This window comes from Dromiciops gliroides, chromosome 2 (assembly GCF_019393635.1).
Source record: "Dromiciops gliroides isolate mDroGli1 chromosome 2, mDroGli1.pri, whole genome shotgun sequence".
NCBI lineage: Eukaryota > Metazoa > Chordata > Mammalia > Microbiotheria > Microbiotheriidae > Dromiciops > Dromiciops gliroides.
This window is the reverse complement of record NC_057862.1, coordinates 304,995,659-305,139,837: the sequence shown is the minus strand read 5'-3', so window position 1 is coordinate 305,139,837 and position 144,179 is coordinate 304,995,659. Positions and strand designations below refer to the sequence as shown.

Genomic DNA, 144,179 nt, shown 5'->3' with positions numbered 1-144,179 from the left:
TTTTGTTCTTTAAAACATTGTTGGCAACTGACAATGATATTAAAATTGAACAAGAAAGAGTACAATGGTATTTTCATTACTCTGCATCTTGAGATAATAGGCATTGAGCTGAAAGGAAGTTCAGAAGTCATCTAGTCTAACCCCTTCATCTCATTTTAAAAATTTATTTTATTTTTAATTCATGGGATAAAACAAGCATTTCCATAGCAAAGCATAATAAAAAGATGATTGTGCATTAAACTGCAAATCTATTCCTTTTAAATATATAATAAAGTTATCATGTAAACTTCTTTTTTTATTTTTTTATTTTTCTTCCCTCCCCACCATGACCTTTCCATCTCCACCTTGTTCTTAGAGTGGCTCAAGGAGGTCAACTGACTTAGCTTAAAGTCACACAAGAAGAAAGAGTGCCAGCATTCAAACTCAATTTCTCTGACTCCAAACCCTACCCACTATCTTTTGCACTACATGACATACAGTCTGGCAATATTTGGTTATTACTATCAGGTGACTAGTTCTTTTCAATGCAATATAACCAGAATCCTATCCTGTGAACAACATCCAGCAGTCTTTTGGCTATGAAAATATTTTTGTGCAGTTTTCTGACCCGCAAAAAATATTTTTATAGTGAAAATGTATGACTGGCAACAGACTATGTAATGTCAATGGTTTGTTAGCTCCACTGGAAAATAAACAAAGGTGATTATGTGAGTACTGGGGGATGGGTAAACTCAAACAAATGTGATACTCAACAGCCCTTTGGTTGCATTTTTCCACAGCCAAACTAAAGCACTAATTGCTTTATAATCAAGTTGTCTGCCTGAGCAATTGGATAATCCTAGTGAAGGGTGGAATATGGGGCAGATTGAAGCCAGGAGGGGTACACTTTCCTCTTGTTTAAATCATTCTCCTTAGAGAACTTTGTGGCACCCTGCTGTAACAGAATGGAGTTGGTTTTATTCTGCCACCCTTTCTTACTCCTCCTCCTCCTCTCCATATTCCACTGTTCTTCTCCTATTCCTGTAACATAGGAGTTCCCCAAGACCCTCTCCTTTATACCCTGAAAATCACAAAATCACAGAATGTTAAAGCAGGAAGAGAGATCTTACAGGAAAATAATAGTTCCCATATTTGACAGCAAAAAATTCAAGCCCAGAAGGAAATGAGTGTGAGTGGCTCAAAGTCAGAGATGGGTAGTCAGTTAATAATGATCATTGTGAATTTTATCTACTGACTCCTAGGTCCAATATTTATTTTGCCACAACATGCTCTCTCTCTCTCTCTCTCTCTCTCTCTCTCTCTCTCTCTCTCTCTCTCTCTCTCTCCCCATTCTCCCTCTTGGTAATCTCTATACATACAACATTCCAATCTATATCTGTAGCCCTACAAGCCAAAGACCCTCATTTTTCACTCTCTCCTAGACATCATAGACAATCAATGGTTGTTTTTGAGTTTGGGGCCTTTCTGAAAACCATAATGCTAGTGTGCAATGAGCAGTCTCTGCTCCAGTAGACATACCACTTTCTAGTATCTGGTACCCCCTCTTTTTCTAGAATCTTACATACCAGAAACTTCCTCACTAATTGGTAGCTCCCTACCTATAACTTCAAAGGCAAGAAACTAATCAGATGCACTTGATTGGGATTCCACCTTTCAACATTTAAGGTATGTACTGCCCTTGTAGGTTACATATGTCCACATGGATTGGCTAAATGCCATTTGCAGGAGGTATTGATAAATAGCTCTGGAATATTGCCTATCCCTCTCCAAGGGAGAATATAATACCTATTCGAAGCTAGTCAGTCTATTCTTCAATCTCTAAAAGAGCTGGAAGATTATATCTATCTCCTCCCCTAAATACTGGTGTTTTAGAGACATGATTTTGGTTCAAAATAAAAGAAGAACCACTTTCCTAATTTTTTTATGGGGCCAGGAAAGGGTTGTCCCAAGCTTATACCCACAAGCTTAGTCCTTTCTTGCCAAACATTGTTTACATAAAAGACTATCACAAATAGTAAATAACTAGTAAACCCATTTATGCAAGAAAATGGCAAACATAAATCTATTACAGATTAGAATATACCAGAAAATACACAAGAGCAATGAACACTTTAGGTCAGAGCAAGATGAGATCTCAGTTCAACCAAGAGAGAGGCCTTGATCTCATCCATGGGAAATATCCCAAAGTCTCTAGGGAGCTCAAGTGATAATCAGGGGCATGTTGAGGAATCAACTTCCACTATATATCTGTAGCTTCCAACGTCTGTCTCTCTCTCTTGCCACATGTCTGGAGTCAGTCCCAAAGAAAGTCTGGAACCACATGTGTCCTCTTTCAAAAAAGAAATATAGAATATCTCCTCTCCAGAGTTCTTTTTCCAACCCTACCCCTCATATAGGCATGTAACATTGCATTAGCATTTTCTCTACTAATTCTGAGTCACACTTAAGCAGCACCACAACTATCAACTGTGATGGCAACAGACCCAGTCTTGATCCCTCTTAACAATAAAATGTGTACCCTGATCAGAGATAATTGTATAAGGGGTGCCCATAAGGAAAAAAGATATTCTCCAGTTTGATGGTGATTGACCACCATAGTGTGGATGACCTAACTAGCATTGCAGTCCCACATCTTGAATTGTTATCAAATGCAGTTGCCCTAAGACAGGGAAAGGTCTCCATACCACTGGCTTTGCTTCCCATGACATGTCTGGACTCAGAGCACAGGCAGGCTTTTAGTACGTCTCTATGCCTTATCTCTTCCCATACCATTATCCCTAACCAATAACCTTCAGTTCTTGGACCCCCTGAAATATCACCAACCAGAGCACTCTGGGCTTCTCTGGGCAGAGTGCTACAGACTCCAGACTCAGCATTGCAGTCTTCTCAATCCCCATAAAGCATTCTCAGTCAACGAACTTAGAGCACCTTAATCAGAGATCTGATAAGTTTTAGACCTGTTTACCTGAACATGTGCTGGATTCCTTGATTAGTTCTCTCAGTGATTAGGAGCTTCTGAATGTCTTTTTTTTTAAGTCCTGGAATGTATGAAGGTGTTTTACTGTTGTTTCTCTTTAGATTTCTTTTTTTTTCTTTTTTCTTTTTTTTTTCTTTTTTTTTTTTTTTGCAGGGCAATGAGGGTTAAGTGATTTGCCCAGGGACAGCTAGTAAGTGTCAAGTGTCTGAGGTCAGATTTGAACTCAGGTCCTCCTGAATCCAGGGCCACTGCTTTATCCACTGTACCACCTAACTGCCCCTCTCTTTAGATTTCTTGATCATTATGCAATCTGTACCCTTTATAGACCTTTTTCTGGAGTATATGTCAGAGAGCTGGGATCCTCTACAACCTCCCTCTTGTTCCTGAATTCCCTGGACCAGTTGCATCATAGATGTTAACCCTGGGCTGATAATCCTTCCTTTCTCTATAGCTCCTTTCATATTGTGCTGCCTGGTTTTGGAAGTCTTTACAGGTTGGGCCACCCCCAAATTGGCCTATAGCTATTATTTTCATTCTTTCCCTCTCCCCCTTTCTCTTCCTGATTGCCAGCTCCAGAAATATTTCTACCCCTATTAGTAAGGGCAAAGAAAAGGGGTGTGGAGCTATATTAATAATATCAAGGGTTCAATTGGATACAATGGAAGGGGTGGGCAGAGGAGCATAAGGAATGGGGGAGGGGAGGGCTGAGAGGGATATAAATGAAAGACTGAGAAGAAGTAGCAGGAGTCAGCAGAAATTAAGTTTAAATCATAGAGATTAGGGAAACCAAAGATGGAAAACATAGAATGAGAAAGGTACCATTTGACTGGGTGTCCTCTTATTGTTTGGAATCTTTTGAATTTAACTAAAAAGGGACCAAATTGGAAATATAGGACAGAGAAAGAGAAATAACTTATACTTATTTATCAAACTAGATACCATTAAAAACCAGCTACAGTGTAGAAAGAATCATGGTAGTAAATATCCCCATTCATTCATAGGAGGCAAAATTGAAAGAGTCACTAATAAAATTCATGGATTTAGATGTCTATACGTAAGTACAAAAAGATGAATATCGGGCAAAGTGAACAAGAGATCCTCACATAGAGCAGTAAATTTAACTGCATAGGTTTCACTATATGACTAAAATATGACTTTAAGTCTATATTTTGTGCAAAAAAGAACAAGCTAGATAAAAGAGAGGATGGACATGGAGTATCACTGTATATAAAGAATATATAATTATTTGAGGCAATTCAGGAATCAATGGGAAAAAGCATTTGGAGAAGGCATCTGGGAGAAGATCAATTAACAAGTGATATTGTCATGAGAACATACTACAAACCATCTGGACAAAAGGAGGAAATAGATGAGGAGCTCAGGAAATAGACCACAAGCCTAGCACATGATATAGTCGGGATAAGGGACTTCAATTATCTGGACATCTGTTATAGTGTCTGTCTGTCTGTCTGTCTGTCTGTCTCTCTCTCTCTCTCTCTCGCTCTCTCTCTCTCGCTCTCTCTCTCTCTCTCCCTCTCTCCCTCCCTCCCAAAATTAGACTACCTAATAATTTCCTTCTCAGTTTCCTTTAATGATAATTTTGTCCTTCAAAGATAGAAGTGACAGGGGAAGGTGCTATTCTTAGCCAAATTCTAACCAACAAGGAGGAACCAGTTGCCAAAATAAAAATGATGAGTCTTTTAAGTGAAAGTTTCTACTCTATCTTAGAATTTATAGTAGAGGCATCAGCTAGATGGCGCAGTGGATAGAGCACCGGCCCTGGATTCAGGAGTACCTGAGTTCAAATCCGGCCTCAGAAACTTAACACTTACTAGCTGTGTGACCTTGGGGAAGTCGCTTAACCCCAATTGCCTCACTAAAAAAAAAAAAAAAAGAATTTATAGTAGAGAAAGAAATCAGCCTTATATAAAACTAATTTAAATAGATTCAAAAAAGGGAATGGAAGGATACAATGGTCCAAAATTTCTTAGAGAAAACCAGTCCAAGGCAGCTAGGTGGCACAGTGGATGGAGCACTGGGCCTTGATTTATGAAGGACCTGAATTCAAATCCGGCTTCAGGCACTTGACACTTACTAACTGTGTGACCCTGGGCAAGTCACTTAACCCTCAATGCCTCGCAAAAAAAGGAAAAAAAAGAAAAAGAAAAACAGGGATGAAAATACTTAATAATAAAATTCTGAAATAGAAAAGAGAAACAATTCTGATAATTAGAAAAAGGAGAAATTGTCTAAAAAGACCAATGTGGATGTACAGGCTACTCATCAACCAATTTAATTTCAAAATGTCAGACACAGAAGGTGGAAGGAACAGTAAGTAACTAAAAAAAAATATGAAAGTGGCACAGCTCTGTAAAAAGAATGTAAGGATAAAGATCAGAATGAGCTTACGCTGGAAAGGAATGCAAAGGCCAAGAAAAATAGGTTTTTTGTTTTATATAGAAAAAAAGGAGGATCAAAGAAGGGAGTTCTGGGTAGATGGGACAATGAAATCAGAAAATGGAACTATAGAGCTGATCAACTTTTATTTCTTTGTTTTCTCTGTCAAGGAAAATTATCTTTGGACTAAGAAGAGTAAAAGAAAAATGGCTAATAGGGAATTCAAAACCAAGAAAAATAGAGATACACTGAGGGCAGGGGAGGGGTGCAAATAGAAAAGGCAACACATAGTCTGCTTTCAAAGAGCTCATATTCTAAGGGAGAATATAACACATAAAAGGAAGTTCAGCTGTAGAAAGGATGGAAAGGCTTAGAATTCCTAAAGGTACAGAGGTGGAGCACACTTCATTGCCCAATACTCAGGTGATAGAGCTAAGGGTCTGGTATAGGGGAGGTAGCAGGGTCTGGTAGTCTTCCATATCTCTAGAAGGGGGGCAGCTAGGTGGCACAGTGGATAGAGCACTGGGCCTGGATTCAGGAGGACCTGAGTTCAAATCTGACCTCAGATACTTAACACTTATTAGCTGTGTGACCCTGGGCAAGTCACTTAACCCCAATTGCCTCACACACACACACACACACACACACACACACACACACACACACACACAAAACAAACAACAAACAACCAAACATATCTCTAGAAAGAATGGAGTTGGTTTATAACATCTCTTGCATGTGGTATAAACAGTCAAGCAGTCTAGAAAGATTCTGGATGGTGTTAGGACAAAGGACAGGAAACAGGAAGCAGTTCCTGTGCCCAGATGGGTTTTACATGCCAGGTACTGTGCTAAGCCCTGGAGATTTAAAAATAAAAAGGCAAAAACAGTCCCCCACCCTCAGGAAGCTCACATTGTAATGGGGGAAGACACATAAATAACCAGGTACATATAAGATATATAGAGTAAAAAGAATGAAATCTCTAAGGGAAAAGCAGTAGCAAGTAGGAGATCAGGGCATGACAGGGAGAGACAGAGAGGTCTCCTGCAGAAGTTGAAATTTAAACTAAGTCTTAAAGGAAGCCAGGGCAACAAACAGATTGAGGTGATGAGGGAGAGCATTTCAGGTCTGGGGGACAGCCGGCACAAAGAGCCAGAGACAGGATATGGAGTGTCACATTCAAGGAACAGCAAATAATTCAGTGTCGTTTGATTGTAGGGATAAAAAGAAAAAAGTAGCAGCAGCTTAGAAATACAAAAGAGGGCTAGGTTAGGAAGAGCTTTAAATGCCCAAAAGAATCCACTGATCAAAATAAATCAACATGGCCTCCTCAAGGACAGGTCATGACTTGCTGACCTCATTTTCCTGGACGAAGTTGCTAGGCTGGTAGATCAGGAGTGTGCTGACAATAATGCTTACCTAGATTTAAGCCAAGCTTTTGACTGTCTTTCAAGCTGTTCTCATACAAAAGATGGAGCCATTTGGACTATATGATAACACAGTCAGATTGATTCAAAGCTATTTGGACGGCTAAACCTAAACTATTAATAGTTTAATGACAACTTTGCAAGATTATCTCTAATAGAATGGGGCAGCTAGTTGGTGCGATAGAATGCTGGCCCTGAAATCAGGAAGACACATTTTCCTGAGTTCAAATCTGGCTTCAGACACTTACTAGCTATGTCACCCTGGGCAAGTCACTTTTTTTTTTTTTTTTTAGTGAGGCAGTTGGGGTTAAGTGACTTGCCCAGAGTCACACAGCTAGTAAGTGTTAAGTGTCTGAGGCTGGATTTGAACTCAGGTACTCCTGACTCCAGTGCTGGTGCTCTATCCACTGCACCACCTAGCTGCCCCGGCAAGTCACTTTTAACACAGTTTGTCTTGGTTCTCTCATCTATAAAAATGGACTGGAGAAAGGAAATGGCAAATCACTCCAGTTTCTTTGCTAAGAAAACCCCAAATGAGGTTAAGAAGAATCAGACATTCCTGAAATGACTGAATAACAACAATCTCTTTACATACAGCCTAAATTTGTTTCTCTGAAACTTTTTCCATTACCCCATTTGGGGTTTTCTTGACTAGTAAGTGTCTGAGGCCAGATTTGAATGAAGGTCTTCCTAAATCCCGGCCCAGAACTTTATCTGCTTTGCTGCCTAGCTGCCCACATAAGGAGATATTTCCTACCAAGAAATGGAATGAGCTTCCTTGGGAAAGTAGTGATTTCCCCTTTAAGCAAAGGTTCTATCATAGAGGAATTGTTGGTTAGATAAGAGCTGGAGTATATGGATTCTGAAGTCCCTTCCCACTCTAAGATTCCCTAATTATGTGGCAGAATGATGCTGGGGTGGGGTCCACAACATCAGCATCAAAAGTATGTTCTCTCTCCAAACACTATGGGCTTCAGTATCTGGCTAAGTAAAAACCTGATGATCAGGGCCCCAGCATCCTGACTAAACTTATAAGCAGGGTCAGCACCAGTAGCCTAATTCATTTCTAAATAAAATTATCTAAATAAAATTATAATAAAATTATTAGATAATAAAATTATCTAAGCCTTGTGCCTGGGATCCTAATAATGGCTGGAATCCTAATAGACCAGAGCCAGGGTTCTGAAGTTCTAATCTAAGTTGACTGATGGGACATTAATCTCTTTAGACAATAATAATTCACATTTATATCACATTTTAGGGTTTATAAATCACATTACACATATTTGATCCTTAAATACTGCTGGAAGTACTTGCCATTATTATGCCCATTACTCACGTTATAAAAGAAGAATCAGAACAAAAGGGAAAAAGCACAAGAAAGAATAAAAAAGAACAATAACAAAAAAACAACAATAAAAATGAAAATAGTATGCTTCAATCTGTGTTCAGACTCTATAGATCTTTTTCTGAATGTGGAAAGCATTTTCCACCATAAGTCTTTTGGCATTGTCTTGGATCATTGCATTCCTGAGAAGAGTTGTCTATCAGTTGATCATCACACAATATTTTTGATACTGTGTACAATATTCTCTTGGTTCTGCTCATTTCATGTAAGTCTTTCTAGGTTTTTCTGAAATCCATCTGCTTATTATTTCTTACAACCCAATAGTATTCCATGACATTCATATGCCACAATTTGTTTAGCCATTCTCCAATTGATGGGCATCCCCTCAATTTCCTATTCTTTGCTACCACAAAAAGAGCAGGTATAAATATTTTTGTACATGTGGGTCTTTTCCCCCTTTTTATGATCTCTTTGGATTATAGACCTAGTAGTGGTATTGCTGAATCAAAGGGTATGCACACTTTTATAGCCTTTTGGGCATGTTTCCAAATTGGTCTCCAGAATGCCTGAATCAGTTCACAACTCCACCAACAGTGCATTAATGTTCCAATTTTCCCACATCTTTATTTATCATTTTCTTTTTTTGTCATACTAGTCAATTGGATAGGTGTGAGGTGGTACCTCAGAGGAGTTTTCATTTGCATTTCTCTAATTAGTAGCAATTGAGACCATTTTTTTCCTATGGCTATAGATAGCTTTAATTTCTTCATCTGAAAACTACCAATTGTAACAATTGGAATGACACCACCTGCTGGAGAGCTACTGTAGGAAAGCTCTGCCATGAGGAGATGACATCTGAGGGCAAGCCATGCGATCAGGTCCTTGGTGTCAGGAAGTGACGTTTGCTCATGGGTACCGTCGATCAAAGCTATCAGCCAATTAGCTTGGAGCTGTGTGTGTGGGGACAGGACATTTACAGTTTTCACAGGAGGCTTGTGGGATTGAGGAAGGTGTGGTTGGCTCTCTTTTGTGAAGACTTTTGTGAAGAGTGAAGCAAAAAATGCACTCTCCCTTTGATAGATAGATGAATCTAGGCCTTTTTCTCTCTCTTCACCAAATTCTTAATAAACGCTTAAAAGTCTAAGTCTTGCTAAAGTTTATAATTTATTGGTGACCACTCATTAGATATTTTAGACACACTATCTAGAATTTTAGTTCCTTACACTGTTCATATTGTTTGACCACTTCTAAATTCTGGAATGACTTGTATTCTTATATATTTGATTCAGTTCTCTATATATTTTAGATATGAGGCCTTTATCAGAAACACTCTCTGTAAAAATTGTTTCCCATCTTTCTGTTTTCCTTTTAATCTTGTTTGCATTGGTTTTGTTTGTACAAAAACTTTTTTTAATGTAATGTAGTCAAAATGATCCATGTTGCATTTTGTAACATTCTCTATCTTATCTTTGGTCATAAATTCTTCCCTTCTCCATAGATCTGAGAAGTAAATTATTACTCCCTTTTCTAATTTGCCTATGTGCCAACCTTTATATTTAGATCTTGTACCAATTTTGAATTTACTTTGGTGTATGGTGTAACATGTTGGCCTGTGCCTAGTTCCTACCATACCATTTTCCAGTTCTCTCAGCAGTTTTTGTCAAATATTGAGTTCTTATCCCAGAAGCCAGAAACTTTGGGTTTATCAAACAGGAGATTGCTTTATTTATTTACTGCTGTGTTTTGTGTGCTTAAGCTATTCCACTAATCCACCACTCTATTTCTTAGCCAGAACCAAATAGTTTTGATGATTACTGCTTTATAATACAGTTTTAGATCTGGTCCACCTTCCTTTGCATCTTTTTCATTAATTCCCTTGATATTCTTGACTTTTTGTTCTACCATATGAATTTTGTTATTATTTTTCTACCTCTATGAAATAATTTTTTGGTAGTTTTATTGGTATGACTCTGAATAAATAAATTAATTTAGGTAGAATTGTCATTACTACTATTATTATTATTATATTAGCGTGGCCTACCCATGAGCAATTTATATTTTTCCATTTGTTTAAAACTGTTTTTCTTTGTATGAAAAGTGTTTTATAATTGTGTTCATATAGTTCCTAGGTTTTCCTTGGCAGGTAGACTCCCAAGTATTTTATATTGTCTCCAGTTTTTTTGTTTTGTTTTGTTTTTTGCAACATGTAAAAGTAGTTTTCAACATTCATTTTCATAAGATTTCAAGTTCCAAATTTTTTCCCTCCCTCCCTTTCCTCCCCCCTCCACAAGACAGCAACCAATCTTATATAGGTTATATATATGTACAATCCACAAGTGCTCTTTTTATCAGTTCTTTCTCTGGGAATGGGGAGTATGCTTCATCATTAGTCCCTTGGGATTGACTTGGATCATTGTATTGCTGAGAATAGTTAAGTCATTCACAGTTGCTCATAGAACAATACTGTGCACAGTGTCCTCCCAGTTCTGCTCACTTCACTATACATCAGTTCATATGAGACTTTCCAGGTTTTTCTGGAATCATCATGCTTGTCATTTCTTATAGCACAATAATATTCCATTACAATCATATACCTTATTTTTTCCTCTGCAAGATTATACTCAATTTTGCTGGATAAATGATTCTTGGTTGTAATCCCAATTCCTTTGCCCTCTGGAACATCATATCCCATGCCCTCTGGTCCTTTAATGTAGAAGCCACTAGATTGTGTGCTATCCTGACTGGGTCTCCACAGTACTTGAATTCTTTCTTTTTGGCAGCTTGCAATATTTTCTTCTTGACCTGGGATCTCTGGAATTTGGCTATAATATTCCTGGGAGTTTTCCTTTTGGGATCTCTTTCAGGAGGTGATCAGTGGATTCTTTGCAATTTCTATCTTACCTTCTGCTTCTAGAATATCAGGACAATTTTCCCTGACAATTTCTTAGAAGATAATGTCTAAGCTCTTTCCTTGATCATGGTTTTCAGGGAGACCAATAATTTTCAAATTATCTCTCCTGGATCTATTTTCCAGGTCAGCAGTTTTTCCCAGAAGATGTTTTATATTGCCCTCTATTTTTTTATTCTTTATATTTGGTTTACTTTGTCTTGGTTCCTCATGAAGTCACTAGCTTCCATTTGTTCAATCCTAATTCTTAGGCAATTATTTTCTTCAGAGAGCTTTTGTATCTCCTTTTCCATTAGGCTTTTCAAGCTGTTGATTTTTTTTCTCATGTCTTTCCTGCATCACCCTCATTTCTCTTTCCATTTTTTCCTCTACCTCTCTAAGTTTATCTTCAAAAGTCCTTTTTGAGCACCTCTGTGGTCTGAGACCAATTTGTATTTTTCTTGGAAGTTTTAGATATAGGGGCCCTGACATTGCCATCCTCCTCTGAGGGTGTACCTTGATCTTCCTTGTCACTAAAGAAACTTTCTATGGTACTCACCTTTCTCTGTCTGCTAATTTTGCATTGTTTCCAGGCTATACTATCCCAAGCTTCAGGTGGTCCCAGGTGGTATGATTTAAGAAGGGGCAGGTTCTTCACTTGCCTGGCCTATTCCCTGGTCCATATATAACCCCAGGCCAACTTGTTGATCAACCAGAAAGCAAAACTTTGTGTGCTGTGGTTGTTAGCTCTATCTTTCCATGGCCCTTTATTATACATAATTTTTATTGCATCACAATCTGAAAAGGATATATTTACTATTTCTGCTTTTCTGCATTTGACTGTGAGGTTTTATGCCCTAATACATGGTCAATTTTTGTGTATATGTTATGTATTGCTTAGAAAAGGTATATTCTTTTCTATCCCCATTCAGTTTTCTCCAGAGGTCTATGATATTTAATTTTTCTAAAAATCTATTCACCTCCTTAACTTAATTCTTATTAATTTTGTGGTTAGACTTATCTAGTTCTGAGAGAGGGAGGTTGAGGTCCCCCACGAATATAGTTTTGTTAAGTATTTCTTCCTGTAACTCACTTAACTTCTTCTCTAACAATTTGGATGCTGTACCACTTGGTGCATACATATTTAGTATTGATATTACTTCATTGTCTATGGTACCTTTTAGCAAGATATTGTTTCCTTCCTTATCTCTTTTAAATAGGTCAGTTTTTGCTTTTGCTTTGTCTGAGATAAAGACTACTACCCCTGCTTTTCTTTTTTACTTTCAGCTGAAGCATAATATATTCTGCTCCAGCCTTTTACCTTTACTCTATGCATATCTCTCTGTTTCAAGTGTGTTTCTTGTAAACAATATATTGTAGGATTCTGTTTTTTAATCCACTCTGCTATCTGCTTCTGTTTTATAGGAGAGTTCATCCCACTCAGTTATGATTATTGACTGTGTATTTCCCTGCATCCTATTTTTTCCCTTCTTGGTACTTTTCTCTTTGCTTTCACGCGAGTCCTCAGCTGCTGATCTGTGCTGTGACTAAGAGCCTTTTGCTGGCTTGCCCAGATACCCTCTGCACTGAGGGTGCACTGATCTGTGCTCTCCTTTTACCCAGATGAAACGGACCTTTCCTAAAGATATTCTAGGTTATCCTAAGTCAGAAGATTGTTTCTCTCTGGGTTTGGTTTTTTTTTTTTTGGCTTTTGTTTTTGTTTTTGCAGATTTCACAGCTCCAGAATCTGTTGAGAGGCTTAATTTAACGTTATTTCTGAGGGAAATTTGGGAGAGCTCAGGCAGCTTCCTGGTTTCACTCCACCATCTTGGCTTCACCTCCAGAACTCTGGTCAGCCTAAGATAGTTTAATGTAGGATATGAAAGTTTTTTTAAGAAAAAATCCCACTGAGGAAGGAGACGTAAAATGGCCATGAGAACAGAGGAAACTTGTTTCTTTCCCTGCTGCCATTTCCATGATGGTACTTTATCCATGAGACATGAGTATGAATTGGGCTCCAGGGTGTGCAGAGAATGTATGTATGGGGAAAATGAGGGCATGGACAAAGCAAACCAATTAAGAATGCATAGCAGCAGATAAATGTGGGATCATTCCAATGAGGAACAAATATCTAATCTGATTTGGCTGTGATGCTGAGAGCTCAAGTTGTCCTTAAGGAAAAGACCAAGATCACTTGGGCACCTGAAGTTCCTGAGTCACCTCAACTCACTCAAGTCACAGCTAGTTTAGCCATGAATAGAATAGCATTAAGGTAGATGCCTATTGGGCAGCTAGGTGGCTCAGTGGATAAAGCACTGGGCCTGAAGTCAGGAAGACTCAACTTCCTGAGTTCAAATCTGACCTCAGACACTTATTAGCTGTGTAACCCTGGGCAAGTCCCTTAACCCTGTTTGCCAAAGTTCTCTCAAGCGTAAAATGAGTTGGAGAAGGAAATGGCAAACCACTCCAGTATCTTTGTCAAGAAAAGCCCAAGTGGGGTCACCAAGAGTTGGATATTGGGGCAGCTAGGTGGCGCAGTGGATAGGGCACCGGCCCTGGAGTCAGGAGTCCCTGAGTTCAAATCCGGCCTCAGACACTTAACATTTACTAGCTGTGTGACCCTAGGCAAGTCACTCAACCCCAATTGCCTCACCAAAAAAAAAAAAAAAAAGAGTTGGACATGACTTAAAAAGGACTGAACAACAACAAAGATGCCTGCTAGTTTTCTTTTGGAGCCGTTGGGTGAGGAATTGAGTTTAATTTCAAAAGGAAATGAATTTAATCTCTTGAACAGTATTTCTTTAAGCTTCTGGGTTTGGCTTGCCTTCATACAAAGTATTTGTGTGGCCTGATCCAGTAAGGAGTCTGAGGCGTCCAGCTCTAGTCAAGTGTGAAATCGGAGGACTTGGGTTTTGCATATGACACTACTTGTACAACCTTGGTCAAGTTACTTAACTTCCATGGTCCTCAGGTTCCACAATTGTAAAATAAGGTGATTCAACTAGATGACCTTTGAGGTCCTTTACAACTCCAAATCTATGAGCTGATAGGTTCTAGATGTATTTGGTTTTCTTCTTTTTTCCATTGTTTGATTAAAGAACTGTACACAATTATGTCATATTCTTCTGAGTAAAATCCATTGAAATACTCCAAGGATGGGAAAAGAGACAGTTCTTTTGGGGTGGAAGAAGCATTGAGCTAAGAGTATGATAAGTCCATATACATTAAGTTATTATACTATTAATATTAGCTTTCCTACCTAAATAAGTGATAGAGCTAAATGACAAAGGTAGCTAGATCTCGGAGATCCAGAAAGAGCTTGGGATATTACCCCCCCACACCCCCACCCCCAATCATCTGGTTGTAGTGAATAGAATGCATAGCTAAGTATGAGCCTTTGTATGATTGAACTTGGTCTTATTACTGAATTTAATAACATACATTATCAGTGAACCCCCTCATGGTTAAAAATGGAAGAAAATTTCAGAGTTGGGAGATAATGGATCTTAAAATTCTACAAGAAAAGTCAACCTAAGGACAGGAATCTTGTAGTTATGAAATTCTGAAGATGAATATGAGAATTCTATAAAAGAAAAGCAGTAGCTAATGGAGATGCTCAAGGAAATCCTGATTCACTTAAATTTGTTTATTTTTAAAGTACAGAAAATGGGAATAAGTTCAGGTAACAGAGGACAAATACAAAAGAGTGGATTGTTCCTTTGGGAATGCTATCCTGAGTGTGATTGGTGATGTATGGTAAGGATAAGGAAAAGAAGTTTGTTTGGTTTTTTAAGTTATATTGGGCACAAAATGAAGATCAAAGAATGGAAAGAAATAATCCTGGTGTAAGGCCTCAGGATAGTTATGAAAAGTGAGAGAGTTTGCCATGCATAAAACATTAGGACAAAGATTAAAATTACAGGAAGAGAGAAATCATGCAGTTCAAAGTAAGCAAAGGTTTTTAACCAGCAGAGCAGTGGTAGAGGTGATAGTTACTGAGGCACAGAAGAGTCTGTAGGTGAGGGAGTAACACAAGAATGAAAACCTTAGAGAATTGTTGGGCTGTAACTAGAAGGTACCCTACCCCATGGTGGCACTTCTGGATGGCCTCTCAGACACATGCCTTTTATGGTTCTGACTCTGAAGTCTCTCTTTTTTTAAGTTTTCCTTTTGGTTATGGATTTAATCATCCACAAACACAAATATTTCAACATATCAAGAACAAAAAAGGATTGTAGAAGACACTGTGAACTTTTGTTGTGTACAGTTTGTTTTAAAAGGGAATATTAAATTTAACAAGGCATTAACAAAGTGGCCCTTTTTACTTGTTCTCCCTTCTGACCCTCATTTTGTTTTGTTCTGAATGTTTTTAATGCTTCCTTAATCTTTTCTTTCTTTTTTTGTTTTTGTATTTTTCTTACTATCCACTAATTCATTCCCCATCCCAACTGTACCCCACCCCCCAAAAAAGAAGTCTCTCTTTGGAACAAATCAAAACATTGGTCATATCAGGAAATGGTTGCTTACTCTGCACTTTTTATCTATCACCCCTCTGCCAAGAGGTGGAAAGCATGCTTTATCATCAGTCTTTTGAAGTTTTACAAAGTTGTTTTCCTTTATATTATTTTAGTCATTGTATATATTGTTCTGGTTCTGCTCATTTCATTTTGCATCAGTTCATAAAAGTCCTCCCAAATTTTTCTGGATCCTTTGTATTTGTTATTTTGGGGGAAAACTGGAGGGAATAAAAGAAGGGAAAGGGATTGTGTTTCTATAGTACCTACTATATGCCAGATACTCTGATAAGAGCTTTACAATTACTGTCTCATTTGATCCTGACAACAATCCTGTGAAGTAGATGCTTTATTATGCACATTTTATAGTTGCAGAAAAATGTGGCAAATAAAGGTTAAATTACTTGCCTGGGGTTGTACAGCTAGTAAATATCTGAGCCCAGATAAAACTCAAGTCTTTCTGACTGCAGAACCTGCAGAGTCATGCCTCCTAGCTGTCTCAATTATAGTACAATAATGTTCCATTACATTCACATAACACAATATGTTTAGGTATTGCCCAGTTGATAGGCACCTACTTTTGTCTCTCTGTAACAACAAAAGTTGCTGCTATGATTTTTTTTTTATTGATTTCCCCTCTCCCTGCCCCTCCCCCCCCCCCCCCCGCCCTGGTCTTTGACTTCTTCAGATTTTATACCTAGTAATAGTATCATTGAGCCAAACAGTATGTGACTTTAGTGACTTCAGGGATAAAAGTCCAAATTGTTTTCCACAACGAATGGACCAATTCGCAGTTCATTCAACAATGTGTTAGTTTGTCTGTTCTCCACAGCATCTCCAAAATTTGCCCTTTTCATCTGATGACATCCATGACAATCTGATAGATGTGAGATAGAGATTTCATCTGAAGTCTCTTCAAACTGGAATTTCTTTGAACTTCTACAAATTTTGTGCTACAAGGCAGCTTTTACTGAATGGCAGATCAGCTGGCTGCTTAGAGGAATAGAACTATCAGCACTAGGTATCAATGAGGTGAACAACAGTCATGGATTCCTACAGTAACAATAGTATATTCATTTAAGGTGCCCTCCCCGCCCCATTCATGAAGTTCTTTCTTTCTTTCCCAAGCAGCACTCAAGTGAGTAATAGCCATTTCACCTTTCATGGTCTTGATCAACTTAATTAAATTAGCTACTATCTGATAGCCTTTCCACACAACAAGAAGCTTTATAGGACTAACCAGAGTTCCTCTTGCTGAACTGATTGAGATGTTAAAAGAGGTCTATATACCCCATTCCTTTAATCCAGACTTCATTGGCTATAAACAGTTTGCAAAGTTGTAAAATTTAGGTTGTTGTGATTATGTTCCATGGCATTAAACCTTGAAAGCATACACTTACTCAGAACCATCAGCAGGCCCTTCCACTCTGCCCCCAAATATAGCTACACCTCGTGGCAAACTCCGTATATGGAACCTACAAACAAAACAACAGGCTCTGGTAAGTAAAGAGAGCATAGCCCAGACATACACAAGACTGAGGGAAAAGTAATTGGCCTAAATCAGGGGTTCTTAACCTTTTTTGTGTCATGGAGATTTTTGGCAGGCCTGTGAGGTCTATGGAGCCTTTTGCAGTATAATTTTTTTTAGTATACAAAATAAAATATATGGATCACAATGGAAACCAGTCATATTGAAAAACAACCATCAAAAATATATTTTTTAAAGTCCATAGGGGCAGCTAGGTGGTGCAGTGGATAGAGAACCAGCCCTGGAGTCAGGAGGACCTGAGTTCAAATCCAGCCTCAGACACTTCACACTTACTAGCTGTGTGACCCTGGGCAAGTCCCTTAACCCCCATTGCCCTATGCAAAAAAAAAAAAAAAAAGAAGCCCATGGACCCCAGGGTAAAAACCCCTGGTGTAAAGAGGGGGGAAAGAGTGGAGAGGAAAATTGAGTGTGCAAATGATTAAAAGAAAGAGAGAGAATAGGAAGGGGGAAGGGAAAGACAAGCATGGGGAAAGGAGGAAAAGAAAGAGAAGAAGAATACAGGAAAGAAAGGGAGAGAGAAGAAGGTAGGGAGGAGTGGAGAGGGAGAATGAGAGAAAGAGAAAGGAGGATACAGTGTAATGTTAAACCTTGTACTTGAAGTCAGGAAACCTATAATCTAAAGCTGGTTCTACTAACCATTTGCTGTGTATCCTTAGGCAAGTCACATCTCTGTGGGCCTCAGGTTGGTCTTCTGTAAAATGAGATGTTCTCCAAGGTTTCTTATGGATCAGACATCCAACCACTCTAAGGAAGCAAAAGGATCCAGGAAAATTAAAAAGGTTTAAAAATATTTTCTTCCCTTGAGAAATAGAAGCCCAAACAACCACTTAGAATGAAAGAAGGAATGAATGAATAAATGAAGAATGAATGAAAAAGGAATTATTGAGCCTTTACTAGGTGCAAAGCACTGTGCTAAGTGCTAGGGACACAAATAGAAAAGCAGAAACAGTCCCTGCTCTCAAGGAACTCAGATTCTAATGGGAAAGACAACATGTCTGAGGAGAAAATACCAGAAACGTTTTCCATAAATACCTTCTTTATGCCTCAAAAAGAAGGAACACTGACTGCAACCTCCCATGCCTGCTATACTGAGGCAGAATCACATGAAAATGGGTAAGTTTTTAAACAGCAAAAAATAATCCTGGGAAAACATCGTAGGTGTCAGTGTTGAAGTGAGTTACAGTCATGGACCATGTTCTATGTTGACAACACCTTATTTCCCAACTCAGTGAATCCTCACCTGCTAATGATATCAACAAGGTCCTGACCCAGCAACCTCCAGGCCTTCCCTGGAAAATATCTGGAGCAAATCATTAAGAGATCAGGTTCCCAGCCCCTGGAGGATAAGTAGGTGCTAAGTATCAGCCAAACTGGATTTGTCAAAAATGAATCAGGCCAGGTCAGCTGCACAGGCTCCTTTGTCCAACATTCCTAGCTACAAAACCTAGGGAACATTCCCAGTGCATTTAGAGCTAAAAGGGAATGTAGAGCATTTAGTCCAACCCCCTCATCTTACCAAGGAGGCAAAAGGCACCAAGATGTGAAGCCATTGGTCCAAGGTCATATCCAGAGCCAGGTTCATGGTCTTTAGAGCCAGTAGCCCAGCCTAGTACGGTCTGTCAAGTTGAAAGTGAATATCAGCCAGTTTTCAGTCCTGGGCAGAGAGGATTTATTATAAACATCTTGGATATAAAGAGGGACATAATTGCTGGCTTCAAGTACCTGAAGGATTATCATATAGCAGAAGGATTAAATTTTTCTGCTTAGTCCTTAGAAGACAGAACCAGCCAGTAAAAGGAAATTTGAATTCTCCAAGGAAGCCCATTCCATTTTTGTTCAGTTGTAAATGCCACACCTAAATCTGCAAGTGGACGTAAAGGCTTAACTGTGAGAGCTGTCCAACATTGGAATGTGTCATCTTGGGAGGGAGGGAGTTCCTTGCCATTGAAGTTGCTTCAGATATACCACAGCGGAGATTCACACTGCATGTAATGGGTTGGATTTTTGGTATCTCACAACTCTGAGATCTTCTTATTTTATGGAACAATCTTTAATATGCTTACAGAAACCATGTGATGGCTCAAATACAATCTGATAGTTTAGCTAGAAATTGGTGTTGATCCTGCCTACAGGTACCCAGACCACCAGGTTCAGTTTCCCTGTCCCCACTCATATCCCAACCATTCTCAACTCCCTCTACTCCTACTCTCTCAATATAATATATATATATATATATATATATATATATATATATGTTATACTATGACAGTGCTTTGAGATCCTGAGAGAGAAGGTTAAAAAAAAATTCAACTCAACAACCATTTGTGAAAGCACTTAATACCCAGGCATTGTGTTCAATGTAAGGGGTATGGTGACAAAAATAAAACAAGGACCTTGAATTCCAGTAGGGAAATATAATATGTACCCAGCTAAGTAAATGCAAAGTAATTAAGTAGAAGAGAGAAGTGGCAGCTATGTAAATCAGAAGATACTCCTTCATCTGAGTCTTGGGGGAATCAAGATGTGGAGGTGAAAAGAGAATGCATTTCTGGCTTAGAGGACAGCCTCTAAAGAGATGGGATATGGCTTGCCAAGTTCACAAAAGAGCCACTTTGTCTAGAATGTAGAGTGTGGGATGGGAAGTTATATGAAATGTCTGGAAAGGTAAGAGGGGACCTGCTTGCAAAGGGCTTTAAATGCCAGTCTGAGGAGTTTGTGTTTTATTCTTATGGCCATAGGGAGCCACTGAATATTATTGATTGGAGTAACATGTTAGACATATTTCTTATGAAGGAAAGAGATTTCTCCAAAGTGGTTTCTCCAGCTTGTGAGTCAGAAAATGGAGATTAGAAGTCGTCTCCTGACTCCTAGAGTTCTTTTCACTCCACTGCTCTGGTTCTTCTCCTTTTCTTTCCCATATTTACTGTAACAGACTCATCCTCCCAATCCCAACCACTTCCTTCCTCTTCCTGGCATTAGCTAACTCAGGTTTTACAATCCTTGGATCATTTGTCCACCAGTCACATTCTTCCTGCCTTAGTTCCTCATTCTCACTGAACCCTTACATATATGTATATTTTTTTTCAAAAATGCCCATTCCAAATTCTTCCTTTTCCTAGTAAATCAATGGAAATGGTGAATGAGAGAAGCAAGACAATGAGTCTGAAGAGGCAAGAAGCAAAAGAAAGAGTAGCAGAAGGATAATAAGAAAATGAAGGAGAAAATGAGTCTGCCTATAAGATTGAAGAGAAAGAAGAATGTAATGAGGAAATGATGTGAATAAGGAGAGAGAAGACTTCAATAAGAAGAGGAAGAGGAGCAATAAGAATAATACAGAGAGATGAAGACAAGTAGGAAGAAGGTTTTGTGACTGTAAACTTCTGAAGGACAGGAACCATGTGTTTTTTTATCTTTATCACATAAAGGATTATAGATGGAAGGAAATAAGCATTTATTAAACACCTATTACATACCATGCATTGTACTATTTTATAACTATTATCTCATTTGATCTTCACTACAACCCTAAGAAGTACCATGCTATGATTATCCCCATTTCGCTGCTGAGGAAACTGAGGCAGACAAAGCTGAAATGACTTGCCCAAGGTTACACAGCTAGCAAGTGTCTGGAGTCAATTTCAACTTTGATATTCAGGTCCAGAGCTCTATTTCCTAGCCATACTGGCTGACTCTAGGCAGCTCCTTTAAAGCAGTGCCTTATATAAATAAGGCACTTAATACATGTTTGTTTAGTTCAACCAACAAACATCTGTTCAACACCACCAGCCACCAGGCACTGTGCTGGGCATTGGGAATGCAAAGATTATTCTACATCCCCTGTCCTCAAAGAGTTCAAAGAGCCAGGAGAAAGAAAAAGGTGAAAAGAACGAAAAATTAGAACAAAACAGGGGAGAGGTCTAGGATAAAGGACATATAGAAAGAGAAGAACAAGAAGAAACAGAAGAGAAGAATAGAATAAGAAGCCGGGGGACTGGGAAGCCAGAGAGGAAGTTAAGAATAATCAGTTCATAAGGATCTGCTTCTCTTTCTACTCCATGATCATGCTCAGCTCATTCCCAAAAGAAGAGGGAAAGGAAACGGTCATTCAAGAACAAGGCTCTTGAAGGATCTCACTGCAGCTGCTTCTCCAAACTCAAGCACAGAATTAGAGCTTCACACCCTGTCAGGTGTCTGGACAAGTTATTCCTTTTTCTTGGATGCTGTTCTCATTTGAGCCTCATTAGAACAGGGCCCAGACTTGCTCCCACATTGCAGGTGCCAGCTTTCTTAATGTGTGCCGTGACAGATACACGAACTGCAACATTTTAAAACCATGAAGTCTGCTAGGAAAGTCCCCAAAGACACTGGGCTTTGCTCAGCCTATAAATCCCTGTGGTTCTTCCTTCCCTCCCCCTCTCTTCACTACCATTTTCTTTCACAGTCTAACATTCAGAAGTCCCAATTCCAACTTCAGCTCAAGTTTAGTTAGAAAGCATCCATCCTTCAACACTTTTCTCTGAGGAGTTCTCGGGTTATTATAAAAAAAAAATAATAAAAACTCCAAAAACCACTTACAGGAGAGAAATCTTCTCCCCCTCTAGACTGGATGGGAAAACAGACATTGATTCAAATTTCTCCAAAAGGAACCCCGTGGTGCCAATGGCAAGATGAAGGAACTGGTTTTGCCAGAGTTCTGTAGACGGATTCCTTCTCCAACAGCCCCCCTCCATTCTCACCGCACGTACTCCCTAATGAGTTTCTTCCCAGGGAAAGGCTCTGGGCAGAGACTGCTCTAGTAATAATGACATACAGGAAGGCTTAGTCCCAGAACTGATGCAGTAATGGAATAAAAAATACAAATGGGCCTTGATTAAGCAAGCCAATCTTGGCAAAATCAATGCTGACCCAGCATCCCAGGCCAGGAGGGGTGCAGTGTTCAGTGAGAAAAGCTGGATATGGTCTCCTTAAGACAGGGTGCTCCGTCATGAGCAACGGCAACTGCCTTCTTATTGGCTTTCAGAGCTCATAGCTAAGGGGCACCCAAGTCACTTGGGATATCCTTTTCATATGAATTTGGCCCCAGAGTACTGTGGGTCTAGACAAAGACTAAGCATCTCATTGGTGCTGATATGTGCACTGGCTGGATGCTCCCTCGTCAGGTATGTTGTAGTAGGATTCTTTTTTCACAAGTGGGTTGGGCAAGATGGCTGCCAAATGTCCTTCCAGCTCAGAAATTTTGTGACTCGATGATTCCATGCCCTGGGATTACAGAATACCCATGATGCAAAAAGGAGTCAGGAAAATGTTGGAGCAAAGTAAAAAAAATGAGCATATTTTCATACTTAAATAAGCGGGATATTGAAATATGTATTTACAATGAATACTCAGTGTTGCCATTACTATCCCCTTTCACTAAAGACAGGAAAAAAGGAGTAAACTCATTTTGTAACTCCCCAGCATTCACTGCTGGTTCTGTGGACTTCTTTCTCCGTCAGGCCTCAGGCACTTAATAGCTTTGTGACCCTGGACAAGGCACTTAACCTCTCTGTCCTTCGGTTTCCTTGTCAATAAAATTGGAGATAAAAATAACACCTACTTGATAGGGCTGTTTGTGAGGATCAAATGAGTTAGCTGTGCAAACCTTAAAGCACTTTTAAAAATTTATAAATTTAGTTATGATGACTGATAGTGACAATTCCAAGAAGATCCGCTACCTCTATAGGCGCTTCCTCTGATTGGTCATTTCCCCATAAAACTTTCATTTTAGGGGGCAGCTAGGTGGTGCAGTGGATAAAGGACTGGCCCTGGATTCAGGAGGGCCCAAGTTCAAATCCAGACTCAAACACTTGACACTTACTAGCTGTGTGACCCTGGGTAAGTCACTTAACCCACATTGCCTGGCAAAAAAGCAAACAAACAAATGAACAAACAAAAAAGCCTTTTACTTTAAAGAAGTTATGTAACCGAATGTGGGGGATTGCAAAAAATTTGGCAACAGTAAAAGGTTATGTATACCTCTTTTATATACCTATATGTCCAGGGTCACATAAAAATTTCTTGGGCATAAAGGGATCATGAGTGGAAAAAGTTTAAGAAGCCCTGCTTTAGACTTCAAGCTCCTTAAAGGCAAGGGTCAGTTTCTTTTTGCTTGTATAGGGATTCTCAGCACTAGTAAGTACAGTGCCTGATATGTAGCAAGCATGTAATGCTTATTGGCTTGACTTTACCTAATTACTATTCAGCAATATTGGGCTCGATCTAGCCAAAGTTTTCATGATCAATCATGGATCCAATTCTGTTAAGTCCATGTCCTGACAAGAAAAATGAAGCCACATAGGACACATGATAGGCTCTGTTCTGATCCATAATAGCTTGTCAGGGAAGAGGTTAGGAGTATGAACACCCAGAGCATGCAAACAAACACAATAAAAAAGACTGGAGCTTTGGGGGAAGAGACTAAGCAAATCATCTCCTTGGCACTCCCTATATTTTGCTTCTTGATCTAGTACCAAACTCCAGTTTTGAATCTCTCCTTATCCCCTTATCCTATTCAAGATCTTGCCACTCAAGCATTAGCCTTGGATTACTCCCACCATACTTTCCTTAGCTCCTACTCATGTGCTGCTAAACAAAACTGCAGAAAATTATCAAAAATGGTGACCAGGTCCATTACTCATTTATTTTATATAATCTCAACTGGGCCGTCACTATGGAAAGGCAATCCTTTTATATATCCCTAATTGATTCACAATTCCATTCACCACTGCACTTTTGTTTTGTTTTGGTTTGGTTTGGGTTTTTTGCAGGCAATGGGGGTTAAGTGACTTGCCCAGGGTCACACAGCTAGTAAGTGTCAAGTGTCTGAGGCCGGATTTGAACTCAGGTACTCCTGAATTCAGGGCCGGTGCTTTAACCACTGCACCATCTAGCTGCCCCCCATCATTGCACTTTTTCCAAACTCCCATGGTTTCCTCTCCTACCCTACCCTTTTATCTGAGAACCTTGCCTCATATTACACTGGAAAAAAATGAGGCCATGTGCCAAAAGTTCCCTCTTCTCCCCTCCCCCTTATCTCACATTACTCAGATGCCTTCCACTGCTATTTCATCTATCACCCCTATCTCACATATAGAAGTGGCCCTTCTCCACACATAAGTGATCTCATTCTGGTCTCTTCTCCAGCAATTTGCCCTTTCTATCATCCCTACTTTCTTACTATTCTTTAGTCTCTCCCTGTCTACTGGTTGCCCCCCTACAGTATAAAAACACACCTGTCTCTTCTGTCTTCAAATATACCTCACTTGATCTGTCCATTTTCACTAGTTATCATCCTAGCATTTTATTTTCCCAATTACAAGTAAAGATAGTTTTCAACATTCATTTTTGTAAGATGTTGAGTTCCAAATTTTTTTCCCTCTTCCTTTCTTCCCCCCTCCTAAAGACAGCAAACAATCTGATATAGGTTATACAATGCAATAATGTTAAACATATTTCCACTTTAGTCATGTTAGTAGAGAAGAATCAGAACAAAAGGGAAAAACCACAAAAAAGAAAAAAACAATAAAAAAGTGAAAATAGGATGTTTCAGTTTGCATTCAGACTCCATAGTTCTTTTTTCTGGATGTGGAGACCATTTTCTATCTTGATTCTTTTGCAATTGTCTTGGATCATTGTATTGCTGAGAAGAGCTAGGTCTATCACAGTTGATCATCACACAATGTTGCTGTTACTACAATGTTCTCCTGGTTCTGCTCATTTCACTTAGCATCAGTTCATGTAAGTCTTTCCAGCTTTTTCTGAAATCTGCCTGCTCATCATTTCTTGTAGCACAATAGTATTCCATTTTATTCATATAATGCAGCTTGTTCAGTCATTCCCTAATTTATGGGCATCCTCTCAATTTCCAATTCTTTGTCACCAAAAAAAGAGAGTATAAATATTTTTGTAGATGCAGGTCCTTTTCCCTTTTTAATTATCTCTTTGGAATATAAACCTAGTAATGGTATTGCTGGGTCAAAGGGTATGCACAGTTTTATTGACTTCGCAGCATAGTTCCAAATTGCTCTCCAAAATGGTTGAATGAGTTCATAATTCCACCAACGATGCATTAATGTTCCAATTTTCCTGCATCTTCTCCAACATTTATCATTTTCCTTTTTTGTCATATTAGCTAATCTTATAGGTGTGAGATCATAGCTCAAAGTTGTTTTAATTTGCATTTATCTAATCAATAGTGATTGGGAATATTTTTCATATAGCTATAGATAACTTTTATTCCTTCATCCCAAAACTATTCATATCCTTTGACCATTTCTCAATTGGGAATTGACTTGTATTCTTATAAATGTGATTCAGTTCTCTATATATTTTAGATATGAGGCCTTTATTAGAAACACTGGCTATAAAAATTGTTTCCCAGCTTTCTGCTTTCCCTCTGATCCTGGTTGCATTGGTTTTGTTTGCACAAAACTTTAAATTTAATTAATTGTTAATTTAATGTAATCAAAATTATCCATTTTGCATTTCATAATGTTATCTATCTCATCTTTGGTCATAAATTCTTTCCCTCTCCGTGGATCTGATAGGTAAACTATTCCTTCCTCTTCTAATTTGCCTATGGTATCACCCTTTATGTCTAAATCATCTACCTATTTTTACTTTATTTTGGTATAGGATGTAAGATGTTGGTCTTTGCCTAGTTTCTGCCATACTATTTTCCAGTTTTCCCGGCAGTTTTTGTCAAATAGCGAGTTCTTATCTCAAAAGCTAGAATCTTTGGTTTTATCAAACAGCAGATTGCTATATTCACTTACTACTGCTTTGTGCACCTAACTTGTTCCACTGATCCACCACTCCAGTGATATCTTATCATCAAATTCTTAATTCTTAAATTCTTTTCTTAGTCTTCATTTTCCTTAACCTCTACAACCTCTGTTAATCTCCTTCTTCTCCTTGATTCTCTTCTTTTAGCTTTTTAAGGCATTATTCTCTCCTGGTTCTCTTTCTATCTGTCTGACTGATCCATCTCTCTTTCCTTAGCTGGACCTCATTCAGGTCACATCTACTCACTATGGATATCCCCCAAAGCTATGTCCTGGGCCCTGTTTTCTTCATCCTCAATTTTACTTTGTGATCTTATCAGTACCCATGGATTCAATTATCATCTCCATGCTAATGATTCCCAGATCTACTTATTCATCCCTAAACTCCCTCCTAATCACCAGACTTGCATCTTCAACTGCCTACTGGACATTTTGACTGCATGTGCCATAGATATCTCAAATTCAACATGCCCCAAATGGAATTCATTATCTATCCACCAAAACCCTCCCCTTTACCTAACTTTCCTATTACTTGTAGAGGGCACCACCATCCTTCCAATCACCAATTTATAATCTAGATGTTATCCTTGATCCCTCACTCTTTCATCACCCCCCCATATCTAATCTATTGTTAAGTTTTGTCATATTTTGTCTTTGTAACATCTCTTCAATATGCTCCCTTCTTTCCTCTGATACTGCAGGCTGTCATCACCTTATATTTCAACTATTGAAATAGCCTGCTGGTTGGTCTCCCTGCCACAAGTCTCTTCCTATTCCAGTCCCCAACTGACTTCTAAGCACATGTCTTACCATGTCATCTACCTATTCAATAAACTTCTATCAAATCCAGGCTTAAATATGAAATTCTCTGTTTGGTATTCAAAACTCTTCATAACCTGGCCCCTTCCAACATTTCCAGTTTTCTTATACCTTACTCACCACCTTGTGGTCTGTAATCCAGTGACACTGGCCTCTTTGCTATACCTCATACAAGACACTATATTTCCCAATTCTAGGCCTTGTCACTGGCCATCTCCCATACCTAAAACTCTTTGCTTCCTCGTGTCGGCCTCCTGGTTTCCCTAGCTTCTTTCAAGTCTCATCTAAATCTCACCTTCTAAATGAGGCCTTTCCTGATCCCCTTCCCTCTGTTGATTTTTTCCTGTTTGTTCTGTCTATATCTTGTTTGGAGATAGTGGTTCACTTAATGTCTCCTTGAAAGCAGGGACTATCATTTTTCCCCCTTTCTTTGTGTCCCTGGCACTCAGTCCAGTTCCTGGCATATAGTAAGCACTTAGCAAATGCTTGTGACTATTTTCATTTCCCCCATTTCCCTTAGCTTTTTTAGACTTTGGCACTTTGAGAATACCCTGATGCCAACTCAATCTGCCCTTTTTTATGAGTATTCACCATCAAATTCAAAACCCAACCATTTCACTTCCTGATAGGGATTGTCTTTTCCCTACCCAGGTGTCTGTCTGCCTAATAATTCTCTGCACATATCAGCCCTACTTTGGGCAAAATGCCACAGTGGACATTCCCATAAGCAAGACAATGAAAGAGAAGACCCAATCTGCATCTATTGCCCCCACACCAAGCCTTCAGCCTCCAGCCTCATCCAGCCTTTCCCTCATATGCACTTCCACTCACTCTCATAACACGCTCTTTGTCATCACCACATTCTCACACACAAATTGAGGCTGTTCTCCATAGAGATAGAGCACCAAACTGGCTCACAGCAGCCCTGTTCTAATACACTGGCCTTCCCAATATGAGGGCATAAATACTGCAATTCACTGTCCTTTATTTTGTTCCCCACAGTGGCAAGACAGCCCGTGTAAAACCTTTCTCATGCTATGCAGCATCTAGACCCTCAGCATCCCAACACCCCTTCCCAAACCACTATAGTGACAGAATTTTGGTGATATCCATAATTTCATATATATAAATTTTCATTTTAAAGGGAACAAATATCACTAAGATTGAAATTTCCTCACTGAGTGAACATGACATGGAAAATGTTGACCTTATCAACAACTCTGAGCACTGATCCAGGGGACTCAAGCATTTACCAGTGTGTAACTATCCTTATCTTCCTCACCAGCCCCTTTGGGATCCAGGTTCCTGGAGGACTAGGGCTAGAGCTTTCTCCACCCCTGAGAAAAGGAAGTCCTCAAATGTGTAAATTATGAACTCAGAGGCACAGCCTGACAAAGTAAAAAGAGGACTGAACGGGTCCAAAGACCTAGATTTGAGTTATGGCTCTGTCGATCATTAGTTGAATGATTCTGTGTAAGATACTTCACTCCTCAAGACCTCAGATTCCTCACATTTAAAGTAGAGCCTCAGAGGGGGCAGCTAGGTGGCACAGTGGATAGAGCACCGGCCCTGGAGTCAGGAGTACCTGAGTTCAAATCCAGCCTCAGACACTTAACACTTGCTAGCTGTGTGACCCTGGGCAAGTCACTTAACCCCAATTGCCTCACTTAAAAAAATAATAATAATAAATAAAGTAGAGCCTCAGAGATAATTTTGATAAGTCCCTACTTGAACCTAGTTTCTTCGCTGGAGGTTAGTGACCAAAGCAATATAATTCAATCTGTCTAAAGCATAACAAACAATAGACTTGGACACCCAAATTTAAATGGACACCTAAATTTAAATCCTAGCCGGACACTTATTACAATAGCTGGATGACCTTAGCAAGTCATTTAACCTTACTAAGCCTCAGTTTTCTCATTGGTAAAATGGAGACCATAATATTTGTTCTACCTAACCCCGTAGGGCACAGGATTTTATGTCAATGTCCTTTCTAAAATGTAGTCCTGGTTGCCTGATGGGGAAGGTAGATGGTGAAATGAAAATGGTAGAAGTACCATCTGGGAGTGAGAATCTTTTTCCACAGAGGAGGGAATATCAGAAGAAAGAGTGGAAGAACACCATAGACAAACCTCCAACAGAGGGATATGTCAAAGTTTTATTAAGGGCCAGTACAAGCCTCTCATAGCCTAGCTTGTATTTCTTATGTTCTCCAATAAATCAATTTTCTAATAAGCCCATCTGCTATCCTGGTTGTTAGCAGCAAAGGGAAGGCAGTGCATTTAGCAGAAGGGAGCAGGTGGAAACATTTTTGCCATGTAGGTGTCTCCTCTAGCTTCTTTGGAAATATTTAATCTCTTTTTTGCCCAAATTTTTAAGGAAACAGCAATATGATTATTTCTGATGTTATTTGAAACTATCTTTTCACTATTCCACCTACAAAGTAATCAATTATGTAGTGAAATAACCAAAAAAATAAGTAGGGATCTCTTTGAAATGAGGAAGCTCAGCCGTAGTGATTTCGAATCCTCATTGGTCTCTGTGGGCATCAGGATGTTTTGCAGGCATGCCTACCTTAAGAGAAAGACATACAAGAGAGTGCATGAGGTCTCTTTCCACCCAGGGTTTCTTGTCTGTCCATGGCTGAAATACACTTCCCCAGCATCAGGGTGCAAGGACCACCATCTGGTAGGAGACTGTGTCCCTGAACTTTTGAGCTCAGCAGAAACTAAATACCTGGTGAGCTTCATGTGAGAAAACTCTCCTTGTTTAGATGCTGTCAAATCCGTTTCAGGTGTTGACATGTGCTATTGATTAGGGCAATAATCACAATATTACCCACAAACAAGAGCATCTGCTGGACTTTACCATAAATAGTATCACAATGGTATACAGGAGCTCCCCCTGTGTAACCTATGATGACATGGGCATATGCAGCAAAGAGAAGCAGTATGTTACAATAGATAGATGCTGACTTTTGGAAACAGAAAGAACTGGGTTCAAGTCCTGCCTCTAACATGGCTGGATGACCCTAGTCAAGTCCTTGGTCACGTAATCTCTCAGAGCCCTCAAAGAAAGTGCCCATTTACAATGTAGAGGAAGTTCTTTACTAAGAGCTTCCTATGCTGAAATTGCTGATCCAGTTTGGGTTTTTTTTTAGTTATGTATAGTAATAATACAGAGCTACCATTTGTATGTAATAGTAGCTTGTGTAAATGGGCTCCCACCTATAAATGCCCACACACATAAAAAGGGCGTTCATGTATAATAGTAATTAATGGTTCTATGATTTTTTTGTTTGTTTGTTTTGTTTTTTTTGGTGGGGCAATGGGGGTTAAGTGACTTGCCCAGGGTCACACAGCTAGTAAGTGTTAAGTGTCTGAGGCCGGATTTGAACTCAGGTACTCCTGAATCCAGGGCCGGTGCTTTATCCACTGCGCCACCTAGCTGCCCCCCTTGGTTCTATGATTTAAAGAGATATGTAGCAATAATTTTTGTCTCTTTACTATGTGTTTCCCAAATTTTTTAAATCATTACTATAGCTAACTTTTCTTTATTTTTTAAATTTTATTTTTATTTTCAGTTCCAAGTTCTTGCCCTCCCTTTAGCCCTTTTCCACATTGAGAAGGCAAAAAATATTATACCTATTATACATAGGAAGTCATAAAAATTTATTCAAGGGAAGGGGAGGGAAGGAAGGATAGAATTTGGAACTCAAAACTTTAAATAAAAATGTTTATTCTTACTTTAAAAATGTATTCCACATTAGCCATGTTCTGAAAAAAATAAAGAACAAAAATATGCTTTAATCTGCACATTGTGTATATAATTTCTTTATCTGAAGGGGGATAGCATTTTTACATCATGAGTCCTTTGGAGTTGTGGTGAATCGTCGTATTGATCAGAGTTACTAAGTTTTTTCACTGTTGATTATCTTTACAATATTGCTGTTACTATGTAGATTGCTCTCTTGGTTTTGCTCACTTCACTTATCTAGCAAGCATTTCTAGATCTATATCAAATACTAGCAGCAACAATAGACATTTGTGCTTTACCCATGACTTCAATGGAAAGGCCCGTAGCTTTTGCTTCTCCATTGCAGCTAAAGCTAATTCTTGATTCTAAATAGATACTATTTCACCACATTAAAGAAAGATCCTATATGTTAATGTTTTTAACATAAATAACTATTGTATTTTGTCAAGAATTATTTCTATTGATTGTCATGTGATTTTTATTTCTTATTATTAATAGTGTATTATGGTTATATATTTCCTCACATCATCTAACATCATAACATCTAACATCTACTCTGCATTCCTGATATAAATCCAAACTGGTCATAATGTATAATCTTTTCAATACAGTGTGCAGTGTGGTAGCCTGTTGACATTTTCTAAATACAGCATGTTCTTTTTAAAAATATTTTTACTTTGTTAAATATTTCTTAATTACATCCAAAAAATTAATATTATTTTAAGATTTTTGAGTTCCAAACCCTCTTTCTCCCTCCTACCCATCCTATACCCACTGAGCAATATGATATCAGTTTTACAAGTGAAGTCATGCAAAACATTAGCCATGTTGGGGGCAAAGAGTAAGAAAAATAAATAAAGAAAAAATATGCTTCAATCTGCACTCAGAGTTCATCAGTTCTTTCTACAGAGGTGGATAGCATTTTTCATCCTGTGTCTTTTGGACTTGTCTTGGGTCATTGTTTTGATCAGAGTAACTAAGCAATTCACACTAGACCACTGTACAACATTGCTATTACTGTTTACAATGTTCTCCTATCTCTGCTGATTGCTGATCTCTCTCTCTCTCTCTCTCTCTCTCTCTCTCTCTCTCTCTCTCTCCATTTATCTATCTGTCATCTATCTATCTACATGTAAGTCTTTCCAGGTTTTTCTCAAATAATCTTGTTTGTTATTTCTTTTACTACAATGGCATTCCATCACAATCATATACCACAACTTTTTCAGCCTTTCCCTAATTGATGGGCATTTCCTTAACTTTCAAATTCTTTGCCACCACAAAAGAGTTACTATAAATATTTTTGTGCAAATAGGTCCTATTCCCTTTTCTTTGATCTCTTTTTTTTTTTTTTGCGGGGCAATGGGGGTTAAGTGACTTGCCCAGGGTCACACAGCTAGTGTCAAGTGTCTGAGGCCGGAACTCAGGTACTCCTGAATCCAGGGCCACCGCTTTATCCCCTGTGCCACCTAGCTGCCCCTGATTTCTTTTTAATATAGACCTAATAGTGTTATTGCTGGGTCAAAAGGTAGACACAGTTTTATAGCCCTTTGGCATACTTCCAAATTATTCTCCAGAATAGTTGAACCAGTTTACAACTCCACTAAAAGTACATGAGTATAGGGCACAAATCCTTTTTAATTTCATGTAATCAAAATTAATCATTTTGCTTCCTGTGATCCTCTCTATTTCTTGTTTGGTCATTAACTTTCCCTTACCCATAGATCTGACAGGTACATTTTTCCATGCTTCCCTAATTTACTTATGATATCACCTTTCGTGTCTATATCATTTATCCATTTTGACCTTATCTTGGTATATCGTGTGAGACACTGGTCTGTCTCATTTCTCCTAAACTGATTTCCAATTTTCCCAGCAATTTTCATCAAATGGTGAGTTTTTACCCTAAAAGTTTGTACCTATGGGTTTATCAAACACTAAATTACTATGGTCATTTACTACTGTGCATTATGTACCTAATCTATTCCATGGATCCACATTCTATTTCTTAGCCAGTACCAGATTGTTTTCAAGATTATAGCTTTGTAATATATTTTGAAAGCTGATGTTGTTAGGTTACCTTTCTACATACTTTTTTCAGTGATTTTTTTCTTATATTCTTGACCTTTTGTTCTTCCAGGTGAATTTTGTTATTATTTATTCTAGTTCTATAAAATAATTTTAATAGTTTGGCGTGGCACTGAATAAGTAAATGAACTTAGGTAAAATTGTAATTTTTATTATATTGGCCCAGTCTATTCATGAGGAATAAATATTTCTTCAATTGTTTAGGTCCATTTTTATTTGTGTGAAAAGTGTTTTGTAATTGTGCTCATATCATCACTAAGTTTGTCTTGGCAGATAGGTTCCCAAGTATTTTATATTGTCTGCAGCCATTTTAAATGAAATTTCTCTATCTCATCCTGTTTGTTTTTTATTGGTAGAATATTGAAAGGATGATGATTTATGTGGGTATATTTTATTCCGTGCAATTCTGGTAAAGTTAATTGTTTACGCCAGACTTTTTAGTGGATTTTCTAGGGTTCTCTAAGTTTACCATCATATCATCTGCAAAATGTGATAGTTTTGTTTTCTCATTGCCTATTTTTGTTCCTCCCTTTGTTCTTGTTTTACTGCTATAGCTAGGATTTCTAATATATTTTTTCATTTTCTTTTTAATTTATGGAATAAAAGAAGTATTTCCATAACAGTACAATAAAAAAGATGATTGTACATGAAACTTCAAATCTACTACTCACAACTTGCTATTCCTTTCAAATATACAACAAAATTATCATGTAAATTTCTTTTTCTCCTTTTTTCTCCTCTGTCCTCCACCCTAGAGATGCCTACCATTATGCATATATATATATATATATATACATATATATATATATATACACACACACACACACGCACACACACACACATATAGGGGTGTGTGTGTGTGTGTGTGTGTGTGTGTGTGTGTGTGTGTGTTAAATTGCTTCTATTTATCAGTTCTTTCTCTGGATGCAGATAGTGTCTTTCTCCATAAGTCCTCTATACTTAATTTGGATATTTATAATAACATTCACTCAAAGTTGTTCTTAAAACAATATCGCTGTTACTGTATATAATGTTTTCTTGGTTCTGCTCATTTAACTCCAGTATTTCATGCAAGTCTTTCCATGTTTTTCTAAAATCATTGAGCTCATCATTTCTTATAGCACAGTAGTATTCTATCACAATCATATACCACAACTTGTTCAGCCATTCCCCAAGTAGCTTGTCTACTTCACCCCTTATCTTATTGGGAAGGTTTCAAATTTATTCACATTACAGATAATGCTTGCTCTTGGTTTTAGGTGGATATTACTTATCATTTTAACCAAGGCTCCATTGATTCCTATGCTTTTAATAGGAATGAGTGTTGCATTTTGCTTTTTAATAGCTAGCTAGCATTCATATAAAGCTTTTAGTTTTGCAAATATTTTATTTGATTCTCAAAACAACTTTGTGAAGTAGGTGCATTTATTAACCCCATTTCACAGAAAAGGAAACTAAAGCTGAATGACATGGCTAAGAAGAGTGTAAGACATGATTCAAACTTAAGTATCCTGGCTTCAAATCATGTGCTCTGCCCATGATGCCTGGTAGCCTACCTCTATCTTTCCTGCATCTATGTATATAATCATGTGTCTTTTATAATTTTATTAATGTATTCTATTTAATACTCCAGTGTTTTTGATATGCTACTTATTGTCTCTTTGCTATTATTTTATTTAATATTTTGAGGTCAATATTCTTTCAGAATATTGGTCTATAGTTTTCTTTTTCTGGTTTGTCTCTCACTGGTTTAGGTATTAAGACCACATTTGTATCATAGAAGAAACTTAGTAGAATCCTCTTTTTTCTCTATTTAGCACACAGTTTATGGATATTGTAAATTAATCATCTTTTTTAAATATTTGACAGATATCATTTATAAATCCATCTGATCCTTGAGTTTTCCCCCCTTTGGGAGTTCATTTATGCCTTGTTCAATTTCTTTTGCTGACATTGGGTTATCTAAATTCTCTGTTTCCTCTTTTGTCAATCAGGGTATTTTATATCTGGGTACATATTCATACATTTCATTTATGTTGTCATGTTTCTTTTGCTGATGAAAGTGTTTAGAAATTTTAAAAACTTCCTGTAAGGACTGCTTTGTCTGTATCCCAAAAGTTTTCTGTATAGGCTTATTATTGTCATTTTATTTGAAGATATTATCTATTACATTTATTTTTAATAAAATTAGTATCAAATAATCTGAATCTTTCAAAAAGCCTTTTTATTACATTTTATTGTACTGTGGTGGGTAATATTTGTGCTTTTCTTCATTTGTTTATTAAGTTTTTGTGCTCCGCATGGTCAATTTTTGTAAAGGTGCCACAAACAGCTAATATATGTATGTATGTATGTACATACATACATATTTCTGGAGTTCCTTCCATATCTAAATCTTGATTTTATAATATGAAGTGTATATAATATATACAAATATATATACTCCTTTCTATTACCATTCAGTGATCACCAGAGACATCATATTTAATTTTTCCAAAGCTCTTTTTCTGTCCTTAACTTCTCTGAAAGTTACTTCAATTACTGCTAAAGATGTAAACTCATCCAAGTTATATTCTATGCAATTATTAGTCATGTGTTTCCATATATCCAATTTATGAAAGATATGATTATTGATAAATAGTGACTAAGCTTCTCTTTTTGAAGGTCTCCAATACTTGCCTCATAATGCAATCCAAGTAATTTCTAGACAGTTTCAATTGCTAGGATGTTCAAGACATTATTGGTAATACACTACAGAGTACTTATACTCACCATATGCCTTTCCATGGCCCCTTTGGTCAGCTGTAATTTTATTTCAGTTAAGATTATGATGTTCTGTTACTTTAAGCCAAATGGCATCACCAAGGGAACTATTTAAATAATACTTAAATGATGGTCTCTTTAAAGCAGTGAATCATTTAGATTCATTAAAAAGTTCTGTGCAATTTCCCAAATGAAATCCAACTGAAACATTTTAATTCTCATTTTAAGTCATTGTCCATCTGTAGTACTTTCCCCAAATATACATACACAGACATATATGCATATATACATACACATACACATATGTACACACATATATTTATGGGATAACTCAATGGAAAGGACACTGGTTGTGGTGTCAGAATACATGGAGTAAAATTCTGGTTCTTATTAGTAGTTTGACCAAGTTTTAAGCAATTAATCTACCTGAGCCTCAGTTTCTTCTTCTGCCCCACCTACAAAAAGATAGAAATAGAGGGGACTAGCTTATTTCTGAAGTTCCTTCCAGATCTAAATCTTGATCTTATGATACATCCAACTGCATGTCATAATCTGGAAAATATGCATTTTTCATCCACTTTATTTTTCCAGTGTAGGTTGCTATCCTAATTCCTTTCTAATGACAACAAACCTTAGGGATTCCAAAATTATTAGGAATCATAAAATGTTAGAGCTTTATGGCACCTTAGAAAATATCTAGGTCGATGTTTAATGTGATTGTACATATATAACCTCTATCAGATTGCTTTCTGTCTTGGTGGGGGTGGGGGGAGAGGAAAAGGAAGGAGGGAGAAAAATCTGGAACTAAAAATCTTTTATAAATAAAAAAAAAGAAAAGAAAATATCTAGGCCAGTTATCCCTTCCACATTGCGATGTTTCCCACCATGGGGTATTAAAAGAAATTCATTTCTGAGTTTCTAAACTTTTTCTGTATCATCTACTGGCCTTTGTGTATTGTCTATGTCTTCCACAAAACTCCCTCAAAATTCCTATTTAATGTCTTTTGCTGACCTGTACAAAGGCCAGTAGAAAATACAGAAAAAGTTTAGAAACTCAGAAATGCATAAAATATATGTATAGTATCATATAATATCAATATATTTTATCTTTTAATACCATAATAATTCATTTTTCTTCTTTGGTATTAAGGACCAGAAATTTTTATATGGATTTTTCAGATCACAGGGGCACTGCTAACTTATCCACAGTGATATGGAAGGTATAACTGTATAAAGAAAAGTTGTACAAGACACTCGCACTGCAGGCAAGTAGTTGAACAAAAATTCACTTCTAAATTTGAGCTACTCTGAGTTTAAGTTTTTAAGATTCCAAAATTCAAGGAAATTTTCCTTGAATCTCAACCTGAATCTAACATAAAAATTGATTCATTCTACAAGATAACACACAAATAAAATCTAAATCAAAACACATTAAAATACACATAGCAATTCCCTTAATATACCTGCCAAAAAGAAAAAAAGAAACTTTCCTCATACCACATATATGTATGCATGTCTGAGTTTATGTTTTTCAGTTGTATCTGACTCTTTATGACCCCATTTAGGGTTTTCTTGGCAAAGATACTAGAGAGTTTGCCATTTCCTTCTCCAGCTCATTTTACAAAAGAGGAAACTGAGGCAAACAGGGTTAAGTGACTTGTCCAGGGTCACACAGCTAATAAGTATGAATCTGGATTGGAAATCAGGTTTTCCTAACTCCAGGCTCACTACTTAATCCTTTGTACCACCTAGCTGCTTTATGTATTTGTGTATACACAAGTAAATGCATGTATATATATACATATTTGCTCATAGTGTTTGGGGAAGGTAGGTTTGTACTATTTATGTATGCAACAAAATATATATTATATCATATCATATATATATATATAATATGTATTCTGATAATAACTAGCATTTATATAGTGCTCATTATTTACCAGGAACTCTATGATGTGAAATGTTATCTCATTTGATTCTTACCACAACCCTGGGAGATAGGTATTATTATTATCTCCATTCTATACACATATGTGTATATGGGGATGTAGACGTAGATGGACATGTATATGTATATGTACCCATGTCCAAACCTAATATAAGTGTTATGGAGCAGCTAAGTGGCACAGTGAATAGAGCACTGGTCCTGAAATTGGTAGGACATGAGTTCAAATCTCACCTCAGACACTTACTAGCTGTGTGACCCTGGGCAAGTCACTTAACCCTAATTTTCTTAAATATCTGGAGCTATCTCCAGTCATCCTTTTTGGGGGGGGGGGGGCAGGCTATGAGGGTTAAGTAACTTGTCTAGGGTCACACAACTAGTGTCACGTGTCTGAGGCCAGATTTGAACTCAAGTCCTCCTGAATTGAGGGCCCATTCTTTATCCACTGTGCCACCTAACTGCCCCATCCAGTCATCCTAATATGTATCTTGACACTCGATCCAGATGGCTCTGGAGGAGAGAAAGGCTGGTGACTTTGCATAGCCCCTCTCACTTAAATCCAATTCATTGTAAGTCATGACATCATCCCAATTTCATGATCTTCTAGAATGAAGGAAAAACAACAACAACAATATTAGTTCTATAAAGTCACCATGGTGTAGTGGATAGAAAACTGTCCTTGAAGCTAGGAGGAACTGGTTTCAAGTCCTGCTTCTAGCATATGTTGATTAATTGACTCTGGGCAAGTCATTTAGTTTTCCACTGCTCTAGGTATAGGGAAGTGGTTCCCAATGGTTTTTGTCCCACAAATCCCTTTCAACAATGAAAATAACAAAAAAGATGGGAATCCTAAGGCAATTTAACATACTATTCATAATATTCTTCATCAAGTGTTTACAATAACTACAATGATAACGTTTGTCTCAAAAGTTCCAAATTAGATGTATGTTACATAACTCTAAAATAAAAAAATATTTCTACCTATTATTATGAAAACTAAATAAAAAATTATAAAACTCTGTAAGGTAATTATAATATTTATGGGACATTCTATAAGAATTTAAAAAATGTAATCCACCAAACTCCATGTCTTTATTATTATCTGCAAGACTTCATACTAAATTTCTTTATTTTACATATTTTGTTGATTATAAATGACATTTAATTAAGTAAATTACAACCTGGAAGATGTTTAACATAATATAATAATCATATAGAAATTTAATTTTGATGTCTGATTTTTTAAAAATTTGGTCAAAGGTTTGTAATATTTGGCTCAACAGCAGACAAACATAGTCTTAAATCTCATTTCACATCAAGATTACTTCGTTATTTTTAATTTAAAACAAGAATGAAGTGAAAATGCTCACACAAATATGGTGGGAAATGGTAGAAGAATATTACAAGCTCTCTTGCTGAAAGATGAAAATTCATTTTTTATTTTTAAATGTCTAACCAATCAACGAAAATGAATAGTCAGTTACAATATAAAGTATTTACTTTTCTACTAGCTAATGACAAGTGCTGTATTAAATGATGAATGTACTTAAAGTTCAATTACATGTATTGCTTTGCTTTTATTTTGAACAATGTTTATATATTAACTAATTTTTATAAGGAAAGAATCTCTTTGCACATGACATTCTTCTTTTCTATCAGTGGTATCTCAAAAACATTTACACAGAAACTTTACTGAATGACTGGCTAATGTTGCTAAATAGTTTATTTGAAAATCTGACCAATAGAAGAATCATGGCATAAATGAAACATGACTTTAAATTAAAAAAACAATCTAAATATTTCAATGAGAGGCACTTATAAGGTTTATTTCTACAAAATATTTGTGATGGTCATTGATGGTTTTGAAATAACTTGTACATGCCCAGTGATCACGATTTTCAAATAGCTTGACATTTGCACTTCAAGAACATGGATGCTCAAAGAATCTTGCTCATGTGATTACACAAGCAATTACATGGGATTACAGGGTCACGGAAGGGAATGTAGTACAGCACACAGAATGAAAATGAGAGAATGTGTATGTCTGAACATCCTTCAGGAATGGTTTGTGTTGGAAGGTCAAACTCTTGTGGTGGTTGGAGACAATTTGATCACAGGTTGAAAAATTGCAAGGGGGGCAGCTAGGTGGCATAGTGGATAAAACAGCGGCCCTGGATTCAGGAGGACCTGAGTTCAAATCCGGCCTCAGACACTTGACACTTACTAGCTGTGTGACCCTGGGCAACTCACTTCAGCCCAATTCTCTCACACACCAAAAAATAAACTGTTAAGAACATGTTGCCCTTGGGCATAAGTGGTTAGAGTTTGATATCATTGTTACATGAAGACCTGAATCATGCACATGACAGTGACAGTTTTGAATCACTGTAGTAACAAACCTAAAAAGCTTCAAACATTCATATGCTTGTTATCACAGAAGAAAAATATATTTCTAACATGATTGAACATGTGTTTATTGCTTAAGGCACCATTAAAGAACTTTTAGCCTGAGTACCCATATCTAAAGGAAAAATCTCTCCCCAGTATTTCTGAGGAATAATCATCCAGGTTCTTTTTAAAGGTCTCCAGTGATAGGAAGCTGTCTATCACTTGACATAAACTATTCCTTCTGGAGGAGAGGTTCTTAACCCTTTGTGTATCAAAGATTTCTTTGGCAATCTGGAAAAACCTATCAACCCCTTCTCAGAATAATGGTGTGTTGCCTATATTCATAAGGTAAATATATGCTAAATTTCAGTTCAAGCTTAGTGAAAAACACTGTATTATTTTTCTCCTCCAAGTGCATGGACACCTTAAAAATCTATTAACCAAACCATTGGGCCTCCATGAACCCTGGTTAAAACTTTCTAATAGGGGCAGCTAGGTGGTGCAGTGGATAGAGCACCGGCCCTGGAGTCAGGAGGACCTGAGTTCAAATCTGGCCTCAGACACTTAACACTTACTAGCTGTGTGACCCTGGGCAAGTCACTTAACCCCAATTGCCTCGGGGAAAAAAAACTTTCTAATAGAGAAGCAGTTTAAATTATTAGGAATTCCATTTTTGCATCAAACTAAAATCTGCCCTCCCTGTAGCTTCCACCCATTATGTGATAATGATGACAGGAGAAAGATAACTATCATTTTTGGAGTACTTTAAAGTAAGCAAAATAATTTATATACATGATCTCATTTGATCTGTCTACTAGCTCTATCTATTGGGACCAAACTGAACAAGTCCTACTGTTTCTTCACATAACAACCTTTTAAATAGTTCAGAACAATTATGTTCCTACCCAAGTCTTTTGTTTTCCAGGCTAAATCCTTTCAATTTATTCCTAACTGACATAATTTCACATAGCTTGCTTTCCCTAGATACACTCAAACTCATCATAATCATTCCCAAAATACAGCCGTGTATTTAATTTACAGTATTTTATTTGACTGGACACAGTAACTAGATGTGATTTGACAAGGGTGGGGTCTTGTGAGATCATCATTTAACAAAGTCCTGGACAATATGCCTTTTTTAATACAGCCTGGCATCATTCACATCACTAACACATCACCCTGTCTACTCACAGAATCTCAGAGTTGGGAAGGTACAATGACCTCCTCAATGACAATCTATTCTAATCTACTTGGAGCTAAACTTGTGATTGCATCAGTACAGGGAGCTCCCAGTGAGAAACTTCCCTTATCCATTATAGATTTACAATGAACCAAAAATCCCCTCCAAAGCATAATGAACAAGTGGTTATTGAGACCTCCAATGGAATGAAACCATAACCTCCCAAGGTCTACCATTCCATTTTTGGATAACTCTAGTTACAAGGAAGTTTTCTGTTATATAATGTCTGCATCTGCTTCTCTGCAACTTCCAATCACTGCTCTTAGAACCTCTAAGTTTACACTGAATAAATCTAATTACTTTTCATGGAATAGCCCTTCAGGTACTTATAATCAACTATCAGTGCCCTCCTAAGTCTTTTCTTCTCTAAATTATACATCCTTAGTTTCTTCAACTCATCCTCCTATGGGGTTATTTGAAGACCTTTTACCAGTGTGTTCACATTCCTCTGTATGCTTTCCAACTAATCAATGCCCTTCTTAAAATGTGGTGGTGCCCAGAAGTGAACACACTAGTCTAGATGAGCTCTTCCCAGGGTACAATGAGATTATCACCTCTCTAGTTCTGGCAGATCTTTTTCTGATAAACTACTATCCCATCTGGGGAAAAATCCCAGGTCATTTTCAGGCAAACTGTCTAGCCAAACTTTCCCTAACTTGTACTTGTAAAACTGATGTTTTTAACCCAAGTGTAAGAATTTGCATTAATCTCTATTATATATTGTTTAATTAGATTGCACCCAACATTCAAGGCTCTTGAGCTTTTTTTGAATCCTGACTCTGTCATACAACATATTACTTATTCCTCCTAGCTTTGTGTCATCTGGAAATTTATTTAAGCATGACTATCTATTCCATTTTCTACAAGACTGATAAAAATGATGAAAAGCACATTTCCCTGGGTGCACTCTACTAGAGACATCCCTCCAAGGTGACATCAAACCATTAATGTCTACTCTTTGATTTTGGCATTTCAACCAATTGGGAGATAATATATTTGGAGTAGTAAGGAAACTTAGAGGTTATTTAGTCTAACCCCATTTTTCTACACATGAGAAAAATGAGGCCTAGAGTATGTATTGGAAGCATATTACAGCATAGAATGCTGGACTTAGAGTGGAATCTAGCCTCTGACATCAAGTCCCACATATTGTGTGACCATGAGCAGGTCATTTAACCCTTTTGAGACTCAGTTCCCTTGTGTTCAAAATGTAGATACATTACCTAAGATATCTCCATCATCCAGTGATAGAGAAGGCCATATGAGATAACACATGTAAATCACCATGCTAAATGTCAGCTATTACTTTAAAGTGATGTATCCAAGGGTTTCAAACACTTTGCCTTCAGATGTCTCTGCTTAGATGCAACAGAATATGGATTGATTCTTTGCTGTTTGTACTAATTTTAGCCTGACCACACCAAGAAAACAAAGATTCTCCACTACCCACCACTGCACAATTCATATGTGGAATCATCTATTTTACCAAATGGAAAAATTTTGAATGCTGTAGATAAGTCCACTTACCTTGATAGTATACTTTCCAGGGACATAAAAATAGATAAAGTTGATGCATGTGTGAGATTTAAAATTGGATATTAGATCATAAATCTCCCCTCTTTAACCTTTCCCTTAATTTATCTCCCAGACTTGTAAATGGAAGAAGCTTCTGGTTTTCTAGTTAGAGCTTTATTATGTGGTAGTTACCAGGTGATATTGATTAGAGGGATAGGAAAGTAGAAATACAAAACAAATAGTCTTAAGTCTAAGTTTAGTCTATATTCCGTATAAAACTCACCAAAAGCCCAAGGCTACCTTTGGGGAGAGAGAGAGACCGAGTCAAGCGCGTGCTGCTAACCGAGAGCCAGGCCAAGTCGAACTCCAATCAGCGTCTGTCTGTGCAGCGCAGTCAGGAGACCAGCAGAGCAGGAAAGAGATCCCACTTCTGTTCTCTCCTTGCCTTTTAAGCTCGCACCCTGGAAGTCAAGTGCTCAGCAGGCAGACTGGTGTGCGTAGCTCATGCCGTTGGTCTCCTCCCCAAAAGGGTGGTCCTTAAAAAAACTGGCGTCTCTCCATTATCGCTAACCGATTGTTAAAACTTTTTACCACACATGCCTTGATAGAATTAGATCAGTATTTGAGAAGCTACAAAGGAAAGTATGAGAGAAAGGATATTAGACTGCCTACCAAATTGAAGGTCTACAGAGCTGTTATGCTACTCTCATTGTTGTATGCCTGTGAAAACTGGACAGTGTACCAGAGCCACACCAAGAAACTGAAGCTCTTCCACTTGAATTGTCTTAGGAAGATTTTGAAGATCACCTGGCAAGATAAGGTTCCAAACACTGGGATTCTTTCTCAAACTGAACTGCCAAGCATTTAAACTCTTCTGAAGAGAAAGAAGCCAATAATTCCAATGAGCTGATCACATTGATCAAATACCAAAATATGCATTTGCCTAAAAGACTATTTTACATAGAACTCCAACAAGGCAAGCACTCACATAGAGGTCAGAAGAAGCAATACAAGGACATTCTCAAGGTCTATCTGAAGAACTTCGGAATTGCTTGTGAAATATGGGAGACATTGGCAAAGGACAGCCCAGCATGACATGCCTGCATCACAGAGGGCTCTGTGCTCTATGAGCAAAACAGAATTGCAATATCTCAAAAGAAATGTGAGATGCACAAATTTAGAGACATTTCCACTCCAAATGTTCATAAGGGCCATTTGTGCCCCATTTGTGGTAGAGCATTCTGAGTTCATATTGGTTTGATCAACCACAATCAGGCACACTGTACTTTAACTCTGATGTAATGATATAATTTTGATTGTCTTCAAGCATAAGGACAATAACTGATCAATTTCTCCAGTAGTCCCCCAGCCACTTTTTCAAGTATCATGGGAAATATTCTGTAAAAACCTTAATCACTTAATCATAGGCTCTGCGTATTTAATAAACACAAAAAGATGTTGACCTTTTTGTAAACCCAAAAGGATCCATTTATGATTAGACTGTATCCCTAAATTTCCTGTTTTGTAAGTTTGGATTCTCACTTTGTGGCGTATTTTCTTAAATTAGGGTATGACAAGGCAGGATTTACACCAGAAATGCAGGGCTGGTTCAATATTAGGAAAACTATTAGCATAATTGATCATATCAATAACAAAAATAACAGAAATCACACAATTATCTCAATAGATGTAGAAAAAGCTTTTGACAAAGTACAGCACCCATTCCTATTAAAAACACTAGAAAAAAAAAACACTAGAGAGTGGGGCAGCTAGGTGGCACAGTGGATAGAGCACCAGTCCTGGAGTCAGGAGTACCTGGGTTCAAATCTGGCCTCAGACACTTAACACTTACTAGCTGTGTGACCCTGGGCAAGTCATTTAACCCCAATTGCCTCACTAAAAAAAAAAACAAAAAACAAAAAAACACTAGAGAGCATAGGAATAAATGGAGCTTTCCTTAAGATGATAAAGAGTATCTATCTAAAACCGTCAGGAAACATTATCTGTAATGAAGATAAGCTAGAAGCCTTCCCAGTAAGATCAGGGTTGAAGCAAGGATGCCAATTATCATTGCTATTATTCAATATTGTACTAGAAATGCTAGCCATAGCAGTTAGAGAAGATAAGGAATTAGAATAGGCAATGAGGAAATAAAATTATCACAGATATTTGCAGATTTTATGATGGTACACTTATAGAATCCTAGAGAATCAACTAAAAAACTAATTGAAATAATTAACTTTAGCAAAGTTGCAGGATATAAAATAAACCCACATAAATCATCAGCATTTCTATATATAAAACCAACAAAGCCCAACAGGAAAAGATAGAAGGAGAAATTCCACTTAAAATAGCTGTAGACAATATAAAATACTTGGGAGTCTACCTTCCAAGACAAACCCAGGAACTATATGAACACAATTACAAAACATTTTTCACACAAATAAAGTCATATCTAAACAATTGGAAAAATATCAATTGCTAATGGATAGGCCAAACCAATATAATAAAAATGACAAGCTATCTATAGTCATATAAAAATACTTCTAAATCACTATTGATTAGAGAAATGCAAATTAAAACAATTATGAGGTACCATCTCATACCTATCAGATTGGCTAATATGACAGAAAGGGGAAATTATAAATGTTGGAGGGGATGTGAGAAAATTGGGACATTAATGCACTATTGGTTGAGTTGTGAACTGATTCAACCATTCTGGAGAGCAATTTGGAACTGTGCCCAAAGGGCTATAGAACTGTGTATACCCTTTGATATAGCAATACCACTACTAGGTCTATTTCCCAAAAAGATCCAAAAGAAAAAAAAAGGAAAAGGAAAAAGGACCTACTTGTACAACAATATTTATAGCAACTCTTTTTGTGGTGACAAAGAATTGGAAATTAGGGGGATGTCCATCAACTGGGGAATGGCTGAGCAATTTGTGATATTTGAAAGTAATGGAATACCATTGTGCTATAAGAAATGGTGAGCAGGGGGCAGCTAGGTGGTGCAGTGGATAAAGCACCCACCCTGGATTCAGGAGGACCTGAGTTCAAAATCCAGCCTCAGACACTTGACACATACTAGCTGTGTGACCCTGGGCAAGTCACTTAACCCCAGTTGCCTCATCAAAAAACAAACAAAACAACAACAACAACAAAAAAAAACAAGAAACGGTGAGCAGGATGATTTTAGAAAAACCTGGAAAGACTTACATGAACTGATGCAGAATGAAGTGAGAAAAACCAGGAGAATGCTAGTAATTGCAGCATTGTACAAGGATCAACTACGAATGAGTTAGCTATTCCCAGCAATAAAATTATCTAACACAAATCCAAGAGTTTCATGATGTTATGGGCCCATAGTACCCCAGAAGTTCTCTGGGGCACATCAAAGAACCTTCTTCTTGAAAAACTAAACTAGAGGACAGATATGTCTAGAGAGATAAGCGGAACCAGTTCAGACTGAGCTAGTTTGGGGGCCCCCACCCTTTATTCTAGTCTCCCTCAACCCTGGGGTGATAAGATTAGGTGTGGCTGCTTCCTTTGTGTCCTGAAGAGATGGCTTGGGAGATCTGCAGCCACCCCTCACCCAACTCCTCCAGCCACCACCAGTGGGGGATGGTCCTCCCTCACTAAAGGAACTTTCCACAGGCAGATGTGGTCACCCCCATCAGTCCTCTATAAAAGGACCTGCCAGTCTCCTGCTCGAAGAGATTGGTATCTCAGAGCCACCTCTCTGCCATGCCTCTCTCCCCATGAGAAGTCCAAAGATTTCTTTCATGGTTTCCCTTCCCCTCCCTTCCCTTGCCCCTAAATAAACTACCATCTTATTCTAACTGCTTTTGTGTGCAAGAGGGTATAATTCTTTAAAGAGGAATTCCTAAGGACCCCAACCCCTACCCCAAACCTCATACCCCATTTTCCCCATGACAATGAGGAAAATTCCTGTTCACATTCAGAGAAAACACTGATGAAGTCTGAATGCAAATCAAAACATAGTATTTTCACTTTATTTTTTTCATGGGTTTTTTCCCTTTTGGTCTGTTTCTTCTTTCACAACATGACTAATGTGGAAATATGTTTTACATGTTTGCACACATATAACCTATGTTAAATTTTTTACATCTTAGGGAGGAGGGAAGATAAAAAAGAGAGGGAGAAAATTTGGAACCCAAAATTTTTAAATGAATGTTAAAATTTGTTTTTAGAAAAAAACAAAATACTATAAAAATAAAGTGGGGTGCATTTACCTCATCTTAAAATCAGACAATTACATTATCAGACTGTTCCTTTCTACAACCCTACTTAATTGTTCTAGCCTCTCTCCAACTTGTCCATAAAAATAACATGATATATTTTGTCAAATAGCATTACCTAAATGTACCAGTCTAATATTCTGTCACACAAAAAAAAGGAAAAGAAAAGGTTAGTTTGCCATGACCTTTTCTTGATGAAATTCTTGTAGTTTTCATTTCTGACATGGGGGGAAGTGGGGTATGGGTTTGGTTAGGGGTTGGGGTTCTTAGGAATTCCTCTTTAAAGAATTACACCCTCTTGCACACAAAAGTAGTTAGAATGAGGTGGTAGTTTATTTAGGAGCAAGGGAAGGGAAGGGTGGGGGGAGGGAAACCATGACAGAAATCCTTGGACTTCTCATGGGGAGATTGGCACAAAGCACATGGCTCAGAGGTACCAAATCTCCTCGCACAGGAGACTGGAAGGTACTTTTATAGAGGACTGATGGGGGTGGACAATCTGCCCGTGAAAAGTTCCTTTAGTGAGGGAGGACCATCCCCCACTGGTGGTAGCTGGGGGAATTGGGTGAGGAGTGGAGGACCATGCCCCACTGGTAGTGACTGACTAGAGGAATTGGGTGAGGGGTGGCTACGGATCCCTCTTCAGAACACAAAGGCTGCAGCCACACCCAAATTTATCTCCCCAGGGTAAGGGAGACCAGAATGAAAGGTAGGAATCCCAAGCTAGCTCAGTCCGATTTGGTTCAGTTTATCTCTCTAGGTGTTATCTGTCCTCTGGTTTAGTTTCTCAAGGAGAAGGTTCCTTGATGTGCCCCAGAGAACTTCTGGGGTGCTCTGCACCCCATGACAATTTCCCTTTCTAGATATTCATGAAGCATCATTTTAATAATACATTCTAGAAGTCCATCCTACTGGCCTATAGATTACAGACTTCACTCACTTCACCTTTTTGAAATCTGGGGAAATATATGCCCTTTTCTAAATCTCTAATATCTTTCCAATTCTTCATAATATTCCAAAGATCACAAATAATAACCAACAGAGTCTCAGAAAGGCACTTGAATTTCGAAATTTTGGGACATCTGTCTATTGATAATTTCTTGATATCACAGTGCTTTTTGTGAGAAATGGGTAGTTGTCTCCTCTCAATGTGGATATAACAAGTCAGTCATACTCCCATGACCTGTTTGTAGGACAAAGGTCTCAGATCCCCTCCTCCCTCTCAGGTTAGCAAGGTCACATGGTTTAAGGAGCCCTGGTCTCAATTAGGTCCTCTCCAGAGTTCTGTCCATATAAGGAAGTATAAGGTCCACTCCTGAGTTATGCCCATACAAGGAAGAGGGGTGGGAATACTGCATTCCGATTAGCTAATTTTTGCATGTAGATTGTAACCCCGACCAGTGATGAAAAAGGGGAAGGTCCATTCGAGTTAGGGACTAGGGTATAAAACAGGGCCTGCGAGCCCACTTTTTGGGGCACCCACTAGCTGCACACTAGGGTGCCTCCTTCTCATGAGAAGAAAATAAAGCCTTTGTCACCTTGCTGCTGAGTTCCTGAGAATTATTGAGAAGAGGTTGGATTTTTCCCTCACATTTTAAATTTAAGCAAATTATTCACATGGTGTTATGTGATGAATTCTATCTGATGTAGAATTCTAACAGAGGAAGCATTCAGTTCATTGGGACTTTGAGCTTTGTTGTGAGTAGTTTTGAACCCCAAAGAAGAGAGATTACTGAGACTGCAGATTAGAATTGTTGTTACATTCAAAACCTCTCATGGGAGTGTCACAGAGGGAAGTCAAAAACTTTGCCTAGAGGAGAGGAGATGATCTTTCTCAAACAGAAGAAAGGCAAAAGCTTTAATATATGGTAGATAGGGTGACCCCCTGACAATGGAAAGTTCCCTTTGGGGGGGGGTGGAGATTTCTGAGAGGCAGGGGGAATGATAGTTCTGACCTCTGGATTATATCTGTCCTGAAGCTCAGGGAGTAGCCACGTCCAAATGACATTCCTGCTATAAAATTCAATCTCCCCTACTTCTTAGCTGTGTCTATCCTGATAGCTAGCTGTCCAGTTTAAACTTTAATAGTCCCAACCCCCATGTCAGGAGCATGTAATGTAGGATTATGAGTAGTATGAACTCATAAAACAGTGAGAAGTTGGGAGGTCATGGGGTACAAGTTTGCAAAAAGCTTGATGTGACTACCACTTAAGCAAGTCCATTTAATAGCCCTTAAAGACAAAACTAAAAATTAGATGAAAAATGGAACAGACATGTCAGCATTTCCATATTTTTTTTCATCAATGACAGTGAAACAACACCTCAAATCCCAAAGTACTTAATGAAGAATTAGAAAGAGAATTGTAAGCACATGAGACAAAGACCCTTTCAGGTCTTAACTAGTAGCATCTGCATTCAAAAGGGCTTGGAATGTCCTTTAGCTGTTAGACAATGACCTTGACCTCATTTCTTATGCTCTTCCCTATCTCTGTACTCACTTAGATACAGGAGAGAATGGAAGGGTTTGAAAACTGGGAAATTCTCAACTCCAGAGCTAAAATGATCAAACTCTGGAGTTTGGGGGCAAATAACTATTACTTGGTTTATATTCTAGCCTTCAGAGATAAAAATTTGGAAGATTTATGGAATGCTGACAATAAATTAAGGTGGTTCTTTCAGAGGCCCCCAAGCCCTGATCCAAAAAGAGGAATCCAAAGAAAAGACTAAGTTTAAAGTCATACCAAAGTTGATAGGACTCTGTTCTTTGTTCTAAAGCATTGCACATAAGGCTAAGAATCTCTTAAGAAATAGTCAAAATACCAAGACAGTAGCTAGGTGGTACAGTATATAAAGTGCTGGGCCTGGAGTCAGGAAGGCCTGCATTTAAATACAGCTTTAGACACTTACTAGCTGTGTGACCCTGGGCAAGTCACTTAACCCTCATTGCCCCCCAAAACAACAACAACAACAAAATGGAATAACAACAGCACCTACCTCTCAGGGTTGTTGTGAGGCTCAAATGGGATCATGTTTGTACAGTGCTTAGCATAGAGGACATAGTAGGCACTATACTACCAATTTCCTTCCCTCCATCTTTCTTTCCAAAATTCTGAGAAAATAGCACCAGGAGATTTTTTGCTAGTCCTGGAATAAGGGTTTTTTCTAAAAAAAAAAAAAACCTGAAAAAGATGATGTATAATATGTATTAATATTATGTAATATTTATATGTATTGACATTATATAATAATATGTATTAATACTATGTAAATATATTAATATGAAAAGGCAAAGCAACATCTATTCTTCTCTTAAAATGATAGCCAAGGACTTTAGCTAAGGCAAAATTTGAGACTACCTGCTAAGCACATATCCAGTAGAGCAGCATCTTGGTAAATATTCCACTAGAATATTATCTATTAGAAACCATGAGTTGAGAAGAGCAGGGTCTAGCAAAGCAGCATCCAGATGAGATCAGTGAGAATAGTGAGATATCATTCCAAGACACAAGCAGCCTTATTGCATCAGAAGTATGTTATTCCTTTAGAAATGAGTCTTAGCCCATATGTACACTCCTCCCTGAATGCGCCCTGGCTGTATGTATTCTCTGTGCATGCACCCCAGCTACATGTCTTCCCTATGTATACATTTTTCCACATATATTCCTTATATGTGTCTTCTTTTCACATTAATGTAATACTTAGTTTATATGGAAATGTTTTGTTGTTACTTTTCTACATTTCATCAATTACTTTGTTTTGATCTAGTTTCATCTTACACATTGGTGGGGGCTCATATATACTTCTATATGTAAATATTGTTTTTCCTATTAAAATTAAGGAAATAACTGTGTCACTCTTGTCTTTATACCCCCAGTGCTAATCTCTCCTTTCATTTAGCTGTAATCTCTTTGTATTTTCTGCTTTCATTTATACTGAAGATATTCATATTGATACGTGTACACAAATGAGATCATAGAAACAGTGAAATATTGACATATCCACAGTATGCTTGGTCCTGTGCTGGACTTTGGGGATACAGAGACAAGCAACTCCAAGTGTACCAATGATCAAACTGCTCGATGATTTTTTTTCCATTCTTGGCACATGAAAAGAATTATTAACAGTATCAATTCATAAAAAAGCAAGAAAGACAAATTGTGTATGATATCCAGTTACCCAAGAATGTCCCAAGAGCTGAAGCATTTAGAGAATTAGAATGCTGTGACAAGTTCTATGTATAAAGAAGGCTGATCTGGTAAAAGTATGAAGGATGGATTTGAGGGAGATAGAAAAGAGGCAGAAAGACATCTCAAGTGGCTATAACTACCTCTTCAGGTAGATAATAATGAAGGTATGCATTAGAATGGTGAAAGGGAGAACAGAGAGGATGGGGACAGATATGCAAGATAACATAAATGTAGAATCAATAAAACTTGGTGACTGAATGGATATTTAAAGGTGAAGAAGAGGGGAGGAAACCATGAAAATTCCATGGCTTTGAACATCAGAAACTGGGAATATATTGGTCCTCCTAACAGAAATAACGAAGTCTGAAGGAGAAGCAGGTTTAGTGGGAAAGATGATAAACCTTTTTCTGAATGTATTGAGTTGGAGGAGCTGTTCCTGGCAAAGACACTCTGTAGGCAGATGGAGATTGGGGTCTGGAATGAACAAGACATAGACATTTATATTTGTTGCTGTTCAGTCATTCGGTCATGTCTGACTCTTCATGACTCTGTGGACAATAACATACTAATATTGTCCATGGGGTTTTGTTGGTAAAGATAATGGAGTGGTTTGCCATTTCCTTCCGTGGATTAAGACAAAACAAAGGTTAAGTGACTTGCCCAGGGTCATACAGCTAGTAAGTGTCCGAGGCTGGATTTTAACTCAGAACTTCCTGACTTCTATCCACTGAGCCACCTAGCTGCCCAGAATTAAATTTGGGAGAGCAAAAAATAAGATGACCACAGGCAGCAGTGTGGAAAGACTAGAGTTGAGAGCCAAGGATAGAACAAATTTATTCCTGTGCTATTACCCAACTGAAGAGCCAGAAAAACATATGATGGGTGTTGCCACATATTTATTTTTTAAAACCAAAATAAAAAAAAAAATAAGCCCAACTCAATTGAAGCCAATTTCCCCAAATTAATTTTTAGAATGAAAAACTCTTATTTCCCATGCTCTCCAACTTTAAAATGAATTCACTCTCTTTGGGAATTGGAGTGTCTGCCAACCTGCTGACAACTTATGGAGCATGCTAAGCTGTTGGAACAATTTGACCCTGGAGTTTGCAAAATACATCATCCACACAAATCAGGGGTCACAATGACCACCTTCTAAGCCACTGGTGCCCCTCAACACATTCCCCAAGGACACATCCATCTAAATTAAAGTTTCCAGTAAGTTTTGGCATTTGCCAGGGGAAATGACGTAGTATGGTACATTTGAACTAACCCTGGCCTGGGAAGAAGGAGACCTGACCTGGGTTCTAGTCACAACTTTGACATTACCTAGCGGTGGCCTCGGGATGGCCATGGGTGAGTTGACCTTTCTGGGTCTCTCTTTATTTAAAAAATGTTTGATTAGCATAGAAGATCTTGCAGTTCCTAATAAATTTTATTCCTTACATATTACAACCTAAGACTCCTTCAAATTCTAATATTTTAGGTCCAAAGGTACCTTTTAGCTCTACTGTTCTCTGCTCTAACATCCTACTTGCTAACTGTTCTAGTGCCTTGTCCACTTCTAACATTCTATGATGATGTGATCATACAATTACTTTATAATGGCAAGGTGCTTATCTTATGTCTAGTTCAATTTTTATTCTTCCTTCTTTGGAATTCAACTCCAGTTGGTGATCCTATCAGCCGACATTTTAAAATATTATTTCATTCCCTCACTAATCATTGCCAACCTTCCTGAAGTTTCAGACAGTGTCCCTTTAATTTCTTAAAACTAATCAGCAACATCCATGCTGGGGGGGGGGGAAGTTATTGGTTTTGAGTTTAAAAAAAATTTTTTTTGACTCATTCTGAGTGTGATATGTTTCTGGAGAATGTTTTTCATAGCAAGGAAAAACTTAATTTTTTTTTCCACATTGGGATGTGTCAAACACAATTTATGCCCATACATAATTCATCCCTTAAAATAAATACTGAAACCCAAGAGAGGAGAGGCTGCCGCAGAATTTCTAACAGGGGAAATTGTCTCCTTTCCCCATCCCACCATCAAGTAAATGAAAGCCAAGGAGTGAACTCCAGCTCCAGGCCCAGGCCCAGGCCCAGTCTGAGTAATGTAGCAGACTTTTTTTTTTTTTTTACGGGCCTCTTTTGTGTCTGTTGAACTGTTGCTCTGTCTTGAGTAAAATCTCTTGCAATAGAAAGTCGAAAGCCTCAATTAAAACCACCTGCTGGCCTTTGTCAGCTGAGCTTAATGCTGTCAAATAACTTTGAGCTCTTTAAGCCAATACAAGTCATTAAGCAAGAGGTGAATTAGAGATTCCACCGATAGGAGCCATCCATAATCAATTGATATCTTCCTCTGCTAGGGGCAGGTATCTGAGGACACCTCCCCCACATGCAGCCCCCAACCTTACCCCCCCAACTCCTGAAGTTGGGGGGGAAAGGGGGGGGGGAGACCTCTACCCCTGGATCTCATTAGGCCTGAAGAATACCAGGTCTGGGGTAGCACTGAAAGGCGGTCAGTAGGCCTATCCATTAATAACTCTCTGGTGCGCTGCGCATTGTAATTGTCAGACTGCAATTTACAGTAATCCTCCAATGCAAAAGCTTAAATAGCTGCAGCTGATTCGAAATTCATACACCCAGTTGAAAGAGAGAAGAACAAGATGCGTGGGTCAAAAGGCCAAACTGTGCAAGTGTGTGTGCTGAGTGACAGACATTTTAGTACTAGCCTGGGACCATATTTTAAAAGGTCACTGAAAACTTTTGGCTTGGGCCCTCTGACAAACAATGAACTTTCCATATATTTATTTGCCATCTCTTTGTTTTTACAGCAAGCAGAATAAATGAGTTAAATGACGTTGTGCGGGCCTGCACATTGTCAGCACAGGTTATAAGTCATTATTAAATGCCATCAAATCAGACCAAGCCCGGTTGAGGCAATGAGACTAAAAGTTATTTGCATTCCTTCTGTCATAAAAAATCATATCCCCTTACCCAAGACTTTCGTTTCTTTATTAAATGCAGCCACAAGAGTATTTCAGGTCTGGCAATATAAGCTCAGGAAACCCTCTTCTGTATAACTCAGTGTAACAGCTTAGAACCGATTCCACTAAAAAGTCCCAGTTGAGTGTATCTGGGCACTCAATCAAGACATACATATTACTTTTAAATAAGATTAGCTTTTATATTTTGCTGCTTAAGTTAAAACTTTCATGTCGTTCTCTCATTTTATGTAAACTCCCGCATAATTCTGTTTTAGTGAACACTTCAAACAAATTAAAAACCTCAAGCTGGACACATCTTGAACAAAAACTTTCCTAATGGCCCCGCAATCTGTTTGCTGACATGAAAACACTTTCAAATAAGATGGATTTTCCCGTCATCACCCTGGCTTTGTAATTATAGCAGAGGGCCATTAGGCCTTTGGTTACAATGGCAAAAGCAGTGTATCTGGGTTGCAAAGAATATTTGACAAATAACTTACAAGTGACCTGGACCATCTGTTTAAAAAATTGTCTGTTCCTATCAACTGCCAATTGAATTTAGTATTAATTATTTTATGGAAACCAATCAACCAGGAGACATTCAAGGGGTTAGAGAGAGGAAGGGGTAGGTAGAGGGGAAGAAAAAAAAACCCTGGAATCATAAAATAGTGCTAGGAGGGCCACAGAATTACAATATGGAATATCAGAGCCAGAGAGGCTGAGGAACAGAACCAGATAATGTCAGGGCCTTGCATTCACAGAACCTAGACTATCAGAGCTAGAATGGGGACTTCAAATCATAGAACCATTGTTAGAGCTGGAAGGAGTCTTAGAATTCACAGACAAAGAATGTCAAACTTCTAAGTGGTCATCTATTCACAGAAATATATAGTGTTAGACATGGAAGGATGGGGGCCTTAGAGATCTTCTAGGTCAAGAGTCTCATTTTACAGGGGAGAAAACTATGGTTTCAGAATCTGAAAAATATCTTTGGTTAGTAGTAAAGTTTGGGGAAACTGGAGAAACTTAAAAAAAAATTAACAGCAAGCAATTTTATTCCCATTCAGAACTGTAATCAAATGAAAGACGCATTCAAGTTTTTGACATACCGGCTTGGTTTCTTCATCTCAACAAACCTGTGTTAGAGACAGTTCTGATATCATAGAAGCAGAAATCATTAGGGCTGGCAGGGGCCTTAAAGATTATCTAATTTAACTCCCTCATTTTACATAGACCCAGAGAGGTTAAGTAATTATATATATGTGTGTATGCATGCGTATATATGTATGTATGTGTGTGCATGTATATATGTGTGTGTGTTTCTATGTGTATGTATATGTGTATATATGTATTTGTATGTATATATATGCATGTATGTATGTAGATATATAGAGATATTTAGATATACAGATAGATAGATATCTCCAGGGTCACAGAGCAAGTCAATAAAAAAGTCAGGATTAAAAACAGAAATATGGTCTTACAATTTAACATACACACTCTAGCATTCCGATCAAGACTATGAGCTAAAGTTCATTTAACTAAATGAATCATAGAGTGTCAGAGCTAGAAAAGACCTTAGAAACATGGAATACAAAAGATTAAAGTTGGAATGTACCTTAGAGAAAATCTAGTTCATCTCCTTTCTTTAATTCATAGATGAGGAAACTAAGGACCAGAGAGGGGGAACTGAATTATCCAAGGTCATATGATGGGTTAGAGGCAGAGCTGAGTACCAGAGTTCTTTCTACTATGCCACATTGCTTAGTTAAAAAAAATAATTGTACTTATTTCCAAGGCTGTACTAAGGTACATGAATTAGTTCTTATATTTTCTCCAAATCTATTTTTCTATCCAAAAATGATAATAGGTAGCATTTATATGGAGCAAGTAGGTGGCTCAGTGGATAGAGTGCTGGGCATTAAAGTTGGGAAGACTCATCTTCCTGAGTTCAAATCAGGCCTCAGACACTTACTAGCTTTGTAACCCTGGGCAGGTCACTTAACTCTGCCTGAGTTTCCTCAACCGTAAAATGAGCTAGAGAAGAAAATGACAAATCATTCCAGTGTCTTTGCCAAGAAAACCCCAAATGGGGTCATGAAGAGTTGGACACCACTGAAAAATGACTGAATGGCAACAAGCATTTATATAGCACTTTGCTATTTAAGCACTTTATAATTTTATCCTTACAACAACCCTAGGAGGTAGCTACTATTATTATCTCTATTTTACAGATGAGGAAACTGAGTCAGAAGTCAAATGACTTGCTCAGGGTCACACAGCTAGGATGTGTCTGAGGGTGGATTTGAACTCAGCTCTTCCTAACTCCAGGTTCAACACTCTATCCAGTGTACCACCTAGCTGTCATAGCCATTAACATGAGTGTGACCCAAGACCTAGATTCTAATTGCATTCATGTGACTTTGGATAAGATACCACTCTCTATGGGCCTAAATTTTCTCATCTATAAAATAACTACATTAGAACAGATTATCTCTAAGGCCCCTTCCAGCTTGAACATTCTCTGAGCCTATACCCAGTTTATCATGTGGGAGGGGAAATTGGATAAAATGAAGCATTTTTTCACTGGAAAAGTCAAATGCAGCAGCATACTTGACACCCATATGAAATCTTCTTGTTAAGTCCAGCAAAATTAGTACCTTATGAGAAAAACTGGACTTTCCAAAGCACCTGACAAAATATTTCATAAATGCTACAAATAGCAAATGCCTCCAGTAGATTCATTGGATTTACAACCATCAAACTATATTAAATTTACAATATCAAGATTTATCACCTATTAAATGGAGTCTTGTTTTAGTAATATCTTGCATTTGATCCCAAAGGATCTCAAATGCTTTATACCCGTCACTGTGGCGCTACCCCATCATTCTGAACATAGGAGTGAAAGAATCCATTACACTGCAATATTTTGGACGTATTTTCCTATCAGTGAAGGGGGCTACCTCAGGAATGAATGGCAACAGCTGCTCAAGAACAGTGGAGAAACATCCAAATCCAGTTTAGGAAAGAAATGCAGAACTTTAGAGAGGGATAAAATGTTGAAATGTGGCTGTGCTACAGGGAGGAAGAGGGGACATTGGTTCACAACAGGCTCTGTCTCTTACCTGTGTGACCTTGGACAAGTGGTATCATTTCTCTGGGCCATGGTTCTTTGGAAAATGAGAGGCTTGGCCTAGATGACCTTGAAGGCCCCTTAGAGCTCCGGATCTGTGCTCCTTAACCTTATGACCAAGTAGAATGTTTACAAGTTGATGTAAACCTTAGAACAGGTGGTACTAAAACTCAAATAGAAGAGGGGTGGCACTAAACCTTACACAAAGATCCCTGCAGGCCGTATAGAGTCAGAAAACCATATATTAACATTATATTCTATTGAATTTTCATTTATTTTGTCAAAAATTTCCCCAATTACATTTTAATCAGGTTTGCAACACGTGTTTGATACCTCTGACTTAAAATACAGACTAAGACACTGGATTTCAGAACTGAAAGGGACCTTGATATATAGATTCTTCCATCCTGGACTGTTGGAGTTGTAAAGAGCCCCATTTTTCGACAGATGTGCAAAGAGATGTCATTTACCCAAGGTCATAAGACTGGCAGAACCCAGATCTGACTCAATCACTGCTCTTTTCTCTGAACCAAATTCTTACAAACCTTAAAATACTATAGAAATGCCAGCTGTTTGTTGATGTTGTTCTTAGGGACAGGAGCTAAAGCTATCATTTCACTGGTATTCCTGGATGAGGTAACTCCTTTACACAATACAGGATGGTACTTTCTCTGAAACTGATATCCAGTCTTAGAGAGTTGCCTAGATGTCAAATTCTAATGCAAATGGATGCTTGTAGGTGGCATATTTTCTTAGAAAATAAAAAAATAACATCATCTATGTTGTACTGTATATTTATTTAATTTCACATTTCCCAATTACATATTTTTGGGTTTTAGGGCGGGGGGGGGGTCAGGGCAGTGAGGGTTAAGTGACTTGCCCAGGATCACACAGCTAGTAAGTGTCAAGTGTCTGAGGCTGGATTTGAACTCAGGTCCTCCTGAATCCAGGGCTGGTGCTTTATCCACTGTGCCACCTAGCTGCCCTAAAATTTTCCAATTACATATTAATCTGCTTCTGGCAGCCTTGAAGTGCTCCTGCTCCTTCCTGCAGCTTAGAGGCTAAGGGTGGTGAGTCTGACACCTTTGGCCTGGAACACTAAATGGTTAAGAGATTTGCTTAGGGTCAATAGCCAGTATTGTCAAAGGAGGGGCTAATTGTTGCTGTTAGATTAACAACATAATTTTGCAAATCACAAAGAGGAACATTGAACTAGGGGTTCAGGAGACCTGGGTTCCAGTTCCATCTTTTGTCACTAATTAGCTGTTTGACATCACCTAAATTAACTGGAGTTTCCTCATTTGCAAAACAAAGGGATTCGAACAGGCAGGTGCTGAGGTCCTTAACAACCTTAAAATTCCAGGTGTAACATTCAAAGTATTGAGATCCTTTACAACTCTTAACAGTTCTATGCTCCCTTCTAGCTCTAACATTCTAGGATTCTATGACTTAAGTGAGACACTGGGAAGAAGCACTGTGAAAGCACAGCCACTTCTTATGCTACAGCAAGCTCAGGCCATTGGGGTTACCTACCCTTTGTCAAAGCAATGGCCTTGGGGCAGCTAGGTGGTACAGTGCATAGAGCACCGGCCCTGGATTCAGGAGGACCTGAGTTCAAATCCAGCCTCAGACACTTGACACTAGCTTCGTGACCCTGAGAAAGTCACTTAACCCCAATTGCCTCACCAAAAAAAAAAAAAAAAGTACAAAGCAATGGCCTTTGGCAAGCCCAGCTCTAGAAATGTTAGCTTGTGATTTTATATGTATATAACGACAAATTCCAATCTTGGCTTCTTGGGAGAACTGATTCAGCCTGTTATTCCAAAATCGGCAAAAGTAAAATCTAATCACCAAATGAGACGCAGTTCAGACTCTAAGCTCTTAGAAAACTCTTAAATTCAAGCACATTTTTCCATAAAAGTAACTAATGCTTGCCTATTGATCCGTTTTAGAGAAAAATGGGCAGAAAACCAGGAATAAAAGGGACTGAAAAGGCTAGGTGACACAGCAGATACCATTTTGGACCTATAGTCAGGAAGATCTGAGTTAAAATACAGCATCAGACTCTTATTAGCTGGGTGACTTTGAGTAAGTTGTATAAACTCTGTTTGCCTCAGTTTCCTCATCCATAAAATGGGGGTAAGAAGAGCACCTACCTCCCCCAGGTTGGGATGAGGATAAATTTGATATTCGTAAAGCTCTTTGCAAACAAATGCTATTATTGTTATTATTAGGTTGATCCCAGTCACTTGGAAGTCTGTGCTAGCCCTGTGGTCTCATTCAGCTTTATTGTTTTTTAAGTAATAAACATTTTATTTATAGTTTTGGGTTCCAATTTTTATTCCTCCTTCCCTCCCTCCCCTGCCCACACAGGCTATAAGCAATCAGATATGGGTTATACATGTACAATTATGTAAAACATTACCATATTAGTAATTTCGTATAAGAAAACTTGAATAAAAGAAAAAATGAAAGTGAAAAATAACATGCTTCAGTCTGTGTTCCATCAATATCAGTTCTTTCTTTGGAGGTGGATAGTATATTCCATCGATAGAACTTTGGGATTGTCTTGGATCATTGTATTGTTGAGAATAGTTATGTCTTTCCCAGTTCTTCATCAACCAATATTGCTGTCTCTGTAAACAATGAATGTTCTCTTGGATCTGCTCTCTTCACTATACATCAGTTCATACAAGTCTTTCCAGGCCTTTCTGAAATCATCTTGTTTGTCATTTCTTATAGCACAAGCATTAAGCTTTATAACTCCATAAAGTATCTACCCATTGGACAGACTGGAAAACTAAAGACTTGCACATAGGTCAGGAGTGTATTAGAAAATACAGCTTACAGGCTCATAACATTTAGAGCTGACAGGGACCTTGAGATCATCTAATACAATGCTAGCATTTTACAAATAAGGAAATTAACTTCCAGAGCATGTAAGTGACTTGCCCAAAATCATACAAGTGGTAAAAGGGATGTTTAGTTTTGAATCTAGATCCTTTGATTACAAACCCAATACTTGTCCCTACAGCTAGGTCCCAATGAGGGAGAGTAATGAATCCCTTGAAGTGGTTACATATATTTGAATTTACACTCTTTGAGGTTTGTTGTTGTTTAGCTGTTTTTCAGTTGTGTTCAACTCCACATGACCCCATAAATGTTTATTGATTGATTAATTGATTGAAATAATTCCTGCTTTCATGCTGGTTATAACCTGTTGGGTGAATACAGCATATATGTGTAGAAGTCTATACAGAATAAATACAAATATAAATACAAAGTAATTAGGGAGAGAAGGGACCAACAGTTGGAGGCAGCAGGAAAGGCTTTGTGGAGAAGGTGCTACTTGAATGAGGTTTTGAAGAGAGGGATTTTGTGACATGGAGGTGAGAAGGGAGTGGATTCCAGGCATAGAGGATGAGCACTACAAAGCCATAGAAAAAGTACAGTGTTTGCCTTATGTGAGTAAAAGGGAGACCAATTTGATTGGATTGTAATGTGTGGGAAAGTGAATAACGGATAATTAAGTTGGAAAGATGGGTTGAGGCCAGTTTGTGAAGGGCTTTAAAAGCTAAACATAGGGGGCAGCTAGGTGGCGCAGTGGATAGAGCACTGGCCCTGAAGTCAGGAGTACCTGAGTTCAAATCTGGCCTCAGACACTTAACACTTACTAGCTGTGTGACCCTGGGCAAGTCACTTAACCCCAATTGCCTCACTAAAAAAAAAAAAGCTAGACATAGGAGTTCATATTTTATCCTAGGGTACAAGGAGAGCCAGTGGTGTTGATTGAGTAGGATAGTAGATGGTCAAATGTACACTGAAGATCACTTTGGTAGCTATATGGAAGATGGATTGAAGTAGGGATACTTGAGACTGGGAAACCAATTAGGGCCACACTGAAATTGTTCTAGGCAAGAGGTGATGGGAGCCTGAAGTAGAAGCTGTGTAAGCATAGAAAAGGGGTCAGATGTAAGATATGTTGGAGTGGCAGAAATAGCAAGATTTAGCAGCTATTTAGCTATATGGGGTAAAGGAACGTTAGAAGTGAAGGATAAGGCTAAAGTTAGAAGCCTGGAAGATTAAAAGAACAAAGGCAAAAAAAACAAAAACCCAACAACAACAAAAGAGGCAGCTAGGTGGCCCAGTGGATAGAGCACTGCCCCTGGATTCAGGAGGACCTGAGTTCAAATACGGTCTCAGAACATTGACACTTACTAGCTGTGTGTTCCTGGGCAAGTCACTTAACCCCAATTGCCTCACAAAAAAAAGAAAAAGAAAAAGAAAAAAGAACAAAGGTAACTTCAATAGAAATTGGGGAGTTTGGAAGAAGTTTGGATTTGAGAGGGGAAGATAATGAGTTCTGTTTTAGGTATGTTGAGCTGGAGACATCTGTGGTATATGTTATTTCCCTTGGCTAAAAAAAATAAAAATGCCACTGGAGAAGGAAATGGCAAACCACTCCAGTATCTTTGCCAAGAAAAACCCATGTATGGTCCATGGGGTTATGAAGGTTAGACACAACTGAGGACTGAACAACAACGAAGATTCATGAAAGAGGGAAATGTACTGTGACTGCATATAGAGGACTTGCCTTAGGGCACCTGTCCTGGAATCAGGAGGACCTGAGGTCAAATCTGGCCTTAGACACTTACTGGCTGTGTTGTTACCCTAGGCAAGTCACTTCATTCTGTTTGTTTCAAAAAAACCCAAAACAAAAAAACAAACTAAACCTAAAACAAACCAAAACAAAACACAAAAACAAAAAGAAACAAGCAAAACAAGAAAGTATACAAATAAGGGATAACTATATCACATTAGATTCAGCATTTTTTGTCACAGGGTCATGACAACTAAAGTTGCTTAGTAATGGGACAAATAGTCATTCACTTAACAACTTGCAATTCTATATCCCTTAAAGGTTTATTTCTTCACAAGTTGATGAGGAAAAATCAGGGTGGAGTAATAGAAAATGCAATTGACTTGAAAAGCCAAACAATCTAGGATGAATTCTGGCTTTGCCGTTAATAATTCGAGTGATCTTACATCAGAAAATATGGATCTTAAAGGAACCTTAGAAACTACCAAAGTCCAACATCCTCACTTTATAGAGAAGGAAACTGAGGTCCATGAGGCAGGTAACAGTTCTAAGATCATGCAGTTTAATTAAGCAGTAGAACAGTGACTTGGAAGATCTGACTAGAGATCTTTACATCAGATGCAGGATCATAGACCTGGTGCTGAATCCTTACCCTACAAAGTGATTTTATTTTATTTTTATTTATTTATTTTTTTGAGAGGCAATGGGGGTTAAGTGACTTGCCCAGGGTCACACAGCTAGTAAGTGTTCCAGGGCCAGTGCTTTATCCACTGCGCCACCTAGGTGCCCCGTACAAAGTGATTTTAAAGTGTCAGCTTACCTTATGAAATACTTAGTGGGAGGTGATTTTTATGATTTGCATCACAGTTAAGTTTTACTTCATTAATCTGGGCCTCAAGTCTGGCATAGTGAAAAGAGGGCTTAGAGTCACAAAACCTAAGTTTTAAACCTGTTCTGAAAAAAAAAAATAAATAAACCTGTTCTGATGTTTAACCTGTCTAAGCCTCAGTTTCATCTAAAAAATGGGAATACATTTTTACCCACCTCATAAGACTGAGAAATTTGAAATAATTTCAAATGAGCATTATTACTCTCTCTGGATACCAGTATTTACTGCTCCTATAAGCCAAGTAATTATCAACTACACAAATTTAACAAATCATTTTTCAAGGACTAAAGAGATCTCAGAGATCATTCAGTGCAACCTAGTTGTCCAAGAATACCCTTTAAAATACCTGCAAGTGGTCATGTAGCCTATGCTTTAAAACCCCTAGTGAAGGGTAGCTTATTGCCTTGTGAGGCAGCTTATCCTATTTCTGGACAGCTCTGATTCATAGGGAGCTGGTGGTTTTTTTTTCTTTTATCAAGCAGATATTTATGTCTAAAACTTCATCTTGTACTTGTGAAGTTGATTTTTTAAGCCAAAGTGTGAGACTTGATGTTTATCCTTATTACATTTCCTCTGACTAGATTTGGTCCAAGTCTAGTCAGAGGCTTTTTGGAATCCTCTGTATCCAGTGTTATAGACATCCCTCCTAGCTTTGTATCATTCACAAATCTGATAGACATGCCATGTAAGCCTTCATTATTGAATTGATCAAAATATTAATAAATCCTGGGCCAAGCACCAGATCCTTAAGGGCAATAGCTCCAAAAAAACCCTTCTGTAACGATTGGAACACTGCCACCTGCTGGAGACTTACTGTAGGAAAGCTCCACCATGAGGAGAAGGCCTCTGAGGACAAGACCATGCAGCTTTTCTTTGGTGTCAGGAAGTGACATTTGCTTGTGGGAGGAAGAGGGGGTGAGGCTGGCTCTCTCACTCTCTTTTGTCAGGACGCTGGTGGAGAGTGGAGCTAGAAATGCACTCTCCCTTTGATAGATTGATGAATCTAGGCCTTTCTCTCTCTCTTTAACAAATTCTTATTCTCCTTAATAAATGCTTAAAAGTCTAAACTTGCAAAAGCTTATAATTTATTGTCGACCACTCATTAGATTTTTAGACAGACTAGCTAGAATTTTACCCCCTTACAGATGGCTGACCACGAAGAGGAAAGCTGAACTTCAATCTTCTGATCTTCTGGTTGGGTAAGAAATTTCCCCTACCCTGTCCCTTTAAATCTGAAGTACTGCTAAAGTACCAGCTATTTTCCTTTTAAATTTTCAAATGGGCTTTTTCAACTCCCTAAGTACCCTATTTCTGATTTTAGTCTGTTTAACCAGACAAATGGGGGATAAGATCATGTTAGTGCTTTGTTTTTGTGGATTTTCTATTTTATTTTTATTTTTGTTAGAAGAGCCAGCAAGGTGCTCACACAAGGGAATATAAATATCCCCCCCCACCCAACCATGTCTTTTCAGAGAAACCTCTGACTCCTGCAGCTTTTCCAAATTCTAACACTAATTGCTGTTCTAATTTTGCATGCCTGGAGGCAATGACCCAGCCTCTAGAAGCCTTTAATCCCCTAGAAAGGGGGGGGGGGGAAGAAGGGGAAATCAGGCCTGAGTTCGATTCCCTGGCTGTGCACCTCATGGGAGAGGTGGTCCCCTCCCCTCCTCTAGGGACCCCACCTCCTCCCCATCCTCTGGTGCCACCTTCTACTCCTCCCATGGCCAAGCCCCTTAATCCTCCTGCCAGGGAATAGAGACCTGATCTTGTGCATGCACAGCTTTCTCTACTTGCATTTGCAGGTTCTCAGTTACCAGAGCAGTCAGGCTCAGCCTTTCCCCAGCCTGGCTGTGATTCTGACTTGACCTGCTGTGGTTCTCCCAAACCAACCTTAGAAAACCCTTTAAATTCCAGATATATTCATTTTGTTCATAATTTTCTTAACCTGCTTTTGTCTTTAATTAGTAACTTTATAAAGCATTTATATTATGAAAGGACTGACAAATAGAGGGGTTAAAGAAGACAAACTTAAGCTGAATAAAAATGACAATCATATTTCAAGAAGACATATTTTACAGAAATGTAGAAGTAAGCAGCAAGGTATTAATATGAGTACTGGGGATTTTACAGGAATCAAAAGTGTTCTAAATTCACTCAGAGAAATAATGTCAGTTCAGTGGTTAGGATTTCTATGCTATTACATCTACATTTTTAAATTAATGGTATGGGTTTGTTTTCATAGAAATTTTCATGCTTTTGAGGTTGTGTTTTATACTTAGCATTTTTTTAAAAAGGAAAATATTTGTTAAAGCTTTTTAGTCATGTGATCAACTTTATATTTTGTAATACGCTTATTTTTTTTTTTAAGGTGAGGCAATTGGGGTTAAGTGACTTGCACACAGCTAGTAAGTATTAAGTGTCTGAGACTAGATTTGAACTCAGGTACTCATGAATCCAGGGCCAGTGCTCTATCCACTGGACCACCTAGCTGCCCCTGTGCCACCTAGCTGCCCCTGTAATACTCTTATTAATGTTAAATTTATATTCATTTAGATTTCCCTAGTTTGAATTTCATTGTCTTTTATTCTTCCATGTGTATTTTCTTCTATGCATTCATCTATCTAATTTTGAAACAATGCAAGATGGTTTTGATTTCATAATACAATGTTAATTCTTGGAGTATTGTGCCCCCATATTCTGAGTTATTTGTTTTTGTTATTTTTTTTCTCTCAATCGATTATTTGATTGAACTCTATAAAGCATTTCCCTGGCAAATTGGTTGCCATGACAAGTGTAAATTGATTCTAGAAGTATTATTTTTGATAAACATATTCAAAAAAAGAGGGTAATATTTGTAAAAGTTTTTTTTCAAAAAAAAAGTTTAAGTTTGTGTTGTGCTTTAACTTGTATGTTCCAATTTTTCACAAAAGTAATTGTATACTTAGTAAAAAAAAGAGGTATTATTTGAAATTGTTGTATGATTGTATATTATATTCTGAGTCAAGGTACATTCACATTTTTTGCGATCATTTATTATCCTCAATTTTTAAATCCATATGAGACTTGGATTATGGGAACTTATCATTTAAGACATTAATTGCCTTCATTCTGAGTTACCAGATGCCAGTTGGCCAAGATGCCATCCAATCACAAGAGGAATACATGCAAGAGCAGACACTGAACTGTCACATGAGGGGAGACATGCATGAAGTCAAGGTATGGCCAAGGGAATGGCTTTTGACAAATGTTGAGGTTGGTTTCTCTTGGTTTAATTTTTCCCACAATATTATACAGATGGCTGGAAGTTTTCATCCCACCCATCTCATTTTACACCTGGCTTCTATGCCCCCTCCTAAATGCCTGATACCATGGACATCTCAATCCCATGCATCTGATTAAGTCTGACTCAGTTTCCTCCAATGTTAGGTGGTGTGGACGTATATCCCATCCACCTATTTTAAGCCTGGCATACTGCATGAGCAGTATATATTGTTTAAGTGTGGGAATGCTCATATCCCATCATTTCTCTGTTCTTTTATGGTAATCCCCATAATTATCTCAGGTGTCATAATACAGTATTGGATTTGGCCTTGACATCTGTTACCAATTATATTAGATTCTTTAATTTCTCATAATGGCATGAGGATAATTAGGCAGATGATGCAAAAAGTGATGAAACAAAGATAAAAATTATTTTTAAAAAAATTAATATAGCAGCAACTGTTTTTTCAATTTACCCTCCACAAGGTAGAGGGGGGAACTATAGTAATATTAAGTTTTAGAGAATGTTTCAATTTTTGTTTTATGTTTCATGTATAACAACTAAGATTCTGAATTTCCTTAGACATTTTTGAGAACCTTCATTGTTTGATTTGATTATTGACAAAACTATTTTAAAGTTGTGTTAAGCTCTATTTTGTAGGAAATTTTCCTGTCTGATTACCAGCATCCACACATCAACCCCTGAAAAGACTTCCATTCCATGACTGTTAAGGGCTAAAATTCTAGCTAAACCGTCTAAAATATCTAATGAGTGGTCGCCAATAAATTATAAGCTTTAGCAAGAGTTAGACTTTTAAGCATTTATTAAGGAGAATAAGAATTTGGTAAAGAGAGAGAAAAAGGCCTAGATTCCTATCTATTAAAGGGAGAGCACATTTCTAGCTCTGCTCTCCACCAGAGTCCAGAGGAAAGAGAGCGAGACTGAGCGCCAGTCTCTTCCTTCCTCCTCCCACTACCTGCGTCACTTCCTCACGCCAAAGAAAAGACTCCTGGTCTTGCCCTCAAAGACCTTCGCTTCATGGGTGAAACTCTTCTACAGTAAATCTCTAGCAGGTGGCGTTATTCCAATCGTTACAATGACTATACCCAGAGGACATCCCAAGAACCATGAGAAAAAGACTTTCAAAGACTTTAAATGAATAGTTTTCTTTTGTTGATTTGTATTCCTTTCTGTTGTTACGTACACCATTTGTAATATATAGGCTAATGTCAAAGCATCAGTTCATGTCCCCTCTGGACAAAACTTTTCTCTCTCTTTTCTATATTGTTATTAACACATTGTTTGCTAGCATACGGTATTATATTCTGTTATTTTTGACTGTTTCATTGAGGAAACACCCCATGTTTCTTGAAGAAACAAAGGGGGGACTGTAACAATTGGAACTACACCACCTGCTTGAGACTTACTATAGGAAAGCTCCGCCATGAGAAGGCGCCTGAGGGCAAGACGTGGCTTTTCTTTGGTGTCAGGAACTGATGTTTGCTTGTGGGAGGAAGAGGGGGTGAAGCTGGCTCTCACTCTCTTTCATCAGGACACTGGTGGAGAGTGGAGCTAGAAATGCGCTCTCCCTTTAATAGATAGATGAATCTAGGCCTTTCTCTTTCTCTTCACCAAATTCTTATTCTCCTTAATAAATGCTTAAAAGTCTAAACTCTTGCAGCTTATAATTTATTGGCGACCACTCATTAGATATTTTAGACAGACTAGCTAGAATTTTACCCCCTTACAGTTCCATATTGATATCAACTGTGATGTTTAAAATCTAAATGTGTGGTCACCTTAAATTAGAAGCTTTAGCACCAGTCTTTGGACATTAAGCATTTATTAAAGCATACTAGGCATTAGTAAAAAGAGAACAGGTGGAGTTCAGAAAGTTATGAAAAGGCCTAGCTAGCCTAGAGTTCCAGCTTGGTCTGATTCTTCCTTAAGTCCTCCACCACCAGCCTGCTTCAACCATGGACTCCCTCAAACTGAGTGTGGAAGCTTTTTATAGGTCTGGAGCATAGGTGGTCATGCTGCTTCAAGTTGATTGGTTAGCATCATCCAAATCCATTGGTTCACTGGACTTGAAGGTGGTCCCGAGTTGAGTTCAAAGTCCTTAGCTTCTGAGATCAATAGCTTCTTAAGGGCCTGCCAGGTGTGGTTACAATCTAATTAATGTGAAGTAGGCTAATCAACAAAGTCAATCACTCTCACTTAATCAGTTTAGATTAATCTCCAGGTGGTGCCTTTAAGTATCTGCCAAATCCCATTATTTTATCACACAATCCATTAATTACTCACTGGGTCCAATCATTCAACAATGCCTGAATCCACCTTACTTTGATATAACCAACATCTCTGTACCTTGTTCTTTGTCAAATGTTTTGCTGAAATCTAGGAAAACGATCCATAACACTCTCTTCAACTATCCATCAAGTAGTCCTGTGAAAAAGATAAAATGAGACTAGTCTGATCTAGACAATAACCTTTTCTTTATGTGACTATAACAGATAATCTGTTCTTTATGAAGCCATTCTGACTCCTTGAGGTTATAGGCTTTTTTTCTAACTGATCACCAGCCATCCCCTTTCATCACACATTCTAGAGTTTTATCAGGAATTGAGGCAAAGCTTAATGGGGCTTAGAGCTTGCCGATTCCATCCTCTTCCTTTTTTCAAAATTCATGCAAGACAAGATAAAGGATTCCTCCTTTATCTTCTTCATGGTAAAGTGGAAATTGAAAAATCTGTAAGCAGAATGCCTTCCATTTGATTACTCAGAAATGTAACTGAATTCACTGAATCCATTAATAAAAAAAAGAAAATCCCATAATTAACATGTATCAAAATATGCAAATTAGATTTTTTTAAGTGAAAAGATTTAGAATTGTAGGTTAAGGTTAGAGAAATAGTAAGAGGTTATTAATCAAGTTAAGTACCTTGTTTTAAAGGAACAACGATTACTAGCTGTGTGACCCTGGACAAGTTACTTAACCCTCATTGCCCCACAAGAAAAAAAAAGGAAACTGGGACCCACAGTTAGGTGATTTGTCCATACATGGACTACTTGAATAGCCTTCTAGTCGGCCTCTATGCCTAAGGTCCTTCTCTCCAGTTCATCCTTGATTCACCTATCAAAGTGACCTTCAAAAAGTATAGGCCTGACGACATTACTCACTTATACAATTAAACTCCAATGGTTCCCTAATTTCCTCCAGGATCAAATATGAAACCTACTCTTTGGTTTTGAAAGGGGTTTATAACTTGACCCTTTCCTGCCTTTCCAGTCTTCTTCAACCTCATTCTCCTCCACGTATTCTCCATTCCAGGTACACTAATCTCCTTGCTGTTCCTTGAACAACACACTGTCCCTCCTGACTCAGGTCATTTTCATTGTTCCTCCTGCCTAGAATGCTCTCCCTTTTCACCTCCATTTCCTGGCTTAAAGTCTCAGTTAAAATCCTACCTTCTGTAAGAAATCTTTCTTGGGCCTCAATTGGTGTGTCTTCCCTTGGAGATGATCTTCAGTTTATCCCGTATATATCTTGTTTGTACACAACTGTTTCTACATTGTCTTCCCTATCAGAGTGTCAGCTCCTTGACTTTATTTGTACCCCAGCACTTAGTACAACACCTGGAATGTAGTAGGTGCTTAATAAAAATGCTTGTTGAAGGCCATATGGCCAGTTGATGGCAAAATTAAGAGCAGAGACCAGGTAGATCTTTTTTTTTTTTTTTAATGAGGCAATTGGGGTTAAGTGACTTGCCCAGGGTCACACAGCTGGTAAGTAGTAAGTGACTGAGGCCGGATTTGAACTCAGGTACTCCTGAATCCAGGGCCGGTGCTCTATCCACTGCACCACCGAGCTGCCCCCAGGTAGATCTTCTAATTTTTTAACTTACAATATACCATATAATTTGAAATTACTTCATCTTTCAAGGGTTCAAGAAGGAAAATTTAGTAATTAGGTGGCAAAGGGACAGCTAGGTGGTGCAGTGGATAGAGCACCGGCTCTGGAGTCAGGAGTACCTGAGTTCAAATCCGGCCTCAGACACTTAACACTTATTAGCTGTGTGACCCTGGGCAAGTCACTTAACCCCGATTGCCTCATTTAAAAAAAAAAGTAATTAGGTGGCAGAATAGAAAGAACACTAGGCCTAGAGTCAGGAAGATTTGAGATCAAATCCAGGTTCAGACACTAATAAGCTATGTGACCTTGGATAAGTCATTCAATTTCTGCCTCAGTTTCTTCAAATATAAAAATGGGAATACTAATAGCACTTACCTTACAGGGCTGTTGTACAGATCAAATAAGAAAACAAATGAGAAAATATCTGTAAAAGCATTTAGTGCAGTGCCTAGCACAGAGTAGACACTAAATGATTTTTTCCCCTTACCCTACCCTCATCTAATTTAAGTAAATTTTAGACATAAAATTATCCATTAAGGTGAGTCTGCATTAATTTTTTTTAAAGTGTGCGCACTTTAAATAATAAAAATCTAACATTTCAATTTTGAAAATTTTAGGAGCTGCAATAAAACAAATAAAAGGACTCAAAGTGAACAGACCATAACTTTATTGGAGATATACTCAGCTACAATTATTACATTAAAAAAACTATTAAAGGTAATTGTGATCCATAAGGTGCAGACTGCAAATTTCTGCAGCATGATTACAGTATGAATGAATTACATTTTATGTCCCTTAGAGACAGCTGCAGCATGTGATGGTAAATATTTTATTGTCCATCAAATTATATTTGTTATTAATTCTACTTGATTTTAACCATCTTTTACATCAAAACTATTTACAATTTTAAAAAGCCTGCAATTTCCCATTCCTGTTCACAAAACATTTGCGCTTTTTGCTACACAACCTGCTGCTGCAGTGAATATTGAGTGCATTGACAAAGCAATTTAAAATTGTCTGTGGTTGCTGCCCATGGAAGTGGGCTGGGGAAAAAAATCGACACAACGAATGATTGAAATGTATTTACAAGTTACCTTTGAAAATTTCATTTTAACTGCTAGTGGAATATATAATGGCCTACCGCAATGGAAATTTCCCAACATATTGCTACTGGTGTAACCACAATTTTGATTTTCATTTTTAATAGTCTTCGTCTTAAAATGGCATATCTTACTTAAAAACACTTAATGTACAATATAAAATAAAGGAATTCATTTGGAAATAAATTCCTGAAAATTAATCAGTGGTTGAAAAATATACACATTTGAACATACTTAAAATCACTTCATAAGGTAACAAATATGACAAGTGAATTTCCTTTCTGCAGATATGAAAGCCCCATGAGGGATGGATTTTATGTATACTGTAAATAGAGGTCTCAGGATCTCAGCTGGGTGGCACCGTCTGTATGTAAAAGGAGCTGAAGCCTTAACTCAGCATTCATAGTCTTAAGTCAGCTGGGCCTTTCAATGAGTTCTGAGACTGTACTGTGGTTGGCTTAAATTTCTATTATGTTCTGTACTCTGAAGTCACAGCATAATTTCCAGTAACAATGCTGAAAGAACAGGCTGTTATGTGAATAATAGCAGTTATGAACTGAACAAACAGAACCGGAGTTTCTTGATATTTAAACAGGGTGTATTATTTCAGGCGCTTGACTCTTTCAGAGGCCAGTCCAGTACACCAGGTATGTGAAATATTGGTTTGTTCAGAGATAATTACAGGAGTGTCAGAGGTCATTCTAATTTTAATCACTTCACATAACAATAAAAATATAACCAACAATTTTAAAACATAATTAAGAATTTTGTTAACACATCTTTGTTGTATTTTCACAAACAGTAAAAATGCCACAGACATTACAAATGACCTATTTAAGTTGTGCAAGTATATGACACATTGCAGGCATTATAATTATCTTTTTCAAATTCAGTAAATCAAAACAGCAGCAAGGCCAAACCACATTTTTTCCTCTCTGTTAAGCATATTTTCCTTGAAATGAGGTAAAGCATGGTACCAAGTGCAATGCTTAATTGTGCTACATGAACAGAACAGCGCAAAAAAAGCTATTAAAAACGCAGCATAGTTAGAACTGTTGAAAGTACAGTATAATAGAAATAAGAAAAAATTTTAAATGTTTGGAGGTTCATGCCAACTAAGCCCCACAAAATCCTCTCAGAAGAAGTCTGTGCAGATCCTCTCTCAAGATTGGTTGCAACAGTCTCCTATGACTTACTATTCTTCATACTATCAGATCTTTAATAGTATTTTCTGCTCAACGCTGCAAACACGTGAACAGAAGGGAATACAAAGTTCTATTACATGGCAACATAGGGTGATCTGTCTTAGATGGATGTAAAACATTTCGATGAGGTTACACTAAGGAAGAAATTTACAGGATCAAAAACATATCAGCAGCAGGAACTATAGTTTAGCAGTCACAAGATACCTATTTCAGATACCGAAGTCATAGTCTCACCTAGTAACGAGGGGATCATTGAATGCTTCAGAAAGGCAAGATACAAATTAAATTAAGCTCTTTTTCCCCCAACAAAAATGGAATAGCTGTTGATAAAACACTTTGATGGCAGCAGGAAATTTGAACCCCTGAGAATCCTATGACCTAATTTTGTTTTAATATCAACTGAGATTATTAATCTTTTTTTTAAGTTAGAAAAGATACTGAGGAATGTTTTCTCCAATGTCGTGTCACTTTGAAAACATTTGATCTTAGTGCCAGGAGATAATGGAATTTCTATTCATTTGTTTAAAAATTAACGTTTCTATTCATTTCTTTAAAATTATCCTAAAACCTTAATTTTTGGCATCAGGTATTTTATAAATTACCAAGGGATTGTTGAAATGACTGCCACATATAACCAATGCAAATAACATCAATATCAATCCTTATTTTTAGCAGCTGTAAAAATTTACATACAGATCAAGACCAACTTGGTTTTAGCATGCTATATCATCTTAGGTTGAGATTTTTTTTAATCACATTAAAATGACTTTCCTTAAAATTAATTTGTTCTTAAAATTCATTAAATAATTTAGAATCTCAATTTAAATTTTAAGACATCTGAGTCCAATAAATAAGCTTAATTTCCAAGAAGCTTAATCTCCCCTGTCACTTAGGCTTCTTTTGAAAGCTGGAGCTGACAGTTCTCTTCATGTGCATGCACAAAGGGGTTGTTCTCTGGAGCAGTTAAAAGCAAGGAATACAGTATTCAATTGTGAGTTAACACATCAAAAACAGCATTACATGAAGCATCAAGTTCAGATTGATGTGCTGGAAAACATCAAATACCTCTGCTCAGCTTTCTCAAACTTCAAGCATAATTAATGGAGCAAAATTGCAGCAAACCTCTACTGGTATATTGGTGGGAGTACAAAATTTACCCACAGCTTTTTAAAGGTAAATTAAGAGGTATTATAGTTACAGTGCAAAAAAAAATTAAAATTTCAAGCATAATACATAAACATAGCACCAAACAGAAAAAAAAATGCATGCAAAAGAAAAATAAAAGAACTGAGGTATTTAAGTGAAGAGTGCCTACCAAATCTAATCAAAGAAATTTAGGCCCAAAGCCTACAAATGCAACTTTTTTCTTTCTTTCTTGCTTTTTTTTTTCCAAATAGACTGAAACAACAATGAGCTAGTTTCTCTAAATCAATGACCTAAATCACAGGTGTTCCAAGTACGGCAGTTTATCTCTAACATCAAACTTTTCCTGGCATTTAACAGCAGAGCTTTGGTAGGTGACACACGCATGCAACATTGTGAAAAGCACAGTAAGAAATTCCTATGAGAAGTCTAAGTGTAAAGGTGCTCTGGTTTTTTTCTTTTTTAATAAGTAACCAATCAATTATAAAATCTGCAGCATATTTTAGGTGTGATATGTCTAAGGTTATTTTGTTAGAGCAACGGCTTGGCTTCCATGGCAAAATTTTCCCCCATAAACATTCCCTTAATTAGAACTATCTAGCTGGCATTTTTCAATGAAATTAAAGATTTAGCCAAAGACCACTTATATTTATGGCATCAAAAAATTCCATAGATTAACCATATATTTTGTGTTTTCTCTTTAAACAATTTATGTAAGTTCACTATGAAGGTAAAGTATTATAATCCAGCTACATTAATTAATGAATTGTAAATATTGAGCTGCTTCATCATACGACATATGACAAAATGCAGGGAATGTAAAATAAATTTGTTCTAAAAAGATTAGAAATAAAAAAAGCACATCCATGAGGGTTTTACTTTTTAAGGCAAGAACCTTTTCTATACAAGATCATGTGGCATCAGAAAACTGAAATTTTATCCTACCAGTATGCCAGCCCAGCCATTTCAATTATAAATCTGTCCCTAACTAATAAGTGCAATAATGATTGGGAACGTCATCTGACACTAAGATAACATGGAAATAGAGGACAATACTGACTGGCACACTTATTTTCTCTCATCCCATATCATTCAGTACGGTTTATAAACTGTTTCATGACTGGCACTAGTGCACAGATGGAGGAATTTCAAGATCACACTACAGAAATCTAGCAACTGCTTTAGTTGTATGCTCCCTGGCCTTCTAACACTAAGCAAAGCTGCACTGACAAGACCTGACAACAATGGTTTTGGAGACTTGCTCAATGTCATCATTAAAGCACTCTTGTGATTAAGCAAAGCAGAAGTGAGGAAAGAAGACAAGATTGTGTTTGCGCAAAAGACTAAAACTACCATTAGTTCCAACATTTTTATACATGTTAAAATGTTTGACTCTGCTACTACTCTGTTTTCAAACAAACTTTAAATTCTGTCTTCAATTTGTTCCTCTCAACATCAACTTTAAAATTCTTTAAAAAATGTGTTTTATTCTCAGTTTTGCTCTTTGTTTCCAAGTGGGCGTCTCAGCTGTTGGGAACCTGAGGCTGATTTGCTTTGAGGCTTCGTAGCGCTCTCCTCGCAGCTGCAGATTTGGCAATCCTGTAGCTCCGGCCAACACCTTTAAACTTTCCCTTTCCTACTACTTCCACAGTAACTCGGACCTTCCCATCATAGGTTCTCTCTGCAGGGCTGAAAGAAAACCAACATTCCTAATGAGAGGCCCAATCACATTTTCTTGTATGTGACACCAAGGAGACTGCACAAAAGAGAGATTTATTTAGCCTTGCCTTGGTTCCTTAATTCAGCATAAAATGGTAAAAGTAAAAAGTGTTGTGGGTAAATAGACTAGAAGATATAAATTACCAAGGTAGAGACTGTTAAAATGATAGAACCCTTATAAATAAAATTACTATTGATTCTGATTTTTTAGTGACTATAAAAGTTTATGATAACAAAGACAAAGACTGATTTGGCTTTAACCCACATCTGATAATGTGACTAATACTTAAATTAACCATTCTAAAATGACTTCCCTTAAAACCAATTTTTTAAAATCATTACATTTAAAATCTCAATTTAAGTTATATACATTTGTACCCAAAATATGCTTAATTTCTCAGATACTTCCTCTTCCCTTCACTCGGGCTACTAATTCATAATACAGAGTAACTATATCAAAGATCTAGATATATCTGTTTCTATGGGTTTAGCTATATCTGTCTATCTATAAATAAACAGGTACAATTTAACAAAGCATTTTCCTCAGAGAAATCCAATAAAATCAAAGCCAGTTAAAAATTAGCTTGGCTCTTCTCTTTGTTATATATGTGAGATTTTAGGCAACTTACTTAACTACTCCGGGTCTCAGTTTCCTCATTATCCACTAGATAAGCACCTAAAAAGCCACTGTAGCTTTAAATCTTAGAAACAAATCTGTGGTACTAAGTAATTATCCCAATTTTATAAATGGGAAAACCCAGGCTCAGAGAGGAGGAATGACTTGCCCACAGAGAGGGTTAATAAAGACAGAGCCAGGATCAGCACATGGGGCTTCTAACTTTCTTGCTTGGTGATCTTTTCACTCAACCATAGAGCCTCTACATGAAAAAGTCTAATTTCCCCACTAAGAATCAGTTATTGTTACTGGTGTCATTTAGTGGACTGTCACAGAGGAGAATGACATATGTGTAGCAGGAACTTAATGACTGCTGAATTGACCTGAGCCTCCACGTGAGGTTCTTCTTACCTAAATTTGGCAGTTTCTGGTTCCATCTCAAGCAATTCTCGCACAGGAGAACGGGGCACATTAGCAGAAAATTTTTCTATAATCAGATTGAAAACATATTATGAATAATTTTCCCTTACAAATTATTTTGCAATTCATCATTTCCTGAAAGCAAATAATACCTATTAATGGTCGCATCATCGGATAGTAGACTTGCCACACCATTTCCAATGACATTCCACTATCCATATAAATGGCACCAGCAAGTGATTCAAATATATCTCCCATGGCCTTCGGTACTTCTATATCTTCCTCTTTCTCTTCATCCTCCTCTGATCGTCTAAGCTGTTAAAAAAAAAAAAAGAACAGGAATATTTTTAAAATTAATCTTCATATAACATAATCATATTCCTTGATGTTTCATTTCAGTAAAGGTCAGCAACTTTTTCAACATCCCAAACAAATTATAAACCACAATGCTGTACCATATTAAAAAAAAATTCAAAGCTGAAAATGCAACTACCCCCCCCCAACTCAACTAAACTAAGCCAAAGAACACTTTCTATAGGAAGACTATTTTTTGAAAGTAGTACCTTTTATGTCCCTCTAAGAATAATGACCTAACAATATTCTGTCATACTTGAGTCCTACTGAACCTACTTTTTTCTTTTTGGGGGGGGGGGAGCAGGTGGGGCAATGAGGGTTAAGTGATTTGCCCAAGGTCACACAGCTAGTTAAGTGTCAAGTGTCTGAGGCTAGATTTGAACTCAGAACCTCCTGACTCCAGGGCCGGTGCTCTATTCACTGTGCCACCTAGTTGCCCCAAGGAAGACTATTTTTTTGTTTAGAATACCAGTTATGGAGTTACTTCCAGCCAAGATGAATTCCCAAAAGGATACATTCAGCCAGTTCAGCTCTTATATATCTACTCCAACAAAAACCTAAAAATCATACTGAAGTGAATAATGATCAAGAAATCCAATGAAAAATTACATTAAATTATTTGTTCAACCCCAGAAGTGCAGAAGGTGTTAGCCAAAAAGCCACGGGCAATAGTCACTATAATAGCCAACAGCAGAATAACTAACCAAGAATGTGGTCTCCTAGTATAGCCAGAAATGTGCCAGAAACGTGTAGTCTACAAGACTATACCCAGTCAGTCAGTGAAAGCAAAAAGGCTCCCATGAGAAAGCATCAAGGGTGTAGCAATGACCAGTATGGGTAGCATAATGCTATGGTCTAAAACTAAGGCTAGAGAAGTGAGTGAATGCAGGAAGAAACAACCTACTAGGGGCAGCTAGATGGTGCAGAGGATAGAGCACTGGCCCTGGATTCAGGCAGACCTGAGTTCAAATCCAGCCTCACACACTTAACACTTACTAGCTGTATGACCCTGGGCAAGTCACTTAACCCCAACTGCCTCACCAAAAAAAACAAAAACAAAAACAAAAACTCAGAAAAAAAAACAAAAACAACCCACTATATGGAATAAAAGATTCAGAAATATCCAAAAACCCAACTATGAGCATATAAAAGCCAGTTTGACTGGTTCAGTCCCAGGCCCCCTAGACATATGCATGCTGATGCTTAACTGATCCAGAATGCCTCTTCCTCAACCCTCCCCTGCCACCATCACTTTTATGCTGTGGTTCAGAGTGAGTTTTCCTGGCTCCTTGTCCTTCATTCCTCATTCCTTATTAGGCAATTCAGAGAAGGCCTGCATTTCAGTGGTCCATAATACCCTCACTGACTCACCTCACTGGTGACAGGGCAGTTTTCTATAAGTGCCATATCAGCTATTTGTTTAAAAACTTTATATAAGTTTGAACCTTAAATGGCTCTCGGCTTTTGGGGGCCTTTGATAATGTGCATTCCACTGTAAAACTGAACCAACAGTCTCATGTACTGCCTGTGGAATTAGGGACAATGGGGCCCACATACCTATGCTGTTCTCCACTGGCATTCCTTCTGTACCTGCCACTCCTGTGTATCAATGTCACTTTTCAGGACCAATTCTCTACCCTTTTTTTTTTAACTGCAACTGATGTCTAACGTTGAATAGAAAGAGCATTGCCATCAGGATGGCTTTTTAAAGGATGAAATCCCCTGAAGGGGGACGTCTGTGGGAGTGGGACTCCTGCCCATGCAGTTGTAAGGGGCTAAAATTCTAGCTAGTCTGTCTAAAATATCTAATGAGTGGTTGCCAATAAATTATAAGCTTTAGCAAGAGTTAGACTTTTAAGCATTTATTAAGGAGAATAAGAATTTGTTAAAGAGAGAGAGAAAGGCCTAGATTCATCTATCTATTAAAGGGAGAGCACATTCCTAGCTCCACTTTCAACCAGAGTCCTGACAAAAGAGAGAGTGAGAGCGCCAGCCTCGTCCCCTCTTCCTCCCACAAGCAAATGTCACTTCCTGACACCACTGCATGTCTTGCCCTCAGACACTTTCTCCTCATGGCGGAGCGTCCTGCAGTAAGTCTCCAGCAGGTGGCGTCATTCAAATCATTACAAAGTATAGTGTCTGTATGCCAGAAAGCCGAAGATTCCAAGGGGGTTCAGTGATCAAAGGACTTAACCCCTTGGTCCTTCCAGAATTTCAGAGATGGGTTATCTGGGAACAAAAGATTAACCCCCAGGGTTACAAAGGGGAATACAGATTCTATCCCTTGGCTGCTACTCAAGATAACAGACAAAAGCCCTCACAAAGAGAAGGTAGGAACAGCAGTGCAAAATTTACACTGGCTCCACTCAGCCTGATGGCTGAACTGAAGAGCAGATTGCCAGTGACCAGAGATGTGAAGGCTTAATGAGGAAGAACTCACACAATGCATATACCTTATTCAAATGACATCAGGGACAAAAAGCTGCTCTGTTAGGAAAGATGAAGGGTTTAGAGGGAAGCTTCATATACTCCAAAGTAATTTCTTCAGAGGAGGAAGAAAAAGCAGAAGGAGGAAATTCAGGAAGTTTATGTTCTTCTGGACAGAGACCCCCTAACCTAACCCTGCCTCCATCCAAGAGAGCTGGGGGTTGGTTGGTTCTGTTATAAAAATATTTAATGGGAAAATAAAGGAAGGAAAAAGAAACACACTAGTATAGAAAGAAGGAAGAAGGGGGTGGAACTTAACTATTTCTTATAATTAACTGGGATGGGGGGAGCAGGCATCAGATGAATCAGTCTTATCTGAACCTTCCAAAGGAAGGCTGAATGCGCGCGCGCGCGCACACACACACACACACACACACACACACACACACACACACACACAGAGTTTGGTAGAGAAATACAACAAATTCAACAGGGAAAGAGGTGGGGAGAGGGAAAGGAAGAGTTAGAATTCTCCTGAATCACTGGTTGAGGTGGGGAAATTGGAATACTCCTTGCTCCCCATTGCCACTTCCAGGTTTTCCCTCTACCCACCATCAGTCAGTAACCTCTCTTTTTTTTTGAAGTTTACTCAATTCATATTTACCATCCAATTGAAATTCTTTTTTTTTTTTTTTTGCAGGGCAATGGGGGTTAAGTGACTTGCCCAGGGTCACACAGCTAGTAAATGTCAAGTGTCTGAGGGTGGATTTGAACTCAGGTACTCCTGAATCCAGGGCCGAGGCTTTATCCACTGTGCCACCTAGCCGCCCCCATCCAATTGAAATTCTAATAGCTGTTTCGTCTTCTCCAAGATTTCTTTCTTTAATGAACAGTTCAGTGTCTGACTCGGCATTTTTTTCCTCCTCTATTCTTGCCTTCATACTAAGGGACTTCAACATATATGTAGATACTCCTTCAAAACCATAACTTTACAGTTCCTCAATTTACTTATTTCACCTGACCTACCCTTTCACCCCACCTCAGCTACACACAAAGATGGTCATACTCTTGATCTTGCCATCACTCACAAATGCAACATTTACATGCTCAAGAACTCCAAAAATCTCTTACCTGATCATAAACTATAGTCATTCCACATCTCCATTGGAACCCCAAAGCCTATTCTTTCTCTACGCCATGACCTCCAATTCCTTGATTCCTCAGTTTTTCACCTGGTCATCATCCACGCACAAGCTCCTTTCTCCTCACTCCTTCCCCATCTTGACCCTTTGGTAAACCCATTTAACTCTACACTTTCTTCTTGATTCCCTTGCCCCCTTATCTTATTAAAGATCACTGTGCACTCAAGGATCAAAATTCCAAAAGAGAATTTGAGCTGATTCTATTAGGCTATTTGCACTACCACATCCTAAAGGGCTATTTAAGGACTTAAATTTCCCCTGAACATTCGATGTGCATTTACCACTAACTTCCCAATGGTATTCACCCCTTCTTTATGCTGCCATAAAAACATCAAACTATAAGGTTACAAATATACTGCAACATAGTGATGTTAAATTCAACACAACTCAGAAACCACTAACCTCAGAATCCATTCCTTGCATTTCATTCTTCTCAAGCTGAAACTGCACAAAATCATCAATAACATGGAATAGTTCAGGAGAAACAGCTTTGAAGTACTTGTGGTAGTCATACTTGACAGCTAATGATGCAAAGATAGTATTATTGACAAGAGCAGATCGTAGGTCAGTTAGAACTCCTGGGGAGTGTTGCCGTGGGTCTTCATAAAGGTGCTTGGTTATGAGGTAGTCCAAAATTGCATCTCCCAGAAATTCCAAGCGCTGATAACAATCTGTGAGGGGGGAAAGTTTTTGTTTTTTAAAGCAGTTACCACAACAAATTCTCAAAACATTACATGTTAGGCACTTTTTGTGGAAGCAAAAATCTGGAAATAAAGTAAGTGTTCATCTTTTGGAGAACAGCAAAATATATTAGAACATATGAATAATGGAATATTACTGTAATACAAGAAGCAATGAATATAAAGAACTCAGAGAGACCTGGGAAGACTTATGAACAGATGCACAGTGAAGTGAGGAGAACCAGGAAAACAATATTCAGAACTATTAATAATGCAAATGAAAATACTACAAAGGATTAGGCCCTGAGGAATAAATGAGAAAATGCACCCCATCCTCCACCTTCTAGTAGAAACAAGAGGGTGGGGGTATTAGGAATTAATATCTAGATAGCATTATCATGTCGAGACAAAAGGTGTAAGGTTATCTTTAAAGTAGCTGTATGTGCAAAAAGAAATCTGTCGCCTCTGTGAACAACTTTAAGTAATCCACGAACTGTTCTTAAAGATGCATTTTTTAAAAGGTACTTTTATAAACTCATAGGATAAATGATCTAATAGGGAACTCAGAACATCCAGTCCATCCTCCTCATTTTATTTAGGAGAAGAGAATTACCTCATCACACAACAATCTAATTGGACTTGTCATCATGGATTTTTGGGGGGAAAAATGTGTTTTCTTGCTAACATATTTCAGAAAGATACATTAAGTTGAGGGATTATATTCTAAAAGATATTGAGAATTTAAATTCATAGGCTAAAATTTATACTACAAAATTAGTCATTTATTTCATCATTTATAAAAGCCTGAAAGATACCCCACTAAGGAATAATATTTACCAGTTAGTGACTTTGTCATATATTCAGGCACTGATTTGACCAAGTAGTCAATGGGTGAGTTATTATAAAATTTTCAGTAATATATCATCACTTCAGCATAATTAGTGTTATATTACTCAACGTGAATTTTGGGAAAAGGAAGGTCTTTTTGTACACGTGAACTCAGAGTCAGATTCTGACACCCATGGATTTGGAAAGTAAAGAGTTGAGAGGTGAATTTTTTTTTGGGGGGGGGGGTGAGGCAATTGGGGTTAAGTGACTTGCCTAGGGTCACACAGCTAGTTAAGTGTTAAGTGTCTGAGGCCGTATTTGAACTCAGGTCCTCCTGAATCCAGGGCTGGTGCTCTATCCACTGTGCCACCTAGCTGCCCCGAGGTGAATGTGTACTATCTTAGAAATGATTAAAAGACTTATTCATTAAGAGTCTCTTGAGTTTCCACGCTCAATAATGAATAAAAAAGAAATATGTGTATAAGATCAATGTTTTCCAGCAGTTTTGTTTCCAGCAGCCTTAACTACAAACCAATAATCAATTTACAAGCACTTACTAAACACCATGTGTCAGACAAAGTCCTAGGCACTGGGGATATAAATGCATAAAATGAAATATTCCCACTCACATTCTAAGGTGAGAGGCAACAACATAATTTTGTACCTACTGAATGAATATAAAGAAAGTAAATAGAAAGTAGTTAAATGAGTTAGTTTGAGAAGAAGAGCACTAGTTGTTAGAGGAATCAGGAAAGTCTTCGTGTACATGGTGATACCAGATCTGAAATTTTAAGAATTAGAGGGACTGGGGCAGGTAGGTGGCACAGTGGATAGAGCACCAGCCCTGGATTCAGGAGGATCTGAGTTCAAATCTGGCCTCACACACTTGACACTTAATAGCTGTGTGATCCTGGGCAAGTCACTTAACCGTCATTGCCCCGGAAAAAAAAAAAAAGAAAAAGAAAAAAGAAATAAACAAACAAAAAAAAAAATTAGAGGAATTTTTATATGGCAGAGGTGAGGGTAGGAATGGGGAATAGTAAAAACAAAGACATGGAGAGAGGAGATAGAGTGTCATGGGTGAAGAACAGAGAGAGTTCAGTTTAGCTGGATCAAACAACTTGGCAGAAGTGATGTCCAATGAGGCTGGAGAGAGAGCTTAGGATCAGACTATAAAGGGCTTTAAAAGCTCAGGATTCACAAAGGGTTGTGTTAGTAGAAGATAAAACAGATCTCATAGAAGTAGTACCAGCAAGACTTGGCAACTGATTAGATATAGAGGGTGAGCAAGAGTAAAGGATAATGCCATGGTTATGAAACTGGGAAATGAAAAGAACTGAGGTGAGTTTAACAGAAATAGAGAGGTGGGTTTTGGGGAAAAGATAATGCATTTTGAAATACTGCAAGTCTGAAGTTCAAGAAAGAAAATTGTCTTGGTTACATGAATAGGAATCACCCGCAAATCACTGAGAGCTGATGAGATCACTAAGAGTTAACACGAAGAAAAGAGATTGAGAAAAGCAGAAAATAACCACAACTGAGAGTTAAGTGATAACTTTGGAGGGAGCAGTTTCATTTGAGTGTTGAGGTTGGAAGACATACTGTAAAGGGTTGAGGAGAGAAGAGGAAGTGGAGGAGGCAATGGGCATCAACAACTTTTCTTAGAACTCACTGAAATAATTTAAATAACTGTTAATCTAAGTTCAAGCAAAATTTCAACTTCACTTTTGGGTTTTCTGGATATAATCACCCAACACCATCAATATGAAGCTGGCTTCTAAGTTCCAACTATTTCATGTACAATTCAACCTTATAGTGATTTTAAAAAATTTTTCCTGTTGGGTGGGCAAGAACTTGATAACTGAAATATTCTAAGGAATACCTGTGTATGTTGATTCAAGAATCAGTGACAGCATCAAAAAACATTTATTAAGCAACAAGTCTATGCCAGTCACTAGTTCTCAAGAAAATTATATTCTTTAGGGAAGAGGGTACAACATATGCACATGGACAGGTGTGTGTCACAGTGGATAGAGGAGTGGGCCTGATGTCAGGAAAACCTGCATTCAAATCCAGCCTCAGACACTTACTGGCTGTGTCTCCCTGGGCAAGTCACTTAACTTCTATTTGCCTCAGTTTCCTCATTTGTAAAATGGGGATAATAATACCTACCTCCCAGAGCTATTGTGAGAATCAAATGAAATAATATTTGTAAAGCACATAGCACAGAGCCTGGCATATAATAAGCACTATATAAATGTTAACTACTATTTTTATTTTAAAAAGTAAACATAAAGTAAGTAGAAAGTGAGGGGGTTGGGGAGTGGGACTAGCAGTTCAGGAGATCAGAAAGGCCCACTTCAGATGGGCTTTGAAGATAATTCAACTTTTTTTTTCCTCTTCAAGATCGGACAAGGGGCAGCTAGGTGGCGCAATGGATAGAGCACCGGCCCTGGATTCAGGAGTCCCTGAGTTCAAATCCGGCCTCAGACACTTAACACTTACTAGCTTTGTGACCCTGGGCAAGTTACTTAACCCCAACTGCCTCACCAAAAAAAAAAAAAAAAAAAAAAAAAGATCAGACAGAACAAAAGGGGATAAAGTCATATTAAATGGTATTACCAAGAATCACAGGACCTCTGGGTCACATAACCAAACAAGATGGAAGACTAGACATTTTCTTTGATCCTTAATACCTCTCAAATCTCTACAAAATAGGAATTATACACAAGAGATAAAGTAATTTCAACTGTCTACTTAGTCTAAGATTGTGAAATGCCCAGCATGGGAAGAGGCTAAGACAGTTTTGAGGTCCGGCTCGAGGATTATAGTACTACTTACCCCAGGGGAAGGAGTTGGAAAGTGAATGATAAGCAACTCTAAGGAGGGGAGACTAAAATGACCAAATATCTCAAGAAGACGAAAATTCAGTTAAAAAACCTGAGCAGACACAGACAAAGCAACAGGAAAGAATTAATAATGGAAGGAAATAGTGTCAGCAGATCAACTAAAAGGGTCTACATAGCAATGAATAAATACTGCAAGAAAAAGGAAAATGAATCAACACCTGGTGAGGCAGAGGACCTGGTAGATTTCAAAGACAGCCTAGAACCACAGCAGGGTGATCCTGAATAGTTTAGGAGAAAAATAAGAATTGTGAAAATAGAATTTGTGGCCTGTAAAGCAGAAATAACTGGCAGAATAGAAAAACTTGAGTCCATCATGGCAAGGCTCACCAAGGAAACAATTAAGAAAACAACTGATTGGGAATGCAAATACACAAAAGTAAAGCATAAAATAGAAGGGAATCAAGTTAATATTCACATTAAAAGAAAACATGATCTCCATACAAGCAAAGTACCGATCTCAAAGACAGGAGGTATACAGTCAACCTCAGGACTCTATGGCTCCCAAAAGAACCAAAGTCAAAAAATGTCAACATCATGAAGCATGACATAATACAAGAAATCTGCCCGTAACTTCTGAACACAGAAAACAAGGATCAAAAGAATCCCGATTAGGACAGCTAGGTGGTGCAGTGGATAGAGCACCAGCCCTGGATTCAGGAGGACCTGAGTTCAAATTCGGCCTCAGACCCTTGACACTTACTAGCTGTGTGACCCTGGGCAAGTCACTTAACCCCAATTGCCTCACCAAAAAAAAAAAAAAAAAAAGAATCCTGATTGTCACCAGAAAAACAAAAAAAAAATGTTTGCAATTCCAAGATACACTGTAGTTACATTATTTGCTTCTCAACAACACAGACAGCAGAAATATAAGGCTAAACAAATATAGCAACCAAGAATAATAACAACAGAGAAACCATTAGGAGATTTCTTTCTATATGCACAGGGGACAAAAGTGAAAGTAGAAGACAAATAGAAGTGATGGTGGAAAAAATATCATGGACTAAAATTCACAGCACCCTGTTTACAGGTGAATCAATGTGGAAGGTACATAAACAGAGTAAAGGGAGGAAGATGATAGGCAGGGAATATGTGATATGGCCTAAATAAGTCAAAGGCTAACACTGAAGGGAAAATAACTATTCTAACTTGTCAGGAAAAAGAGGAGACTAGGCAAATGGGTAAAGGAGAGACTGACAAAGGGCAAAAGAAATGGGGAAATTACCACTGATGAATGGTCCTATGAGAGGAAAGAGATATTCTATAAAAGGGACATGGGAGACCTTACAATGGGTTTGATCTGCAGGGATTTGACGCTTACAGAGAACATTCGGGAATCTGAGATCCTAGGAGCAACTGACACCAGAAGAATGGAAGGACACAGACCCAAGGAGTAGATTTTAAGGCAAATGGGAGGAGGGAGAATTACCTAGGGGAGGAAGAAACGTTCAATAATGAACTGTACAAGCAGGGACGTAGGAAAATTCCCACCATGGGACAATATCCTCTCTATCTCCTGCCGGAATTGGTATTTTTAAGAACAGAAAATAACAAAATTAATGGAATCAGGGGGCAAAATATATAAGGGCAGTAACATAGAACTGTTTAGAAGGGAACCAAAAATGGGTACCACAGAAGCTTCAATTCAGTGAAGGGAGGAATACAGACACTAAAGGAGGATGAAATAAGTAGGAAGGTCATGTATCAAGGAAAAGAATTTAAAGTAGACAGGAAGGAAAGGATTTAAAAAAAAAAAAACGCACAGAAAATGATACTTAACTCAGAGGAAAATGAAGAAAACAAATAACTAGAAAAAAAGGAATTAATAAGTTAAACAAAATTCCAAAACTAGGGGAAAAGATAACAAATACGAAGGGAAGACAGGCTTTAATGGTAAAGAGAGCCAGTGGGAATAAGGTTACCTTAAAATAGATTAAGCTAAAATAATAACATTGTGTTTACAGAGGAAAAGGGAAGCTTAGAAAGGGTAGACAGAGATAGTTCTGATTCTGTTCTAAAAAGTATAGATTGATATATAATTTATACAGTCCATAAAAATTAAAATATTTATTACATTCAATGACATACTATATGCCTGGGCTGCCAAATTACCAAATATATCAACACTCTGATCACTGAAAAAAGGTTAAAAAGTAGTGTTTTCTGCTGCAAAGGTAGAAAAACTAGAAACAAAGCAGGTACCAATCTACTGGGGCAATGGCTGAATAAACTATTCAATAATAAGGGAATATTATTATACAGTAAGAAATTACAAATATGAGGAACTGAGAGAAACTTGTGAAAATTTTATCAATGAATACAGATCAAAATAAATAGAATCAAAAGAACAACATATACAATGACTATAATAATGTAAATGAAAAGCATTAATAAAAGGTAGCCAAATTCTGAGCAACTAAAAGAAGCAAAACACTGGAGAACAAATAAATTAAAATGTACCTCACACCCTCTCTGCTCAGAGGTCAGTGATTACTAATTTATAACATATAAATTGACAGACACAGTCATGGGTGTTTTTGCTTAACTGTTTTTCTTTCTTGTAAGAGAAGTTCAAATTGGGTGCAGGGAGGTGAAAAAGAATCTGATAAATATAAATATTGTAAATGCCAGCATGAACAAGGATAATGCTTTTATGTTTTCCAAAGAGCTGGGCCCTCACCCAAAATAAACACTCGGTATGAACATAAAGGTATCACTACCTACGCAGCCAAAAGGTAATCAATATAAAGTTTCATTTTTAAAGAAATAAAATTGTATTTTAGAAGACCTTACCAGTGATAGTATTGTAGTGGTAGGAGGCATGAGTAAATGCCTGAAGAAGGTATGCTTTATTCTTGAAGTTGTAGTTAATTTTGTTTTCAAAATTTTCAAAGCCTGATATAAGGTGGTTCAGTGTTTTTTCAGCATCTGGATGATCAAACATGCACCTCGGTGGAATCTTCAAACAGCCATATTCTAAGTCTTTATATAAAGACGACTGTAAATTGGCTACAGAGATAGAAGCATAGTTCACCGAAAGATTCTTTTGTTGACTGTTGAAATTATCCTTGCTGGGGTATAATGTGTTCTCCCAATCACTCCTTTTAATTACTGGGAGCACCTTCAGCCCCAAAGAACAGAGGAAAAGTTGAGCGGCTCTCTCACCACAGCTGGTTAAATAACAGCCCAGTAGAGCTTCCACACAGTCTGCAATGCTTTTGTCAGCAATACACTGCTCTGTATGTAAGTCATAAGAAATTGACTGTTTCCCTGTGTCAATGCCACAATTTTCTTCTGATGGATTCCAGAACCCTACTACAAAATCATCCTCTTCAACAGCTTTGCTAGGATCCAAATAGCACATTGCATCCCAAGAGCTATAATCAAAATCATCATTATCAGATGAAAATGGCATATGACCTAGGGATGATTTTTTGGGCATTTTCCATTCATAATTTGAATCACTGGATGAAAATGGAGAAAGAGAAATTTTCTTCACAAAAGCCCCTGATCCCATTAACATATTATCTATAAACTTAATATGCTCCTGATCATATTCCAAGAAATCATCTTCATAATCCACTTCCTCCTTTGGAACCCTCCACATCAGGTCTTCATCTTCTTCCTCATCATAATCTTCATCCAGCTTACCATTTGCCAACATGCTGTCCTTTGTCTGAAAGGAGGGAAAAAGGGAGGAATGAAGGAGAAATAGAACTGCCACTTTAAAAAGCAATCTGATATTCAATAAAAGCAAGGGGCTATGGATAATTTCAAATGACAACTTCAAATACTAAAAGTCAACTTAAAAATCTGCCATTTGTTTTCAATTAACATAAAATAAGTTATTTAATCACATAAACAAAGACATGTTCATTTTACTCTTTATTTTTGAAGTTACACAGTGACCTTTATCCACTAAGAACTAAGATTTTGTATGAGCATAAATTTGTAATGTTCATTATGGAAAAATGTAAGTTGAGCATTCTAACTTTTACAGAATAAATAAAAAATACTTTCATACATGGTGTTCTTATACCTTACATACATAAAAGTTCCCCAATATTCTTTTAAATTTGGTAACAGAATTTTAAAAAGGGTGATTTTCCTGTTAGCAAAGTTAAATTTTTAATGTAACAAAATGGTTTGATCTCCATACACATCAAAAGCTATACTACTAAAGGAGAAAAGATGACTAAAGTTTTCATGAAAGATGTATAGCCAGTATTTTATTGAAGTTTTTGGCAATGTTTATGCATGTGGATAAAAACACACACTGAAACAAAATTCCTTTGCTTAAAAAGGAAAAACATGGTAACGAATGCCCTTTCCCACAGGAGGCACTAAATAAACATTTGTTGTATTTTATCTTTATCTTTAAAAATGCTACCATTATTATTAGGATACTATTGTTTATAATTAAAACTAGTAAAATCAGTGAGAAGTTTAGAATGACAAAGGGCATAATCTACTTTGTCAGGAAACCTGTGCTAATTCAAATTTCTTTGGCCAAAGTTTATTGGGAAATGCTAAGGTTCTGTGGTGACGTAGCTTTTCTGAAATGTTAGAAATATGCCAAACAGTACTCATTTCCAAGTTATTTTAAAATTGCATTTTAACAGTGACAACTTCTAAAAACAACTTTGTTGAGGAGTTTTCTTTTTACTTTTGGATTTTCAAGAATTTCAGAAATTTACAAATCTTTTATCAGATTGTTGAGAAATTCTATTCTACTATATTTCTTTGAAAAAGTGGTTAATGACCATAGCTGCCCTCACCTCTGCCACAAAGTTACGACTAATGGAAAGTAGCTTCCATTATGATATAAAAACTAAATTAAATACTTAATGCTGAAAACAGCTATTTTCCAAGTTACAATTTCTTTATCAAATAAAAGGTTAGAAGTGCAACTGAATGAATAGGCCAGTCTTTGACCCTCATAATAAAGAGTGTTGAATGACGAAACTATAGAGAATAACAAATAATTTGTTTTGATCATTTTAATTAAAAAATAGTCACATACCAATTGTTACATTTTCAGCATGAACATTTATACCTAGGAAATTGGCAAACTCTACAAAAATCAGGGCTTTATTTATGGTTCTGTTGATTAATCTCTAGAATTGAGAAAATGACAGAAAAAAATGTTAATAATGCAGATTAAACTTAAAAGTGTGTCATAGCTTTTAGGGGACATTTACAACACATCCTTGGTTCCAGTTGAACTAAAATTCTTATTTGATGTACATATTTCATGAACATCAAATATTTCCCAGAAGATCTTTAAAAGAAAGGGCAGTCACTTAAGCCAAGGGGAAAAAAGTAGTGATCTGCAAATAGTAGGTGGTCAATACAGGTCTGTCATTCACTTCAATTCAAATAAAACCTTTAATAAGTACCTAGTGTATTTAGAGCACTGTGCTAAGCTGTGAGAGTTTTCCTTCTGTTTCAATAAGGTATGTTTCCTTTTGTCAGGTAACATAAATAACTGTAAATTATATAAATTATAACCTGTTAAAAAGATGTAATTTTTAGGGGTAGCGAGGTGGCGCAGTGGATAGAGCAGCTGCTCTGGAGTCAGGAGGACCTGAGTTCAAATCTGGCCTCAGACACTGGACACTTACTAGCTATGTGACCCTGGGCAAGTCACTTAACCCCAACTGCCTCACCAAATAAAATAAAATAAAATAGTTAAAAAGATATAATTTTTAAGAAGTGTTCATACCTTTTCAATGAAAGCTTAAATTCTATGCAAATATTCAACTCAAATATCCTACCTAAATCACTCCAATTTTCTTTTAAAATGGTTATTTCACAGGATTAAAAAAAATTGTATACTAGTTTCTTCAAATAAAGAGATTTGTTGTATTCTTTCTAGCATAACAAAAAATGAATGTAGAAGTGTCAATGGTTAAAATGAAGCATGAAAAGCAGCAAGATCCTGTGGAGTTTCATTCTATTAGCTAAAAGGCCAAATGTAGGGCTGTGGGGAGATGGGGAAGGAATGACACACAAAGTGAGAACCAATTTGGTGAAACTCAAAATGGCACTTCATACTGCAATGTTCAAAATATAAAATTAAAAATGATTTCATATTGGTTACCCCCATAATACAATAATGGAGTAACTATATTCAATATAGATCTTTACATTTATCTGTGTTTTTATTAGGAAGCTAACATTTTACTAAAGATTACCCAATTAATACCATTTTTTCTTCTAACATTCTTCTGAATTCAAATCACATTTGAAGTGCAATTTTTGAATTGCATGTCGCCATGAAAATGAATTTTAAAATTTCCCTCCATTATTTTCCTATGAGGTTGTATTTGATCTGCCTTCTCATAACTCAAATTTTTAAATTTTTTGCTTGTATACTATGACCTAGAATTTCAGCATCATGTAAAATGCTTTAATGACAAGTAGTTGAATATCATATAATACCTCTGTCCCTACAAGTAAAAAGAAAATTTAATATTTTAATAAATTTATTTCAGTTTATTTTATTGGTTTGGACCTGTGACTTCACTGGCATAAGAAACTCCCATCTACTATGCAATTTAAAAATATTACAGAGCTGTCTGAGACACAGGAAGGTTAAGGGACTTCCCAAGGTCACACGGCCAGTATGTATCAAATGCCTAGACCTGAATCAGTTTTTGCTGTGTCTGAGAACAACTCTCTATCGACTCACTACACTTTTCAAAGAAGAAATTATGCCATTTAGAAACATTTAATATGCATAGCTAGACTATAAAAAGTCATTCATGGAATGCATGTTTATTTACAGGCAAGGCTGTCTATGAAACTAAGAGGAGTTGTTAGAGCAAAATGAAAAATCAACCATTAAAAATAATTAGTACAGGTATCTATCTATCCATCTATCCATCCATGTACCTATCTATCTGAACTAGTATTTAGATAGCAATGTAATATAAATCTCTCAGGGATAAAATTACCCAAAATACCAATTTTGAAAATTCAGAAAGCTTTTAATCAACATTTAGTGTTATAAACTCCAGTAACCCTGCTAGGTGCCCTCTGGTGGCTTTGAAGTTAAGACTAAACATTACATATACATTTCTCATTGCTAAGATTGAAATTTTATTTTCTAAGAAACTCACAACCTCCATGTAGTGAATTGTTGCTTATTTAACTGTTTTTATAAAAGTTTACAAGATGAAGAAATGAACTACAAAAAAAGACTAGGGAAAATAGAATATATTTATCAGAAGTATGGAGGGGAGATTTTTTTTTGTATTAAATAGAAAAATATTAAGGATATTAAAGACAATAAGATGTGATATATTTTTATACTACAAAAACTATCAAAAGGAAAACAGTATATAAGTGTAATGGAATACTATCAAGTAATTCAAAATGACAAATGTGAGCCACAAAATACAGAAAGATTTTTGAAGTAATGAAAAATATGGAAAAAATAATTGTATCAGGATAAGACAATACAAACCATGACTACCTTAGAGGGAAAGTGAACAGAAGTAAATAGACTTAAGCAAGAATGATTTAAAAATTAGGTATGACCCTACAGTGAAATTCATTAATTCAATGTAACTAGTTGCAAAGCAAGTCTAACTGGCTGCGCTGATGTTTTAAAATCAAGTTTATAATAAACCACTAATTTTAAAAAGTTTATAAGATGAAAAAAGATTCTTTTCTCGCTAAAATATGAACTGGAAAACTAATTTTTTAGTGGAAATTAGTAATTTCTGATTCTTCTGGCAAAAACTATCTTGCTGGAAACAGCATTCATTTTACATACAAGAACTCATAAAGATCATGTCATTTTTCATTCTATTTTTAATAGTGAAGATTGTATGTTATGGGGCAGCTAGGTGGCGTAGTGGATAGAGCACCGACCCTGGAGTCAGGAGTACCTGAGTTCAAATCCGGCCTCAGACACTTAACACTTAATAGCTGTGTGACCCTGGGCAAGTCACTTAACCTCAACTGCCTCACGAAAGCAAGGAAGAAAGAAAGAAAGAGCTTTATTCACAAGGATAGGTCCCAAATCTTATTTCATATATTATTGGTATACAGGAAAATGCTAGTAACAAAGATAAATACATACCTAAATGATATAAAAATCAAGTTATAATTCATTTATACAATGAAGAGGTTAATATAATAAAAACTTACCATTTCATCTTTCTCCCACTTATCTGTATTACTTTTGTCTTGATTTACAATGTAACCAGGAGGAAGCCAATTTACAGGGGGATCAAAAATTGACACTACCATGCGACTGGGCAGACCTTTCTTTTTCCCAAGGCGATAGAGATTACAGTTGCTGACCTTCAACAGAAATGTTCATAAAATACCAATACTCAGAAAAGTACAATGGACCTCAAGGAAAAGCTATTTTATGCTTTTGTTGATTTTTTCAAATTTTACATTTTTTTCCAAATCCAGGTCAAGATTTGTCTACAATAATTAACATCATATTTTTTTCTCCCATATTAACTTCTTCCATCCATATATTCCACATCCCCTGTCCCACCACCAATAACTTTTATTTATGCATTTTTTAAAATGGAATCATTATCTAATATATATCCTGTTCCCTTCTCCTCCGTAAGAAAAATCCAACCAATAAAGCAATCTGGTTTGCAAGTATATACATCATTCCACATTGGTAGGCTCCTGCCTTTCTAAGAAGAGGAGGAAGGAATATTTCCTGCTCTTTTCTTGGGAACAAAGATTAGTCAATGCAATTAATCTGAGGCAGCCTTTTTGTATTTTTTTTCATTGACATAGTCATTTTACATACTGTGTTTTGAGTTTTAATCTTCCCTATGCATCAGTTCATAACAGTTTTTCACACATTTCTCTGAATTCTTTATATTCATCATTACTTGGTACCATAATATTCCATTAAATTCCTTTACTTCAAATTAGCTTTCCATTCCGCAACCAACAACACTCAGTTCAAGTATTTTCCTACTACAAAGAGCATTGCTATGCATATGCTGTTATATTATGGGCCTTTTACTTTTGTAACTTACTTTTTAGAGGTAGACTGCTGGGGTGAGGGGAAGAGAATTGCTAGGTCAAAGAGTACAAATGGTTTAGTAACTTTTCTTCCATAATTCCAAATTATTTTTTCAAAATAGTTGGTAACAGCTTCATTGACAGTATGCCTGTTTGCCCATATGTCCACTAACATTGATTGTTGCTATTTTTATCATCTTTCATACCTTAGAAGCAGAAGTGAGCATCGGAATTGTTTTAATATTCACTATTAGTAGCAGTAATTCATAAAATTCTTTCATCTGGCTGTTGTTAGTTCACGTTTCTAATTCTGAGAATTTTTTTCTTCATATCCTTTGGAGAATGATTCTAGATCTTTTCTTGGATGCCAGATTTTATTCAGATATATTTGAAGCAAAGACCTTTCCCCTCCCCATTATGTTTCATTCCTCAACTTAGAGGCACTGATTTTATTTATGCAAATGCTTTTAAATTTTACACTAACTGAAACTGTCTATTTTGTCTTTTATGATCAGTCGCTATCTCTTTACTGGTTAAGCAATCTCCTGTTATAGCAATTTGAAATTACATGGTTAAGAGTGACTAAAATGTCCATTTGACTCAGGAATTCCACAATTAGGCATATATCACAGGGAGGTAGATGACAAGAAGAAAGGCCCATATAGATCAAAGTATTTATAGTAGCAATTTTTGTTATGTGACAGCAAAGCCTTGGAAACAAATAGATGCATATCCATTGGGGAATGGCTAAACAAACTGGTACATAAATATGATAAAATATTATTGTGCAATAAGATATAATAAATACTGAGAAGTATGGAAAGACTTATACGAACAGATGCAAAATAAAATCAGCAAAGCAACATATACAATGATTATAATATAAATGTGAATAATAACAAAACAATCTCAAATAAATTCCATGAAATTATAATAATTAAAGTCTGGTCCCAAAGAAGATATAACACATCTACCCCAATGTATTTCTAGAGATGGGAGATCAAGGGTGTAGAATATATTATATGTTAATAGTTTGTTATGCTGATTAGTTCTGCTAAAATTCTTCCCTCCTCCATTTTTTATGTTCTTTATTAAAAGGGATAATCTTTGAGTGAGAATTGGGGGAAATGGTACATTGGCAAGTATAGGTGATATAAAAATTTTCACGGTACCCATTAGGTAGTTAGCTCCTTCCATTCTTGTTTTTTAAAAAAAATTTATGGAATCACCTTTTCATATTGAGGTTTTGTACCCATTTGGAACTTATGGTGGTTTATGGAATATGCTGTTCTATGCCTGTTTTCTGCCAAAATGCTTTTAAGTTCTCCCATACATTTTGGTCAAATAGGCATTTTCCAGTAGCTTGTCTACTTAGATTTATGAATCACTGGATTGTGACCAATTTCTGTGGAGTTTTGCTACTCAAGGTGCACAGATCTATTTTTCTACTGTTTAACTGGTACAAGATAAACATGATGATTACAACATAGTTTATAATATAGTTTGGGTTTTTTGGTTTTGTTTTGTTTTGTTTTTTTAGTGAGGCAATTGGGGTTAAGTGACTTGCCCAGGGTCACACAGCTAGTAAGTGTTAAGTGTCTGAGGCCGGATTCCAACTCAGGTACTCCTGACTCGAGGGCCGGTGCTCTATCCACTGCGCCACCTAGCTGCCCCCATAATATAGTTTGAGATCATTTGAAATCAATTATTTTTTATTTCTGCTTTCATTATTTCTCTTGAGTTTCTAAACCTTTTCATCCTCCAAATGAATTTTTAAAGTGCTATTAAGTTCTATAGGTAGCTCCTTGATGATTAAATTTATATAGCACTAAATCTGTGAATTAATTAACTTGGTTGGCATTATAATATTACATAGACTCAGCCCAACAATGAACAGTGACTGTATCTCTAATTCTTTTGTTCCTTTTCTAAAAAGAACGTTTGGGGGTAGCTAGGTAGTGCAGTGGATAGAGTACTGGCTCTGGAGTCAGGAAGACCTGAGTTTGAATCCAGCCTCAGACATTTGACACTTACTAGCTGTGAGACCCTGGACAAATCACTTAACCCTCATTGCCCTGCCCCAAAACAAAACAAAGAAACAAGAACATTCTATAGTTATATTTAGGTAAGTCCTAAGTATGTCTTGGTAAATTAATTTTCAGGTCTTTTATGCATTTTGTGGTCATTCTGAATGTAGTTTCTCTTTGTTTCCTTCTATTTTTCATTAGTACTATATGAATATTTAAAGCATTTAAATATAACTTCCTTCACTACAAGCTTTCATTAATGTCTCATTATGGCACAGTTCTTAAAAGCTACTTCAGGGGAGCACATCTCTGGCAACTTCTACCAGGCTAAAAGGGCTTCAAAGTATAGGCCCAGTCAAAAACTATGTCTGTTGTACAAGGACCAGGTTAGTGAAATTAGAAAAACTCTTCACCAGAATGATCATAAAGTGACAAATTTTCTAGCCACAATTCTCAAAAAACTATCTACCAAATTACAGAGGTGCTGTAGTGATTGTTAACATTCACTAAAGCATACAACTTGAATTTTAAAATGGAAAACTATTACAATATACAACTAACATTCTATATACTTTAACATGTTAGTATATGAATACTAAACTGAAAAGTAACTATTTTTCAACTAAAAATACAGAACATGGAAAAAATATACAATGACACTAGGAGATTTTATAAGTAAACTTTCTACACTCACAACTTAATTACTTAAGCATCAAATAACTGCTTTTGATGATCAGACTAGCAAATCCATATTAGAAGTTAGTAAAGCTATATACCCTATTATAAGTACAATGGAATCTCACAAATTCTTTGTCTACAATGAATCTTGGTATTAAACAGTTAAGAAAACTTAAGTTTCTTTAAAATTCAACTATACACATAATTCTAATCATAATATAGCTCGAATCACAAAACGTGACAGATTTCTCAACATATAGATCAATGATATTACAGATCCATTTAAATATCTGAGCATTTTTGAGCTCAGCTCAAGTATTCTTCTTTAATCTTACATAACATACCAAAAGACTGTCTTTCAATTCAATAAAAATGGTAATATGGAAGAAAACCACCTTATTTATATCCATATGATAATTTTAATCAACCCCATTGTTCTCTTTTTCTTAGTAACTCTAATTTCTCCATTAGTTTATTCATATTACATTTACCTAGAAATTTGTATCCAGAATTGGCAAACTTCTTATCATCTGCCAGGAAACTGATGGTTTCTTGAAATATTACTCAAAGAATGCCTTGAGCTTTTAGCTCACAACATTCTGCCTTCCTGCAACATTCTTTTTTTCCTTTTTGTCAAATCCTACCTACTCTTCAAAACTTGGATCAAAGCTCATCTCTTCTGTAAAGTCTTCCCTGATCACCCTGAAACTTCTCTCTCCCTCCTCTGAATTATAATAGTAATTATCTGTACAATTCACTTGATAATTAGGCCTTATGACATTTCTTATTCTGAAATTTAGTACTGCAGCTTAAATATTTTACTGAAATTTAACTTCTCCCCACTTGATAGCTCATCTCTTTAATTAGACTGCAAGTTCCCTAGGACAAGGGTGTGATCTTTTTTATATTCCCACTCTAGCTCCCCTCCCTCTGGTGCCTAAATTAAGCTTTGCACATATTTAGTTGACAATCAAAAAGCATCTTTTGATGCTTCATTTAAATTCAAGCAGTGAGCAAAGGAGTGTAACTACAAAAATCAGATACTCAGGGGCAGCTAGATGGTACAGTGGATAAAGCACCGGCCCTGGATTCAGGAGTTCCTGAGTTCAAATCCGGCCTCAGACACTTGACACTTACTAGCTGTGTGACCTGGGCAAGTCACTTAACCCCCATTGCCCCCCCCCCATCAGATACTCAAAGAAACTTCTAAATTTCATTGCTGAAAAGAAGTTTCATGTCAAGATTTGTGCTATTACTGCTTAGACCTTTGCTTCCACTGCAGAGAGAAGGGAAAGAAATACTGAAGCAAAGTGATCTCAAGTAGATCCTGCCACATGTACAGAACAGTCAAAGGATATTTTCAAAAATGATATTACATTTGACAACACTAATTAAAACTGTTTGATACCATGCAAAAAGTGGAGCCTGAAAATTATTTTTGAGTAACTTCTGAAAGTTTAAGGTATGTTACTACTTACCTTTTTACTTCTCATGTAAGAAAGGCGTCCCTCATGAGCATCAGGGTAAGTGCAAAACAGATATGTCGTGATTGCATGCTTTAAAAAGGAGTCGCCAAGCATTTCAAGTCGCTCCAAGTTAAATCCATCACTAGCATTCGAAAGGGTCAGAGCCTGTAAAATGAGTCCAGGATTTGGGCCAAGGGTTTTCGAGGAGTACCCATTGGAAGGGCTATGTTCAGAATCAATTCTCCCTTTTGAAGCAACAGAAGTTTCTGAAGTACTGGTGGTCACTGTCACTGCCTTTGTGGGGCATCCATCTGAGGTAGATTTGTTAGCATTTCCATCAAGGTATTTATGACTCAGCAGAGTACATTCATTGTTGGGTTTGGGCTGGTTCTCACTATTGTATAAATTCTGAATGGGATATGAGGTAGTTGGTTGCATGGGTATTTCCTGCCTGTAGTAATTTAGCTGATTTCCTTGGCAAAAGTCTCTATTGACTAAATCATAACTGCCATTGGCAAGATTTTTATTGTATGAAATACCATTAATTGCTGTGAGTTCTGTGGAAACTTCAATTTGGATCTTACTGGGTGACTCATTGAATAATGATCTGCAGGTCACAGACATCTGGTCATGATTTTCTAGAGAGGAGGTTCTGTTAGCGCCTTGATGTGCAGCATTTTCAGGGACTACAATTGTGCTGTGCTTACAGTAATTTTCATTTTCAGCTAAAGAGGAGTTAGGAATTGAGATGAAAGATTTACTGTCAATAGATTTTTTCCATCCAAAGTCCAAGTTAGGATATCTGTAAAAACAATATAATTATTGAAAAGCTATTTTTCCAAAATATTAAGTGCAAAACATAGTAGCTGAAATATGCAAACATAAACTTGTATATTTTCTCTTGGCTCAAAACAGCCAGCTTCTTATTCAGACAGATGTCATTGTAAGAAAACAACTTACTAAAATCTGCTAAGCTATAACTTATAAAGGACTGAATCTAGGGCAAATGGAGATGGTAAAGCATAGTGGAAAGAACACTCACTGGTCATGGGAGTCAGAAGGGCTGAACCTGTATCATGGCTCTGACATTTATTAGTTATATATAGCCTTGGGCAAAATCAGCCAACCTCCCAAAGTTTTACATTGTTATGAAGAAAGTATCTTTGCAAGTCTTTTTTTTTAATTTTTTAAAAAATTTATTTTTTTTTTTTTGCTGGGGCAATGAGGGTTGTTAAGTGACTTGCCCAGGGACACACTGCTAGTAAGTATTTCTTTAAAATAATGCAAAGAATACCTGAAATCAGCAGGGAGTGATTTGACCCCTACACCAGCATCAATGGCTGTCTGGGCTCTTAGTTCCTCTGCTGTCAAAAGGCAGTGCAGGCGATAAAGTATGCTTGGGAGACAAACTGCTTTTCTCCATAATGATGCTGGAATTGGATGAATTGCACAGAGCTCAGGAACCAATATCTTTGAAGAGGGGGAAAAGAATTAATTAGGTAATTTCTAATGACCTTAAAAATTAGTCATTTTGATAATATAAAAAAACTATCTAGTCATATCATATTGATGTAAAAGCAGTACCTGTTTATTTTGCAGACTTTCCCATTTGGCTTTCCTTTTTTCAGCACTACTTAGTGGAAGGGCTTTCCCCTTCTGATTTAAATGGCGAGGAGTCAATAGATTAAGTCTAAATTAGAAATAAGAGTTCTTTTAGGTGAAAAACACTATATATGTCATTATCTCTAAAAATAAAGTCTTTAGTGTAAACTGATTTTTATACAATCATAGATTTGTGGCTAAAAAGTTCCTTAGAAGCTACTAGTCCAATCCCCTCATTTTACAAGGTCACAAAGGTAGTAATAAGATAGCATTAGGTGAGATTTCAGCCCAGTTCCTCTATGGCAAATGCTCTCTGCTGCCTTCCCACATTTCAATGCCATCTTACCTTGAAGATGTATGGTCCACATCCAGCAATGGCTGGTTTAGATTGGTCAGGTCAAGATTGTACTTTGTTTTATAATATTCTGCAAAAGTTTCATATTCAGGGGATGGGAATTTACTGAGTGGCGTAAGATCAGTATATACATCAGCAACATAAAATCGATGAGGCTGATCAAAATTCCGATACCTAAAAAAAAAAAGGAATGGGGGGGGGGGGTAAGACTGATTAAATTAGTGTAAGTTTAGATTATCACAACTAATAGGAAATTAATTTAAATGTTTCTTAGTTTGAGGTAATAACAATTCTAGGACTAAAAACTTAGATGACATTTAAGAAAATTATACATTTCTGATAATAAATCTTTGATGCTTAATTTCAAATAGATGCTAAAAACAAGATCTGCACCTAACTTAAAAAAATGAAGGACCAGGGCAGCTAGGTGGTACAGTGGCTAGAGGACATGAGTTCAAATCTGTTGGCCTCAGGCACTTATTAACTGTGTAACCCTCGTTTGGCAAGTCACTTACCCCCAACTGCCTCAAAAAAAAAAAAAAGGACCCATGTCATACCTTTTACATTCCTGTTTTTTAAAACTTTGGCAATTCATACCTAAATCTAAATCTTATTGTAAAGCCCCTTTAATTAATCTCATTATTTCCCATACTTTTCAAGTTTAACTGCCTTAAAATGTCAGAAATGATCATCAGAAAAAAATCCTCAAATATCCTTATTTTGTGGTAGGAGGAAAGAGTAATTACAGAAATAAGATACATGGCCTCAAGTACATAGACAGCCATATCCTTATTGATTTTTAACTCCATTCATTTAACAAACATGAATTAAGTGCTTATTATGGCTATGTGAAACAATATGATTGGGAACAGATGGTTCGACAAGAAGAATGCTATAAATGAGGGACTGGCTTAATAACATAGCAGGACTTCATGGCATTATGGTAAGGTTTGACTAGAATGTAAAAATGACATTCTTTCAACACGTTAGGAACACAAAATATATACTGTTTGTTCCACAGCAAGAAAAATTCACTTCCTTAGCATTTGACTTTTTATCTCTCCTTATCATGGTAAATACTTGTACTTTGGTAAAACTAAACATTTATTTGCACTTTGGTAAACAAATATCTATGTCTTTTAAGAATACTATTTCTGGGGCAGCTAGGTGGCACAGTGGATAAAACACTGGCCCTGGATTCAGAAGGACCTGAGTTCAAATCCAACCTCAGACACGACACTAGCTGTGTGACCCTGGGCAAGTCACTTAACCCTGTTGCCCTGCAAAACAAACAAACAAACAAAAAAAGAATACTATTTCTACTTAGTTTCATCAGGTTGGAGAGGGTAGAAAATTTCTAAAGCTGAAAAAATTACAGGGTAAATACTTGAAGTACAACCAATCTATTCAAAAAGGAATCAAAAAGCAAAAGTTGGCTTAGCTTGATTCTGGCTAATCTACTACACAATGATAATAATCACAAGGCATAATAAAACACTGAAGTGGTTTTTGAGTTACAGAAAGATTAAAATATACTCAATATTTTTAGTATTCTAATTCTTTGAAAACTGTTATCTTGTTTGGTCTACATAAATTACATGATATTTGCTATTCCTTGAATGAGCTGTATAACAATATTATCCTATATTTGCCACTCTATCCCTGAAAAAAACCCAAACATCATTTTATCACTATAATTTATGATAGTTAATGAATTTTTCTTAACAAAATTCTTAGGAACTGTACTAAAATCTATTTGTACTCCATATTAGGGAACTGAGGTTGTGGGTGAATAGTAAGAGGGAAGCAAAGAAAGTAAAATCAGGCAAAGAAGTTCTACAGAAAGTAAACATTTAAATTTATCTCTCCTTTCTATATTGATATTCTGCTACCAAGAAATAACTGTTTGTAAACACAATTAAATGGATTAGAAGGAAAGGGGTACTTGGAAATGAGACTAATAATGTTTCTATATTCATTTTTCAAAATCAACACAGAAACTTTTGTGCTGCTAAGTATATTAATTTAGCAAAAATGGGATATGCCTACCTTGGAATGATAACTGCATCCTGGTAATCTTCTAGTTTGAAAATAAAAGGTGTTTCTTTTGTATACTGAGTACTGGGAATGCCTGTACGAGCTTCAGATTTTTCAATATCATCCATGAACTTAAAGTCAATGTCCAAAGTGCTGGAGTCATTAACTTAGAAGAAAGAAAGAAAAATCTTTACTTTGTTAAAAATAAAAAGGACAAAGACAAAAGATTTCCAATTCTGACCACACATAACCAGATTTGTCTCTAATTTATGAAGAGAAAAATCAATTTTGATATCCTAGATTTAAGTTGCTGCAATACTCCAAGGACCTGTGATATCACTGATGCAGTCCCCTTTTCACCAATGCACACTGCCATTCCTCTATGGCTCGGAAGACAATTTCTAAAAGATGCCATAGATGAAAAATTCATCATCCTGTTACCTACCTGGTGACAGCTATCTTAGGATGGTGCTCAGGTCACAGAAATATAGTCCATCACTGAGCCCATATTTATACCTTATAATTAACCATCAAAAAGAATTAGTGTTTTTGTGGGATACTACATAGGATATTTAAAGTTGGAATTTCTGCTCTATTTTAAGACTGAAGCCTTACCAACATTAAGAGGTAGAACACAGTAGGCTGAATCAGCTTCTGTGGGTTTGAATTCTAGTGCAGGTTTTTCAAGCCGAAGAATATGTGAGAATATGTACTGGTGAAGTCTTGTGATCAGCTCAAGCATTTGTAAGGACAAAGTAAAACCAGACTTCTTCAACTCAATAGATATAGTAACCTCTCCAGAGCGTGTGTACACAGGAAAGTGAGGAATCTAAGCACCAACACAAAAAAGCCCCCAGCCAAAAGTTAATGACTGAATAGTGAATATAGAGTTACATCACCTATAAACACACAGAAAATACAGGTGTGAATTTAAATAAAAAGGAAATAATCACTTTTCAAACACCGAACTTAATTTTGGGTTAACAAAAGATTCCACATAAATCCCATTCTTTCTCCGGAGAAGAATAAAGGAGAAGTAAAGGAAGTAGAAGGTAATGTAGAGGAGAGGTAATTGCTACCTGAGGTATAGGTTTGGCTGTCAGTATTCCAAAGCATCTCGTGGTATCCTCTGGAGGATAGAGCTTTCGTCTCCTAAAGTTAAGCTCATCAGGTAAAGGAGTAGTTAATACCATCCCAATTACATATAAGTAACAGGGCTGATCAGGCTTAGGATAACTATTCCTCAAACATTCTGGAATCTATAGGTGGAGAGAAAAAAATCAGAATCATTAAAACAAGCTCACTTAAAATAATTTCACTTAAATTAAGTAATTTTTCTTAAATTAATTAAAAGCTGCTAAGAAATACACAGCACAAGATCTATAACAATTAATTAAATCAGACCAGTGTTGCTATACCTATGTGGTAAAAAAAAAAATGAAAGTTTTTTAACAGTCGGTTAGGATAACTGAAAGATGCCAGTTTTTTTAAGGACCACCCTTTCGGGGAGGAGACCAACGGCATGAGCTACTCATGCCAGTCCGCCTGCTGCGCACGTCAGACTGCCTGCTAGCACTCCATTTCCGGGGTGCGAGCTTAAAAGGCAAGGAGAGAACGGAAGTGGGAGTTTTTTCCTGCTCTGCTGGTCTCCTGACTGCGCTGCACAGACGGTCTCTCTCTCCCCAAAGGTGGCCTTTTGGTGAGTTTTATACAGAATATAGACTAAGCCTAGACTTAAGACGATTTGTATTGTATTTCTACTTTCCTATCCTTCTAATCAACATCACCTTGTGACTACCATACAATAAAAGCTCTATCTAGAAAACCAGAAGCTTCTTCCATTTACTAGTCTGGGAGATAAATTAAGGGAAAGGTTAGTAGGGTAGATTTATGATATAATATCCAATTTTAATCTCACACCTAGAAATAAGATCCCCCCAAAAGATCACAAAGCAATGTCAAAAGAATTACAGTTCATACCTGCAACTTAGCCCCTGAAACTCTGATTGGAGGATTACATATATAGAGCCAGAAGGAAGGTCATTTAGTCTAACTTCTTAATTTTATAGTTGAGGAAACCAATGCTCAAGAAGGTTAAGAAATTGTCCCAAAGTCACATCAGGTAATAAGCATCAAAGGCTGAATGTACAGTCAGTTCATCTGATTCTTAAGCCAGTGCTCCTTCCACTAGACTATGGCTGGTTCTCAGTAATAGTATCAGTGCTTACTCCAACTCTTCTTTGCCTTTTCAGGTCCTCTCTATTAAACCTCCTCCTTATGTTCCAAAAGTATTTTCTCTTGATCAGTCCATTAACATCATACATCTTTTTTTACCATAGCTAAGTAGAAATGGGTGAAAGATGTTATTGAAAGTATAACTTTCTCAAGGGAATAATAAAAATCACACCAAAAGTCAGAAGAATCTTGAAGATGGTTCCAAGAGACATGGCTGACTAGATAAAAAAGTTTGAAAATTAAAGTTGTAAAGTAGGAAGAAACTGGGATGTGGGCCCTAAAAAAATGTATAAAAATGTAGGGCAATTCAAGTTCTCTGAAATCCTAATAAAGACACCCCACAGGGTAGAAAATGAAACCATGTACTAAAAGACCATTATACAGTGAAAACTGACATGCACACATTTATTTAACAAGTGATTTTTTAAAAATCAAAATAGCACACAATCCTTGCAGTTCCTTTCTAACTATAATCCCCTTCCACCTAGAATGCTGTTGCTGAAGTCACTATGTTCAGTCATGCAAGGAATATTTGTTAAGCATGAGAACAGTTTCAAAATCTCCTATGCCTATCAGTCCAAAAACTATATATCACCATTTTCAAGATGAAGAGACAATTAAGTAAAATCCAAGACTGCTTCAGAATATACATTATGTGTACAGCTTATCTTTTTTTTGGTGGGGGAGGGGATGGGGCAATGAGGGTTAAGTGACTTGCCCAGGGTCACACAACTAGTAAGTGTCAAGTGTCTGAGACTGGATTTGAACTCAGGTCCTCCTGAATCCAAGGCCGGTGCTTTATCCACTACGCCATCTAGCTTCCCCCTGTGTACAGCTTATCTTAACATATGGTTTTAAAAATACAATTTACCCATCTGTTTGAAACAACTCAGGAGACATATTCGACATGACTGATACCATCAAAGCCCTATTTACCTAGTACCAAAACAAAGATGGACCTGAAAAAGTTAGCTTTTAACTACTAATATGAAGCCTCCTACTTGCCCTAGGCTAGTTTATTACTTGTAAATTAAACTCAAAACCAGAGAATTTTTTCCTATCTGATAAATCAATCAAGTACTGATTTACTGAACACTTAATATGGACCCAAGAGTAGAATATTATAGGAGAAAAAGGGCTGAATGAAATCAAAAGGCATGCCAAGGTTCAAATCTGATATCATCTGTGTATGATGTTGTACAAATCACGTGGCCACCACAGGCTTCAGTTTCCTAATCTATAAAAGGAAGGGTTTGGATTAGAGGACCTCTGAGGTTCATTCCAGCTCTAGATCTATGATCCCATGTACCTGTTGTTGTTGTTTGTCCTTCATTCTCAAAGTGAACAATGACATCAGGAGGTGCTATCATGACTTATAGTGAACTGGATTGAAGTGAGGCAGGGCTGTGCAAAGTCACCAGCCTCACTCTCTCCTCCAGCGCCATCTGGGTCCAGTGGCAAGATATACAGCAGGACAACTGAAGATGGCCCCAGATGTTTGAGAGAATCAGGTTAAGTGACTTGCCTAGGGTCACACAGCTTGTAAGTGTCAAGTGTCTAAGGCTGGATTTAAATTCAGGTCCTCCTGAATCCAGGGCCAGTACTCTATGCACTGAGTCACCTAGCTGCCCATGTACCCAGGCTTTGTGAAAGACATAGAAGCACAAAATGTAATCACTGCCCTCAAGGAATTCATATTCCAGTTGAAAAGACACAACAAACCCATGTACAACAGGAATATAAGGGAATATAATCTGTTAGCATGTGTGGTATAGAACATGCAGAAGCTTGGGAGAGGGGGGTGTAGTCAACAAATCAAGTTGTAAAGCATTTGTTAAGCACTGGCTCACATGCCAGGCGCTGTTCTAAATGTTGGGAACACAAAAAAAGGAAGAATTTTTAAAAAAAAGTCCCTGCTCTCAAGGAGCTCACAGTCTAATGCAAACAGCTGTGTATAAACAAGATATACACAGGATAAACTGGGAGAGAGGCAGTAAAAATGCCTGGAGTACTGTGTGACCCTGGGCAAGTCACTTAACCCTAATTGCCTCACCAAAAAAAAAAAAAAAAAAGCCTGGAGTAGGGAGACAAGAGTGCCTTGTTCTAGGAAGAAGAAGCAAGCCACTGTTACTGCCCAGATTGCATAGAGAGAAGTAAAGTTTAAGATGATTGGAAATGTAGAAGGAGGCCAGGTTATGGACAGCTTTGAATGCCAAGAGGACTTTATTACTAAATGAGGGGGCAAGGAGAAGGAAGGAAGGAGAGAACTGCCTTAATTTAGGAAGACCAATTTGACAGTTGAGTGAAGGATGGCTTAGGGTGGGGAGGAGAGAATCGAGGAGGTGTTGACACCTCCCAGACTCCCCCTGCCCCTCCAACTCATCCTCCTCCTAGCTGGCTCCTCTCAGAACCTCCATTTTAAAGAGACCCAAGCCAACCATTTCCTCATTCCTCTCCAGGTTTACTACAGACTCATTTCTACAGGATGTTCTCAACCATGCCCACTGAGCTAGGCACCTTTATTTTGACATCCATCTTCCTTCAACTCCTCATTATGTACTGTCTTCCCTAATTAGAATGTGAGCTCCTTGAAGACAAGGGCAGGTGACTGTCTTTTTGCTTGTATTTCTGTTCTCAGTACTTGGCACCATGTCTGGAAAACAGTAAGTGCTTAATAAATGCTTACTAACTTGATTTTACAAGACTTCCTGTGTGAAATGTTAGGCTTTTCTCCTCTGAGTGGTCAAGGACCTCACTGAAGATGCCCAACTTGTACCCTCTGCCTGGAATGCATTTTTTTTCTCATCACCTCTTGTCATCCCCAGATTTCTACATGGCTTAATTCAAATCCCATCCGCTGTTAAAAAAAACAAAACAAAAAACCTTTCCAGGTCCCTGTTGGTTGCCAATGCTCAAATTACCTTGTATTTGTTTATCTGTTTCTATAAATCAAAATATAAACTTCCCAAGAAAATATAAACTCCCTGAGGACAAGGCAAATTTTTTCATTTTTGTATGTCTATTTCTAGCATCCAGAAGAGTTGTAATTAATCTATGTTGATACAAAAAAATTATTTTATAGAGCTAGAAAAAATAACAAAATTCATCTGGAAGAACAAAAGGTCAAGAATATCACAGGAATTAATGAATAAAAAATGCTAAGGAAGGTGGCCTACATGTATTAGATCTAAAACTATGTTATAAAGGAATAATCATCAAAACTATTTAGTACTAGCTAAGTAACAGAGTGGTGGACCAGTGGAATAGTTTAAGTACACAAGATATAGTAGTAAATGACTGTAGTAATCTAGTGTTTGGTAAACTCAAAGACTCCAGCTCTCCTGGGATGAGAACTTAGTATTTAACCAAAACTGCTGGAAAAACTGGAAGCTAGTATGGCAGAAACTAGGCACAGACCAACATCTTACATTGTATACCAAAGTAAAGTAAAATTGGCTAATATGACAAAAAAGGAAAATCATAAATACTGGAGAAGATATGGGAAAATTGGAACACTAATGCATTGTTGGTGAACCTGTGAACTGATCCTACCATTCTGAAGAGCAATTTGGAACTAAACCCAAAGGGCTATAAAACTGTGGCTACCCTTTGATCCATCAATACCACTACTAGGTTTTTATCACAAAGAGATCATAAAAAAAAAAGGGAAAGGACCTACATGTACAAAAATATTTATAGCAGCTCTTTCAAAGAACTGGAAATTAAGGAGATACCCATTAATTGCGGAATGGCTGAACAAGTTATGCTATACGAATATAATGGAATACTATTGTGCTATAAGAAATGATGAGGGCAGATTTCAGAAAAACCTGGAAAGATTTACATGAACTGATGCTGAGTGAAGTGAACAGAACCAGGAGAACATTGTACACAGTAACAGCAACACTGTGTGATGATCAGTTATGATAGACTTAGCTCTTCTCAACAATACAATGATCAAAGACAATTCCAAAAGACTCATGATGGAAAATGTTATCCACATCCAGAGAAAGGACTATAGAGTCTGAATGCAGATAGCAGACTATTTTCACTTTTTTTTGGTTTCTTGTCTTTTTTCTTTCTTGTGGTTTTCCCTTTTGTTCTGATTCTTCTTTCACAACATGACTAATGTGCAAATATGTTTAACATGACTGTACATATATAACCTATATCAGATTACTTGCTGTCTTAGGGAGAGGAAAGGAGAGAGGAGGGGAGGGGAAAAAAATTTGGAACTCAAAATCTTATAAAAATAATGTTAAAAACTATCTTTACAGGTAACTGGAAAAAATAAAATACTATTAAGTGGAAAAAAAGTTTGTTGAATTGAGTTGCCTTATTATTGGGCTTGGTGCATTACCATACACAAACAGAAACAACTACAGGGAATATCTATTCCATTTGGAGGCACAGCTGAGTTGCACAGTGAATAGAGTGCCTGGCCTGGCATCAAGAAAGACTTTGTGTGACCGTGTACAAGTCACTTAACCTTATTTCCCTCAGTTTCCTAATCTGTAAAATGAGCTGGAGACAGAAATGGCAAACCACTCCAGTACCTTTGCCAAGAAAACCCTGCCAAAAAAATTGGATGCAACTGAAAAACAACTTCCATTTGGATCCTAGGAAATCCAACTTTTTAATCACCAATAGTCATATAGCAATAATGTCTATGAATCATGGAAGACCATAATTTCAGAAATATCAAAACTAAAAATAACCGAAAAGGTGCACTGAGTAGATCCTCTGTATGATTAAGAGAAGGACAGGGGCAAGAATAACACAGGATAAATAGCTGTGAATAGGCTGCAATCTTTAACTACTGTAGCAACTGCTTATACTCCTGTTTTCATACTGAAGTAACAAGAGTAGCTGGATATTGCACTTACACTCTGAACACTTCCTTGAACCCTGTAATCCAGGGACACTGGCCTTCTTACTCCATCTTCCCATTCTAAGTATTTTCTCTGGCTCTCCCCCATGCCTGAAATTTTCTCCCCTCTCATCTCTTCCTCCTGACTTCCTTCAAATCCTAGCTCAAATTACAGCTTGTAAAGAAAGCCTTTTTTTTTATCTCCCCTAGTGCTACTGCCTTCCCTCTATTGATTATCTCCAATTTAATCTATATATAATTTCTTTTTACATAGTTTTTTGCATGTTGTCTCCCTCATTAGACTCTGACCTCCTTGGAGGCAGGGGCTGTCTTTTGTGTTTCTTTGTATCTCTAGCACTTAGCACAGTGTCTGGTATGTAAAAGGTGCTTAATTGGGGCAGCTAGGTGGTGCAGTGGATAGAGCACCGGCCCTGGAGTCAGGAGGACCTGAGTTCAAATCTGGCCTCAGACACTTAACACTTCCTAGCTGTGTGACCCTGGGCAAGTCACTTATCCCTCATTGCCTCACTTAAAAAAAAAAAAAAAGGTGCTTAATAAATGTTTATAGGCATTGTTATCTTACATGGTCCTCCCAACAACCCCATAGGTATCTAAGAATAAATATGATTTTATTTTACAGATGAGTAGGCAGGACATCTAGATGAAAAGAATAACATAAAGACAGGTACAGAGACAGGAAGGAACATTGGTTATCTCAGGGACAATGAGGAAACTAGCCTTGCTGAACCAGAAGATAGGTGTGGGCAACAATGGAATGTAGTCAAGGGGAAGGTGTGAATCTTAACTCAGTTACTTACTTATACTAGTATATGACCATGTGCAAATTATTTCAACTCTCAGAACCCTAGTTTCCTAACCTTTAAAATGGGAATAATGCTCATAGTATATCTCACAAGGAAAGCAATTTACAAACTTTAAATGCATTATACAAATGCAAGTTGTTATATAAATGTGAATTATCATCAGAAGAGACTCAAACTACTGAATGTGAAACAAAGGGATTCAGATTTGACATTGTAGGAAATAAGGCCCCAAAAGATGTTATATCTTTATCCAGTCTATCCAATTATAATCAATACTAACTGCTTTGGGATAACACTGCCTTCGTTTTGTGGAGCCTGGTCGACCTGGAACGCTGGTTTCTTCTTCATCATGTAAATCAAGCTCTTCCTCATATTTAACAGTCTCTTTTCCAACAGGCATCAAATGATCGTCTAGTTCACCTGTTCATTAACAAAAGAAAAAAAGAAAGAATGAAAATTGGCACAGATAACCTAAACCTCACTTCACCATAGTTAAAACTGTACTCTACAAGTACTATATTTTGTACTTTTACTGAGCCCATTTGTTAGTGAGACTCTAGAAGCACTTAACATGAATTCACCTTTGTCAATTACATTTGTGAACAAAGGATCATAGATTTAGAAATGGAAGGAACCTTAGAAGCCAATGAATCCAACTCCTTATTTTACAGGAAAGGAAACCAAGAAACAGAAAGGTCAAGTGACTCTCCCAGAATCAATGAGCTAACAAATGTCTGAGATTGGATTTGAACAAGAATTATCATCTTATTCCCTTAAAAAATTGCAAATGCCAACATTAAATTTTGCTTTTCATTCTGTAAGAATGGACTAGGATGAGGCAGCTAGATGGAGCAGTGGATAGAGCACCGGCCCTGGAGTCAGGAGGACCTGAGTTCAAATCCGGCCTCAGACACTTAACACTTAACTAGCTGTGTGACCCTGGGCAAGTGACTTAACCCCAATTGCCTCACTAAAAAAAAAAAAAAATGGACAAATGGACTAGGATAAAATTATCTAAGATGATGGCTGCCACAACAAATTTTCCACAGCTATCTAAAGGAGAAACATCATGTGGATAGGACTTGGCATGAGAACAAGTGAAATATCAGGAATACATTTCTAATTATGCTATTTCTTTTTTTGGTTTTTGGGGGTTTTTTTGGTGAGGCAATTGGGGTTAAATGACTTGCCCAGGGTCACACAGCTAGGAAGTGTCAAATGTCTGAGACTGGATTTGAACTCAAGTCCTCCTGAATCCAGGGCCAGTGCTCTATCCACTGTGCCACCTAGCTGCCCCAATTATGCTATTTCTAAAATGATATAAATCAATGATGGGTATTTTTCCACACAAAATAGTCAGAATACTCCTATATTATCTTAAGTCTTAAGGATACTAGTAAGAGTTCTTTTAACTAAAATACATCATCAGTAGTAATAACATCCCTACAAAGTAGAAATTTGGGTCCCTACAAACATTCTATGTTTCCGTCCAAAGGTTTTACTCATGCATTTTCTGTGTTGATGCTGCCTTTCAAATATCCTCACCAATTTTGTGCAGTTTTTCACAGCAAATGAGAGCTACAACTCTTTCAGCCAGCCTTGCACAACTCATTGGTGGACCCTGCAAATAATGAGACCATTAATTTGTACACGAGCATCACTAAGATAACTCTATTAATTTAAAAATAGGCAATATATCTTTTCTCTCAAAACACTTTTTTAAAGTTCCATTTATCTGACATCATAAAATTCTGTATTTTAAGAAATACTGAAATGTCTCCATTTAAAAGATGCATTTTAAAAACTTCTTATGGAAGAACAAAAAGGTTATCATTATTAGTTTTAAATTATGATTCAATGAATTAATTTTAATAAAATTAAAATAGTTTTTGTACAGAGTAAGAAGACAATCTTCATTCCAACAATAAATTACAAGCATAACAGAATCACTTATGTAGCTACAGGCCTATTTTAATATATGTGACTATAATACAAGTTATTAGTGATGATATCTAATTTTTAATGTGGAATAGGGAACAGACTTTTTTATGTTTCTCTAGAAAGCAAGTTTAGGTAGGAGCAACAGGAGAAATCTAAGCAGATTTCAGCACAATACAAATAACCATTTATTTTAAATTTGTATTTTATTTTATATCATAAATTTAACTGTAGACAAACATAAACATTCAGCATACAAAAAGAATAGGATTATATGAAATCATGAACTTCTGTTATATAGTTTGTTAGCGAATTCATTAAACTTAACATGGCAGTGACAAAAATACCCTATTTGCACCCCTCCTATGTGATTTGTATATGCTGTGCTATGATACTACTTTTTTTCTGCATCTCTATCTCTACCTACTGCTGTGGCCTTCCCTGAATAGATGCCTACCCTTAAAAAAATGTATATAACTGAGCAAAAGAATTAAACAACTGCCACTTCTGAAAATGTGTATCTCGTTTGGCACCTCTAGTTCATCATCATTCTGCCAAGAATAGAATGATATTCATCACTCATCTTCTGAAGTCACAACTGGTCACTGCATTTAAAAAAAAGAAATTAGAGCCATTCAACAACCAAATGTGGTGTTTCAGGAACTCAAAATATTCAAGCAGAAAGTGGATGTACTTGTCAAGAATACTGAAGAAGGGACCTCTAAAATAGTTAGTACATTAGACCAAATGACCTATAAAGTCCTTTCCAACTGTAAAATTGTATGAATGACATAAAAATAATTCTTAGGTATTTCTCCTCTCTTTCACAAGGATGTCTAGTTTGTATGTGTGTATGTAGTGTCCTAATTTTTATTTACACTCCTATAAGCCACATTAGTAGATCTTAAAAGTTGAAGATTTAATCATAGAACAAAATAACTGGAAGGAGAGGAGAGAAAAGAAAAAAATGAAACATGACTTGCATGGCTTCCTCTATAGTAGAAATGGCAATACAAAGAAATCATACTCTACAGATTCTATACACAAAGGCATGCATAACTTTTCCATACTTACAACAATGGCAGCTCGGAGAGGGGAGTTAATTGGCAGATAAAGAGTTGAGTAAAATGTACCATCTGGCAATTCTCGGGTTTTACATTTAGGAGCTAGATGAGTAAACGGATCACTTGGTAATCTTGCACAGTATCTACAAGGAAAAAAGAAATTCTGAAGTTGGGAAACAGAGGGGTGGAACAATAATGGTGTTTATTTTCATTATCTTCAGTATGAACTTGGCTGGCAACCATAAAAAAACATAAAAGTAATGCGACTTTTAATTCTTGTGTACAGGATTATATCAGTGTGTTATTTTAATGTAATGATTCTGCTATGCACTTGGAGAGAACATGTCATACTACAAAAGCCAGGTATGTATACTCAAACCGTTTTTCTTCTGGCCATGAGAAAACTACTTGCTCACACGAAAGTAAATTAATGCCATCTCTAAAATATAAAATGGTATAACAATCCGATGTCACTGCTTTGAAAAAATATCACTTAATTTGATATTTATATACTTAAAAAGGAACTATTATAGGTCAAGGGTAACGAAATACAATCAAGCAGAAACATGTATCCATTAATGCAGAGTTGCCCATGGAAGCTTAAACATTATCTTGTCTTTCTTTTTAAACCTCCCAACCAGATTCTGAGATTTTGTTTAAGTGTGCATTCTGTATGTATCATGGCTTGGCTTGGTAGAAATAGCTGACGAGTATTTGCAAAAGTACATCACTCGTCTGGAATAGGATATTTTAGTATGATTTAGATAGATCTAAAATGGTATTGCTCACTTTTTAAAATAAAAATCCTATAGTAGTCATAGGCTACTTGTAGTCTTGAAGTAAACACAAATGATTTGGTACCATACCTATTGATGTGTCCAATGGCTGTATTAATTGTGACTCTTGGACTTCCATCATCTGGCCTCAAAACATATGGTGGGAAAATGTCATCATCATCCACAATAGGCTCAGTTTCAGTCTCACCAGTATCAACTGACTTCGAACATTTGTTTCTTAAGATCTGTATGTTTTAAACGTAAAACTTCTGATGAAAACAAATCCCTCTGCCTTTATACATGCCAACCCATAACAGGAATTCATTTCTTTATTCATGACTCTTCATTTCTGAACCCCAAATTTACACTTCTAAAATTTCTACATCCCAAAAGGCTTCTTCAATGACTCCTATGCCATATTCCCTCAACACAGAAGTACAGTCTACACTGTGTCTATATATTTGTATTCTCTATAAATGTTCCTATCTTTTTTTTTTTTTTGTTTTGTTTTTTTAGTGAGGCAATTGGGGTTAAGTGACTTGCCCAGGGTCACACAGCTAGTAAGTGTTAAGTGTCAAGTGTCTGGGGCCGGATTTGAACTCAGGAACTCCTGAATCCAGGGCCGGTGCTTTATCCACTGCGCCACCTAGCTGCCCCCCTATCTTTTTTAATAAATGTAACTGCTGAACTTTTTCCACTATCAGTTTTTCAAAAACAGTCTGCTAGGAGGCAGAGACTGAATCAGAGGGACTGGGTTTAATCCCTGGTTTTGTCACTAATGGGCAAATCACTTAAACAGAGGTTTTTCCCTCATGTATAACAAAGATGAGAATAGTTGTACTGCCTACTTTACTGGGTCTCATGAGGAGCTCAGAGGGATCTTAGAAATCATCTAGTCTGGGGGCTCTTAACCTGAGGTCCATGAACTTAGTTGTTTTTTTTTTAATGTCTTGATAACTACATTTCAATATAATCTGTTTCCTTTAAAATATTAAGTATTTTATTTTATACATTTAAAAACATTATTGTGGGAAGGGGAGCACAGGCTTCACCAGATTGCCAAATGGGTCCATGACACAAAAAACATTAAGAACTCTAATCCCTTCAATTAACAAATAAGAAAACCTATTCAGAAATGTGGAAATAGGATTTAAAGCCAGGTTTGGTGCAACCTTCTACCAAACGGATAATGTCCATAAAGAGGTACATAAAACATTAAATTATTATATAAATGTCAATTACTATTATTCAATTTATCTCATATTCCTACACTAATCCAATCCATACTCAGTGAACCCTTCAAGATAACTCAAACTTCATCTTTCCCAAGAAGCCATTCTCAATCAAATAATTTCAATTCAATCACTCCCTTATTCTTGTTGGTCTCAGAACTTCCAATTTAGACTATCACTGTACTGTACTATTTCAAGGAACCTGAGATCCATTCTGATGTGCAAGACTTAGCTCTTCATTAGATTAACAGGTTTTTGTTTTGTTTCTTCTATTCCTTGGTTATGTTCTTTGACAGTGTTGACTACAATGTTCAACATAGAGCAATTTGGACTATGCCCAAAGGACTATAGAACTATGCATATCCTTTGATCCAGCAATACCACCGCTAAGTTTATATCCCAAAGACATCCCCCAAAAGAGAAAAAGACCTATTTGTACAAAAATATTTATAGCAGCTCTTTTTGTAGTGGTTAAGATGTGGAAATCAAAGGAATGCCCACCAATTGGGGAATGACTAAACAAACTGTGATAGAATATTACTGTGCTATAAGAAATGACGAGCAAGATGATTTCAGAAAGGCCTGGAAAGACTTGTATGAACTGATGTATAGTGAAGTGAGCAGAACCAAGAGAACATTGTGCATAGAGACAGCAATATTGTTTGATGAAGAACTGTGAATGACTTAACTATTCTCAACAATACAATAATCTAAGACAATCCCAAAGGATTATTGATGAAACATACTATCCACCTCCAAAGAAAGAACTGATATTGATGGAACACAGACTGAAGTATGCTATTTTTTCATTTTTTTCTATTATTCAAGTTTTCTTATACAAAATGACTAATACAGTAATGTTTTGCATAATCGTACATATATGACCCATACGTGATTGCTCACTGCCTCAGGAAGGGGACACGGGAGGGAAGGAGGGATAATTGAAACTCAAAACTATAAATGTTTACTACTTTTTAAAAAATGTTCAACAAGTCATATTCAATAAAAGCTTATACACTGAGCTCTCCAGAAATGCTGCTGAAGAAGATTGCATTTATTTATGAACACCTACCTTTTCAATAGCTTTGTAGGTTTTAAGATCTTCTTCAAAACTTTTTATTTTGTCTGAATCAGCTAACATGATATAATTAGATATGGGTGCCCTTGCTCTTCCCTTGGACTGTACATAAGACCGGTATTCCGTAGGCAAATCAAAACGGACCACCAAGTTGCATTTTGGTATGTCAACACCCTCCTCTACAATACTGGTTGCAATAAGTAGGTTGGTCTCATGTGCCCTAAATTTCCTAAGTACCTGTAAACAGAAAAAAATTTCCAAGATAGAAAGAGTTCTTAAATTGCACAGCCATCAGTATTACAAAAGTCAAAATAATGTGCAATAGTAGGTAGTTGAAGCAATTAAACCTAAAAACTGGTGAGTAAATTGATACATATGATATACTGAGTATTCAGAAAACAGGCTAAAATGATAACAGCACAGGAATGGAAAGAGCAATCCAAATAAACAAACTGTATTCCAAATGAATACCTTAATGTAGCCATAAATCCAAACATTTAGTTGGGCTGCTTTAAACCTATAAACCTAAGTGGCCAAATGTACTCTTGAAGTATTGTTAATATAAGAACCCTGCATAATTTCTTCTATGTATAGTTTTTCATATATGCTGATTTCAATATCATAAACCTATCAAATCATTTGCAATTATATAATGCAGGCACCTGTTTATTTTTTGGAAGCTCATCAATTATCAGCAATTGTGATCAGCATTCATGGTAAGGAACTTTTTAAGCAAAAACATTCAATCTATTTTTGTATAAAATTTTCTAATGTACCAGGTTCAACGGTCTCCTTTTTTCTTTCTATTGCAAAAGTTAAACAATAGGACTGGTTCTGAATAGTGTTATAAAAGTTCCATCTGTAAAAATTATGCAAGAATTATACCAACCTAGTTCTTTAATTGAAAACAAATTTACAAACCTGAAAGTGTTTTGTTGCTTCTCCAACAAGAGTATTTTGTCTCTATTTTAATTATGTTTACAAGGGATATACCTAAAACGTGGGCATTAAAGATGGTAATAAGAATAAAGTGTGCAAATTCTGTAAATGTAAAGTCTCTTCAAAAAGCACTCAGAGAGGTCTAGATGTCTTTCAAGTTAATCAAGTCATAAATTCCACTTGGTATAACATGCTACAAGTCTTCAACCTTAGTTTACTGTTCTAAATAAGAACTAAGACATTCATTTTTTTTCTTTGAAATTGTGGTTGAAATCATTATCAAACCTCTGAGGAAAATGAAATTACTGATGACAGCTCAATTAAAACAAGACACTAACTTTTTAGACAATTTTTCAAGTTCAGAGTGTGATTAGATAGAAGATATTAAATGATAAAATATCTTTTGTGTAAATAAACTGTATTTCAAACAAATGCTAAAGATCTAAATAAAATTTCTAAAGACAGAGCTTGTCTGTTTAAATCCTAAGTTACTGAAAAATTATTTTTGTTTAAATTACCTCTTCCTGTTTTCTGAATTCCACTTCCATCTGTTTGTTACGAGGCTGATTCTTTCCAATGCCATGTCCAGTTATAAAATTGCTGCTAATATAAGCCAGCTCTGGATCTTGCTTGCCAGCTTCCTTTATCAATCTAAGAAAAGTATACATTGATTTGGAAGTTAAACATACCTGAAGATTTTTTAAAGAAAACCTTTTCCTTGTAAGGTCCACATGAAAAATGCAAACTAGTATCCAGCCCTATCTTCTCCCAACATACATTAGACGGCCTTGGTATTTTGTACCTCCTCTTCCTAACTGCTTGTTTGTTAAACAGGTTTATAAAGACACCAGTGGGGCTGGTTTCTCCAAGAAATGTTAGAAAATAATTTGTAAAATTCTATGCTGGACATCCAGAGTTTATCATAGTGTAGAAAATGCCATTTACATAATTTAAAGAATATTCATTCAACAAAAATTTATTAAGTGGCTGTTATGTACTGTGCTTGATGCTGAGAAAAAAGTGTCTACCCTCAAAGGGCTTATGTTCTACTGGGGAAACAACACACACACACACATACACACATATAAAGTAATTTCAATAAGAATTGAGTGCTCACAAGATCTGGGGGAGATCAGTAAAGGCTTCACATAAGTGGGGCTCTGAGATGTTCTTTGTTTTGGTTTTGGTTTTGATTTTTTTTTTTTTGGTCGGGCAATGAGGGTTAAGTAACTTGCCCAGGATCACACAGCTAGTGTCAAGGGTCTGAGGCCACATTTGAACTCAGGTCCTCCTGAAATGAGATATTCTTTGAAAGAAGCTACAAGGATTTCACATGGCAAGAATGAATAGAGGGGGCAGCTAGGTGGCTCAGTGGATAGAGCACCGAACCTGGAGTCAGGAGTACCTGAGTTCAAATTCAGCCTCAGACATTTAACACACACTACTAGCTGTGTGACCCTGGGCAAGTCACTTAACCCCAATTGCCTCACTTAAAAAAAAAAAAAGAATGAATAGGGAGTACAATGCAAATATGGGGAAACAACAACTTAAAAGCAAGAGACAGAATGTTAATTACAGAAAACAGCCAACAGGCCAGTTGGGTTATAACAAAGTATGTACAGTAGAAGTAATATGAAATGACTAAAGGAGTAGGTGATAACCAAACAGTAGAAATCTTTAAATATGAGACTGTTTTAAGTTTATCCTAGAAGCAATAAAGAACCACTGAAAATATCTGCATAGGAGGGTGACATTTTAACAAGAATTACAACTTCTACAGGCTCAATTGTTTAAGTTATAAGGGGTTACAAGAAAAGCATTAAGACCTGATGGATATGCAATCTAGTAAACTTTCTCTAAGGATTTCTAGAACTATTAGAATTCTTGAAAATAAAATGTATATTCTATTTCCTTTAACTCAGGCATTTTACTTAACATAAAAAAGTCATTTCACTGAATCTGTAACTTAATGTGATATTGGTATTTCAATATTTTCAAAGACCTGTGATTTAATTAGTTCTATTATATCCGAAAAACAAAAACACTTATTATTCAAGCATGTGGATACTGACTTCCTGGTTTCTATCAGTACTATACGAAGTGTAGTTTCTGAACTAGAGCATAATGAAATGGTTTAAAATCATTTTATATTACAGACTGAATCAATATGAAAAGTAGAAAATTAATATTTTTATTAAATATCCCCATAATATTGTCTAAATATCTAGAAAAAAGAACATTAAAAGAATTGTCCACTTAGCCACTAATTAGTCACATAACCGAAATAAGTTACTCAGCTGTCTGAGCTTGGTTTTCCCTTGCCTCTAAGATGGAGTGATACCAAACAATTTCTCTAAGTCCTTTGTTCTTGTGATGATCACAGCAAATGAACTCAAGTGGGATAAATGTCTTTGTTTTTTGGGGGTTTTTTTTTGTTGTTTTTTTTTTTTTTGCGAGGCAATGGGGGTTAAGTGACTTGCCCAGGGTCACACAGCTAGTTAAGTGTCAAGTGTCTGAGGCCAGATTTGAACTCAGGTACTCCTGAATCCAGGGCCGGTGCTTTATCCACTGCGCCACCTAGCCGCCCCCGGGATAAATGTCTTTGTGACTTACCGAGGGTCACATGGCCAGTAAGTATCTGAGGCCACATTTGAACTCAGGAAGATAAGTCTTCCTGACTCCAGGCCTGGCACTCTATCAGTTGCACCACCCAGGATGCCTAAATATTCTGTCAACTAACAACTAAAGAAAGTTAAACATATTACTTTTTTTATTAGCATCTCCAACAAAAACAACATATATTTTCAACATACATAAGTTAATTTTTAAACATTATCTAAAATACTCTAATCCACCTAGCTGATTAAATAGAAGCAGCCTACAAACCACAAGTTTGTGGCAGAGAGTTCCTGGTAGCCTCCATAGTGACTGAGATTTGGAACCTAGAATCATCAGCCATATAAACATGATCTACTTTAAGAGATCCATCATTTTGAATTAGCTTATGCAAAATGTACTTTCTCCCCTTCTCAACTGTTTTTTAACAATTATATAGGGGGCAGCTAGATGGCGCAGTGGTTAAAGCACCGGCCCAGGATTCAGGAGTACCTGAGTTCAAATCCGGCCTCAGACATTTGACACTTACTAGCTGTGTGACCATGGGCAAGTCACTTAACCCCCATTGCCTAAAAAAAGAAAAAAAGAAAAAAAAACAATTATATAAAAATGTGACGTTATAACACTTATGCAATCTTTGTTCTCAAAGGTTTTTCCATGTATCACTTTAAAAATGCAAAATATTTCCCTTTTCTACTATAGAAAAACTATTAATCATAGAGTTTTACCTGTTTAAAACAACTGCTGTATATCTTCTCTCCACAAAAATAATTCCACATAAAATATTGGTAAATGGAGAAGGAAAATTTGTCTCTGGCTTCTCTTTTTCTTCAATTTCTTCATCCTCATCATCATCTTCTGAATCACTCCAAGACACATAATTATCTTGATTCCTATTATTATACCATTCGACGCTCTCAAACTGCTGTCGCTCATATGGTTTATATTTGCGTAAAATTTCAAGCAGTTTTATTACTTTCGGGGTTACAAATTTCAGGTCAAGTGAGGCAGGTGAGAAGTGCTCTTCACAGAGTGCATGTATTTTCCTTAGGAAAGTGTCTGTAAACAATAAAAATTTCCTGTGCAGCTCCTCTTGCTCATGTTTGATATATTTCTGAAGTTCTCTTACCATCATTCCAGCTACTTTATCAGTACACCAGGGTCCCAGAACCACCAATACTGCTCGGCAGTCTGAAAGAATCTGTAAAAATATATAAATTTTTTAAATAATGAAAAAAGTCAAACAATAATGATCTGACAGTTCACAATGTTAACCCTTCACTTCTCCAACTATGCTAATAAATTTATCTCACAGACACAAAAATAAAGATTAATCACTTAAGGATTAAATTCTCCCTCCAGATCTACTACTCCATGATTCTATTACAACCTATAAATGAGTCAATTACAACTCATTTAACTTTAGGCTATATAATCATAAAACATCAAAAATAAAAAATTCAAAGCATAATTAGCTTTTGAATTCATGCAGTAAGAATTACAATCTCAACTCTAAATCTTACGAAAATGAATGTTGAAAACTACCCTTACATGTAACTGGAAAATAAAATAAATGTTTGTTGCTGAAGAAAAAAAAAAGAATTACAATCTCATTAGCTCACTTCTAGATAAATAATACAAGAAATAATGAATCCAAGACAAACCCAAGGAACTAATGAGGAAACTTACTATCCACCCCACGGATAAAAAGAACACTTGTGGATTGTACATATATAACCTGGCTGCGATCTTGTGGAGGGGGGAGGAAAGAAAGGAAGGGAGGGAGAAAAATTTGGAACTCTAAAATCTTATGAAAATGAATGTTGAAAACTACCCTTACATGTAACTGGAAAAAATAAATGTTTGTTGCTAAAAAAAGAAAAGAAAGAAATAATGAGGAAGGGTGAATTTAGTTTAAGAAGCAAAGGGAAAATATATAAAGCAAGTATGGTTATTCATGTAATGGATAACGATTAAGACAAAGGTGGTGATGACAGCAACAATAGGAAAATAGTTGCTAACTCCCAACTGTATAATACTTTAAAGTTTACAAAACATTTTGCTCACAAGTTTGTGTGAGATTATACAAATGACATTCCTATTTGACCTATGAGGAAACTAAGGCTCAGAGAGGTTATTTATTCCTCTGAGAAGAGAAGGGACAAGATGGCATCAGACCCTGGTATAAAGTGACTACATGGTAGTTCTCAATTCTTGAGGAAATTCCAAAGGGCAATGAGTGTTTCCCTTCCCTCAAAGAAAAGGATTATTTTGGAAGAGGAAATAGGAAAAAGCTTCCCACCAGACACACATTTCCCAAAGAAGCTCAAGTTTATAAGCTTTAGAGTTTAATCCAGGACCTTAAACTGCCTTGCCCCATACCTGGCCCTGCCATCTCCCACATCTGGTATGTTTGGAGTAGAGCAGGGATATAAATAGTCTTTGAGAAAAACAACACTAAAGGGAAATTTTAGGTTAAATATATCCATAGAGAGGTTCTTTTACTACATGTGGTTTCAGTAAGATAAGTCAAAGGCATTTTCAGCCAGGATCTATACTATAGTAATATTTGTGTGTGTTTTGACTTTTCCGAATTAGTGCAGGGGTTCTTAACATGGAGTCCATGGACCTCACTTCCCCCAAAGGCTTCATGTATATATATCCATAGAGGATCTATGAAATTGGGTAGGAAAACAATTACAACTTTATTTTCACTAACCTAAAATAAAATTTAGCATTTCCTTCAATTATTCATTTTAAAACCAAAAAATATATATAATTCTGAAAAGAGGTCCACAGACATCATTTGACTGCCAATAGAGTCAACAAGAGACACAAAAAAATGGTTAAAAAATCCCTGGACTGGAGGAATAATTACTGAAATGAATACTAAGTATTTGCAGGGACTGACATAAAGATTAACCTTAAGTAGAAAGTATAAATACAGATTTTAATCATATTTCCAGTTAAACCTAACTTTTTATCAGTCATCACCTGACTTTAGGTAGTGATTTCCAGAAGTTAGTTCCTAGTTTTTTTGTGGGTTGCCTTTTTACTTTTAAAAATATACACTTAGGGGCAGCTAGGTGGCACAGTGGATAGAGCACCAGCCCTGGAGTCAGGAGTACCTGGGTTCAAATCCGGCCTCAGACACTTAACACTTACTAGCTGTGTAACCCTGGGCAAGTCACTTAACCCCAATTGCCTCACTAAAAAAAAATTTATATATATATATATACACACTTAAAAGCAAGGTTGTATGATATAGTAGACATCCCACTGGATTTGGAGTTCAAGGATCTGTATTTGAATCCTGTCTGCTACCTGCTACTATGTCACCTAGGCAAATCACTTCTCTTCTTTCAGCCTCAATTTCCCTACATGTAAAACAAGTTAGAAGAATTCTACTAATTCTAAAATCTCTTTCAACTATGGGTCCTTATGATCTTATAATCAGGAACAACTAAAAGAACCATCTTACCCAAGTGGTTATACAGTTACTAGAGACCTCTTCTTTTTTTTTTAGTAAGGCAATTGTGGTCAAGTGACCACTTCTTAATCCTGAACAACATGTATATACATACATATAAGGTAGATAAGAATTAATTCAGTGATAAGAATTAATTTAGTCTCACAGCTCAAAACTAAGAACCCAGTTACAGCATGAATAATTGGAAAAATTTACTACAAAATTAGCTGACAAAAGACCAAAGCTGGTCTGAAGGCATTTTTCTAAAATAAATATGCTTGGCCCAAGAGCACTGTTGCTTTTCTGATTTACAAAAATCTATGAATTCAGGAATTAGGAATCCCACTCAAATATGCTATTAAGAAGAAAAATGTTTAAAAGAGAAAAAGATACATATATTTTAATTTGGGGAAATAAAAGAGCTGCTTTAGAAGAAGTGTCTTTTTTTTGGTATTAAAAAATTATGTACTAGCTTTCTATCTTTCACTACTAGAATATCATTGAAATTTTTTCCTAACTTCTTAACCACAAAGTTGAAATGTTTTAAGTCACAAGGTTATAATATTCAGTTTAATGCAAGATGGCTAGCAAAGAATGAAAAGAAAACCCTTAAAGTAGTCCTTTCCTATTACCAAACATTTATGCTCTTACCTGTTTAGAAATTAATATAGAATCTTTTTCTTTCGAATGCACAGATATGTTGCAGTCATTGAGAAAATTAAGTGCTTCATCCAATTCCTTTAGCAGCTTTTCATAGAGCCCACTGGTATCAGTATATGGTCCACAATCTACCACAATCTCACATGGCTGAGAAGTATATCTTTAGGATTAAAATAACAAATTTTCATTAGCAAAGAAAGCACTGCTGAAAACACAATTTTACAACTTTTCTTGACATAGCAGTAAAAACCTAAGAACTATCATAAGCCAGACCTTTTATTCACCCCCCACAGAATTTGTCTGACAGAAATATCATGGGGCATAATGTGAAGGAGCATGCCTGCTCTCCATTAGTGTCAACTTCAAAAGGCTTGGCATTTACCCAAAACATCTCAAGCTTCTCTTAATAACTTATCAGGGGGCTTTCAAACATAAACTTACCTGAAAACTTCTTGAAACCATTTATACTTTCAACATGTATCACACTTCTTTGGATAGTAACTTCTCTAGGCTTACTACTTTTTGTGTAAAGCAAGACATTCTTTTTCTTGGTCAAAAAGAAAAACTTCTTCCCCAAGGTTGGTCCAGGGAATTAAAAGAAGAGAGCAGGCTAGGCTACGTCCCATTTGGAAAAAAATCCCATTTGGTAAATGGTGCATGGCTTTTAACAATACCAAGCACAAAAATTAATCTCTCATTCAAATGTGATCCTCCATAGTTTGTTAGGATTCTGGGAATACTGAGATCTCTAAAGAATCAAAGTTGTAAGTGACATAAAAGGCAGACAAATTAGATAGGAAGGGCACAAGCAGGCTGTAAAGTATAAGAAAATTGGGAGGGTAGGGGGAGGTCAGGTTATAAAGCACTTTGAATACCAAAAAGAGGAATTTATATTTAAACTTGGAGCTGATAAGAAGCCACTGGAGTTTACTGAACTGGAGTAGGTGAAAGGAGTAACATGTCAGATCTGTGCTTTAGGTAGATCATTTTGACAGCTGAGTAGAAGAAATACTGGAATAGGAAGAGACTTGTGGCAGGGAGACCGAAAAGCAAGCTATTTCAATAATAGGTGATGAGGGCCTATATCCAAGGGGTGGCATGTTAGAGGAGAGTATGGATTATATTTGAGAAATGTTAAGAAAATAAAATTGACGGGCCTTGGCAAAAGATTACATAGGGGAATTTAGGAAGAGGGTAAATCTTTTGGGGAAAGATAAATAAGTCAGTTTTGGACATGCTGAGCTTAAGATGTCCAAAGGAAATCCGGTCTGAGATGTCCAATAGGCAACTGAAGATGTAAGCCAGAAGGTCAGTGGAGAGGTTAGGACTAAATAAGTAGATGAGACTCTTCATTGACACAGGCACTATAATTGAATCCATGAGAGCTAATGAAATCACAAAGGGAGATAGTACAGAGGGAGAAGAGAAAATATCCCAGGAAGAGCCCTATGGGTCACCTACAGTTAGCAAGCAGAACCTGGATGAATAATCAAGTAAAGGAGACTGAAAAGGAAAAATGATATGTAGCAAAAGAAACTGGAGAAAGTAATGTCTTGAAAATCTAAAGAGAAGAGAATACTAAGGAGAAGAGGGTGATAAGTGTCAAAGCTGCAGAGAGGTAAAGAAGAATAAGGACTGAGAAAAGGCCATTAGATTTGGCAATTAATTAGTAACTTGGGAAAGAGCAGTTCAGGTTCAATGATAGGCTAGAAGCCAGACAGTAGAAAGTTGAGATTAAAAAAACCTCTTCAAGGATTTTGGCCACAAAAGAGAGATATGGGATGACAGCTGACAGGGATGAACAGAACAAGTAAAGTTTTTAGAGGATGGGGGAGACATGGGAATGTTTGTAGACAGTTGGGAAGCAGTATATAAGAGACTGAAGTGAAAGAGTGGGGATGACATAGGGGGCATTATGCCAGAGAAGAAGGGATTAAATGGGATCATTTGCGTTGTGAGATTTAAAATTGGATATTAGATCATAAATCTCCCCTACTTAACTTTTCCCTTAATTTATCTCCCAGACTAGTAAATGGAAGAAGCTTCTGGTTTTCTAGATAGAGCCTTTATTGTATATAAGGTGTTGTTGATTAGAAGGATAGGAAAATAGAAATACAGTACAAATCGTCTTAAATCTAGGCTTAGTCTATATTCCTTATAAAAACTCACCAAACCGAAAAGGCCACCTTTGGAGAGAGAGAGAGACCGTCTGTGCCGCGCCGCCAGGAGTCCCGCCAAGCAGGCAAAAAGGGCTTACTCTCGTTCTCTCCACCCCGGAAGTCAAAAACCCGGCAGGCAGTCTGACATGCGCAGCAGGCGGACTGTACCCGGCAGGCAGTCTGACATGCGCAGCAGGCGGACTATTCATCTCCTCCCCAAAAGGGTGGTCCTTGAAAAACTGGCGTCTTTCAGTTATCCTAACCGACTGTTAAAAACTTTCATATTTTACCACATTTCCCCCCTTTGCTTCCTCAAGAAACGGAATGTTTCCTTGATGGAACAGTAAAAAGAATATAATAACTTTTGCTGACTAATAATATGCGAACAACAATACAGAAAAGGAAGAGAGGAAAGTTTTGTCCAGAGGGGCGATTTTTTTTCTTTCCTTATGAACCGACGCTTTGACATTAGTCTTGCAAAGGGAGAGCCTCTGCAGAGAGTACATGTTATAGATAGTATATAACAGAAAGGAGATAGTAAAAGCTAATAAAGCAAAACAGTTCATATAAAGTCTCTGAGTTCTCTTGTCTTCTTGAAGTGGTAAGATGTCATCAGGAGGAAACTGGATTCTGGTCTGGAAAACTGGATTCTGGACTCTGGTCTGGATTCTGGACTCTGGACTCTGGACTCTGGTCTGGAAAGCTGGATTATCTGCTTTAACTGTTTGAATTGCTGTATTTTTAAAACCTTAGCATAGCATTGTCAATGATCAAATTAATAAATTCCATTACATTCCCTCCTTTATATGGTTAGACTTGTAATAGAGGGTTGAGGTAGTTATGCAATGTGTAACACTTTTTACCACCATGTGTCTGGATCAAAGCCAAATTTAGTATGTGTTCATGACACCTGAAAATGTTATGGAAAGGTTATCATACCATATCTCATGGTTCCGAGACAGCCAGTGATTGTACTAGGCCACAGGTGAGTTCAACTGAGTGAGATAAAAAGATAATTAAGTTCAGTTAAATTAGGTGAAATTAGGAGGGAGAGAGGATGAATACTGGACTGTGCCTAGTAATTGTGCTCTACATAGTCACCATCATAAGCAAACCATGGACTTATGTATACCTGTCTCTCCTTTTGTTGCACATATATTCTCTCCAGGGCCTGCATCAGAGTTCACAGCAAGTTAGTCTCTGAAATGATAAGTTTCCATATTTCTGAAATCTCATTAATTTCACCAAAGACAATATGATGGTAAAAATGTGTGCTATGCTGCATAACTGAGAATATATTAGTGATATATACAATAATTCCAAACCATACCCAGAGTATAATGACATATAAATAATAAACGAATGTAAATAGCTGATTATATTAGACATTGTTACATAATCTTCTTTTAGACAGTAGACCACATCATCTTATACATGAATTCTCTAGTCTAACAGTAGCAGATACTTAAAGTGGTGATTAATTCATCAAAAAGAAATAAGACTTCAATTAGCAAGATTCAATATTCAATAGCATATACTTAAAATGCCTTTGAAAAGTCACTTAGTTTACAAAATCAGGTTTTTAAAGAAAAGCAAAAGAAACAAAAGTAAAAAAAAACAAAGCAAAACCAAAAACCAAAAATAAAAGGCAAAAGATTCGCTAAGCACCCTTTTGTGCTCTTAAAGAACTTAAAGGTGTGGTGAATTCCAGGTCTTTTCAGTGCCTTTCAAAAGTCAAAACAAAACAAAAAACAAAAAGGATTAAAAAAAAATAGGTATAGGGTAGGGAAAAGGGTGGGAGAAATTGAGGTGGGCCAGAAAACTAGGCCATGTGCTTCAGTGCTTTTGCCTGTGGAAGGAAATGCTTGTTAAATTTTAAGGTATTTAAGCTGCTAGAGTTTGGGGTATGCCACATTGTTTTAACTGGCTCCCCAATTCTCTGCATGCCAAAGTGGCAGGGGTTTCTGAATTGTCATTGATCTTTCTAATGCTGTCATAATGTTCTTTATGGTAGAAAATGTGGAGTTCTCTAGCATCAGTTTTGTCTGTGCCACTGATTCTCAATAAAGGCTGATTTAATTGATGAACCACAACATTCAGCTGATGCTGCTTAGCAAATGCTACAATTGTATCATTTCCTCCCCACTTTCCAAATTTCTTTAATTCATCAACATATTCTTCAAAAGGGGAGTCATTTACTATAAAAGACTCAAACTCTTGTCTATGGTTAATCATATAAGAAGCAGCTTCTTGTCTGTGTCTGAGATGATTTCTACAGTGACCTTCTAGCTGGTCTGCTAAAGCCCTAAAAAGGCAATTTCCGTCTCCTGATACTTTACGAAGACTGAGTCCCAAAGCATTTAACTGATCAGTGGGATTCTTAAATGGGAACTGCCTGTTTCCTCTGAACCTTCTTTGCTCTTTAACAGTTGCTATCGTTAGGGTTTTTACCTCTTTAGCGTCTACCTCAGGTCTATCTGAAATGTCTTCACCTATGAATGGTGCAGGCTTTATATGAGAGCAATGAATCCATGAGTCTTTTTCACCAATTTTAATGGCAGTAGGAGTTGTCAATAATACCTGAAAAGGTCCTTCCCAGGCAGGTTGAGTTCCACTGGTTCTCTGAAAATTCTTTACATATATTTTATCTCCTGGGTTGAAGTTATGCAATGAAAAGTCTAATGGTCCTGCCTGGACCACAGCTCCTGCCTCATGGAGTTCACGTAGCCTGGTCTGTAATTCCTGTATATAGGAAGCAACAGAAGTATCACCTCCCACCAGTGATGTATAAACTGGGGAAAAAGTTTTAGCTTGGATAGGAGGGTGACCAAAAAGCATTTCATAAGGAGATATATGAAGTTCTCCTCTTGGTCTACTTCATAGATAGAATAATGCCAATGGTAGAACATCAGGCCATTTCAAATGGGTTTCAGTACATAATTTGCCAATCATACTCTTAAGCTCTTTATTCATACGTTCGACTTGGCCTGAACTTTGTGGATGGTAGGGCGTGTGGAATTTTGGAGTCACTCCCAAGAAAGAGTAGATTTGGGATAAAATCGAATCAGTGAAATGTGTGCCTTTGTCAGAATCGATGCGGGCTGGTGGGCCAAAACGAGGTACTATCTCTTTAAGAAGAATTTTGGCAACAAAGGCAGCTGTGGCTCGGGGGCTGGGAAAGGCCTCCACCCACATAGTGATAGTGAGCTGATCAACTATAACAAGGCAAAATTTATAATGTCCTGCTTTTGGCATAGTAATATAATCAATTTGTAAGTGCTCAAAAGGTGTATATGCTAGAGGACGCCCTCCATAAGCTTTGGGCTTAAAAGCATACTGATTATAAGACTGACATGTGGAACAGCCCGAGCAGATTCGAGATGCTGTATTAGTCACACCTGGTGCTATCCAGGTTCTCTTAATAGAGTCTACAATGCCTTGTGTACCAAAATGGCCTTTTCTGTGAACAGAGAGGCATACCTGGTGGTAGAATTTCCGGGGAAGAAATGGCTTACCTTCCGGAGACACCCAGATGCCATTGATCTGTTTCGCCTTAAATTTCTTTTTCCACTTTTCTACTTCAGAATCGTCATAGGTTAGGTTGGAAGGAATATCCTCAGAAGGTGAAAGGTTAAATACATGTTCAGGAGCTTCTAATGCAGCAAGCTTGGCTGCAGAATCGGCTCGTGCATTTCCCTTTGAAACAGGATCACTATTCCCTGTGTGGGCAGGGCAATGTACAACGGCTAGGGAAGAAGGCAGTTTCAGGGCATCTAAGAGGTCCTTGATAAGGTCCCCATTGGCAATAGCCTTGCCCGAGGATGTTAGAAAGCCTCGTTGACGCCAAATCATACCAATAAAGTGGCATATGCCAAAGCCATATTTCGAGTCAGTAAAAATGGTGGCACTCTTATCTTTAGCTATATTACAGGCCTGTGTAAGAGCCACAAGTTCAGCAGCCTGTGCACTAAAATGGGAAGGCAGAGAAGCTGCCCAGAGGGTGTCATAATCAGAAACTACAGCAGCTCCAGTAAAACGGGTTCCCTCTCTCATAAATGAGGAACCATCTGTATAGAGGACAAGATCAGGATTTTCTAAAGGTGTATCAAAAAGATCGTCACGGGGTTTTTCAGCCATATCAACTAAAGAAGCACAGTCATGCAACGGTTCCCCCGAGAATGGTAAGTTAGGGAGTAGTGTTGCTGGATTAAGAACTGTGCAGCGTTTTAAAGTGATATTCTCATTACCTAACAGGGTTATTTCATACTTAGCCAGCCTTTGATCTGAAAAGGCTTGTGTCCTGTGACGTAGTAAGAGAGCCTCCACTTCGTGAGGGCATTGCACAGTTAGAGGGTTACCTAGGACCAAATCAGAGGCTTTTTCTACCAAAAGCGCTGTGGCCGCCACTGCTCTAAGGCAAGGTGGCGCTCCAGCCGCTACAGGGTCCAGCTGAATTGAATAGTAGGCTATAGGATGTTGGTTAGGCCCCAGTGACTGAGTCAGGACTCCAGAAGCCACCCCCCTTTGTTCATGCACAAAGAGAGTGAAAGGCTTACTATAATCTGGCAGTCCTAGGGCAGGTGCTGATAACAAGGCCCGTTTTAATTCTTTTATGGCTGAGAGATGCTGGGGATCCAACTGTAAAATGTCTGGAACAGAACTTTTTGTAAGAGCTATGAGGGGTTTAGTAATTTCACCAAAAGAGGGTATCCATTGTCTACAGTACCCAGCTGCTCCCAGAATGGCTCTCAACTGCCTCTTAGTAGTGGGGGCAGAGAGTTGTTGAATGGCCTGGACTCGCTTAGAAGAGACAGAGCGAGTTCCAGCAGCCAAAATAAATCCTAAATATTCTACCTGGGGCAAACACCATTGTACCTTTGTCTTGGAAACCTTGTGTCCTCTCTTGTGCAGCTCCAGCAGTAAGTGACGGCTATCTTCCTGACAAATTTCAGCATTAGGAGAGGCCAAAAGTAAGTCATCAACATATTGTACTAGTATGGAGCCCTTAAAGGTAATAGAGGCCAGATCCTGCTGTAAAATTTGGGAAAATAATGTGGGACTGTCTACAAATCCCTGTGGGAGTCTAGTCCAGGTCCACTGTCTATTTTTCCAGGTAAAAGCAAATAAATATTGGAAGTCCTCATGTACTGGTATGGAGAAAAAGGCAGAGCAAAGGTCTACCACTGTGAAACATGTAGATTCATAGGGAATCGATGAAATTATCGTAGCCGGGTTTGCGACTATAGAATGTCTAGGAATAACATAATTATTAATCGCTCTAAGATCTTACACAAAACGATAAACAGGTTTACCATCTGGCCCAGGCTTGGGTTTTTTAACTGGCAAAATGGGAGTATTGCATGGAGAGTGATGACATGGAATAATAATACCCTGGCTTTTCAAAGCCTCGATTATAGGGGTGATCCCTTCTATTGCTTCCCTAGACAATGGATACTGTGGAATGGAGGGGGGTGGTCCCCCCTTAACTTTAAAGGTAACAGGCATGGCAGACTTAAGGAGCCCCACCTCATTAGGGGATGAGGCCCATAAAGACTCAGGAATGCCAGAGGGGATTTTGGATACCTCCCCTGCTGTTCCTTGAGCTTCTGTAAGTAAAATTGGTAATAAATGAACAGTATCCTCTGGCAATTGTAGGGAGACAGCCCCATCTGGAGCACAAGATATGGTTGCTCTAAGCTTGCAAAGGAGATCACGACCTAATAAATTTACAGGGGCATCAGGCATGAGTAAAAATGAATGTTCTACTGTTAAGGGCCCCATAGATACCATGCGAGGATTCAATTTTGCCACTCTCTGGCTCTTTCCTGAGACTCCCACTACATTCAAAAATCCTACAGGTCTACACCCAGCATCTGGTTTGCTTACTAATACTGATTTAGAGGCTCCTGTGTCTAGCAGACAATCATAATAAGTCTCCCCCACTTTTAAGGTGACATGTGGTTCATTACTCTGGGGAGGTGAATGGACTGGCACAAGTGCATTCAAAAAATCCGGATCTGGGAATATATGGCTTTCATTATCTATGTTCCATTCCTCCCCAAGACACCGTCATTCCTGTGTCCTCTTCTGAGGGGGACCTTGGTTACCATTATTCTGGTACTGCCTTTCTGTATTCCTCCAAAAAGATCTATTTCTATTTTGATTTCGCCTGTAATTAGAATTAGAATTTCTTCTCCAAGTCCTACATTCTCTCAATTCATGCCCCTCCTTACGACAGTAACAACACACCTTAGTGTCCTTGCTCCGGTGTCCACATGGCTGACTAGGAATCGCTGGTGCCAGAATGCTCTGTTTAGGGTGATCTGGATCTTCCTCACGTGAGTCAAAGACATAATTTGCAAGTTCCTTAATTCTATCTACTGTGAGATTTCTCCAGTCTGGACATTGTTTCAGAAAGTATCTGCGTATTTCTGGCAGTGAATTATAAACAAATGTGTTGAGAACGATACAGGAATCTCTTAAATCTACTGGATCCAATCTGGTGTACTGTCTAGCGGCCTCACAAAGTCTATCATAAAATCTGTTTGGTCTTTCGTTAGCCTCCTGAGGTAGGCTTAAAAATTTCTGCCAGTTTTCCGGTTTTCTAGAGCAAGATTCCATTCCCTTCAGAAGTGTTTCTCTAGCATCTTTTAATCTTTGGAAATCCCTATCATCATTATAATTCCACTCTGGATCCTTTAGAGGCCATTCCACATCGGCCTTACCTTTCGCAACAAGGGCATTTCCTGCTGAGATAATATCTGTAATCTCAGTTGGGGACAGTAAAGTTTCCAAAAGGCAAGTAACATCAGCCCAACTGGGTTGATATGCATTAAATATAGTCCTTAACTGTGAAATTACAGTGTTTGGATTTTTCTCAAAACTAGGGATGATTGATTTCCATGCGCTCAAGTCACTTGGTCTAAAGGGGCTATATTTTCTGACTTGAATTGGCACTCCCTTTTTACTATGTTCTATAGCTTCCTGCAGAGGGAGTAGTTTCTGATCTGATTCTAAACTTGGATCATCTCTAGTAGAAACAGCCATTTTGAGGTCTCTCTCCATATGTGAGAATTTCATTTTGAGGTCTCTCTCCATATGTGAGAATTTCATTTTGAGGTCTCTCTCCATATGTGAGTATTTCATTTTGAGGACTCTCTCCATATGTGAGAATTTCCCCCATATCATAACAATGATAATAACAAAAAAAAAAAAAAAAAAAAAAAAAATAAAATCCTTAGTCGTATGAACTATGGATGTAGTATTAAAAGGTATTTCAATTGCAGGCATAAAATTTCTACTTATATTAAACGTATTTTCCCAAAGATTCTCACTTATACTATTATACAAAAAACTTTTTGCTGCCTGAATGAGGAAAAAACCAATAATGTTTTGAAGGACCATTGAGTAAACTATTCCTCTAAGTCGGGACGTTATGCTGTCCCAATACATTCCGATGAGAAAAATCAAAGGGATAGTAGAATATTCGAGCATCTTGCCCTTTAAACTGGGCTGGCTTTTCTGTTTAAAGCAAGACTTTTAGAGGCTTAAAGTCTTTAAGGGAGATTAGACAAAGGGAAAGTCAGGGGGGGGGGTATTTGGAAAATCCACCGAATTAGCCGGCTTATGGCCAAACTAGGGAGGGTGGGAGGGTCCTTAAGGTCCCTTCGGGGTCACCAAACTGAGATTTAAAATTGGATATTAGATCATAAATCTCCCCTACTTAACTTTTCCCTTAATTTATCTCCCAGACTAGTAAATGGAAGAAGCTTCTGGTTTTCTAGATAGAGCCTTTATTGTATATAAGGTGTTGTTGATTAGAAGGATAGGAAAATAGAAATACAGTACAAATCGTCTTAAATCTAGGCTTAGTCTATATTCCTTATAAAAACTCACCAAACCGAAAAGGCCACCTTTGGAGAGAGAGAGAGACCGTCTGTGCCGCGCCGCCAGGAGTCCCGCCAAGCAGGCAAAAAGGGCTTACTCTCCTTCTCTCCACCCCGGGAGTCAAAAACCCGGCAGGCAGTCTGACATGCGCAGCAGGCGGACTGTACCCGGCAGGCAGTCTGACGTGCGCAGCAGGCAGACTGTTCATCTCTTCCCCAAAAGGGTGGTCCTTGAAAAACTGGCGTCTTTCAGTTATCCTAACCGACTGTTAAAAACTTTCATATTTTACCACAGCGTATGTAAAGGCAAGGGGAAGGGGGGTTGCCTAGGCAAGGAAAAAGGTTATCTCTTCATCTGAGACAGGTAAAGGAGATAGTAGCAGAAGGCATTTGGGTAATAGGAGATGAAGAGAGGAGAGGAAAAGAGGGAATTCTCAGCTAATGGCCTCAATCCAACTTAAGAGAAACATCAGAAACCTCCTCCATCTAGTCCAGAGCTGAAACATGGAAATGTTCAGAGAACAGGGATTGCCAAGGAAGTCAAAACCCAAACTGAATGCAATAAATGGAGCTGAAAGTCAATAAAAGTTCTGACCTGATGGTACTACTGTAAGGGGGAAAGCCAGTTCCCAGTAGGTCAGTGGGAAAGGAAACTGAGATGGCTCCACCCTGGGCAGTGAGTACATACCTGAGGGGCCTTCATGAGGCTGAAAGTCAGTTTATGAAACTGCCCAAGGAGACAAAAAAGTATAATACCCAGATGGCCTATTCTGAGAGACCCTCGAAGAGGCTTGAAGCCAATATAATCTTCAATATTTGGTGGAAGTCTATCAATGCTTCAGCAGAAGACAAAGCCAACTCCCACTTGGTGACTGTGCAAGGAAATGGAGATGGAGACAGGACTAAGACCAGTACACAAGTTAAGTCACCTGAAAATGAATGGAAAATTCTAAGAATTTCAGCAGATGGCAGGCGTGGTCCAAATCTGCCTATTCAAATAGACAGGAAAGGGGGGTGGGGGAGTTCTGAAGAAGCATCAACATGATTTGAAACTACAGAAAGGCAAGGGCAGTCAAAATACATGAAGGACAGAACCAAGCAAGGCCTGGCCCCAGCACCAGGTCCAATCCACAAAGGGAGGTTGGCTGCATGATTGTAGGCTTCAAGCCTATCCTTCCTCAGCCACTGTTTTACAAAACTTACTCTTACTAATTAAAAAAAAAACAAAAACAAAAAAAAAATATATATATATATATATATTCTCACATGTCTTGCTCATTTGAGCCGTCCTTCTCTATACTTTCCCTAGCTCCTAGTGGCAACTGGGTGAGCCTTGAAGGATGATCAGGATCCTAAAGGTAGAGAGGAGTACGATTCAGAAATAAGCAAGTGAAGGGCAGTAAGTGATATACAAAAAGTCTGGAAAGGTAAACTGGAGCCATGCTGTGTTTTAATTCAAAAGAAAGAAGTTAATATTTTATCCTATAAGTAATACGGAACCATATAAAGTTTCAATCAAGAGAATGAGAAGATCAGATTTATGCTTCAGAAATATTATTTTGACAATGCAGAGCACAGATTGAAAAGGGGAGAAACTAAGCCTAATGAACATGTAATTATAATAATCCAAATAAGAGGTAATTTTTGAGAGGCTGAACCAGGACAAGTAGCTGTGTCAGAAGAAAGGAGAAAGATACCAGAAATGCTACTGATGGATAATCAACAAGAGTTAGCAACTGACTGGATATAGGAGGTGAGGTTGGCAGAGGGGAAGGAAGTATCAAATATGATAAAAAGGATGGCAGTGCCCTCAAAAGGGAAAAAAAACAGGTAAATTTCAATGAAGAATGGGTTTAGGGAAGGAGATAATGAGTTCCATTATGGATATACTAAGTTTAGGAAAGCCAAGGAGATAGTAAAGGCTGACAGCTAGTCTATGTGATAACCTCAAAGGGATATATAAATAAAGGTGACAGGATCGCTGTGGTCCCTGTAATAGCCACTTCCAAATAAAGGTTAATTCCAGCTGAACAATACTAAAATAATTTAGGTAAGCTTAATAAAGTCTTTCATTCAGATTGCTGAACTGATCTAAGAAACTTGAGATAGAAGGGAGCAAATATCCAAAAGAATGTTTCTAGTTGAGGTCTTGAGATTTTTGTAAACCAGGGAGGGTCCTGAGAAAATGTAGTTCTGCAGCTTTCATTCATGAATATTTCAACAGTTCCTTGACTTCTTATCCCACACAAGTTTTTTTTCCAATGAATACTCCATAAAGAATCAAATCCCACACATTTATTTTCAAAGCACATGCCATACATGACAGAATCTGGATTTCAGTGCTACAGATTAAATTATGGTGGGTTCTTTATCAAGGATGAAATGTACCTAACAAGAAATAGTTAAAACTATTTGTCTGTAATTGTGCAAATCATATTAAAAGGGCTTTAAGCTGAAAAGGAGGACAGATATATCTACCAAGTGAGATACTAAGGAGGAGATATAATGTAGGTTAAAAGACATAGGGCAGCAGAAATGCCAAAAAAACAATAAAGGAGAAAAAAAATCAAGAAAAGAGCCAGCAATATAACCCATTGTCTTGCATAATCCTCACACAAATGCAAAGTATGGGTGATAAGACTTTTCTCTATGCAAAGAAAAATATTTGACTTCATGGCTACCATTGAATTATATAGAATCAGACCCATGTTTAGAATACATCCCTGGAAGGGAAAACCCTATTTCAAAAGAAATCGGAGAGATTAAAGTGAAGCCAAATAGTTTGAGATTTTATATTATCAATATATATATCACATAAGATGTACTCATGTGAGGAAATCCAGAGAGGAAAGTAAGTAGAAAACATCTGGGTGAATAAGTATACTGTAGACCATTTGTACAAAAAGACAAAGCAGCTCAGAAGCCTGGTCCTGAGACACTAGATATAATTAGTGGAAAATACATCAATAATCTGGACATCTGATAGAGGTTTATCTCTGCCCAAGGAGAACAGTAAAAAATTCTTGATTACTTAGCCCTAATAATTTTATCCATCCAAAAAAAAAGGGGACTCAAACACAAGATACTATATTTTGTACCTGATACTCAGATACTTACCAAGGACAAATTGATTGATGAATTATGAGAACCTTGGTACCTACGGGAACCACTCAATTTTAGAATATGTAACAGAGGAGAGGAAACAGGCATATTCTGAAAAGAATATACTCTAAATTTTGGCAGAGCAGATTTCAAGTGCTCTAGAGAAAGGACAAGTAGGAATTAATTACCTAAAATTCTACAGAGAAGTCAGCTCAGGAGGAATGAAATGAGAAGCAATTAAGGATACAATTCTGAAGACTGTAAGAGAAACAATTCCAACATGGATCAACAAGGGCAGTTGTCTAAAGAGACTGACACAACTGACTACACAGGGAAATTATCAACAAACTTAGGTTTTTAAAACTTGGAAGCAAGAGCAGATAACAAAGGATGAATACAAAAGCATGACACTGTTCTCTAAGAATACTTTTGAGTATTAAAATTTAAAATTAATTGAGTGCCTTGTCAAATGCTAAGACAACAAAAAAGGGTAAGAGGAAGGGTAAGGGGTAAGAGGAAGCTCAAAGAAGAAATAGTACCACAGCTGATGGTGGACAGGATTATATCAACTGAGGATAGAGAGAAGACAGAACTACCGAACTCATTTCACCAGTTTTTTTTCTCCCAGGGAATATTATCTTTTTCTGTGCCTTTGCAAAAAGCATTCTCCCCATGTTTGAGATCAATCCATAAAGCATTTTTTAAATGTCCACTATGTGTTAGGCACTGTGTCAAGGGGATACAAAATTAAAATGAAATATTGTCTGCCCTCAAAAAGCTTAGTTTCAGCAATACAGAAAGCATGTACATATAAATATATACAAATAAATAAAAGTAATGAAAGAGGTTCTAGTAGATAGGGGAAATCAGGAAAAGCTTCATGTAGGAAGTGGTATTTGAGCTGAGTTTTAAAAGGATTAAGAGATCTTAAGAGGCAGAGGTAAAAAGTGAGAACATTCCAGGGCATGAGGAACAGATAATGCAAAATTAGCAATACTATATCCTATCCAGCCAAATAAAACAGAAAAAAAAAAACTTTCAAGAGAGAAAAAGGATAAATTCTCCCATACCCCCAGTTAATCCACAGAGGGCATCTGTGTAAGTATAATGCCAGCTATAGAGACCTCCATTCACTGAGTACTTACTATGTTTGAAGTATAGGATTAAGTGTTAAAAAAACAAAAATAAGGAGCTTGTCCCAGTAACACGAAGTATGCTATCAAAGCATACCTGTCTAAGACTACCAAATCAGTTGCAGTTTCAGCATTACTCTTAAGTATTTTCTCCAGTTTCTGAATCTTCTCCTCCAATTCTGCAGGATCACACTTTCCATTTAAAATAGAAGCAGTTAATCCCAAAATTCGAGGACACGATGGACAATCTTCACAGATCTAAAAGAATAAAAAATTAGGAATTTTATTTTTGCCCTAATAACACTATAGCACTGATCTCAAATCTGAAAATGAAGATTTAAAGTCTGCTCTGAAAAACAAACAAAAGGATTTATGTAACAGAAATTCTAATGACAGTTCTGGTAAAGGTTCACTGTAGGGATAGCAGATTATATTACTCCCTAATTTACTGTAGTATATTTAAATGATTTATGTTCATCAAATGTTAATTTAATTAACACTGCTCCTACACACTGCTCCTACAGTTATCTGAATTATGTTTAATAAGTTATTTCAAATTATTTAGACACCCATACAATTAAAGCTGGAAATCCAAACTCCTCAATTTTATAAATAAGAAAACTACTACCCACAGAGGTGAAATGATTTGCCTTAATACACCCCAGCATTGGGGTGGGGGGGATGGGGGGGCAATTGGGGTTAAGTGACTTGCCCAGGGTCACACAGCTGGTAAGTATCAAGTGTCTGAGACTGGATTTGAACTCAGGTCCTCCTGAATCCAGGGCCAGTGCTCTATCTACTGCGCCACCTAGCTTCCCCACCCCAGCATTTTTAATGAGTAATGGCCTTAAGTCTAAAATCAAGAGGTCTAAATTATGTTTTTTTGAAAACTGAAGAGAAAAGAGATTTGCCATCAGTTCATCAGTTATTGCTACCTGGGCAACAATCTGTCATTGTGTACAATTAATTAGGTATACAATTTAACTTCAAGAATCACTGATGCATGTGGCAGCTAGGTAGTACAGTGGATAAAGCACTGGCCCTGGATTCAGGAGGACCTGAGTTCAAATCCAACCTCAGACAGTTGGCACTTACTAGCTGTGTGACCTGGGCAAGTCACTTAACCCTCACTGCCCCACCCCACCCCCCAAAATAAATAAAAGAAGCTAAGAAACACTGATGATAATAATTTAAAACACTGATACCTGAGCATCTTTTATAGCCATACCTTCATAATTTGTCGATAGGGATGGTCCAGGATTGCAAGATGACACTCATCAAATACCAACAAGTTGATGTTGGACAATGATAAATAATCACTTCTTAAAACATTCAAGGCGACTTGGCAGGTCATAACCAGAACCTAAGATAAAATAAATGTAGATATATAAAGTGCATCATCCACTAAACAAATGAAATTATATGCTATAGCAAGTGGTTTCATTTTTTAAAGGCTATTATTTCAAAATTTAGTACCCAAAGTTAAACAAAATATTCTGAACAAACCAATTCATGAACTTATTTTATATGAAAAGTATAATGACAAATTATATGGAAGTAAAACTATAAGACAAAGACCCAAGATCCCAGTGATGGGGACCCTGCCCACATGATTACATCCATATCAGAATTTCTGGATCATTTCATTGAATTTATTTGTCAATTCAACCTTCTAGACCAATATTTTTTTTAAATAAGCAATAAGGAAGCAATTTGTTCTGGTGTTAATACCCCAAGTGTTTCCCCCACCCCAGATTCTAATATTCACTTGATACTTCAGTTGAAATTGAAGAATTGCAAAGAAAAAAGAAAAAATAATTTGAAGAATTATGCCAAATTCTAATAAATATTGTTGCACGGACATTGAATCCTTCCAACTCAGAGAAGTTAATAACAATAATAACAACAGCATTTTTATAGTGCTTTAAGATTTACAAAGTACACTATAAATATTATCTCATTTTTCCCCCCTCACAGTCCTGGAAAGCAAGTGTTATTATTATCCCCATTTTACAGATGAGGAAAACTGAGGCACAGAGAGGTGAACTAACTTGCCCAACTAGTATGTATCTAAGGCTAAATTTTAATTTAGGTCTTCCTGAATCCTGGTCCAGTGCTCTATTCAATGCACCACCTAGCTGCCTCATTTTATTTCCTAGATTACAAACACTCTAATTTAAAAGTAATATTTTTTAAGTAGTTTCACTTTTTGTCATGAAAAGCTGTGGAGAAAGGGCATGGTAATAATTCATATATCTCCAACTGGAATTACTGGTTCAGAATACCATAATTAAGAGGCAAGTAATAGGTAAATCACCCTGTAAGTTAAAACTCTAACTCTTCAGCAGAACTGGTATTTTATATACTGCTTCAAGGTTTGCAGAGTTTCATGTGTCCCATTTTAGCCTCAACAGCCTAGTAAAGTAGGTACTAGAAGAAACATTATCCTTATTTTACAAATAAGGTAACTGAGGCTTAAAGAAGTTAAGTGACTTCTCCACAGTCACACAGCTATTAAGTGTCAGAGGCAGGATTTAAACACAAGTTTTCCTGACGCAAAATCTAATAGTTTATCTACTAAAAATCATATTATCACTCTAAACAACTGGTGATATTTGACTTCTGGACTGATACTTTAATTCAACAATCATTAAGTTTCTATTATATGCAGGAGAAAAAAATATTTCAGTTATATATATCCCTATACTCGTTCAACTTACGTTCCAATCAAAATATTGGTTTATTATGCTGATAAAAACAGGACAAGGCAACTTTTAATTATGGGTTAATTCTTTTAATTCCTAACTCAGATAATTAAGACTAACATCACTTTGTAAATCAAATTCATAAGGTATTTAATGATACATATTATAAAAATGTCTAGATCTCACCTGGTGTTTAATAAATTCTTGGTTCCATTTCTCCTTTGTCCAAGATGTAGTTATTTCTAAGTTTGAATATTCTCCAACCTTAAGATCTGAATGCGTTCTGACAGCTGATGCTTGCTGAGCAACTTGGTTTGCTGAATACAAACATATAATTTCATGTGATATAAAAATAAATATTTCCTAGTTGATTCTATGGCCTAATAATATATATTTCAGGGCTGATAAGTATAATTTTATCAAAATAAGGGACCTCCTAATGGCAAAGCTCTATTCACCTATGCAGACAGCTAAGTGGCCTATCATTTAAGAGTCAATGAGAGCTGGTTAGGTAAACAAAAAGGGGTTAAATGCCTTATCCATGGCCACATAACTAATATGCTTCATAAATAGCACTTGAACTACAGTCTTTCTGGCTACAAGGCCAGTATTCTTAACTACTATTCCAAGTTATTTCTTGATAATAATATTTATTTTTTGGACTGAACTACATAATTTCATTACCACTGGGAATTTCCAGTGAAGTACTCCTGACTCCAAGGCCAGTCCAATGCTTGCCATGCAGATGGATGACTTACCTATCATGTAAAAATTGCCTAGAGCACTAAAAGACTAAGTGACTTTCCCAGGTTAAAAGAATCAGGATATGTTAATGGGTGATCTAGAACCCAGTTTTTCCTAAGTAAGGCCAGCTCTCAAACCACTATACTAACAGTACTAGGTTTAAAAAAAAAAAAAGTGGAATCAAAAATTTAAATACTAAGCTTAAAGATATATATAGATATATCAAAGAGCTAGCACTTAATCAATCATAAAAGAGTGTCAAAGCTCTCTATCAAAATGCTACTAATTAGCATCACTTTTCTAACTATCCTTTTTCACTTGGGCAGCTTTCAATCAGAGAAATCTTTTCTTCCCGACTTCTACAAATGTATTTTACTTCCCAGAATTCCCAGTCACCAAAGATTCACTTGTTCTAGCCTAAGGGAATGGGAATTAACTTGGGCAGAAATGACAGTGATTCAATAGCTACTAATCCTATTTTCAAGTCATCTGATCATTTATCATTTTTTCACTCATCAAGGATTTAAACTTTTAAAGTACTCTATAAAGCACCTTAGGCACTACATATTTAGTTAAGCTACACTCCAAAGTCATTCATATATGTGCCAGAGCTTCAACAGAACAGATGAAGAACCTTACCACCCTTACTTCAAATTAAAAAAATGTGTTTGTAAAACTTTAAAAATACTTAATTGATTGCGTTAAAATAAATCCTATCCCTATTATCCAAATGTCACAATATTGGAGACTATTTTACTTTTTCATTTTGTAAATTTTGCATCAAGAAAAAATAATGTAAATCAAAACTTACCAGGCACAATCATTTGAACTTGTGAAACATTTATTTCAAATTGAATACAAGTAAATTTACGAAGAAAACCAAAAGGTATTATGACTACTCTTAGGAATCTAAAAAGCCCACTATTAATCAAACTCTTATCAATAAACACAATAAAAAAAAAATTTCTTTATGACCAAAACCTCCACCGTTTTTTACTCCATACAATTTTTTTGGACAAAACAGTATTTTTAACCTTACCAGAGTTGACCAAGAACACCGTCCTTTTTCCATTTCTGTTGAAATTTCCCCTGATCTGATAGGACAGCTCTTTAGTGAGTAGTACTGCAATAAATGTCTTCCCTGAGCCAGTGTTTAAACAGACTATTGTATTATGATCCAGAGCTGCTTCAAGCAGTTCAACCTAGAAATACATTGGGGGGAAAAAAATAAGGCTTTTTACCTGTTAAATATAAAATGCAACAACAATAAAGAACATAAGAAATGTATACTTGTTTCCTGCAGAAATCACAGAACAAATTCACAAAAAAGATTCTAGAATGATATGTAAGAATGACAGCTAGAATTACTGAAATGCTTTTGAAAATTATCTGATAAGGGGGCAGCTAGGTGGCACAGTGGATAGAGCACCGGCCCTGGAGTCAGGAGTACCTGAGTTCAAATCCGGCCTCAGACACTTAACACTTACTAGCTGTGTGACCCTGGGCAAGTCACTTAACCCCAATTGCCTCACTAAAAAAAAAAAAAACCACGAAAATTATCTGATAGAAATTTTTATATTTCATATAATACCACAGATTACCAAAGTTTCTTTAAGAAATTTTACTTCAGGGCAGCTAGGTGGCACAGTGGATAAAGCACTGGCCCTGGATTCAGGAGTACCTGAGTTCAAATCTGGCCTCAGACACTTGACACTTACTAGCTGTGTGACCCTGGGCAAGTCACTTAACCCCCATGGTCCCGCCAAAAAAAAAAAAGAAAGAAAGAAAAAAGAAATTTTACTTCAATACTAAAAACACTCACTTCTAGACAAGAAAATTTAAAGCTAATGGAAAACTTTGTTCTGCCAGTTTAATACAAGTAATTTTAAATAAAATTAGATTCCTGGGCCATTAGGACAAAAGTAAGGGGCCCACCCAAATTATCTAAGAAATGGATGTTCAGGTACAGTGAGATCTTTAAATTGATTGGGGGGGGGGGCGGGGCAATGAGGGTTAAGTAACTTGCCCAGGTTCACACAGCTATTGTCAAGTGTCTGAGGCCGTATTTGAACTCAGGTCCTCCTGAATCCAGGGCTGGTGCTTTATCCACTGCACCACCTAGCTGCCCCCTTTAAATTGATTTTTAAAAAAGGAGGAACTTATGTTATTATATCAAATCAATTAAACACAAAAAATTAAGGTAAAATGGAACTCTGAAAAGAAGTGTTTTGAATAACAATGAATCAAAACAGGATTGCTTGCTATCAGTAAAACTAGATGTATGTAATTCATTTCATGTACAAGCTACTTTACTCTATGTTAGTGAAAAACACTCCCTCATTAGTATTAGCATTAGTACCTGATATTTTCTTGGGGTATAAATGTTATCATGAATTGCTTCTTGTTGCCATGGTAGTCCAAAAAAAGGACCCATTGGTGAGGAAGCAGGGGTCATGAGCTGCAGTCCTGCCATGCTGAGGGGTTGCAAAGCAGGGCTTTTCATTCATCCAGTGTTTCTTTCATTGCATTTTTGTTCTAGCACAGCTTACTATAAAGAGAAAAAGAATACCATTACAAAACCACGAATTATTATAAAATATTAAAAAGCAGAGAAATAAAGAAAATCTCAGAATAACATATCTGTGGATCTTTTCCCACTGTTTACTTAATGTAGCACTTCAATCTCCAAAGAAGTCAAGTACAATAATATTCTACCTAAATTCTACAAAGTATTGCTAATAGTAAGGTACTCTATCAAAACATTATAGAAAGTTTTCAAGTGTCAGATCAGCCTCAAATCAAAACAGATTGCCATTTCACCTTGTTGAAAGTAAGAGCCTTCAAGCTGATCAACCATTTAACTATTTAAACAATTTTATGTGTATGAATGCCTATGTATCTAGGTATGTATTTATAGGTATACACATATAACATATATGTATATACATAAATATATCTATATGTATGTTTTAAAATACCTTTTAAAAAATAAGCAATGGCAAAACTTATAAGGTGATACAGAGCAGAACTGGAATAATATACACAATGTTTATATTATATACTATTCTGTAAAATATAATATTCATTCATATAAATTTTTTTAAAAAGAAAAAAAGGAACTGAACCCTGTGTAATTGTAATAACAAAGCCTGACCCCAAAGAAATGAGAGAAAGCATCTCCATATCTTCCTTGCACACAGGGGATGGAATACTACATACATTGCCAAGAATGGTGGATATGCTGGTTGATTTTAGTGAACTTCCTCCCTCTTTCTTTTTCATTCTCTTACAAGTGAAGTCTAACTATG

General features: G+C 37.1%; 1 protein-coding gene across 1 annotated transcript; it reads right to left on the bottom strand.

Annotated features, from left to right (window-relative positions):
* Positions 1-70,314: 70,314 nt before the first annotated feature.
* DICER1 (dicer 1, ribonuclease III) lies at positions 70,315-143,393 on the bottom strand. Its single transcript, XM_043989291.1, is given in 27 exon segments — positions 70,315-74,801; positions 75,859-75,934; positions 76,020-76,182; positions 80,253-80,521; positions 87,058-87,940; positions 92,425-92,580; positions 97,460-98,249; positions 98,742-98,917; positions 99,032-99,137; positions 99,396-99,578; positions 101,454-101,607; positions 102,057-102,270; positions 102,521-102,700; positions 109,651-109,790; positions 110,916-110,991; positions 112,383-112,515; positions 113,239-113,393; positions 115,453-115,695; positions 116,916-117,048; positions 119,742-120,214; positions 123,134-123,302; positions 137,520-137,680; positions 138,651-138,785; positions 140,314-140,444; positions 141,911-142,073; positions 143,231-143,350; positions 143,352-143,393. Coding segments are annotated over 27 exon segments (5,775 nt in total). The 5' UTR covers positions 143,379-143,393; the 3' UTR covers positions 70,315-74,635.
* Between the last annotated feature and the right edge of the window lie 786 nt (positions 143,394-144,179).